Below are 144,179 nucleotides of genomic sequence, written 5' to 3'. Positions count from 1 at the left end.
TCATTGCTTATCTGAAATTCAAATTTGAATTAGACCTCCTGTATGTTATCTGCAACTCTGTCCAAGAGTAAGAACCTTGGTGGCTTTATCATCCCAGCACATATTGTAATGTCTGACATATGTGAGCACTCCATAAAATATTCATAAAATGAAACAGTGACTGAATGAAGGAAAGAAAGTAAAGGTGTCGCTTTGTATGATGCTCAGTCTAAACACTAGTTTTAGTTATTGTGATAGTTGATTTCATGTGTCAACCTGACTGGGCTAGGGGATGGTCAGATAGCTGGCAAAACATTTCTGGGTGTGGCTGTGAGGGTGTTTCTGGAAGAGATTAGCATTGGAGTTGGTGGCCTGAATAAAGTAGATTGCCCTCCCCAACATGGCACACGGGCATCATCCAATCAATCCACCGAGGGCCCCAGCTGAACAAAAAGGTGGAGGAAGAGCAAAGTTGCTCTCACTGCTTGAGCTGAGACGTCCATCCTCTCCTGCCCTCAGACATTGGAGCTCCTGGTTCTTGGGCTTTGGGACTCGGATTGGCACTGACACCATCAACCCCTGGATTATCAGGCCTTTGGATTCTAACTGAATTATACCACAGCTTTTTTGATTCTCCAACTCGCAGGAGGCAGATCATGGAACTCCTCAGTCTCCATAACTGTTGAGCCAATTTCTATAATAAATGCCCTCTTATGTATACCTGTATATAGCCGATCGATTCTGTTTTTCTGGAAAACTCTGATTAATAGTTATTTATTCTGTAACCTGGTGGTCCTCAAGCTTGAGTGTGTGTCTGAATCCCCTGGGAGCTTGTTAAAAGAGATTGCTGAGCCCTGGCTGCCGAGACCCTGGTGTGGTAAGTTTGGGGCAGGGCCTGAGGATGTGTATTTCTAACACATTCCTAGATGAGGCTGCTGCTGGTGGTCTAGGGCCATACTTCCAGAACCGCTGGTTTAGCTCAAAGCTGACATTTCTGACTTGCTTATTCAACGAACAACCTTTATTAAATTCAAATTTGAGGATACAGGAAAGAATACTGGAAACAAATAGTTCTAGTCCATCTGGAAACAAAAAATGGACTGATTCTCATTCTGTGAAGCAGGATTGCCTTTGGCACCATGCTTTATAGAGCTGAATCAATTTTTTTTTAAAGAAAACCCCAAGGCTGAGGAATAAATCTCTAGTCATACAAGAATGTATTTTAGGATGAGATATGGACCTTTAGTGAAATCATAGAACCATCAGAGTGTCTCAGTCAGGTAGAAAGCGGAAGAGTCATGCGACAATGTCTTAAAAGTTGGCCAAACAGAAAGAAGTCTCGTGAGGCCCCATTTATGTTTTCCAAGTCAATTAAATGTATTTAATCAGTTGTTTCAGAGCTAGTCTTCTCTGCAGAATTGGTAGCCCCTGACAACAGACAAAGAGGACAAAGTCACAGCTCTACCAGGTGGCAACATGAACTGTGTCTTCGTACAATTTATGGGTGTTCAGGGACTCCTTGGACCCCTTCATTTCCATAAAAAGACTCCTCTTCCCTCTTCTTGAGCAACTTAACTGTTTACCTTGGAGACAGGTTTTTCCCCCCCCATCTTCTCATTTTCTCTTAGTCCCATGTGGCCATAATAACACCTTGTAATACATTTTAATGTGCTTACACTTCTGTAATTTTATGTTATGAGTTAAGAGACTGAATCTGAGAAGACCCAGGTTGCAGGGCTGGAAACACTCACGGCCCCACCTCTGGGAGTCTAGCTACAACTCCAGCTGCCTCTCTTCCTCCTAATTTCCCAGTTTCCCAGGTTCTCAATCTAGAAGCCACCTCCCCCTGGGCGCTCCCATCCTCCTGCGATTCTACTACTGCATACATGTGACACTCCTTTCTTCTCCTCACTCCCACCCCCACTGCCCTGGGTCATGCTTCCCTACTCTCCCCTGCCCTCCCTGCTTCCACTCTCTGCCAGTCCATCCTGGGGACGTGCCTTCTTTCACTGATTGACTCAAGATCAATTACCAAATACTCCCTCCACGTCAGGCTGTGCTAAACACGATGAGTGGGGAACTAGATGATGTCTCTCCCTGCTTTTCAAAGCAATTTATCTGGTCGTCTCACCCTTCGGAACCAACCATTGTTTGGACATTAGCTGGACGGTTAGGTATACCTGTCAGGGCCAGTGTCCCCAACAAGAAAGCATGGAGTCCAGACAGTTAAGGTAAAACAGCTCTAGCATCCTGTTCTGCAGCTTAGACAGGAGCCCGCTCACATTCTGCTTTGCAGCCCTTGCAGAAATGACTTCTGCAAAATGTCCTAAAATAAGATGATTAGGGATCCCTGGGTGGCTCAGCGGTTTAGTGCCTTCCTTTGGCCCAGGGTGTGGTCCTGGGGTCCCAGGATCGAGTTCCACATTGGGCTTCCTGCGTGAAGCCTGCTTCTCCCTCTGCCTGTGTCTCTGCCTCTTTGTGTGCCTCTCATGAATAAATTAAATCTTTAAAAATAAAATAAGATGATTAACCACAAAGCATTTGTCACCATCATGGGCAAGGGACAGTTAAGTCATAAGCCCCCCGATGTCAGGAAGAAAGACCATCAGCCTGTAGACATTAACCTAATAGGTAGACAGACGTGTGACCAGAACCCTAAGTAGCATGGCTCAGCGTACCCTGATTGCTTAAGACAGTTCTGCAAAAGAGCTTATAAAAATCTCTAAACTTAGAAACTCTGGAGGCAACCCTCTCGGGAACCTCTCCCTCTCTGGGAGCTTTGAACTATTGCTCAATAAACTTTGCTTTGCTGCCCATCACTCTTTGGTCTACCTCTTCATCCTTAGTGCGACCAAGGACCATTAGGGACAAAAATCCTGTTCCGCCATGGCTGGGATGTGCCCTGAACTCCTTGAGCGTGTGGATCTTGCCTGAGCTTCCTCCTCTTGGGAAGTTCTCTGCATCTCCCTTTGCTGAAGTTCTTTCCACTTTACACTCGCTCCCTTCTCTCTCTGCTGCGCACCACTGTCCCCTCTAGCGTAACACACGCACCATAGTCATTCATACTGATCCTTCTGTGGCACGAGCTGGGTGTGCTGCTTGGCTTCACATGCCACTTACCATCTGGTAGTTAGGTCCCCAAGAAATTGTTGCTCTGTGATTCGTTTGTGGTTGTAGGAATGTCAAAACTTTACCTCCACCCGTCTTAGGTTTTCAGCTGGGCCTCCTTAACAAAAAGGTTCACAAGAGGAAAACAGTTTACTGACATGTGCACACACATCATACAACAGAAACCACAAGGAAACGTAACTCAGAACAGTGGCCTGGAATTCCAGCTCATACAGCGTCTTCCACAAAGAGCAGGAATACATTTATGGAGCTAAGACAGGACAAGGGTGTGGGCCTGGGTCGTAACCTGTGGAATAGTAACCAGGAAGACAAGGGTGACTTTAATAAAGGTTGTTTGTACAGATTCTCAGCCCCAGCTCCCCATTTCTGGTGATAAGATCGCCTTCTCCTCCTGGTCAAGAGAGGGCACCTTTCACACAGGAGTTTCATCTCCAGCCTTCAGGAAGGAAAGGAGGGTCAGGGTGCTCTTCTCGTAGCTGCCATTTCTCAATTGTCTTTAACTCAACATGTCAAGGTGGCACATTTTGGGGTGATGTACTCTGAATGCCTTCATAGTTAAAGGCTTAAAAAGGGTGCAATGGTACTGCCATCTGCTCCAAGGTAGCATAAAGGTCATTAGCATACAGTATGTGTCCAGAGAGAAAAAGCATGATGCGTGTATCTTTATTAAAGAACATGAAATGCTGGTAAGTGCCACTCCCCCCCCCCCCGCAACAACATCCACTGAACAATTAAATATGTCCTCTACTCCCTCCTGGTGGAGGACCCAAGAGGACAAATGGCACTTAAGTAGCATTATAGTCCATCAGGTCACAAATTTGACCCAAGCCAAAAGATTCTGAGGCTGACAATCTGTTGTCTTTTTATTTTGACTCTCCTTGTAGTTGTGCCAATGTTGCATTTTATCTATTTTTGTGTATCATAAAACTTTCATTAAAATAATGTGAAAGAGGAAGAGGAAAAAAAAAGAAACCCATCTCGATTCTAGCATCTGAATACATCTGTTTTGATTTTCTGTATTCTCTTCCAGGCTCCAGGCTCTGTTCTTCAGACATTAGTTTGTTTATATATATATAACAGAACATATAGATGTAATCATAAGGCATGAGCAATTTGAATTTGTTGTTGCCAATGAATATTACATTTCAACTTTCTCCTATGGTATTATATAATTACAACTTTCAAAAGCAACAAAAATTCTACTGGATAATATACTATAATTTATATGCTATTCTACTAATATTGAATAATTTATATGTCCCTTTATTCCCACCCATCCTGTCTCATAGATCGCACTGCAAAAAAAAAAAAAAAATGTCTTTAAGCAAAAATATTTCAAAATCAGCGAAATATTTCTTGGGATCAATTTCCACCAGTGAATAGGATTATTGTATGAGAGGGAATGAATATTTTTATGGTTGTTGCTACAGCTAAATTGCTGTCCTAAAGGATGTTCTCAGTTTATGTAGTAAATTTGTATGATACATTGTCAGGATGCCCCATGCCCCACATCAACACAGGAAATGGTCCATTAAGCCAGAGTTCTTGGATGGGAGTTTCTGAGCACCACACCCCATAAGTGAACTGAAGAGTGTTATGTTTGTATCCACTTATGATCTGCCAAAGTACAGGGACAATTTATGGCAATGTGTCATCTGTTCCTAGACAACTTCCAAGACACTGTATGGTTATTTTTTTCCTTGAAGATGGACATTTCTGGGTGTATGTGTATCTATCTCTACCGTAACTGCCCCAGGTTCACAACAGTGGGAAGGGAGGCATGTGAAAGAAAGGAGGGGATGCATATTGAGAGTCCACACAAACTCAAAGCCATGGGATTTTCCAAGATTGGCAAGAATCCAGGGAAACTCAATATGCGACAAAGCACTAATCTTTGAGCCGCAATTGTTCTATCCCTTAAATATTTTCTTTTAAAATCAGACTTGGCTCAAAAACCATATGGGTATTTAACTGACAAGGAACAATCTAAAATTTTTAAATTTGTCCACTGGGGAAAAGAGCAACTCTGTGCTTCTACCTCATTTTTCCTGCCTGTCTTTATATTTCTCACCCCAGTCCCCACCCACCCCTCCAGCTAGATCTCTCAGAAGAACAGCTTGGGCACTATGTCATCTTCTTTGTGACAAACAGTCAGCTCTTTATCCCTCTTGCTATTTCACAGGTATGTGTGAAGGTGAAGTCAGAAACATACATGAAGGCTCTTAAAAACTAGAAATAAAGCGCTAGGCTCAAGGATAAATACTTATTACTATTAATCATCATGAACCTTTCCAAGACAGCAAGAAAATGAGAGATAATATTGCCAAAAATAAGAAATTGGAAAAAACTGCTGATATAGAGGTCAATTTAAAAATAAAGTGGAACATGATTTTGGGAGATTGGTCATAAATATATCAAGTTGGCCTTAAAAGTGTTACATTTTGGGTCAGTCCAAATAAATAAGCATTTCTTGGCTTCCTGAGAAATTCAAAATCTTGGTAAAATATGGCAAGAAATCTAATTTTTGAAATATTCTTCTCTCCCATCAGATTGATACGTATGAAATTTTAGCTGATGTATGTTAACACACTGTTGAGATAGTCATCAAAGCAATAATTGGGAGCACATTAGTGGGTAATATTCATCCAACAAACCCTTGAAAGCTTGCAAGGCTCAGCTTGCTGTAGTTGGCATTTTGGAGGATTAAATAAGAAAAAAACTGATCATTTCCATTTATAAGTATAACTTTTTCTCATAAGGAAGGATTTGATGTTTACGGGATGTGGTATGTCAATCTCCTGTTGCTATACTCAGCGCTGAGGGGGACCTGGAACTAGATCAACTAATGAATCAATGGTTATTATTGTTTTAAATCTCTCTTGCCAATTCTGAGATATTAAAACAGGGATGCAGGGGACATCACAAGCTGTCATTTGCTTATTTAATGTGATTTCTGGGGCACCAGGAAAGCTTCTTTGAGTAATAAACTCACTGTGTGCTATTCCCTAAAACACTGAGGTGCAGGATTTCGTTGCTTTCAGACCCCGATCTCTCTGAAAATGACCTAGGCAACTAGTTGAGTTGTGACAATCACAACTTTTGGTATGTTGGCTTCTGATTTTGTCTTGAGAGGGAGTTTGTTAGGGTAAGAGCTTAAGACCCAAAATATGGAAGAGAGACTTCAGATAAGTTGGGGGACTCCAGAGAAAGCTCTGGTTCGCACTGCAATTTGGTCTAGGATCAGCATTGTACAAAACACAAACAGCATATATATATTTTTAAGTACAACAGGTAGGTCTACAGTCTTTGTAAAAATGTGGAACAATGTGATATTCCACAGGATGACTACATAAATAGGGAAGAAAGTGAATGGGTCTCCAAGAGAAACTTCCAGACCACTCCTGAGAGTACATTGCCCTAAGATGGAACTTTAACCACCGAGAATAAATCAGGCCTGGAAGAGATCCATGGGCAGCAGAAGAGGGTGCCCCCCCCACACCCACCCACCGAGAGGAGTACTTAGGTGCTATCCTAGATGCCAACAGGCAGTATTAAATAGATGAGACTGCTTTGTGGGAAGCCAACTGCCATGTTACCTGAATGTGGGGGTTTTATCAGCGTCGGCCACTTGTAGTGCATGAAAGAGACAAGAAGGTACAGATTGCCCAGGGACTTTCATTCTCCAAATGTGCTTTTGTACAAAATAATTTGGGACTGAACATGCAGATTCTTAATCACCCTGTCCCCCTCAGATGTGGTGCCTCAGGTGGATGTTCCAGGCCACGTAAACCATGGCTCTGCCCACAGCTGGTCAGGAGCAGTGCTCAGCTCTACTGCTGGGAGGATTTGCTTCAAGACCCTTAATTTGTAAAGCCCTCTGTTACAGCAGCCTAAGGAATTCTTCTTAGGACTTAAGTTTTGTGAAACAGCCAAAACTCCCTTAAATTCTTTCTTAAGAGGCCCCCTATTCTGTGGGGAAGTGCCAACTCCACCCTCAAGTCTGCTTCCTGCTTGGCAATTTAGAAAGAAAGCAGAACAGTGAGCTTTCTTAGCCCATTATTCACCTCTGAAAGGTAATCAAAGGGAATGCCTTTCCTCCTATTATCCTATTGTTCAATTTTATGGAGGACTGCCTCTGAATATAGATGTTGTCAAAGAAGCCAAGAACCTAATGTAAACAGAAATTTCCAAATAGTACTTGTTCAAATTATCTTATTCCCAGGACTAGCTCTGCCAAGTTCCTGAAGGATAGTGAGCTATCACAACTGGGGCCTCCATATAATTTAATTCACTTCAATGGCTCCACATCTATCTGCGGGACTCCCGAGTAGGCCATGAGGGCACCAGCTTTAAATACCATATAAATGGAATCATACGATGTGTATCATTTTTATGCCTGGCTTCTCAAGCTCACATTTGTGAAAATTTATCATGTTGTTGTATGAAGCTGTAATTGATCATTTAAATTTAAATTTTTGTAAAGGCTTTAAATTTCGTAAAGGCTTCCATTATAGGAATATACTACCATTTATTTACCCATTCTGCTGTTTTTTAGCCATTTGCGGTTTGGAACATATGTTAGCTTCCTATTGCTACTGTAACAAATCACCACAAATTTAGTGGCTTAAAATAATAAGATTATTATCTTATAGTCCTGGAGCTCAGAAGTCGAGACTGGGTCCATAGGGCTGCGTCACTTTTGCAGCCTTTCGGGAAGAATCCAAGCTGCCTTTTACAGCTTCTAGAGACCACATGTATTCTTTGGCTCATGGTCCCTTTCTCCATCTTCAAAGCCAATAATGTAGCATCTTTTATGCTCTTTGCCATCTGTCTCCATCCTACCTCTTCTCTCTAACCTTGACTCCCCTGTGTCCTTCTGAGAGTAAGGATCTTTGTGATTACATGGGGCCCACCTAAATAATCCAGAATAATCTCCCATCTCAACATCTTTATCACACCTGCAAAGTCCCTTTTGCCATGTAAGGTAACATATTTAGTTTCCAGAGATTAGACTGTGGGTATTTGGGATGCCCCTTCTTAGCCTACAGCAGAGCGCTGTGAATAAACCTGACAAATGCATCTGTCTACCTGTCTTTGGTGTGCTCATTTGCTTTCCTCTTGGCTGTATATCTAAGAATGGGATTTTATAGGGTATAAAAACATTCAGTTTTATTTTTTTTTAATTTTTTTTATTATTATTTATTTATGATAGTCACAGAGAGAGAGAGAGAGGCAGAGACACAGGCAGAGGGAGAAGCAGGCTCCATGCACCGGGAGCCCGACGTGGGATTCGATTCCGGGTCTCCAGGATCGCGCCCTGGGCCAAAGGCAGGCGCCAAACCGCTGTGCCACCCAGGGATCCCAACATTCAGTTTTAGATTCTGCAAAAAACAGTTTTCCAAAGTGGTACTAAATTACATTCCTACCAGCAGCATAGGAGAGTTCTAGTTGATCCACACCCTCTCTGACACTTAGTATTGATATTTAACCATTGTGAGTATATAAAAGTATCTCATTGTGGTTTTAGTTTGCATGTCTTTAGTGACCAGTGAGGCTGAACATCTTTTTATATATTTATTGGTCATTTGGATAGTTTCTCTTATGAAGTGCCTGGGTGGTTTTTTTTTTTTTTTTTTTTTTTTAAATCTTTTGCCTATTTTTCTATTGGGTTGTCTTTTTCTTATTGATTTGTAGGAATTCTTTACATGTTCCATATCAAAGCCCTTTGTTGCTTATATGTGTGATAAATGGCTTCTCACTCTCTGTGGTTTGCTTTTTACTCTTTCAATGATATCTTTTAAATGGACAGAAATTCCTGATTTTAATGTAGTCCAATATCTACAGGGAAATCTTAAGAAACATTTTAAAAAGTTTTGAATAAAATGAAAATAAAAACACAACATATCAAAATATATGGAGTGATCCTCACACTATGCTTAGAGGAAAATTTATAGTACTAGTTTCTGGCACCGTTGATTTAATCAATTATAGGTTGATTATCTATTCTACCGATTTCTACTTCTTTAAATCTATTTCCTTCTTTCTACTGTTAGATTTGACTTTCTCATTGCTTTTTAAAATTCTTTAGATAGATGCGTAGATCACTGATTTTCTAGCCTCTAAAAATTTTTCTGCTATACGCATATTAAAACGCAAATATCTCTATACTTGGCTTTAGCTGCATCCCCCAAGTTTTGAGATGTAGGAAATTTAATTATGTTTTGATCAAATATTTTAAAGTTTCCATTGTGATTTTTTTTTGATTCGTGTGTACTGTAAGTGCTGCATTTCCGAATATAGGGGGGTTTTCTCTTCAACTCAGGTTATTCATATTCAGCTTGCTTTTACTGTGGTTTGAGAAAACCTCCTAACATTGGTACTGCAAATTCTTGGTACCTCGGTAGCTCCCCAATGCCTTAAAAATGTTTTCATATTTAGGGCAGCTTTTCTAGTTGTTTTCAGAAATAAGTTTGCTACAAAACAACCTATTCTGCTATTGCCAGAAGCATGACTACCACCGGTGATAATTTAATTAATTGTGATGCCACCACACCCAGAGATCACCAGGAAGGAAGGAAGGAAGGACGTAGATAAATAAATAGCCATCATTACATCCATGGTCAAGAGTTCAGCTTCTTAATCTCAGAATTCCATCTTATTTTCTCCAAAGCCCATGTCTGTTTCTAACATGCCATTTATCACTGCTCTCAAAGTTGTTCTTGACAGACTCCACGTTTTCTATCTGATCTTATTTCTCTTCTTTTTTAAAAGAAGATTTTATGTATTTATTCATGAGAGACACAGAGCGAGGCAGAAACATAGGCAGAAGGAGAAGCAGGCTCCCTGCAGGGAGCCCAAAATGGGACTTGATCCCACGACCCCGGGATCACACCCTGAGCTGAAGGCAGATGCTCAACCACTGAGCCACCCAGGTGTCCCTATTTCTCCTGTATCTTAACATGGGCCCCACCACCACACTTTAAAATACTCTTCTCCCTCCTGTTTGCAAATACCAAATGCTGCACGTCCAGTCGTGTTCCTTTGTTACATTGTTCTCTTGGCCTCTCCTCACTTTTCTTTGAAATGTCTCCCCTTTGATTATTTTTGTCTAACATATGAGAAAATAGATATGTAACTGTTAAAGTAAAAAAGAGGGTCATCTCTGTGTCACTGAAATTACCTGGAATACCAGCCTGGCACATGCCACATTTATGAGAACTCTTGTATGAGGGACAGGTGGGACTAGGCAGGGAGAGATAGATAGGGGACTATGGGATCGGGCTTACAGAAATCCCAAAAATGCAGAGGTGTAAGGAAGCCAGAGATAAGGGAACCAACCAGACCACCCTGCCCTAGGTGTCTTTTTTATGTCAGTCATCCATGACCAACAAAGAATAACCAGACCCAAAAAAGAAGCCATTAAAGATGTTATCACCAGGCTTTACTCAAACCAAGACATCACAGAAATGATAAGGTCACAAGCTCCCTGGTCAGTTCTAAATAAAAGACTGCCCTTGGGGGCCCATCTTGGCAAACCTATCGGGACCCCCTCACTCCTGAGAGCTTTTTCTGTATCCTTGCTTAATCACTTCTATTGTTTTACTCACTCTCCTTTGTCTGTAATATTCATTCTTTGACTCCATGAGACAAGAACTAGCTCCCCACTTCACTGTGAACTGGTATGCAAAGCAAGAGCTTCACCTCACTTGAAGGGGGTGGGAACAGGTTGGAGGATTCATAGTGACCTGTTATCAAAAGGAATTATATGTCTAACAGCAGCACTGCACGATGGGTACAGTAACTTTACATTTTGAGATTCTCATTCCCATTTCAAAATCTCAAAAATAGAACACAGTTCTAGAAATGTTTTTTTTAAGATTTTTTTAAATAATTTTTATTTATTTATGATAGTCACAGAGAGAGAGAGAGAGAGGCAGAGACACAGGCAGAGGGAGAAGCAGGCTCCATGCACCGGGAGCCCGACGTGGGATTCGATCCCGGGTCTCCAGGATCGCGCCCTGGGCCAAAGGCAGGCGCTAAACCGCTGCGCCACCCAGGGATCCCCTTTTTTTAAGATTTTTAAAAAATTTATGATAGACAGAGAAAGAGAGAGAGAGAGGCAGAGACACAGGCAGAGGGAGAAGTAGGCTCCATGCTGGGAGCCCGACGTGGGACTCGATCCCGGGATTCCAGGATCGTGCCCTGGGCCAAAGGCAGGCGCCAAACCTCTGAGCCACCCAGGGATCCCCTAGAAATGTTTTCTATTTGGTTATAATTTTTTAAATGAATACAATCTCTATATCTCTCCTCCAAAGCTAGCAATTGCAAGCCTCCCTCCAACTTTTAGCTGGAGACATAAATAATTGTAATATTCCTATCAATGGGCTCTGCAGTATATAGTGGAACATGATGTATAGTGGAATATCACTCAGCCACAAAAAAGAATGAGTTCTGGCTATTTGCAACAACATGGATGGATCTAGAGGGTATTATGCTAAGTGAAATAAGTCAGAGAAAGACATACACCATATGATTTCACTCTTATGTGGAATCTGAAAATCAAAACAAATAAATGAGCAAACAAAAATCAGAAACAGACCCATAAATACAGAGAACAAAGTGAGGGTTGCCAGAGGGGAAGTGGGTGGGGGAATGGACAGAAAAGGTGAAGGTGAGTGGGAAATACAGGTTTCCAGCTATGGAATGAATGTCACAGGGGTTAACGGTACAGCAGAGGGAATGTAGCCAATGATATCGTAATAGTGTTGTACAGTGACAGGTGGCAGCTATGCTTGTGTGGAGGGCACAATAACGTATAAAGTTGTGAATCCCTGTCATACGCTTGAAACTAATGTAACATTGTGCGTCAACTATACATTTATTTATTTATTTATTTATTTATTTATTTATATTTTTAAAAAAGATTTTATTTATTTACTCATGGGAAACACAGAGAGGAGAGAGAGAGGCAGAGACACAGGCAGAGGGAGAAGCAGGCTCCATGCAGGGAGCCCGATGCGGGACTCGATCCCGATTCTCCAGGATCAGGCCCTGGGCCGAAGGCGGCGCTAAACCGCTGAGCCACCCAGGGTTCCCCAACTATACTCCAATTTTAAAAATATGTTTTTGGGCATCCTGGGTGGCTCAGCGGTTTAGTGCCGCCTTCGGCCCAGGGCCTGATCCTGGAGAATCGGGATCGAGTCCCGCATCGGGCTCCCTGCATGGAGCCTGCTTCTCCCTCTGCCTGTGTCTCTGCCTCTCTCTCTCCTCTCTGTGTTTCCCATGAGTAAATAAATAAAATCTTTTTTAAAAATAAAAATAAATAAAAAATATGTTTTTAAAACCCATCACACAAGGTAGAATCAGTGCTGAATGTCACGGGGCACCGAGTAAGGGACTGTCACCCCAGAATTACGCACGCTGTGACATACAGGGCAACTTGGCCGTTTCTTCAGAAGTAACTTATCACCATGAAGAAAACACAGATCCTACCGGATAAGATCCCCGACAAGGCACAGCAATGATGTCATACCCAGGGGAGGAAGACCAACTCCCAAGGTTTGAGACCAACTCCCCAGGGAGATGAAGCCAACGGAGCAGGAGGGCACTTGCTGGCAAAAGTTGTAAACAGATTGAGGTAAACACGAGTGAGTCCTTTTGTTCAAGGAGATTCTAGCCCCGGGAGAGCTGAGAAGCATCACATATATATGTCATATATCATAGAACTATCATTTATCAAGGCGCACACGATAAGCACCTGCAGTGGGGTCTTATCTATCGCAAGCGGTAAGAAAACATACCATTTGAGAACAAAGGGCCATTCCCGGCCTCCTTTCCTTCCTTATGTGAATTTGAAGGCACATGGTCAGACTGGAGAGATGGTAAATTATTCACGTTCTGTTAGGGTCTTTGCGGGGTCCCAAGAGAGAACACTCTTCTTCCCTGATTGATGAGCCCGTTGGGAAATAAAGCAGGAAAGATGGCAGGGCCAGGCTACAATATCACCTTTATTAATCTGGTACTGAAGATGTAGCTTCTATCTGTGAGCAAATAGGCTTTCCAATGGTGAACTCCTGTCACAGCAGCCCAGACCATGGCAGCCTCTCATGCTGACCTTGCCCCTCCCCAGCCTGCCCCCCAACTCACACCCTGACAGCAAGGTGGCTCCCAAAGAGGAAAACAGAGACGGTCTGAGCCAATCACATTGGGAAAGAAATGCATTCTTCCCAAACTTCCTATTAACAAGGTCACTCCACCCTCTCTGAGCAGAGGGGTGCTACATAAAAAGAACCTCCTCCGGGATCCCTGGGTGGCGCAGCGGTTCGGCGCGTGCCTTTGGCCCAGGGCGCGATCCTGGAGACCCGGGATCGAATCCCACATCGGGCTCCCGGTGCATGGAGCCTGCTTCTCCCTCTGCCTGAGTCTCTGCCTCTCTCTCTCTGTGACTATCATAAATAAATAATAAAAAATTAAAAAAAAAAGAGCCTCCTTCTCCTGAAAGAATGTGGGGAATAAGTGTACTCCCCAAATATAACCCCGATGCTTTAACTCCCTTATGGGTTGCACCTGGGGTCCTTCACCAGTCCACACTCATATGCTCTTTGCAAAAGTCCTCTTTAAAAGGTAATGATAAGGTGGGAGTGTGCATGTGTGCCCATTTGTGGGTTTGTATGTGTGCATGTGTGTGTGTGTGAACATGTGTGTGGGTTTGCCCATGGTGCGTGTGGACATGTGCATATGTATACATTGTAAGTTTGTGTGTGACCATGTGTATGAGTGTACAACCATGAGTGAGTGTGTGTGCAGATGCAGGTGTGCATTACATGCATGTGCATAAGTGCGTGCATGCATAGGTATATATATGTGTGTGTGTGTGCCTGAACGTGCATTCACATCGGGGTGCCTAGAGCACAAATGTGCATGTATGTCTGTATCTAGCTCTGGAGCCAGATGTTCAGGTACCTATTTGGACAGAATTGTTTCAACAAACACCTACGATGGCCAATGACTGCGGCGACCATGAAGAGGGGTATTACATGTCTCTGGATGCAAAAAAAAATTACAAGCTGGTAAGGAAAGAGTGACGCCTCAGCAACTGTATGCAGCAGGAGGTCAAAGATGCTAGCTAAATGCCATAACAACAGAAAGAAGAGGAGAGTCATTCTGATCTGTAGGATGGTGAGGCTATTCGAGTGCAGCTTGAGAGAAGATGGGAGGTGCCAGGAGGGCATTCTAGGCAAAGGCATAGGGAGAGCTCAGGCCAAGGGTGGAAATACAGGGCCTGTTTAATAAGGAGACATTCATCGTGGGGGTGCTGAGATAATATGAATGTTACTGGATCAAATCAGATCAAGAATAACATCTGGCCTTTCTCTGCCTTATTTCTCAGAATATGTGGTGATGATGTGGGAGGCCAGCTCATGGAGAACTTTGATGGTCATACTAAACAACATGAACCTCCCTTCCTAAGGCAAAAGGAAACTGGTGTGTTGGAGTGGAGATGGGGAATGGTGAGGGTGGTGCTGGAAATCTCAGGCTAGGAGCTTAGTGCACTGGCCTAGCTGGGAGGGAGTGAGGGCCTGAACTAGGCGACAGAAAGGAGGGGTCAACGAGGGGACAGATACACTCAACAGTATTCTCTTAGGGGGAAGAGGACGTTTTCAGACCTGGCACCTGGCTGCATAATGGTGTCAGCAACGGAAGGAGAAGGAGGACGATGGGGTAGGAGAAATGAAGGTAATTTGGAACCACTGTGTCTACCCTGATGATCTATCAGAGCTAGACTCTGTAATCCCAACGCCTACACAGATTCTTGGGAATTGTGTCCTCCTGGTGAGGCACCAACGAATGAATGTTTTCTGTTGCCACCATGCTTCCTCTACCCGAGGAAATCATTCACTTCTGGAGGAAGCCCATCCTCTCCCACCCAGAACCCTGGATCTCTAATGTATTTGGCTCTGGAGCTCTATCTCAAGAAAAGTCCCAATTTGCATCCTCAGTGGGATCTGAAGTCCTAGAACCCAGGAGACACTGCTCTTTTTTTGTTTGTTTGTTTCATGCGTGAAAAAAATCTATTTATTTATTATTTATTTATTTGTTTATTTATTTTATTGGTGTTCAATTTGCAGACATATAGAATAACACCCAGTGCGCATCCCATCAAGTGCCCTCCTCAGTGCCCATCACCCAGTCACCCCCCACCCACCTCCCTTTCCATCATCTTTCTCTCATTTCCCAGAGTTAGGAGTCTCTCATGTTCTGGGAGACACTGCTCTTGCTCTGGTCTGCTCTGTTCAATGTCTAACGAGCCCCATCTGGACACTACGGTGCCCGTGTCCAGTGGTGCATGATCTGACCCGGTGAGGAGGGGACGTTAACCCACGTTGGCTGTGAACCGGCACATTTGTGCGTCTAAGGAAAAGTCAAGTTCCAGTAGAGGACAGGCTTCCGGATGACTCCAGTCGACGGACAAGGATCTGCTGGGGCAGCTAGGATGCAGAAGTGGAAAGAATCTAGGACCCTCGATATGTCACATGAGCCAGGATGGATGGGGAAAGTCTTCAGCTACAGAATCCAGCAGAACCAGGGGCTAAAGATAGGATGGAGTTGGAAAGGCAAACACAACCGGAACTGAGGTGGATTCTAAGAATGAGGAATGGTTAGCCAGAAATAGGTCAGGACCCAGGCAGCTGAAAGCCAGCAGTGGCCGGATTCACAGTGTGGGAGCCTGAGAACCCGAAGGGATTGAAAAGCCAAGGATGTAATGATATAAACCCGCATGGGTGAGCCTGAGAAAGCACAGCGGGCCCTGGGGCTCACAGGCCTGGAGCAGAAATGGTGGCTTTTCACTAAATCTTAAGATCCTGGAAGGCAGAGAATGCAGATGTAACATTTTGGTAAGCAGGCGATCAATAGGTATTGGCTGATTGATTGCTAAAATAAGCTTTTCAAGAGGATCGCCCCCAAACTGCTACCTTATATCTTTGGAATGGCTTTGATTTTCTAGTTTCTTTCTCTCTCTCTCTCTCTCTCTCTCTCTCTCTGTTTTTTTCTCCCCTGGCAGCTGTTACTGCTTCAGCAAACTAAAGCTGTTGCTATTTCAGCATCATTGCTAAGAAGGGCATCGGAGCATCTTCATATCAGGCTGAGCTCACTCGTCCAGATTAATTCCTTAGATGTTCAGCAGAATTTCTGGTAAAGTCACCTTTCGGTCGGAACAAAAGACAGATAACTCACTTTATCTGTGAGCCTCTTATCTTGTGGAAAACCCAAAATTCTCATCCATCCCAATTTTCACGGCAATTCAAGAAATTGCCAGAAGAAGAAACGTGGACTCTGGAAGGATATGTGAAGGCGGCTCTCTGCTCCTCGCCGCCCTGTGAATGCCCCACCATTCTGGCGGTTTCCAATTCGGTTCCACGGGGATCACAGAGACCGGGTGAGGACTGTGTTCCCGGAGCTCCCCACTGGTTTTAAAGAAGTGGCCAATCTTCACTTTTATTTATAGAAGCCTCAAGAATTATCTCCAAATGCCAAGAGTCCAAGAAGATATCCAGAATCTTCAATCCGGAGTTTTAGAGGACATGTGGAGTCACTTCAACCCTTCCTGTGTCAGATGAGTAAACTGAGGCTCAGAAAAGCGACTCTTAGGTTCTACGTAAGTGGAATGTTGGCACTTTGGATTGAGCTTCCTGGGTTCTACGGCATCACGCCTCTTCATTGACTGAAATACTTGCACTGGATCCAAATATTAAGACATAAATGCAAAAAAAAAAAAAAGGATTAAAAATATAACCAAAAAAGCAATGAAAACAGAAAAAGGCCAAAATGAGGGGGAAATACTCTTTGACAAAAGAATGACACATATGGTATTTGCTCCCTAGACCAGGGGATATTTCTGCTACACACGCACACATGCATCCAAAAGACAAAGCACTCTCAAGCTGTCTAAACATACATTTCTCAAAGGTTTATTGTATTCCTTTTTTCTATGCAAACATGAAAAGCAATGAGCAAGTAACGCCAATCCTCAGCACCCAGCATTATGGAAATGCAGGTATATAAGCTTTGCCCTTCGTATCTCTCAGGAGGTGTTTATCCCCCCAGAACAAAGGAAAATTAGAGGCATTGTGCTGACAAGGGAAATGCAAGTGTTTTCTTCCCTCTGGTTTTTTGTTGCTGGGGTATAAGATCACATGTGCCATAAAACTCTCTCCCATCTGGCTGGTTTTCGAAACTTCTCTGGGACCCAGTTTCTACAGTTGAACAGTTAATTCTCTTGAACACTTGGGAACTGTTGCAATGAAGGAGATTCCAGGGAGAGTCATTCGTGAACTTCTGCTTGTTTTGAGTTTTGCTGAGGTGGGCCTTTGCGTTACCAGGAGAGAAAATCTACTAAAATCTCTTGGGTGAGCACGTCAGCAGGCTAATTTCACTTTGAAACTAGCCGCTCGGTGCATTTTAGAAGGTACAGTAAGTGATGTCACCTCAGATATTAGTATTGTCATAAGTCTGGATGTTATGCTCTTCCCTCCAGTTCGGGGCTCTACTACAATGTGGCAACGATTCCATTAGGCCACACACGTAACATTTGAACTCTGGCAAAATTCAGGGAAAAAGAAAAACTAAAATTCTTTGAAATTTTTGAAAAAGTATCAAAAACTGGAAAGTATCTATGAATTAGTCTAAAAAGAAAATCACAGGAAGTTATGGATAATAATGCCATTAAAGGATATAAAAGACTGCCTAAGTAGAGATATGTGCCATATTTATGAATGAAACAGCACAGCACAGAATAGATGTTCATTTTACCTAAATTAATCTCTAAATCAATGGAATCTTAATCAAAGTCTCAAGATGATTTCTTTATTGCTTTATTAAAATATAATTGGCACAGGGCAGCCCGGGTGGCTCAGCAGTTTGGCGCCACCTTCAGGCAGGGCCTGATCCTGGAGACCTGGGATCGGGTCCCACGTCCGGCTCCCTACATGGAACCTGCTTCTCCCTCTGCCTGTGTCTCTGCCTCTCTCTCTCTCTCTCTGCCTCTCATGAATAAATAAATAAATAAATAAATAAATAAATAAATAAATAAATAATCTTTAAAAAAATATAATTGGCACAGAACCTTAAGTAAGCTTAAAGTGGACAGTGTGATGATTTGATACATGTGTGTGTTTATATTGTGAAATGTTTACAACAATGAAATTGGTCAACACCTCTTTGGCCTCACATAATTACCATTTTGTTGTTCTTATTATGGTAAGAACATTAAAACTCTACTCTCTTAGCAACTTCTGGGTCTGCAATACAGCACTGTTAGCCATAGTCACCAAGCTGTACCTTAGATACCCAGGGCCTGATGGATTCAAGATGATTTTTTAATTGGGAAAAATAATTTTAAAATTTATAAAGAAGACTAGAAGTCCACAAAGAGCCAAGAGAATTCTGAGAAGAGCAAAAACAGTACCAGCTCTATCAGATGGGAACCCATATTACAACCACAGGAGAAGCAAATAGATTGCAAAGTTTGAGAACAGAACCACATATATATGGGGAATTGGTATTTGATAGGGCTGGCATTACAGATCAGAGGGAGGAAGACTGATTATGTCATAATAGACCTTAGAAAATGTGGTTCAGGGATCCCTGAGTGGCTCAGCGGTTTGGTGCCTGCCTTTGACTCAGGGCGTGATCCCAGAGTCTGGGGATCGAGTCCCACATCAGGCTCCCTACATGGAGCCTGCTTCTCCCTCTGCCTGTGTCTCTGCCTCTCTCTCTCTCTCTGTATGTCTTTCATGAATAAATAAAATCTTTAAAAGAAAATGTGGGGGCAGCCCCGGTGGCCCAGCGGTTTAGCACCGCCTTCAGCCTCGGGTGTGATCCTGGAGACCTGGGATCGAGTCCCATGTCAGGCTCCCTGAATAGAGCCTGCTTCCCACTCTGCCTGTGTCTCTGCCTCTCTCTCTCTCTCTCTCTCTGTGTGTGTGTGTGTGTGTGATTAATAAATAAATAAAATCTTTAAAAAAAATAAAAAGAAAAGAAAATGTGGTTCACTCTGGGAAAAAATAGATTAAAATTAAAAAATTTTAAATTTAAATTTGTCTTTACTGATTATATAATATGCAATTATGTTAGGGTATAACAAACACAAGTGTGTATTATAAATGAAGTATTTAAACATTTAGATAATTTATTCAAATACATAAAAAGCACGGTATAAAGAAAGAAACACCAAATAGTTTTAAGACGATAAAGCTACTAATAGGAAATATAGGAGAATATCTTTATAGAGTACAGGGTAGTTTGGGGGAAAAAGAAAATAACAGATGGAGTCTAGAGGATTTCTGGGGTGGTGAAACTACCCTGTATGATACTATAAGGTGGTTACGTGTCGTAATACATTTGTCCAAACCTGTGGAATATACAACACCAAGAGTGAACCCTAAGGCAGACTGTGGGCTCTGGGTGACAGTGATGTGACAATGAAGATTTATTGAGTGTAACAAGTGTCCCACTCTGGTGGGGGAGGTTGATAGGGAGGGAGGCTATGCATGCTGCGGGCAGGGGCTATGTGGCAAGTCTCTGGACATTCTGCTTAATTTTTCTATGAACAGAAACTGCTTGTTAAAACATTTGGACACACACATTTTGCAGCTCCTCCTATCAGGAGGTGGGTGGAGTCTTTTTTTTCTCCACTCTAGAATCTGTGCTTGGCCATGTGACTTGCTTTGGCCCATGGGGCATTAGCAATATGAAGAAGCAGAGGCTCAAACAGCACCTGTACACTGGGGCTTGCCTTCCCTGCTGCTGGAAACCCTGGGACCACCATGTGAAGAAGGCTGGGCTAGTGGCCTGGAGCCTGAGAGGCTGTGTGGAGTGGAGATCCAGACCCGACCCCCTCAGCAGAGGCTCCTGTGATGTAAGGCCACCATCACCATCCAGCCCCAGGAGGCAGGTCCAGTCCAGAAGATCCACCCCACCAACCCATAGCAGTTAATCATTGTTGGCCTAAGCCACTATGCCTTGGAGCGTTTGGTCATATACCAAAAACTAGCTGATTTGAGTAGGGGCATGAAAAGCACAAACTTCAAAGGAAAAAAATAGACGGATTTAAGGACATCAAAAATAAAACTTTCCATTTAAACCAAGACACCTCAGACAAAGGGGACACCCAGGAGATGTACCAGAAGAAGATATTTTGCAAAACTAGGACAAAAGCTTAAAATCCAGAATATCTGAGAAACTCTTGCAAGTCAGCAAGGAAAAAAAAAAAAAGAAAAATGGGTAAAAATGTGAAAAAGAAATTCACAGAAGTGAAACTAGAATGGCCAATGAATATACGAGGAGCCTCTCCAACTCATTAGTAATCGGAGAAATGCAGATTGTGCTTAAAATGAGATACAGCCCTACAGCTATAATAGCAGGTGCCACCAAGGATGTAGGGAAGTGGAACTCCTTGCTGCACTACAGATGGGCAAGAGTCACCTGCCGCCACCATTTTTTGGAGGTCAGTTAGGCAGTATTTAGTGAGAGGATGCATATGTCTACTCTTTGTGTGAGCCAGAAACATTTCTCTCGGGTGACACCCCAGAGAAACTGAATGTGCCCCAAGAGACTTATGTCCAGGGTCACCTGGGTGGCTCAGTGCTTGAGCCCTTCAGCTCAGGGCGTGATCCTAGATTGAGTCCTGCATTGGGATCTCCGCAGAGAGTCTGCTCCTCCCTCTGCCTATGTCTCTGCCTCTCTCTAGGTCTTTCATGAATAAATGAATAAAATATTTTTTTAAAAAATAGACTTATGTCTGTTTGTTTGCATGAACACCACCCATGTCAACAGTTGTAAACATCTGTCCTTCAGAGGGAGAGTGGATAACTAAACAGGCACAGCATCCATGGAAAATCTAGACAACAGTCAGAAGCAGTAAGATTTACTCATATCAACATGGCTACATCTCAGAAAAATCACATTGAGTGACTAACTAAATACACTGAGATGTACAGTACAACACCAGCTATGGAAACTAAGTCTGCTCATATGTATGAAGGTAGGGAAGGTGAGTTAGGACACACCTTTAAACCCAGAATGCATATTTATCAGGAGAATAATATGGACAATTGAGAAAATATGGGCAATTGAGGCAAATGAAATCAGAAAATAACTTTTGGGGGCGCCTGGATGGCACAGTCATTTGAGCCTCCAACTCTTGGTTTTGGTTCAGGTCATGATCTCAAGGTCGTGAAATTGAGCCCCAAAATGGGTTCCATGCTCAGCGTGGAGTCTGCTTCAGATTCTCTCCCCTCCCCTCCCACTCATACTCTCTCTCAAATAAATTTTTTAAAAAAAAAGAAAATTTGATTTTATAAATGTATCTGTTGCTTATGACTACATGAGTTTCATGGTAAAATTGTGATTTGGAAAGCCAACTTAAAACACACACACACACACACACACACACACGGAAGGGCCTTTTATATAAACAGAATACAAAATGCAGACTTATACCCCCAACATTGACAACATTTTGCTGGTACCACAAAGCATCATTGTTAACCTGTAACTCTGAATAGATGCCCAGTGGAAAAGAAGACAAAAGGCATCTTTCCTCTTCTTAAAGGAAGAATCCATGTGGGGGAACACCCCAGGCTTGTCCCTGAAATCATTTATTAAAAGGCTGGTGATCCCCTGCCCTCACACCCATGAATTGTGCTTTATGGATTTGTTGCTTTGTAACAACCACCTCCTCAAATATGAAATCAGCACCTATGCAGGGCCTCCTACTTTATACCACTCTTGAGCATAATTTGTTTCATCTAGTTTACACCCAAAGGTGAAACCAAAATATTCTTATCTGAAGACAGTCACTCACTCATGCAAGAGTCTAGGTGTTGTTCCTTGAGTTAAGGGTTTATCCTGGCCCTGGTCCTATTACTTCAGTTAGAGCTGGTTGAGCTTCTCATAGGCATTTGATTTGTGGAATATAAATCCTCCCCTGCCTTATTCCCCATGGAGTAACCCACACCAAGATTATAGGTGGGTGTGTGGTAGGCTGGGTGGGGATAGAGTCAGGGTTAGGACAGGGGAGTGTACAGAGCACACAGGCAGGGTGAATCCAAGCATGATGGTTAATTTTATGTGTCAACTTGGCTGGGCCATGGTGCCCAGATATTTGGCCAAACATTATTCTGGATGTTTTGTAAAAGTATTTTTAGGTGAGATTAACATTGAAATTGGAGGGCAGCCTGGGTGGCTCAGCGGTTTAGCGCCGCCTTCAGCCCAGGGCCTGATCCTAGAGACCCAGGATTGAGTCCCACATCAGGTTCCCTGCATGGAGCCTGCTTCTCCCTCTGCCTGTGTCTCTGCCTCTGTGTGTGTGTGTGTGTGTGTGTGTGTGTGTCTCATGAATAAATAAATAAAATCTTAAAAAAAAACATTGAAATTGGAGGATTTCAGCAGCAGATTGTTCTCCTTATTGTGGGTGGGCTTCATCCAATCAGTTGAAGGTCTGAATAGCACAAAGACTGGCCTCCAAGAGCAAAAAGGAATTCTCCAGCCCGAGAGCCTTCAGACTGGCACCACAGCATCGGCTCTTCAATCTGACAGCCCACTGTGCAGATTTTGGACTTGCCAGCCAACTCCTTAAAATAAATCTCCTCTCTTTATATACACATCCCATTGGTTCTGTTTGTCTGGAGGACACTGATGAATACACCAAAGAACTCGTGTAAGGGGCTGATCAGAAGTAGATCAGCCAAAGAGTTTATCATCTTTTGGCTGCAGGGGTGGTGGGTTGGATAAGCGATAAGTAACAACTTCCGAATAGCATAGTGGAAAGAGATACTCAGATTTCACGTAGGCAGCGCTCAATTCCCAACAAACAGAACTGTTTGTATGAAGGGGAAACATCCCTGAAACAACAACAAGGACCAACCACCACCAACCCGAAAGCTCAGTTTTAACCACAACAATTCACCAGATGGCCCAGCTTGACTTCCCAGGATGTGAGACAATTCCATGGAGGAAAACCATGCTGACTTAAAAACTGGAAATAACTCGATTACGTAGGATTTTTGTTTTTTACAGCTTTGTTTGTTTGTTTGTTTGTTTTGCTTTTTGTCCAAATCACTCAGTAAGGCTCAGTTGCCATAATGTAAGAATCCTGTGTGGGGAAGGTCAGACACCAGGTTAAACGTTAATGAAATCCCAGGGAGATCTCAGGACAGCAAGTGGGAAGAGAAAGTGGGTCGCTCAGGCTGTCAGAATAATAGGACCACAGGGGATGTTTCTCCCTGTCTTAAACTTCTAATATTGCTGTCATGGAATTGACCAATGCATAACCTTTTCTAAATTTAAACATCCTCAGGGACCAACAAACAAACATGCTAATCTTTCCTTTCCATCGTGCTCTGGAGAAGCTGGACTCAGGCCCCAGGAGACTGGAATCAAAGCGCTTTTTTCCTGGTCACTATGCACGATTTAACTGAGGGCAAAAGGGAACATGAAAAATCATCAGAGTCATAAGAGATGGGTAAAAGGAAACAGGATTCTGGGGTTGGAAGGAATCTTGGAAATGTGCTTTGTCCCTCCCTTCAGCTCTTGGGCCACACCTAAGCTCTTAAAGCCCTTAGGAATCACCTCTCAAGACAATACCTAATCTGTTTTAGAAACTCATTCTGGAGTCTAAGAATACTTATGTCAGGAAATTCAGCGCTGTGAATAAGTTGGGACACCACTCACACCCATTTCCTCTGGCTCCAAGCTCGGGGAGGGATGGACAGCAGCTGGGTGCCTTCTAGCACACTCGGTGAGCACACGCGGAACTTGTCACCGAAATAGCCCCCGGCCCACCCTCACCCCCAGCTTTCTCTTCTCCAAGTTGAGTCTTTACTCTCTTCTCATTGTTTGCATTCTCTAAACCAAACCCACCTGTGCCTGAGCTTTGACAACGAGTCCAGTGGAGGACTGGTTACCGCTGGCGCTAGGGTGACCAAGGGTCCCAGTGTGCCACGAGCTTCCCACGACAGGGGACTTTCAGTGCTGAAACCAGGAGAGTCCCAGGCAAACGGGGACAATTGGCCAAGCTGGGTCTCCAAGGAGGAGGAACGTCTGCAACCCACCCTCTAGATTTCACGGAAACTGGGATCCCTGGGTGGCGCAGCGGTTTGGCGCCTGCCTTTGGCCCAGGGCGCGATCCTGGAGACTCGGGATCGAATCCCACGTCGGGCTCCCGGTGCATGGAGCCTGCTTCTCCCTCCGCCTGTGTCTCTGCCTCTCTCTCTCTCTCTGTGACTATCATAAAAAAAAAAAAAAATTAGATTTCACGGAAACTGCTGAAATGATAGATTCGCACCTGTGCCTCGGCTCTAACCCTCAGGGTTCCTACGGAGCCCGACTAGCCTCCCTCAAATGCATTGCCCAAAATGTGTCCCTGTTATTGGAAGGGATGTGGGCAATGATCCATCCTCTGGCGCTGAAAGGAAGCATCTCAGTTAGTGACATGTCACTGCGTGGAGACAGGAAGCCCAATCTTGAGGGCCCCATTTGTTGTTCTATTCTTGTCGCGGACCTCCGACTGGAGGGAAGGCTGCAGGGCACCGACCCCGCGGGGTGTGGCCCCTGTGTGGCCACCATGGCCACCACCGCTTGCAGCCACCTGGGTGAGCCAGCACACCTGGAGATGCAGACGCAGCCCCGAGGCTACAAGAGAATCAGGAGCAAAACCAGGAACAATGATGAAGGCCGTGAAGGGCAGGGGAGAAAGCCAAGAAAAGGGGGGGGGGGCATGGTGGTAGGAGTGGCCTGCAGAGGGGTGGGACAGGAAAAACTCACTTTAAATTTTTTTCCCTTCACCCTCCTAGGGTCACTGGGGCAGGTTAACGAGAAGGACTCGACATGAGTGTACTAGCAGGTGCATCGCACATGAGCCGGGGGCGGGGGGGTGGGGGGTGGTAATTCAGGGGTGGTAAGAACCTGGACTCAACAAAAGAAAAATGGTTGTTTAGAGAAAGGATGAGACCAAGAAAAGGATCTTTGAGTTTCTAGGGCGGCAGATTGTGTGGTTCCCATCTGAGGGAACGAAGGGAAGACAGGCCTAGGCAGTAATGGTGTCGTGTGGGTTCCTCTGCTGGGGTCTATCAGGGTCGAGAGCTGACTTCACTTCTGTCCTTCCTGGCGGAGAGGGAAGCGGGACACCTTGACAAATTTATATCCTGCTTTGAGGTGAACAGAGGAGGGCAGAGAGCTGTTCTAGTATCCGCTTCTTCTCAACTGCTTTCAGCTCAAAATAAGCCTTATGCCAAAGCGGCAGGTTTGGGGGGGGGGCATAGTCTGCTCCCCACCGAGGGCTGGAGAAAAGCAAAAGTGGGAATAAGGTTGGAGCATCCTCACACAGAGGGAGAAGGAGCAAAACAAGGAAGAGCATGGGAAGCACGAAGAGAAGCTTGTGTGGGTGGGAGAAGTAGAGACACCCGCCTGCTGGGGGTTTGCGCCCCGTGGGGCATTGGGCACAATCACCGAGACAGCCCTGCCCACCCTCTTTGGATTCCCCTCACACCTTTCAGAGGAATAGTTCCCAGACTCCTGGATTTCATGGACTAGAAAAAAAAAAATCAAGGACTAACTGAAAGCTACAAAGAACATAAAACTAAAAGTACCTTCTACTGGGCTCATTATTTCCAAGAGCAAAGGACATCGTGCAACCTCAGAGGAAGAAAGCTGTCACTGGCAGCCACATGCCAACAGGCACACATAGGACACGGTTCTTATTTCTCCCATTTGGCCAAGGAGTGCCCAAAACTTTGCCACAGACCGATGCCAGGTGTCAGCCTGGCATGGGGGAGGCACTGTTTCACTGAATCTAAGACTTTAGCCATGAGTTTCTTTAGAAAAATAGTAAAAGCCAACACTTACCGAGCACTCATCATGGGCCAGACCTTGTGCTCAGGTGTTGCCTCCTGAAACACACCCATCACCTGGTGCCATCTGCTGTCCTCATATTCCACACAAGGAAACTGAGGCCTGGAAGTAGTTAAAAAAACAAAAACAAAAACAAAACAAAGCTTGTCTGTGGTCATGTGATAGAGGAAGATTTTTACTCCAAGGTCACCTGACTTCAGGACCAACATTTTATTTTATATATTTTTTAAGATTTTCTTTATTTCTTCATGAGACACAGAGAGAGAGGCAGAAACACAAGCAGAGGGAGAAGCAGGCTACCTGCAGAGAGCCCAATGCAGGACTCCATCCCAGGACCCCAGGAATAGGCCCTGAGCTGAAGGTAGACGCTCAACCCCTAAGCCACTCAGGTGCCCCCCAGGGCCAGTATTTTTAATTTAATTTAATTTAATTTAATTTAATTTAATTTAATTTAATTTAATTTAATTTTATATTTTATCTTAGGGCCAGCATTTTAAACCACGATGCTGCATTTTGCTCCCTTAACAGAGGAAGACTCTCTGGATGATGACCTGGAAGGGTTTGCACAAGCTCTGCATTGATTTTGGTCATGTTTCCAACTGAAGACCTACAAGGGTCTCCCTAGGACTCTGAGAAGTACTTAGGAGGTTTAAGCGCGGCGATGGCTGTGTCTCCTTCTTGGCCTCGCCCAGCAGGCTTCACCCCTGGGTCCCATCTCCCTGGCCCTGCTCCCGGTCAGCCCCTTGCTTTACACCCAGGGTGGAGCCCGTCCTCTCCAGTTGCTATTCATATCTGTATTTGTTCAGAGGCTTCCTTCCTGCCTCCCCTTTCTCTTGAAGGTCTTCCCTTTTCAGTGCGAGGCCTTGACATCTAATTCCCACTGAACCACCACATCACAACTTGAGAAAGGTGCTGTTAGGGGGAGCCCCTTTCTTATTTTTTTATATGGGAGACCCAGTGCCCGTGGGCGAAGGCTCGGACAAGAGCTGATGCCCATGAGAGCATCCACAGGGAAGGAGGCAACTGGCCGACAGGAAACTGGATGGTCCTCCCATTCAAACCCAGGCCTTAGTGTGCAAATACTACATCTGTTCACCATTTGTTGACTTGGTTTTATTAGTGATCGAATAATGCGGGAAGCTCTCATCAAGGCTCTCCTCTACCCTTGAAACAGCTAATGAAACAGGCTTCATTAGTTTATGATGCTGTTGTGTATATCAGCATATCAGCATCCAGGCCGGAAGGGAGTCTAAAATCACCCCTGACACCGTTCCAGACAGATGAGAGGGTCTCTGAGTTCTAGAAATTTCTAGAGAAGACTCTTCCACAATCAACTCTTTCAGCCCATCGTGATGTTTAATAATCCTCATGGCTAGGACTTTTTTCTTCCTTTAATCCAAATCCTTTTTGCTATAGATGAAACTTATTTCTTATGGGTGCCCTTAGTAAAGCTAAAAATACTACCATCCATTTTACTTTTTAATGTAGACTTCTTATCTGAAGGAGAAAATTATTTGATCTCTCTGCATTTTCCAACCTTTAGAAACTAACCTTTCTATCCTCTTTGGTATGGTCATAGAACTGGGAAGGGATGGCAAACATATCCCATTTAGAAATTCTCAGACCCAGCACTTCAAAGTGCCCTGTGGGTCAGTGCCATGCCAGGGTGCCCCCGCCTCCTGCCCAGCCGTGCCAAGTCAGAATCTTCGTGAGTGGGACTCCAGAATTTATTTTTAACAACCCAGGTGACTCTGATGCTGACCTGGTTCAGAGAGTCATCTGGAAACCTTGACTCAGTCCAGTTCCTTCTTACATTTCCCCATGGTGTTCCCCTGAAACCCATCCAATGAGGGTGCAGCCACTACATCCGCTACATCCCAGGAAAACTCTCCCCATGACCAGAGCCCTCCCCCCACCACCAGTCATTAAAGTCTTTTCCTTTTACTAAGCTGAAATCTGCCTCTTTGAAGTTTCCATGAATTATACTAGGTGTGGTCCCTGGTGTCAGAGTATTTGTAATTCTCTCCATTAACTTTCCCAATCCCAGTAACTGTACAAATCACATTTCTAGGCCAACATTTTAAAAGCGGGGGTCGCCTGGGTGGCCCAGGCGGTTAAGTATCTGCCTTCAGCTCAGGTCATGATCCTGGGGTCCTGGGACTGAGCCTCTCATAGGACTCCCTACCCAGCGGGGAGCCTGCTTCTCCCTCTCCCTTTGCCACCCACCCCCACCCCGTCATGTTCCCTTTCTTACACGTGCTCCCTCCTAAATAAATAAAATCTTTAAAAAATAATAATAAACTATTCCTTTCTTCAGTAATTGGTCACATGCATGGGGAAACCACATATCCAGTTGGCCAAAAGCCTTGGTTTAGTCATCAGCATATCAATGAAAAAGGAATTGTCAAAAGATCTAGCTCACAGTTCTCAGACTTTAGTGTGAATCAGCACCACCCAAAGGGCTTGTCAAAGCAAGTTCCTGGGTCCCACCCCCAAATCTGCCTCAGTAGGTTTGGGGTGGGGCTTGAGAATTTGGTTCTCAAGCTAGTACCCGGGGAGAGCCACTGCTGCTGGTCCGCAGACCACCCCTTGAGAACCAGAGGGCTCAGGGCAGCATTTATTTCCCTGTGGAATGAGAATCTACTACATCAGATTCAGCTGGGGAAGCTTTCAAAAGTACCAATGTCTAAAGAACACAGCATGTTAGCATTGCAACGAACTTTCCACATAAACCTTCTTGCCAAAATTTGAGGACTCCTCCACTGTGGTTTTGACACTTCAAAGAGCTTTGGAGAGACCCACGGTCCTCAAAAGGTCCCCGCTCAGCAGGGTCAGCAACACCTGAGAACCTGCTGGAGATGCAGGTAACATTTGAGCTACCGGCACAGGCTAAGCTCAGAGAAAGGCTCCCCCACCCCCCTCCTGCTGCCCCTCTATTTCCCCTGCTTCTGCTTCTTCCCAGTTTTGTTCTGTTTTATTTCTTTTCCACCAGACAACATGTTATTCTCTTGGAGTTTCCTAAATTTTATAGAGTTGACATGCCAGGTGGGGAAGATGGCCTGGAAAAGAATTCTGAGTTCGAAGGAAGCTTTTCTACTCTGTTCTGGGCTATTAAAAAAAAAAAAAATTATTGTGGTAAAGTAGAATACAAAACTTACCATCTTAATCATTTTTAAGTGTAGAGTTCAGCAGCACTAAGCACGTTCACGTGGTTGTGCACCCATCACCACCATCTGTGACCAGAACCGCTTCAACACCCCCCAGACTGCAACTGGGACCCCCATTAAACACAAATTTCCCATTATTCCTCCTGCCTTGGACCCTGGCATCACGCCTCCCATCTCTGAGTGTAACTATTCCAGCTGCACCACACGAGTGGAGCCCAGCAGGACCCGTCCTACTGGGACTGGCTCATTTCACCCAGCATAAGCTGCCCAAAGGTCACCCAGATTGCAGCATGCATCCGTTTCCTTCCTTTTCTTCCCTCTTCTTTCTTTTTTATGGTGGTTAGAAAACACATTCCCCACCTGAACCATTTTTGAGCGCACAGCTCAGTAGCCTTACGTAGATTCGCATCATTGGGAAACGGATCTCCGCAACTTCTTCACCATGCAAACCTGCAAGTCTATGCCCATCAAGCTTCTCCTCCTCTCCCCCCTCCAGCCCCCAGCCCCCACCATTCTACTTTCCTTTTTTTTTTTTTTTAAGATTACTTATTCATGAGAGACACAGAGAGAGAGATAGAGACGCAGGCAGAGAGAGAAGCAGGCTCCTTGCAGGGAGCCCGAAGCGGGACTCGATCCTTCGACCCCAGGGTCACAACCTGAGCTAAAGGCAGGCGCTCAACCGCTGAGCCCCCAGGCGTCCCTCTACCTTCTGTTTCTATGGACTTGCTGCCCCGGGAGCCTCTCAGGAGCTGGGGCACCCAGCACTGATCTTTCTGCTGCCGGCTCCTTTCAATCAGCGTGATATCCCCAAGGTCCATCCAGGCTGGAGCCCGTCAGAATTTTCTTGTTCTCTGAGGTGGGACCCCGTTCCACCGTGTGTAGGGGCCGCGTGTGTATCCACTGGCCACGGCCTCTGGCTTGCTTCCACCTTTCGGCTGTTGTGAACCGCACTGCTGTGAACACGAACGTGCAGGAAGGGCGGGAGGCCTCCTGGCAGTGCTCCCCACTGATCCAGGTGGCCCCTCTGTCCTTGGGCTCGGGGGCCAACACGGGGAAGGCTGGCGGCTGCTCAGCATCTGGGCATTTACAGTGAGGTCCCAGCTCAGGTGTGAGTCCGGGGCCCACTTACGGATGCCAAGTCCTGTGATCCGTCTGGCTCTTCCTCCTGAGCACCCCGCACCCCCTCCCCCCAATGTTTTCTTCCACACAAGCATGAGCCATGCCGATCTCACTACTGCTGGGCTCACCCAGGTCACTGCGGCTGTGAGAGGAGCTCAGTGTGTGCGGAATAGGTGGACGCACCTGGTGCCAGGGCCCCGGTAGAGGTCTTAGGGTCACAGAACCTCTCACCTTCATCCAGGGTCCAGAACCAAGGTTTTGTTTTGTTTTGTTTTGTTTTTTAAGATTTTATTTACTCACGAGAGACACAGTGAGAAAGAGAGGCAGAGACACAGGCAGAGGGAGAAGCAGGCTCCTTGCAGGGAGCCCGATGCGGGACTCGATCCTAGGCCTCCAGGATCACACCCTAGGCTGAAGGCAGGCGCTAAACCGCTGAGCCTCCCGGGCAGCCCCAGAACCAAGGTTTTATCTCATCCCTTGCTACTGGCTCTGACAGGTAATCTAGCCCTCCCTGCAGTCCGCCCCCCACCCAGGCCCAGCCCTTCCTATTCCTGCCACACCTCCTCCCTGGTCCTCAGGGCCACTGGGGTTCCACGTGGACAGGCCCCTAGTGTGTGCTCTGGACTTCCGCGTCCACATTCCCACCTCCAGCCTCTGACACTAGCAGAGTTCCATCTTGCTTTGTCTTTAGTCCCTGGGAGCAATGTCTCAGAATTAACATGGGCTGAGTCCCTGGCCTGCTCCCTTGTGCTGGGCGTCAGGTCTAGCTAATGCCACGCAGAAAGTTGGGAAGAGGACAACTGGGTGACCTGAAGCTCTCTGGCCCTAGTGTGGGCAAGCCACAGCAGTCTCAGCATGACTTCTGGGCAGCAGACGGCTGTGAAGTGTAAAGTCTCCTGGACTTAGAAGGCTCGCCATGGGGGTCCTGTGATAGAATCAGGAGATATGGAAGGAATCTTGTACCACCCTAGGTTGACACCAGGCACTTAACGCCGCCGTCCTGGGAGCCCACAAATGGGGGGGGGGGTGATGTTTGCCTTCCAAAGGACACTTCTTCACTTACCTTGAATTTGTGGGGTTCAAGTTTTGTTCAAATGTACCATTTTATAAATGCTAAGCTACCCCTTCACTCCACACTCACCCAACCCATCTGTAGCACAAGCTTGATTTTGAGCTGTTATAGGTTGAGGATGGCCGTGGTCTCCTTGCTTATTGAAGGCTCTGTGCCAATCCAACCAGTCCAGCTCCTGGAGAGTTATATCAGCGGGAATCTAGAATAAAATGTGAAGCGCTGGGGTCTGTAATAAAATCAGTGGCATGTGAAGAATTTAGAATCAAAGCATTTGCCAGAACTCTCCTCCCAATACCCTAGAAGATATGTGGTTTGGGTGTGTTGGACCAGTATGTAATTTCTAAAAGTGTTTATCACGTTCATCTCTCGGATATTTATTGAAAGCTATGGATTCATAGCACTGTACTGAAAGCTCAGGATATGAATGGTGCCTATAGCTAATATCTTTCGTGGGTCATGCCAACTTTAATTTGGTGAAAGCAGTGACATTTGTGACTTCAAATACCACTCAGTCGTCATCGGCACAGTGAAGTATTCCGAAGAATTAATTTGATAAGTGATATTATTGTTTTTAGCTTCTATATTGCTGCATATAAGACATTAAGCAATGTCCTATCTGCAGAACTTATTTTCACGCACACACAGCTTAGAAGAAAGAAGAGATGAGCACTATTTTAAAATCTGTATTTTCAAAGAATAGCAGCTCCCAAGCCACAAGAGAGCAAATAGAACCACTTTCAGAATGAAAGGGTACGGTAAGTAGGTGGGAAGGGACCACACAGGTTTGCAACGATGAATAAAATGCAGTCTTTACTCTCAGGCTTGCATCTAGTAGAGCGGGTGAGACCAATATGCCAAAAGAGTAGTGGCCTTTTTTTTTTTTTTTTCCAAATTCAAATTTAGGATGCATGCCTTGAAAAGAATGGGTGCACTTTAAGGGGACAACTAGATCATCTGTTTGAAATGGTAGCAGCCTGAGGACCCGTGGTTGCCATACTTAGAACGGAAGACAGTAAGGAAAGCCCTTGGGGAGTGATGTGTAGTGTTATGTGGCTTCAGGACGCCACACTCTCCTCAGTGCCCTGGAGATACCCCGAGCTCAGCACTCACTTCCCACCATCCACTGTTTGCCAGGTGCCTGGCCAGGGGCAGGTTGGGGTGGGGGCAGGTGCCCTGGTCCAGCTGCATACTTCCCTCTGACACACAAGAACCAGCAGGCTACGTGGGGCAGGGCCTCTGGCACCGAGGCGGCCCCAGCAGCACAGGAGCCACCCTCACTTCAGCTTCTGGAATAAAAATTTAAAAGAATTTCTTACATAATATTTCATAATATTGAAGAAGGAGGAGGAAAAAGAGGAGAAGGAATGGAAGAAGAAGGAAGAAGAAAAAAATGAGAAAAAAAAATCTGTTAGGCCTGAGGGGAACTGGATATATTTATATATTGCCAGTGGAACTAAAAATAAGTCTCTTCTTGCAGAAAAGGAATGTGGGAATCCATAATGAGGTATCAAATCCTTTATACCTTTTGACCTCATAGTTTCACTTTGGGAGGCTGTACTTCCAAATGGAAACAATTTTTTTAAAAAGATTTTATTTATTTGCTCATGAGAGACACGCACAGAGAAAGGCAGAGACACAGGCAGAGGGAGAAGCAGACTCCCTGCAGGGAGCCCGACACAGGCCTCGATCCCAGGACCCCGGGATCACGCCCCGAGCCAAAGGCAGACGCTCAACCACTGAGCCACCCAGGTGCTCCCAAATGGAAACAATTTTATGTAAAATACAGAGCAGCACTATTCATAAAATAAACAATGAAAACCACTAATACTCAATAATAAGGAAACCTTTAATCAATAATATGTTTTTAGCTACCAGATATTGGGAGAATGTGCCGGTAAATGGAAATGTGTAAATGAAATAGTGAAGAAAAGAACACGAATTTCTATGTACATATTGAGTACAAGTTTTGTAAACTGATGTATATTATCAGTATACATCCAGAGACAATTTTTTGTGAAACAAATAGCTGTTTTGTGTTTATTAGTTTTTTCTGTAAGTTGCTTGCCCCGGCATTTTTTTAGAAGGAGAAGTGTGGGTACACAAGAGTGTTGTCTGAACCATCGCTGAGTTTCTTATAGGTTTATGTTCTTGAGAGGCACAACGCAAGTGATTCTTTTCTATCAAAGTAACAGTCTTGGGTTTATTACGAAATTTTGGCAAATTACAGGCAAGTCAGCATTGTCTCTGTAATAAAGTTACCACCACAGGCGTATGTTTTAGGGGGCTTTCTTCAGCAGAGGCAGGACAGCCCACATCCACATCACTCCCCAGGTATATGCTGGCTCATGGTCCTAGAAGTGTGGCTCACATGCGTGAATGTCAGCTGCCCTGTGACAGGTCAGAACCGATGAACTGTTGTGATTCTTATGACCATGCTGTTCCCTGATCTCTTCAATTTTAAAAAATAATCACAGCTTCCCCCCTTTTATAAAAAAGATTTTATTTATTTGCTTGTTTATTTATTGCGAGCACACATGCATGAGTTGGGGAGGGGCAGAGGGAGAGGGAGGGAGAAAATCTTAAGCAGACTTGAAGCTGAATGCAGAGCCTGATGCGGGGATTGATTGTAGGACCCATGACATCATGACCTGAGCTGAAATCAAGAGTTGGCTGCTCAACTGGAGGAGCCACCCAGGTGCCCCTACCTGCCTTTCCTCCTTTTTGTCTAAATGCCCTCATTGAGGTTCCTCCCATACCCCCTCCTGCCTACATCGTACTTTCTCAGCCAAGATGCCCAGGGAGCCAGCCGTTCTCTGCAGGACTTCCTAGCGAGAAGACTCAGTAAATGCTCTCCTTGAGTTCTCTGCAACACTGAGGGCTGGAGCACCTGTCTCCTTGGAACCTTCCGGGGCTTGGGACCATGACCGACTCGCCGGCCTGCAGGAGGAGCTGGTGTGGAGAAACTGCAATAAGGGCTCCGCGGAGGGGCCTCCCCAGCAAGCCAGGCAGCCCTTCTGTGTTCCCTCAGCCCCACAGCCACCCTCATCACCAGCAGAGAACAGAGGGGGGAGTGGATCCAGACAGGGCTGCTTCCCTGCCAGTCTGCCCCGGGGACCCCAGCCCACAGCTGCTGGGCCACAGGCAGGGGCAGCAGTTCTGGAGACTTCTGACACGGGGACGATAGGATGGCAAGAAGCCTGTGGAAGCAGTCAGGCTCAGCCACCCCACCTCCTGCTCCCTCTTTCCTCCAAGATATGGAATTGAGAGCTGGGCCTCGGTGTGGCCAGGCCCTTCTTTAGAAAGTGATGGAATGCCTCCCTGGAACACTCAGCTTCTATCAGTTGAGTGCGCCATCGATGGAAAGGCTTCCACCTGGCCTCCTAGCAAACCTCCCTGTGAGAATCGAAACTGGCTCCAGGGAGGGCTGCAACCAGAGCAGTGGTGGGCATTAGGGGCGGCCTCCTCGGCACCAAGCACCCTTGTGGAGCAGGACATTCTCTGCTCACGGTCTGCAGACTGCAAGGGAGAAAGCAGCTGACCCCCAGCAGGGCCTTCCCAGAAACACCTCTGGGCCTGTGGCTCTGTCTCATGGCTCCTGGCTACCCTGTTACATTTTGAAGATTCTATTTATTCATTTGAGGGAGAGAGAGACAGAACACAAACTGGAGGAGAGGCAGAGGGAGAGGGAGAAGCCAACCTCCTGTTGAGCTGGGAACCTGATGCGGGGCTCGATCTCGGGACCTGGAGATCAGGACCTGAGCCGAAGGCAGACGCTCAACCATCTGAGCCACTCAGACGACCCAGGGGCCGCCCTGGTTTAGTGGGGTAATCTCAGTGGGGAGGGCAGCGGGCCCAGGAGGGGCCTGGCTGTCGTCCCTGAGGCCCGATGGCTGATGTGCTTGTCACAGACGCTGGAGGGGTGTCCACTGCCGTGCCTGTATCCAGCTCTACTCAAAGGCTCATCTCAGCAAGTAATAAAGCAGACTTGTGTCCGTTCTGTCTTGACCCTCGAGCCTGGGGAATGGTGCTGGGCCAGAATTCCCCACGAAGGCCCCGTCTCTGCAGGCCTTTGGGTAGGGTTTGGTGCTGGTGGTGGTGGTGACAAGGAACACCCGGGACAGAGCACTGAGAACAGAAGGAGGGAGAAGGGGAGAAGTGCTTGTGTGTGTGTGCATGTGCGTATGTGAGCACCTGTGTGTGTGCATGTGTGTGCATGTGTGCGTATATGTGCGTGCATGTGTGCACCTATGTGTATGCATGCATGTGTGCACGTGTGTGTGCATGCATGCGTATATGTGTGTGTGCACGAGTGTACCTGTGTGTGTGCGTGCATGTGTGCACCCGTGTGTGCATGTGTGCGTATATGTATGTGCGTGCATGTGTGCATCTGTGTGTGCATGTGTGTGTATGTGTGTGCATTTGCCTGTGCATGAGTGTATGTGCATATATGTGTGCGTATATGTATGTGCGTGCATGTGTGCACCCGTGTGTGCATGTGTGCATATATGCGTGTGTATGCATGTGTACACCTGTGTGTGCATGCATGTGTGCACCTGTGCGTGTTTGTGCATGTGTGCATATATGTGTGTGTCTGTGCCTGTGCATGAGTGTATGTGTGTATACATGTGCGTATGTGTGTGCATGTGTGCGTACATGTGTGTGCATGCATGTGCACCTGTGTGTGCGTATATGTGTGTGTGTGCCTTGCATGAGTGTGTGTGCATATATGCGTGTGTGTGTGTGTGTGTGTGTGTGTGTTTGTGCGTGTGAAGGGGTTGGTGTGAGCCAGGCCTGCAGCTGGACCGACCTGGGAGCCAGGCAGCTAGTGGGCCCCGTGATCCTGAGGCAACAGCAATGCCGAAGCCTCGATGGACATTCATTGTCTGCCCTGGGACTCTGAGAAAGAGCTAGAAAGTCTCTTGTCCCACACATTTAGCGTCCCGGACAGGCAGCCCGCAGAGCAGGCCAGCTGGCACCTGGCTTTCCACCTGTCACCCCCCTGGCTGCTGAGGGCCCAGGAGCGGGCATTGGGCCCCGGTTGGGGGGGGGACACCCCAGAGGCTGCCTCCGTGACACCAACCTGCCAAAACGGCTGGAGGATTTCCAGATCTCAGCAAAGAGCCTGCTCTGACCTGAGCGTGTCCCCTTTGCAGCCCCTTTCCTACCCCTCCCCAAGTGACGGTATGAGGAGGTGGGTCCTCCGGGGAGCGCTCAGGTCACCAGGGGGAGCTCTGGGAAGGGGTTAGTGCCGCAGCAGCTCCCTTACCCCTCACGCCCCCTGCCCCCTCCGTGGGGACGGAGCCAGAAGCCCGCAGCCTGCAACCTGCACGAGGGCTTACCAGAACCAGACCGTGTGGGCGCCCCAATTCCGGACACCCGGCCTCCAGAAACGAGACGGATAAGTTTCTGTTGTTTCCAAGCCACCCAGTCTGTGCTATTTTGTCATAACAGCCTGAACAGATGAGGACAAAGCCCAAGTCCAGGCAATTAGCCCATCCACGCACCAGGCACCCTGCTACTCCTCCTCCTACTCCCCTTTCTTTCCTGGGATTTCTCTCCCCCCAGCAAGGCCCCCCCATCACTCGGATTCCACCTCTGGGAGCAGGAGGTGGGGGTGCTCTCAGCTGCTCTGCTCACTTTTCCTCTCTGGCCTCTTAGCTCCTTCTCCTTCCCTCTCCTCTGTTGCCGGGAACCCCTGATTCTAACAAATCAGAGCGTGCTGCTTGCAGCCTAATGCTATCCAGCCCTGGGAACTTGGCAAAACACAAAACAGACACAAGCGCACCCCCTCTTCCCAAATCCCACCATAGCCACCCACAGCTGTGCTCGGGGGCGACCGCAGGGCCGACCAGCTGCTGCCCATCTGCTGTCATCCCCCCCTTTTTTTCTGAATGACATCTTCCAATATCAAAGACACTGCCCAGCTGTCAAAATAAGGGTTCGGATTTTCGATATATAGGACGATGACGGCTGAAAAGAGATGATGCAAACACATCAACAAACAAAGTGGAGGGAGGGGAGGCTGCGGGGCTGCCTTCTCCAAAGCCATCCTTTTTCCAGAGGCAGGGACCGAAATGACCTTCGCGAGTCCTTAGAACAGAACTGACAAGCACATCCTCCCAGCCATAAAGGCTTGCATCAAAGGGAACTAGGAAAAGGGATAAAGAGTTTGATCTGCAGAGGAGAAAGATGGAGACGATGCAAAGTGCTCAGGACAAAGGGCCGGCCAAGCCCGGGAGTTAATTATTCGTTCTGCCCCAGCGGAACACTGTGTAACGAGCACAGCAGCCAGCAAAGGGAATTTCTAACAAAGATAACGAGGGAGCCCAGACAGGAGAGGCAACCGGGCAGCCTGGAGGCATAAAGTAGGGTGAGCGTCTCAGGCATCCACGGGGTTTGTCCTCCCTTCCTTGAGAAACAGCCCTCATGGACACACCTTGCTAAAATTACAGACCCTCTCACATCCCACTGAAGCCCAGAATAGGGTGAAAAGTTAAGAAATTAAGGTCTTTCTTCTTGCCCTGCTACCCTCGACAAATCACTCCAATGTTCTCTGCCTCCGTTTCCCCAGTTAGAAGGTGGGGATTTCTTTCTTCCTTTCTTTCTTCTTTTCTTTCTTTCTTTCTTTCTTTCTTTCTTTCTTTCTTTCTTTTTTTAGATTTTTATTTATTTTTTCATGAGAGAGACAGGCAGAGACACAGGCAGAGGGAGAAGAAGGCTCCTTGCAGGGAGCCCGATGTGGGACTCGATCCCGGGACTCCAGGATCAGGCCCTGGGCCGAAGGCAGGCGCTAAACCCCTGAGCCACCCAGGGATCCCCAAGGTGGGGATTTCTAAAACCAGACCCGGGGGATTATTTGGAGGCTCCGATGGGATCGCAGTGGGGGAAGCAGAGTATGGACTTCCCGGGGCCCTCAGTGAGGTGAATGGGGCTGCGTATGGAAATGCCCACCCACTGGCAGCTTGCCGAGGTGACTCAGTTTATTTTTAAATGTGGTTGAATTTCATACAGCGTAATGATGGTCTGCGGCGTGTGTTCGCAGTGATGGCCCCACCCACAACGTCTTCTGTGTCAAAGCGATCCAGCCTACAACCCGGCAACAAGGTCAGAGTGGGTCCAGGAGGAAAAGCTCTCAAATAAATGCTGGGCTCTCCTGCTCCGCCACCCTCTGCCCGCCCCTGGCATGGGGAAGGCAGACCGGGTTAGTGGTAGTCGACAAAGGCTTTGGCACTGTGTCTCTGGGAGCCAACTGGAGCTGCTGAGGCTTGGCCATCCCGGGGGACACAGTGATCGGAACTCACGGAGATGTAGAATCGTTCATCTATAAGCCCGAAGACCCCAGAGTGGGGGACTGATGGGCAGCCCCCAGAGGCTCTGTGGAAGCTACAGCATCATAAAAATCCCCAGCCTAATAAAAAGGGGCATATCTCACTCAAACCAATGTTGCAAGGATTCTTGGTCCCCGAGAGAGGAGAAGAGGGCGGGGAAGCCAGGTAGCTCTTCCCGTGATGTAGGCAGCAGCTGAACGGTGGCACAGGCCTGCCAGGAGGCAGAAGCTCTGGCAATTGCACTGAGCAACCAGAAGTCACCGCAGTGCCAAGAAGGGAGGTCACCTGGGGACCCTTGAGTTCTCCCCCGCAACTCACAGGTGGTTGATCCAGTAGTGGAGGCCCAACACTGTGAGGCTAGGGTGGCGTCTGCAGACTCAGACAGACTGGGGACAAGTCACAGTAATGCTGCTGTCTCTGTCATCGCTGGAATGTGTGGGTCCAGGAGGCCAGTGGGGAAGGTGGCTCTTTGGGTCCATGCAATTATTCCTCTCTATTCCAGCGTCGTATGGAATCTCTAGGGCCTGTTTTATATAGGCCACTTAGTAAATGGACTGCAGAATGGAGAGAAATATCTAGAAGGGGTAGCAATATAACCAGGGGTGAACGTGACTCAGTGATGAGCACGAAGTTTCTGGAATGGCCCCTGCCCTATTGTTTCTGGGGCAATAACCAGCTGTGGCTTTGGATGAGGTGAAAGAGCAATTGAATTTACGTACCGGGAGACGTGTTACGGGGTCTCTCAGGTGCGTGCCTTTTCCAGCAGAAGCAAGTGGGGACACTTTTACCCAATGTTGTACCAAATAAGACACACTCTCCACAGCTGATCAGAACAGGAGGGGCCTGATCCAAGGACAGCCTTAGCCAACTAACGCAATGGCCAATCCTCTTCTCTCTTGGAAATCAGAACTAAGAGGCAGCTGGTGATGGAAGGGGGAACAGAGGTGGGATGTGCAGAGGTCTGGAGGGAGCAGGTCTGTGAGTAGGTAGGCGAAGCAGGTGGAGGACTGAAGAACACCCAACAGAGGGTGTCCAGGGAGAAGCGGAGATGCCCGGGGCCGGACTCCTGCTGGCCAGCGTGCAGAGCCCCCAAGCCCTGACAGTGTCCCACGTCATGGGCATCCTAAAAATAAACTTTTTTAAAAAAGTAACTGAAGACTCTAACTATGAGAAGGGCCTCACCAGCGTAGATACATGGGCCCTACTGGTCTAGGAAATTATAATATTCTATGTAGGTGATGGGAATCTGGTGATCTAGCAACTGCCTAGAAATTAGGCTTTGGGATTGTCATCAAAACACAAAGGAGTCCTGGTTTCTCAGCGTATCCAGCCTGAGTATATTTTAATACCCTGATGACTAAGATAGCTGCGTACTTTGATGGTCTTTATTCCTGTTATCATTAGTAAGATTAAGGGCTGCTTTGATTGTGATTACTGTTTGGAGAGTCTTCATATTCTCCGGTAAAAAGGGGGCAGGAGAGGAGGAGGAGAAGCCACATGGACTGTTTCCTTTCCAGCGGGAAACAATGACTGGGTTTCTTTAGCATCAAGTGAAAAGACAGAAAAAAACAGGTGTTCCTGGGAACCTGGAAAATGAAGTGGGTTGGGCCAGCGAGCTAATGCCGGGTCCTAATTCCCCAGGGGCATCTGTGCAAACGCCTTCAGGCCTCCAGAGCGCCCTACAACACGGCAGGGGCCTTTCCCCTACAGCCTGTGGCCTCACTGGGGTTACTCACTTCTAGGCCCTGGTCCATCGGGACACCTGCCCTTTCTGCTCCCAGGCGTAAGTCTGCTTCCCAGTGGGAGATGGTTGATGATCTGGAGACTGGAGAAGAGCACAAGGTGGCCACTGGAGGAACTCCCTGTGGGGTGCGGGGGGCGTGTATATTCTAGCCACACCCCAACCAGGCTGGCTTTTGGGAGTTGTGTTGGGTGTGCTCAAGAGAGGAGCCCCCAGAAAGCTTCCCAGACAGGGCCGACCTGCTGCTGGAGGACACGCTTCCAAAGGGCTCCTGAGCAGACCAGGTGACCTACTTAGCGCTGCGTGGGGGCAGCAGGATGTGCCTTTACGAGCTCCGGGTGGCAGAGAGCTGCACAATGCTCACCCCCACCCTCCACATGGACACCCAGCTGAGGAGGCCACCCTCACACTTCCATCCGGGGGCCTTCTCCTCTGCCCTGGTGGCCAGGCAGCAGGCAGGGAGATTACTGACAAGGCAGCGAGGTATGGAGATGGTGGTTTGGTCACCTGGCCCTTAAAAACCAGGCACTTGGGCAGCCCGGGTGGCTCAGCAATTTAGTGCCCCCTTTGGCCCAGGGCCTGATCCTGGGGTCCCAGGATCGAGCCCCACGTCGGGCTCCCTGTGTGGAGCCTGCTTCTCCCTCTGCCTGTGTCTCTGCCTCTCTGTTTCTCTCTCTCTCTCTCTCTCTCTCTCTCTCTCTCTCTCTGTGTGTGTGTGTGTCTATCATGAATAAATAAAATCTTAAAAAAAAAAAAAACCAAAAGAGGCACTCCTCATGGAGGCCACGCAAGGGCCAGTGTGCTATTTGGTTTGAGGACCAACTTTCGCTCGCCTCAGCTCCACCTCCGTGAGACGTGGAGGCCGGAGGGGGGATGTATCACCCTGAGGCCTTCGGATGGGTTTCAAAAAGTCCACAACCCCTGCAAACAGCCAGTGACACCTTGTGGACATGTGCATTTTTCTGGGAAAAATCCATAGATTTTGTCCAGCATCATGGAGAGATCTGGGAGCCCAGAAGGGTTTAAACCACTGACATAGGGGTCTCCGTGGTGGGAAAGGGAAGATGACTGGAGCCTGAGGGTTTTCTGGAACAGGAGGAAGACAAGCGACTCCAGAGTCGCCCACTGAGAAGCCTAGAACCCCGAGCCTCCAGGCTCCGGCATCAGGATCACGACCCTGTCACTGAGTAGTCTTGTGGCCCTGGGTATTTCTCATCCTTTTTGAGGAAGGGCCATTGTGTCCAGTAAATACCCAAGCCCCAGAGCCCTCCCCCTGGAGCATGAGGCCTCCGTGGCTCTGTGCATCCCTCCCGTGAGCCCACCTGCCACCCTCTCCCGTCCTTCCTGCACAAACCAGACCGGCCGGGTCCCCAGGGCCCTCAGGCTCTCAGGTGACCCCAGGGAGGCCCAGATGCTCCCCTTGCTCTTCTAGGAGTTGCCCCCCCGCCCCCCCCGCCCAAGCCTCCTTATCTTCCCCCTCAGCTGCTCTCTGGGTTCTGATTTCAGGTAACAAATGTCACTTCCATGGGTCTCATTTCCCACTGCCCTGGCCCCCAGCCTCTGTGCCACACCCCGCGCCCTCCCTTGGTGGCCCAGGTCCAACTGCCCCGCTGCCTTCCCAGCAAGACTAATCGGGTCACGGTCACTCCCCTCCCCTTGCTGACTGAGCCACTCCACTCAGTCTCTCACTCTGCTCCTGCGTGAGAGACCAGAGACGTCCTCAAGGTCACTGGTGTCAGGCCACAGTGGTCACCTGAGTGATCTATCCGCACCCCCTCCTGAGACGCGTTCTTCACTTGTCTTCCCAGACACCACACTCTTCTGCATTTTCACTCCCAGGTCCTACTTTCATTTCCGGGTTGCGGCCTCCCTATCTCTGGCCACTGGAGTGGTCCAGGGCTGAGTCTTCGGATTTCTTCTCTCCTCTGTCTACACGGGCCAGCCTGCTCATACATGGCAGCGGCAGGGGGATGGCTCCTCAAAGTCCCCCTGTGGCCCGGACCTCTCCCCTCAGGCCGGGCTCCTGTATGCAACTGGTCAGTCCACATCTCTGCATGGGCTTCTAGTAGGCCTGCCCTCACAGAGTTCCCGTACTTCACTAAGCCCGCTGACTTTCTGAGAGAACTATTGCCAGAGAATTCATGTGGTCACCCTAAAAAACTGGCAGACATGCAACAACCCTTTGGGTTCCATAAGCAAGCAGAAGGAAAGCTCCAAGACGTGGATGTTGTCAAGGTGAAGGGCTTCCTCCCCACAGGATGCTTCAGGAGTCCTCAGGGGAGATACCAAAACAGGAGAAATTCCTTTGAAGTAAAGATAAGGTCATGGAGAAAAACAAACAGGGAGCACCCTTCAGAGGTCAGACAAGAACCGAATCAGGTTCCCCCGCCCCACCACTGCCAGGGCAGAGAACCCCCACAACACGTCTCTCATAGGAAGGAGTCTATCACTTCTCTGGACCTTCCCCTTTTTCAGCAGGAATGGTGTTACTTCTGCTTTGCCACTGGGTGTTGAGTGTGGGGAGTGGGGCAGACAACTCATCCCCCCATAGTTCATGGGTGACCAGAACATTGGAGGGATATAGGGTCTCCAGGGAGAAGAATGTACCTGACCTGGAGATCCTGGGTGCGACTTTGGGTTGTCTCCCCAGAGAAGGGGATGACTATTTCTATGTATGGGGATAAGAATGAGATGGTTTGGTGACCAAAGGGACGAACTGTGGCAGAGAGAGTGCAATTTCCTTTCCTTCTGGACACACAGGAAAAGGATGTTTCCCAGACTCCTTTTGTAGAGGGTGGGGCTGTATTACAAGCTTAGGTTGATGTAATACAGGCAAAGACTGGTCCATAAAAGGTTACCCTTGTGTAATTCTCCCTTTTATCCCCTCCCAGAGTGACCTTGGAGGCCACATCTTGTGGACGTCAGTGTCACAGGATGGAAGCAACCTAGATCCCTAGCCGACCGCATGACGCAGAGTCCCTGAACGACCTACTGACCCTCCAAACATCCTTTTTCCCCCTCCACCTGAGATGACTTTCGACTTAAGTAAGCGAGCAAGACTTTTATTGTATTAGGTCACTGAGCTGTTAGGGTTGTGTGTTAGTTGGCTTACCCTGACTTACATAGAAGGTACTCAGTAATTATGGTGACTGAATGTTCTAATTTCAGAGCCCAAGCTTTTAACCACTGCACTCTCTTAACTGGCCTTCTGAATTCTCTCTCTTTTTAAGATTTTTATTTTATTTTATTTTATTTTTTGAGAGAGAGAGAAAGAGCACAGGCAGGCTGGAGGAAGCAGAGGGAAGAGCAAACTCCCCTTGGAGCAGGGAGCCTGACACAGGGCTGGATCCCAGGACCCTGAGATCATGACCTGAGCCTGAGGTAGATGCTTAACCGACTGAGACACCCAGGGGCCCTTCTCTCCCTCTTTTTTTTATAAAATTATTTTCTGGTTTTAAAAATAGTACCTGCTCAGAATTCAACAACAACAACAAATACACTGACTAAAAATGGGCAGAGGACTTGAACAGACATTTCTCCAAAGGAGAAGTACAAATTGCCGACAAGCACATGAATAGATGTTCTCGACATCATTTGTCAGCAGGAAATTCAAATCAACACCACCACAAGGTATCACCTTGCACCCATTAGGATGGCCATTCTCCAGAAACCAGAAAATAGCAAGTGCTGGCAAGGGGGTGGAGAAATTGGAATGCTTATGCCCTGCTGGTGGGAATACGAAATGACACAGATGCTGTGGAAAATGGTACAGCAGTTCCTCAAAAAATTAAAAACAGGACTATCATATGATCCAGCAATTCCACTTCTGGATATAGACCCCAAATAACTGAGAGCGGCGCCTCAGAGAGACGTTCTGCTTTATTTACAACAACCAACAGTGGGAGCCACCCAAGTGTCCATTGAGGAATGAATGGATAACCAAATTCTGGCACACACATACAGTGGAATATTATTCAGCCTCAAAAAGGAAGTAAATGCGGGCAGCCCGGGTGGCCCAGTGGTTTAGTGCCGCCTTCAGCCCAGGGCCTGATCCTGGAGACCTGGGATCGAGTCCCATGTCAGGCTCCCTGCATGGAGCCTGCTTCTCCCTCTGCCTGTGTCTCTGCCTCTCTCCCTCTCTCTCTGTGTCTCTCATTAATAAATAAATAAATTAAAAAAATTTTTAAAAAAGGAAGTAAATTCTGACAAGCCATGTGGATGCCCCTGGAAGACATTATGCCCAGTGAAATAAGCCAGTCACTAAGACAAATACTGAATGCTCTAATTCACCTTCCACTCACCGGAGGCTCCTAGGGTAGCCAAATTCCCAGAGACAGAAAGTAGAAAGGGTTGAGGGGAAAGGGAAATGGGGAGCTGTGGCTTAGAGTTTCGTTTCAGTTTTGCAAGCTGCGACAGTTCAGAGACTAGTTGCTCACCTCGGGTTGAACACTCCCCAACTCTGCAAATCCTTGGAAATTGGCTAAGATGGCAAATTTCATGTGAAGTGCATTTTACCACAATTAAATTATTTAAAAAAAATAAAGTTATTATGTGCTTATTTTTAAAACATGGCCAAATATCAAGGAAGCTTTTATTTTTATTATTATTTATTTATTTATTTAATTTTAGGAAGTTTTTGAAAACATGATCCTTACTCACTCCAATAGAGATTACCACTGTTGAGAGTCTTCATGTAGCCCAAATGGAGTTCTTCTATACAACACTGATTCAACTGCATAAAGCGAAAGCCCAGTCTTGGTGGAGAAAGCAATTCTGTTACTCCTAGGGTGAGAATTAGCCCACTTGTTGCTTCCCGGCAGACTGCAACCTCCCCAGTATTCCTAAGTCTTCACGTTTGAATTTGGTGAATATTGTCTTTATAACAAGAAGCACAGAAGCCTCGAGACAGAAGCCAGCATGTGAACAAATGATGAGTTCTAGAGTGAGGGCCATATAAATTGATACCTGGGGGCATTTCTGTCTTTCATTTACACACTTATTCATTGACTAAATATTTGTTGATCACCTACATATGCTAGACCTTGTGCTATAGGTTCAGGAGATGGCAGGTAATAGGAGAGGACACTTACCATCTAGTTGGGGAGAAAACCTGTAAACAAACAGAAACTGAGAAGTGCTCTGGGGAAACAAAGGGGAACAAGGTCGTGCTATGGAAAGGGAGGAGGTGACATCTAAGCTGAGACGTGGAAGATGGGCATGAGCTCCACAGCAATGCTGGAGACCCAAAAGGACATTAGGTCACTCGTGAACAGACAAAAGGGATCTAGGAGTGAGGAGGTCAGAGCAGCCGTTACCACTGGGAGGGTGTTGGCTCAAAGCACGAGAGCCTTCTGGTGAGCTGGCGTCTCTATCTGGGGGAATATATATGTACAGAGTTGTGTAAAAATTCACTAGGCTTCAGACTTTAAAGTTTCACTTTATGAAGTGAAAATCTTCACTATATGAAGATTATAGTGTAATAAAAATAAAATATCCCTTCCCAAAAAAGAAAAGAAAGGGCAGAGGGGGGTGTGGTGGGCTTTCCAGGTGGAGGAAACAAAGTCCTACAAGGGGTGAGGGTGATGGGGGGAAGATGGGATGGCATGGGGTGCTGTCCTGGGTGTGAGAACAGCAGCAAAGCCCAAGTGCGATGCAAGGCCCCGGTGGTGGGATGAAGCTGGCCACACGTCACACTGACAGTGCTTATCCCTGGGGCGGGAATTAGGATTGAGGCTCTGAGACCAGGGATTTTAACTGTTTTACTCTTTTAAAAAAATGTTTTGAACATGTCTTCTTGTTTTACATGTATCATTTTAAAAATAGATAAATGAGACCATTTGCTTTTGCTTTGTTTTTTTCTGGCTTTCCATCTGTTGTTCTAAGGAAGTTGATGGCTTTGAAGGGCCTTTTCTTGTCTCCAGGGGGAAAGATCCAGGGGTGTGAAGCCCCTCGGGATTTCTTCTCATCAGGGCTGCGGTCCTAAAATGTCCACTTGGAGAATCATCATTACTTGATTCCAGGAAGAACAAGAGGGAAGCATGGGGGTGTGGGGTGTGGGAGGGTGTGGGGGGGATGTTTCCTTCCTTCCTTCCTTCCTTCCTTCCTTCCTTCCTTCCTTCCTTCATTCATTCATTCATTCAACACTCACCCAGCGCGTAGGTGTACAGGACAGGGCTTGTCTTGCAGACATTCATTCCCGGGTCCAGTCTCTCCCTTCTCAATTCACGATGGACCCAAATGCTGAGAATCCAAACTTGAGGCAGGTGCGGTTAGGATCCTGGGGGATGGAGGAGGGAAGAAGACATCCGAAAGGCAAGATTTCCCTGCATGGGGGCATGGGGGGGGGTTGCTGTCCAACTGAGCCCTGGGAGGCGGCTAAGGGGAGCCGGGCAGCACTTCCTAACCACCAGCTGAGCCCTGGGACGCAGCCTCGGGGAAAGGGTCCTTTCTCACCTTCTTCCAGGAGCCCGGCCTCCAGGTGCTCACGGGCTCCAAAGGTGCTGGCAGCGGTGGGGGGTTCTGAGGTGGGGCCCCCCTGTCACCAGCATTTTCTGGAGTTAGCATCCTCCGTCCCTGTATCCCAACACCCCCGGGAGGCGGCCTCCTCTGGGAGTCTCTCTCACTCCTAAAAGGGAACTGGAGAGGCTGGGGAGGGGTGTCCCCAGTAGACCACACCAGGGGAGTTGCATTCCCACCGCTCCACAGCCAGCCAGGACCTCTTTGGATACGGGAGACACGACCCCAGCCCCTGGGCCGCCCGCACCCTCCTGCAGCCCCTGCGTCCTCAGGCCCCGCGCGACCCTCCGTCTCCCGTGGGCCTCCACGTGAGGTCTCATCCCAGAGCAGCACCAAGCCCTTGGCCCCAACGGATTCTGTTCAAATGGGTATTTCCAAACACATATATTGGAGGAGAAGGAGTTGGAGGCAGAATGTGGTCACAGTACAGGCTGAGATGACTCTGCGGCCAGACTTGGGGACAGCAGGCATCCTCTGTCCTCTCAACTCCTTCCCTTTATCCAAAAAAGGCCTGATTTCTAGAGAAGCCAAACTCTTCCTCCATTGCATTCTGGAATCGGGGTGAGAATCGCCCAGTTGCAGAAGCCAACTTGAGTGGCCCCGTGACCCTGCAGTTACATTCCTTGTCCAGCACAAGAAGCCTCGGGCACCCAGCTGCCTCTCCACACCAGTGGGGTTCTTCGTAAGTGTGGGTACATGATTTCAGCACTTTAGAGCATCATTCTCGGGGCGCCTTGGTGCTCAGTGGTTGAGCGTGTACCTTAGGCTCAGGTCGTGATCCCGGGGTCCTGGGATCGAGTCCCACATTGGGCCTGCTTCTCCCTCTGCCTGTGTCTCTGCCTCTCTCTGTGTGTCTCTCATGAATAAATAAAATCTTAAAAAAAGAAGCAGCAGCATCATTCTCAGAAGGGGCTGTGGCTTCCCCTGGCCACATGGAATACGTAGATTACTTGGGGGGTACACTTAGTTTGAGGAACACAACAAGAAAGCAAAATAGCAATGCTCTCCATTGGTACAACTGAAGAAATAGGCATGGTTAACACGAGTCCCACAATTATAATTTCTACTTATTTTCCTAATAATCAAAACCTAGATTCCCAGCACCAGGACACCTGGATTTTCCTGGTTCTGGCATTTTTTCCTAATTCTATGGAGACTTGGGCCCATCCATTCCCATTTGCTTTCATTTCGTCCATCCAGTTTGAACCAAAAGATTGCTAAAGGAAATTGAACTTTCTACAATTCCACCGTTTGCTCCCTCTGCATCCCTCATTCCTCAGCTCAATTCATCTAGCAGGTTTCCTCCGCCTTGGAGCTCAGAGCCTCAGGACTTCCCCCTTTCCCTACCCTCAGCAGCACCTGCCACCTGGCCCCTTTCTAATGATCTGTCCTGAATGCAGATGACTGCTTGACAAAGTCCCTCCCCTCCATCATCCATTTTACTCTGTAGACAAGAGGGGCAGCAGGCTCTTTGGCCAGGAGAAACATCCTCCTTTATTGGAACTTCCTGCCAGCCAGGAACAGGAGATGCCCTGTATGTTCCAGCACTATTCAGTAGAACTTTCTGTCGTGTTGGAAGTGTTCTCATCCAATATGGTAGTCACTAGCCAGTGTGGCTATTGAGGACTAGAAGTTTGGCTAGCCCAACTGAATTTTAAATTTTATTTAAACATTTAAAGTTTAACAGCTATTTTGAGGTATAAAAGGCATCAATGAACTGCACATAAAATGTTAAGATTGATGTTTTGACACAGACACCCATGAAACCATTACTACAATCAAGGGAGTGAATATACACCTATCATGTCCAGAAGTTTCCTCATGTCCATTTGTATCCTTCCATCCTTGCCCCCTCTCCCTGCAACCTCCCCGCCGCACACACACTCAGGCAACCACTGATCCACCTCCTGTCATTAGACAGTAGTTTACATATATGATGTGGGACATAATGTAGATGGAATCATGCTCTGTACTCTTCTTAGGGGTGGGGAGGGTCTGGCTTCTTTCAGCAAAACTATTTCGAGATCCATCCATATTGTCTCAGTTTGTTTCATTTTAATGCTGAGTAATATTTCATTGTTTGGAGATAAAATTTCACCTGTTGATGGATACTTGGGTGGTCTCCACTTTTTGGCTATGAATAAATAAAGCTGCTATGAGCATTCTTGCATAGATCTTTGTATAGACATATGCTTGCATTTCTCTTGGGTAAATTCCTAAAAGTAGAATGGCTGGATCATGGTAGGTGTTTTGTTTACCTTGTTAAAAGACAGGCAAACTTTCCCAAAGTGGTTGTACCATTGTACATGCCTGCCTGTTCCTCTACAAACCAGCCAACAACTGGTATGGTCAGTCTTTCAATTCTAGCCATTTCTAATGGGTCTGTAGGGGTGTCTCACTGCTGCTTTAATTTTCATTTCCCAGCTGCCTGATGATATGGATCATCTTTTCATAGGTTTGACATTGGTATATCTTCTTTCATAAAGTGTTCATATCTTTTGCACTTTTTGTATTATGTTGTTTTCTTATTATTGAGTTTTGAGGGTTCATTACACATTCTAGAGGCAAGTCCCTTATCGAATACATAATATGCAAATATTTTCTCCCAAATGATGACTTGTCTTTTTATTTTCTGAATGCTTTTCAAAGAGCAGTTTTAATTCCAATGAAGCCCAATTTATTAATTTAGTCTCTTATGGATCGTGTTTTCAGTATAGCATCTGAGAAATCCTTGCCTGGCCCGAAGCCAGAAAGGTTTCTTCCCCCTATGTTTCCATCTATAAATTTTATAGTTTTTCTTTTTACATTTAGATGTTTGGTCCATATTGAGTTAAACGGACCATTAAATGTACTATTTTGTATATGGTGCAAGGTGGGGACTGTTTGCTTTTTTGAATATGTATATCCAATTGTTTCAACCCCATTTATTGAAAAGCCTATCCTTTGTCCACTAAATAACCTTCTACCTTTTATTGAACATCAGTTATTGGTATCTGGACTCTCATATTGCACTGATCAACTAAAATTTATTTACAAAAAAAATTTATTTATTTATTTATTTATTCATGACAGACACACACACACAGAGGCAGAGACACAGGCAGAGGGAGAAGTAGGCTCCATGCAGGGAGCCCAACGCGGGACTTGATCCCGGGTCTCCAGGATCACACCCCGGGCCGAAGGCGGCGCTAAACCGCTGAGCCACCCGGGCTGCCCAATCAACTAAAATTTAAACTTAAATAACTACCTGTGGCTAGTGGCAACCAAATTGGACATCTTAAGTTTAGACTGTGAGCATCTCAGAAAAGGTACTGTTTCTAATCTCACCAGAGAGGGGCGCCTGGGTGGCTTAGTGGTTGAGCATCTGCCTTGGGCTCAGGGAGTGATCCCAGCCAGGGTCTTGGGATCGAGTTCGGCATCGGGCTCCCACAGGGAGCCTGTTTCTCCCTCTGTGTCTCTCATGAATAAATAAATAAAAATCTTAAAAAAAAAAAAAGCTAGTCATTACTATCACATCATGTGAAATGAAAGCAGAAGCAGGAGACATTCTATACTTTCTGAAACCCTGTTTCTCTTCTTCAGAGAGACTTTCCTCTGTTTTCCTGCAGGTCTCAAACACTTGAACTTTAGGACATTTGGTAGCTGTGCAGGTTCTGGCACTGTTACACACATTTTGCAGAGGAGAATTAAGGTATTTAAATATTTGCCCAGAGTCACACAGCTACTGCAACCCCTATTTGAAGCCGGAGCTTAATAACTGGCTTACTTATCCTTCTACTGCACACGTCTCTGTAAACACACTGAGGAGGAACTCAGTCTCTCGTGTCCCAAATACGGTTAAAGGAGTTATTATGGGATGTCACTGTAGGCCTACGGTTAATCCTCAATTAATTTATTATATTATTATATTAATTATAATTAATTTCTAAACTTTATACTTTTGACTTACTGATTTTCAAGATCAATGTACATCTGAGCAGCCTGAAAGCTTCTGAGATGTCCTCGCTCAAGTCTTCCCTGGGCCCTGGAGTCTGCATGTCCCAGGCTACCCAGATGGCCCTGGGATGGCACTGGGAGAGGCATCACCACCCACTGAGCTCCTCCTCCTTCTCTCGACTTTCCCAACTGTGTTCAATCACAAATTACGGCCGTGTTTGCCAGACAAACACATCTCCCCTTTCCATCAGGTGGGAAGGCTGATTTAGAGGGAACTGGGATTCAGAGCCAGCTGGGCAGACACAATGATTTCTTTCCCCTGGGGCCATACACTTTCTCTTTGCTGTGCTTCTCAGTAAAGCCATATTGGAAACATGTATGTCTTAATATCGAGCTTCAGAGCAGATACTCTGGGAATCTGAAGCCATAGGACAGCACATCAGTTTGTCATGAGGTGAGTGGGGTTGGAGGAGGGTTCTGGAGACTCACAGGAAGAGCCCCTCTACGGAGCACAGCTTCCCTCCCACTGCCAAGCACAGATTTCCCATCCTGTGAGACTCGGGCAGGATTTATGGCCCAAACCATTGTCTTTTGTTCCTCCGAGGCCCTGTGAAGGTCTGTGTGTGTGTTCCAGAAAGGAGTCACAACAGCTGCAGGCCTTGCCTGATCCTGGCGTTTTAAAACTGGCTTACTCCTTCTTTTACTATGCATGTCTCTAGAAATAAATTGGGGGAGGAACTCAGCCTTTGTGTCCCAAATAAGGTTGAAGAAATTATAAGGGGATGTCACTGTTGGCCCACAATTTCTGACTTCCAGGCAAGTAATTAAAGTAACTGGTTATCCCTACAAGGAAGTGACTTGGAAGACCCCAGGGTCTACTCCACCGCCAAATGATCTGTGCCAGCTCTGGGTCAAGGGCTTGGCAACCACTGAGGAATCCAGTCCTGGCACGTTGCTGAATGCACAAGGAAGTGCCACTGGAGACCGCTTGGTGTGCATCTGACAAGAATAGTGACCAAGTGAAACCCCCTGACTGGCTTCTCTCAGGATTCCCACATTTCCGTTTCATTGCAATAGAAAGAATGAAGCATCAACGGAATGAAGAGACAAGGAGAAAAATCTTTTCAAAACTCATATCTGACAAAGGATTAATACCCAAAACACACAAAGTATGCCTCAAACTCAACATAAGAAAACAAACAACCCAGGGGATCCCTGGACGGCTTGGTGGTTTAGCACCTGCCTTTGGCCCAGGGTGTGATCCTGGAGTCCCGGGATCGAGTCTCAGGATTGAGTCCTGCGTTGGGCTCCCTGCGTGGAGCCTGCTTCTCTCAATCTCTCTCTCTCTCTCTCTGTTTATCATGAATAAAATCTTAAAAAAAAAACAACCCATTTTTTAAAAATCAGCAAAAGTTCTGAACAGACACCTCCCCCCAAAAGATGACAAACAAGCATATGAAAAGATGCTCCAATGGTACGTCATTAGGTAATGGCAAATTCATGCAATAATACACTACTATGTGCTTACTAGGACGGCTAAAATCTAAAACACTGATATCACCAAATGCTGGTGAGGACGTGGAGAAACAGGAACTTCCATTCATTGCTGGTGAGGATGCAAAGTGGAAGCCATGCAAGATGGAGGACAGTTTGGAGGTTTCTTATAAGGCTAACCCTATCTTACCACATGGTTCGGCAACTGCACTCCTCGGTATTTGCCCATAAGTTGAGAATATATGTCCACACAACACCTGCACATGGATGTTAAGAGCAGTTTTTTATTCATAATTGCCAAATCCTGGGAGCACTCAAGATATCCTTCAGTGGGTAGATGGATAAACTTTGGTCCATCCACACAATGAAATATTCAGCAAAAAAGGGCAAGAGCTATCATTTCATGTAAAGACACAGAGGAACCATAGATTCAAATTACCCCGCAAATGAAGCCAATCAGACAAGGCTACGTCCTGTATGCTTCCAACTATGTGACATTCTATTCTAGAGAAAGCAAAACCATGGAGACAATAGAATGATCCGTGGTTGCTGGGGGTGGGAGGGACGGGTGAGGAAGCAGAGAGCACAGGGGGTTTGGAGGGCGGTGGAACTGTTCTGTAGGAGACGGTGGTGGTGGGTACATGTCACACGTTTGTCATAACACGACCCTGAACCCTAATATGATGAACTTTAGAAATCGAAGTATCAGTATTGGCTCATCCATTATAAAAAGGAAAGATATAAAATACACGTATGGGAGGATGATGATCCCATGAAACAGAAGCAGCTAACACAAACGGAAGAACAGAGGGGGCAGTCTAATCCACAGAAAAGAGGCATTTCTAATTCTGAAAGGCCCTGAAACAGGTAGGTGGGTTTTGAACAAGAAAACATTCCTGATGGAAACGAAACAACGTGTCGAGCTCCCGATGTGCTGGGGCCGTGTTCATGTCTGAGCTCTCGGGCTCGCGGCACCCGCGGGCGCACCTGTCACCTGCCCCTGCAGGGAGGGAGCGAGCTCGGCGGCTCCCGCTCAGGCGGCGGCTCAGGATCCAAACCAGTGCACGCGGGGCACTAGGGCGCTGCCCGTAACGAAAACCGGCAACTGGCCTGAGTGTCAACGGGTGTCCAGGGACCTGCTCAAATACAGTTGTTCTGTCACTCACTGGTTAGTAGGCGGATCCCTCGGAAACGCCGGGAAAGCGCTTGCCTGGCGGCGTCAGGTCGCCCCGGAAACCCAGCAGGCGCCCCGGGCACCGGCCTCGCCTTCTCCGGTCCCCACGAGTCCCGGGGGCGGCGCTGCGGCGTCGGGCCCGGCCTGCACCTAGGCACCCTCGGGCCGGCTGGTGTGGCTCGGCGGTGGCGGGAGGCCGGGGGGCGGGGGGACGCCCAGGACCCGGCGGGCAGCCTCGGAGGCGCCCCCTGCCGGCCGCGGACGCGCGCTCGGGCTCGGGCGGGGGCTCGGGCGGGGGGACCCCCGGGGGAGGGGGAAGGGGGAGGGGGGCTCGGGCGGAGGGACCCCACCGCGTCCTGGCAGGGAGGCCCCGCCGCCGCCCCCGCTCCCCGGCTTAGGATGGGGCCCGCGACCGCGCTGCAGCTCCGGGCCGGCCCGGCGCCCCCCCCCCCCGCCCCCCGCCCCGGGGACCCCCACTGCCAAGCTCTCCGGTGGCGACTCCTGATCCTGCCGCAAGGACCAGTGGTGGCCAGAGAAAAACAAAAACAAAAACAACACACGTTTGCTTTCCGGGCACCGCGCGCTCTCCCCCTTCAGAACCCGGGCGGCGTCATTCCCGCCCTTGCCGGCTCTGCTTGCTCCCCCCCGACTTGGGCACCCCATTCCGCGGGCCTGAGTTTGGAGAAGGGAGTCAGGAACCTGGGGTTTTGCTCGAGCCCCTCAGGGGATCCGAGGCCGCAGGCCGAGACAGCGGGCAGAAGGCGGCAGGATTTCCCCTCCGAGCCGCTCCCCCGCGCGCCCCGTCCGTCGAGCCCCCCCACCCCCCGCCCTCCCAGCTCCCGCCCGGGGCGCCCCGTCCCGTCGAGCCCCCCCCCCCGCTCCCGCCCGGGGCGCCCCGTCCCGTCGAGCCCCCCCACCCCCCGCCCTCCCAGCTCCCGCCCGGGGCGCCCCGTCCCGTCGAGCCCCCCCCCCCCCGCTCCCGCCCGGGGCGCCCCGTCCCGTCGAGCCCCCCCCCCCCCGCCCCGCCCTCCCAGCTCCCGCCCGGGGCGCCGTGGCAGCGCTTCTGCAGCCCCTCGTCAGGGACCAAGGACGCTGTCCCCCCGCCCCCGCTCCGGCCTCCTTGCTTCTTGGCCCAGGGAGAATGCTGTGGCCTTTGAGGCTGCCAGAGTCCAGCTCTCCACTCCCTGTGGTCCCCCGCTGGTCACCAGGTCGCAGCTAGGTGTGCCCCTTACTACCGTGGGCAGGCCGGCTCCCGCACCCTATGCTATTTCTATTGTGCCAAGAAAACAGCACCAAAAGGACGCAGTGCAAATTCCCGCAAATTCCTACGCTCACACATTAGAACTTTAAAGACATTGGAAAGTCTTATTTTCACTTAGATGGGGCTGATAGAGGTCAGGGGTCAGCAAGCTTCTTCCATAAAGAGACTGTCACTACTTCAGGCTCTGTCGTAGGACGAAAGCAGCCGTAACAACACATGAATGAGTGGCTGTGTTCCAATAAACTTTATTTGTAGACATTGAAATTTGAATTTCATATAATTTTCATGTGTCGTGAAGAGTTACTCTTTTTCGACCATTTGAAGATGTAAAAGCCTTTCTCATCCGTGGACCTTAGGTGGTCGCCAGTGTGCAGGCTATGCCTAACCCTGCTTCCTTCCACACAAGACTCGGGAATATGGGCTTTATTTTTTGACTGAAAGGCCCCATAAACAGAAACTTTTATCAATACAAGGAGGGACGAACTGAGCAAGTCAGGACGGAGGGTTAAGCAGGGACATAAAAGCGCTCTTCAGTTGGATCCCACAGCCAGCACGCTGGTTACACTGCCACCTAGTGGGGTCTCCTCAGGGCTCTACCCCAAGGACCTGGAAAATTCTCCCTCCCGTCAACTTACTGCCCACAGTTGGGGTTTGTGTTCCTTACCACACCCAACAAGGACTTCAAATCCGTTAAACCAAAAGTGAGTGTGAAGGCAAAGAATTCTAAAGCTTCAATAAACCCCTTAAAATGAAAAAGCAAGATTCAAGTCACAGAATTTCAAGATCATTGTTCAATCTCTACCATCTTTTCCAAGTCAGCTTTCGAGTAAGAAAACAAAAGGTCTAGGAGGGCCAGGTGTTCAAGACGACAGAGTTTAAGGCAGCGCCTACCTGCAAGTCCCACTGGCCTGATCCCATCACAGGAAGCTCTGTACCATCACGCTGACACGTCTACCAAAATCCCACGACATAGGTACATAGCTACAGAGGAGCCCAGTGGGTACGAGCCACAGGTTCCAATCCTAGCTGAGTCCCTTAATAATTGCTCTGTGCCCTTGGATACTCAGCCTTTGTGCCATTTCCCCTACTGTAAAAATGGACGCAGAAATGAGCTAGTGGCATCTTGGGCAATAAGGTATTGGCTACCGTTATGAATTTCTTGAGTACCTACTATGTGTCAGACACGGAGTGCTTTACGTATTTTGTCAATTTGATCCTCCTCTTTTATAGAGTAAATGTTTCCTCCATTCCGTCAATGAGCCGGAGAAAGGTCATGTGTACTGTGGGTGGGTGCCAGGAACAAAATCACGACGAATGCCATCTCTTCTACAAGTTCACTTGATGACGGCACCTGGGACACAACTGAGTGACCATGTTACAAACATGACCTGGCCCTGATGTGCTAGCAAGAATGAGCACTGAGTAACGACTAGGTAACTTGGTGTCATCCTTAGCATTTAGGAAGGCTTTCGGGGCAGGTGTCACTGTCACTTCCTGCTTGGAGGTAATCTTGCTGCCGTCATTCTTGGCCTTTGGGTTGTTTGGGAATGATGGTAACTGGTAGAGGGAGTGCTTGGGACAGTCTACATGTCGGAGCTTTAAACATATCAACAGTTACGTGTCTTTGCTGCTCGCCCTGCTACTTCATTTCTGCTGTTTCTCAAGTTCTGCAGCCTCCCCACTAACAGAATATTCACATAGTGCTCTATTGAGATACCTGAAGATAATTAAAAACTCAGTGTTCCAACGGAGGATATTTGTGCATGTTTAAAACCCTGGACGTAGCTGAGAGTTGCTTCCCCTGAATTTATCTGAAACAGGCAAACGCTTAATAGCTACTTCTGAAAGTCCCGGGCTTCCCATCTCTGCCAACTTTCCCTCATCCCACATCTTCAAGTCCCTCAACAAGACACAGAAAGGAGACGCTCGGACCAGCTAGGACCCAGCCCCTACCCGCTCCCATAAGTCCAGAGGCCCCAAGGGTGTTAAGATCATGGGTCTCTTATGTTTTACAGGGCTTACCAGGTCACTGCCCGGGTTCAGCAGAGAAGCACCTGTCGGGGGCAGGAGGTAAGCTGGGGCCTGGTCTTCCTCATTGGTGTGTCTCTGGCACTCACCCCTGCTGGACCCTGAGTTCCGAATCTGTAAGATGGGAAGGAGGAAGGTCCCATGCCCTCCACACTGTGCTGACCGATGGACACAGGGGAGAGTGCAGAGGAAACTGTCAAGGATCATCGATGCGTTTCAGATGTTTATAATAAACTTTGAATGTGATGACCGAGAGAGAAGATTGCTCAAATTACTTTTATGGCCAGCTGCCTGCATTCTTTAAGGTTTTGGGCACAGGCTTACAGTCTCAAATGTTTTCTGCCTTACGTTCAATTTTCTCTAAATTAGGTCAGTGGGAAAGAACATCTGCTTGCTGGCATTGTCCGCGTCCCTCACCAGGTGGCGCTGCTTCCCAATTAGCAATTTCTTTTGGTGAGAGGCTGGCTGAGACCTCCATTTACCACGGACCCAGTTGGAGCTGCAAGAGGAAAAAGGAAAAAAAAATGAAGAACCACCCAGCCCCCCCACCACACCCCCCCACCACACCCCAATTTCAAGTAGCAAAATAGGGTCTCGGGAGAAGAGCTCTGGGGATGGAGAACTGCAGTCACTGGCCAACAGCGAGCCTGTGGGCCGAAGGGTCTATGATTCCCCCCACTTTCCAGAGCAGGTAAGAGGGAGCCTACATCCCCCTGTGCTCCCGAGATGGACAGACTTTGCAAACACAGAGTCCAGGCAATGTGTACCCCCACTCCAATCCAGAGGGCTCGCATTTTTCAAGAGGAATTTAAGAATTAGGTCAATTTCTTGAGATTCGGCAAAGAAAGTTACTTCCGCATGTTATAGGCACAATCGCTGAGATTTGTAAGCAGTGATAAAATGCTGTTAGATTGCCCTTCGGAATCCAAACCGTGGAAGCCAATGTGCTGGGAAAGGGCAGCGCTGCCCTCTGTGCATGGTCAATGTAAAGGGCCCCCCCGCCCCAGTGGACACCTGCCTCTCAGCCCTTGGACCCTAGAGCCCTTCATTCTCATAGCTCCACCCCCACCTCCAACCCCCCAAAAGGAAGGTCCAGACATACAGTGACCATGTTTTCCTCACTCCCCCACACCTCATTTCCCTGAAAATAAATGGGCCCTTCCGCGGGGTGGCCAGGGTGGGAGAAGTCAGCATTTCTCTTTATTCTTTTGAGATGAAGTGATGGAAGGGTTATGGGGTTGAACTACTGTCCCAGCTTGCCTCCATTTGGTTTCACTGCCTTAACCTTAGAGTGCTTTTGTAATCAGTATGTAGAATTGAAAAAAGGTGTCTTCCAAGCTCAAGTGGATGATGCTCTTAAGTACTAGATGCTAACCTGTCAAAAAAAAAAAAAAAAAAGATTATTTTACATTGTGCTTTAATCTTTATGGAATCTTCTCAGAAAAATTTGATGTTTTAGCACTTACATAAAGTTAAATGTGGATTTGCCTTGTAAATGTACTTCTTCTACTCCAGGGTCGAATAATCAGGACTGCGCGACTCAGCCCAGAGCTGCCAAAATTTGGTAAGCTCTCTAACGAGAGTTGATTTTTGAGGACAAGGAATATATATATATATATATATATATTTTATCACTGGACAGAGCTGAAATAACTAACTTTAACAATAAGGCAGAAGTGTGTTTGCCAGGTTCCTCACCACCCACAGGACCGGACCACTGCCCTCCTAGACTCAGGTCTCTGTGTCTTAACCAGTAACCTCAATCTTCCTTTTCATCAAAATCGAATTCAGTGGACATCTGAGTGCCTTCCTGGTGCTGCTTCATAACGCTGGACCTTTCGCATATATCCATCCATTTAACCCTCACAACCACAATTTAAAATAGTCTCATTTTCTGTCCCGGGACAATGAAGTTCAGAGGCCCAAGGCCTCTTCCAGCCCCGCTCTTCCTGCTGCCTCACCCACACCCTAACCAGTGTCCAAAGGGCCAGACCGTCCTTCCTCAACCATCCAAGTTTCTTTAAATACCATCGTTGACATGCTCCTCCTCTCTTTAAAACTTGGTAGTTTCCAATTTTTCAATCAATATCACAATCTCCAGCCTGAATCTTTTTGCCTATTGAACCACAAACCTCACAACTCTTTCAAAATGTTCCCTCCCCTGCCAAACTGCCCTGGTTTCTTCCTCCCACCTCCCCAGCCACAAAACACTGATGCGGTCCTGGGCCACCTGCCCCTCTTCACAAGCCCTTCCTCCACAGAGCCAGGGTACCCTTGCTTGTCCTGTGCCACGCCTTCCATGGACTGTCACATCAGTTTGGGAGGGTGTCAGGATAGGGACAGAGGGACTGGATCAGATGTGGTCAGCCTGTTAATCACTTGGAAAATGATTTGGCAAATCCTGGAAAACCGAGTATATCAGTATGTCCTACAGCCTGGCACTTGCACTCCTGGATTTAAGGCCTCGAGAATTCTTGCACACGTGAATCAGGAGACTGGTAGCAAACAGCTCCCGTGAGAGCAAAGAAAATGAAAACCACCCAAATGTCTGTGGACAGAATGGATGCATTGTGTCTGTGTGCGTGTCCCCCTATGCAATGGAACACTGTCAAGTTAGGGAAAATGAATAAACTGCAGGAATGTAGCATCAAGACCGCAAAACCAGATGAGTAGAGACAATCACAGAAGACTACACCTTTTCTATAAAGCTCAAGAAAAGGAACACACTGTTCGTGGGAGGGAGAAGGATCTGAGACGGGAGAGAAGCAAAGCACAGGAATGACCAAGCATTGGGCAATGGGCTCCTTGGAGCAGCAGAGGGAGGAGGGAGGAGGGAGGGGGGCTGGGGAGGGGACAGGACCAGCGCCTTCGGCAGCCTGCGTGTTAAGGAGGGCAGTTCGGGACGTGTGCCCCTGGCAGGTGCCATCAGCTAAGGGGAAAGCTGTGCTCTGGACACCATCAGGGATCCTGGGACGGTTCCAAGCCCGCTGCCCAAATGGACCCAGAGGGAACCTTCCCTAGGTGGCTCTGGACAATTGTCTGCTGCCTTGGGGTGCTGAGCCCCCAAGTGTCCACTACTAAGAACGCTGGGTGACAACTGGAGGGACCCCAGCTATCCACACCAGCCGATGACTGGACTACACGCTAAGACCATCTTCCCCGTGAATCACCGAGTGCAGGAAATGGACTCAGGACTGGGTCAGAGAAGACAGAGCCAGTGGAGTCAAGGCTACTCCCTACTGCATGTACTGAGAGCTGCCTGGAAACATGGTCCTTAGTAAGATGCCTGACAAAGTAAAGCAGGTCCTCCCCACTTCCGGCCAGGGCAGCCTCCCCCCGCTACGCCACTCTGGGCCCAGACACGCAGGAGACCCATGGTGGGCCTGCTGGGGATGAAATACTGAAGAGCCAACACCCAGATGGTAAGAAAACCTTTGGGATTCACCGCCCCGCGCTCCAGGGGAAAAAGGGCTGCTTTCCTTAAAGAGAGAAAACGAATCACCATGTTCGTGATGTCCTCCTACTTTCACTTTTAACAAAATTTGCAATAAACCACAATTCTTAAGCTGTTTTTCATTTTTTTATTGCTGTTAATTCAAGGAAAAAGGGTTGCATAAAATCCAATCTGTTCTAGAAATATAAGTGGCCTTTCCAGTACATAACATTTCAAATATCAAAGTATATGGTAAACATACAAATAAGGAGAAGGTAACATACCTCCTATGTACAGTACAGTATCTTAAATCATAAAATAAGCTCCATAAAGTACAACTGGCAAGTGATTCACAATGCGGTCCATACGTGGCTTATCAAAACTCTCACTGGAACAGCTCAACTGCAGCTTAACAATTAATTTAATAATGTGGTCCAAAAATACCCAGATCAAATAAAATATATTTAATCAAAATAATTTCCTTTACTCGAACTTTTTTCTTTTTAAATTAAAGCTTTCATCTACCCCTTCACCCCCACCCCCTTTCCCCTTTAACTCCCACCCTGAAAGTTAGTTTCAAAATGTACATTGCTGCTATAAATATAAACGCTACCTATGAAGCATTAAATGAAGCTTCTTTTTTCTTCAAGTTTTTCCTTTCATCTAGCAATCTGTTAGGCTTCTGAACCAAGACCAAGTATTTAAGTTCCTCTGCTGTATACCAACGTTACTTCACACAACAAAAATCTGTCATTTCTGCTCTGTACTGAGGAATGGGAAAACAAAACCAGCCCCGACCCCAAACCTAGGACTATACAGTGGTAGTTGCTCATTGCTGTTGAATGCAGCAGTTCCAAAAATACACCCAGTCTTCCAGATAATCTCAGTGCACTTTAGGAAATCAAAAATTACCTGGAAGCAATTTAGTACATAGATTGGCTTTAAAAAAATTTTTTTTCTTTAAACAGCAGCATTAAACTTAGTGACATGACACTGACATGATTAATACCATCTTAACACACTCAGAATTCAGTCTTTCACATTATAATCAAGCAAAGTGGTAAACTGTTATCAAAGTGACTTTGCTACGAGAGAGAGACGGTGAGGGAACAAACCTGACTTTGCAGAACGCAGAGCTTCTGCTCAGATTGCAAAAAACATTTTAAACACAACGTAACACTGCTACAGTTGGTGTGAGAAAAGAAGAGATCTTTACTCAGGTAGTGTCTCTTTAGCACGACACAATGGTAGACTACAAGTGAAATCGGCTGTCGACTTTCGTTACAGACACAGACACACAGAACAACACTCACACTAGTTTGTTCACTTTATGTCTCTCTGAAGCAACAGGCTAAAAAAGTATGATGAAGTAAAAAGTTTTGTGGTTTTTTTTTTGTTTTTTAAGAAAAAGCTCTTTGTCCACTTCAGACATCCTATTTTTTCAGTTTCATATGGTTTTACTTCTTCCTCTCCCTTCCACTTTATTTTTGATTTGGACCACAAGCACTGCATATATGTGTTTACGTGACGCTGTTTTAGTACATATATACACACAATTTGGGGACTTGATTTCTCCTTTCAGATTAAGGTGAAACATTTCACCTTCGATTTACAGGCAGGGCAGGTCACAGAAGCGTGGACCGCTGCATGGCCAGCTGCCCCTGCCACAGGCCGCTGGAAGGAAGGTGACAGGGAGATGTGTGTCCTTGAGGGTGAAAGTGAGAAGAGCGTGGAAGAAGCGAAGTTTCTCTTTTTCAAAACCATATGACTGTCACCAGTGTTGTAAAAAAAGGTCAAATACACAGTTTTAAAGATTCAGTAAACATTGCACACAGCAAGTATTCAGTGTAAAAAAAAAAAGCACAGCAAACATTTTCCTTTTGATAGTTTGTCTGGATGTTTAAATTACACGTATCATACAGATAAGCCTGTTGTTGAACCAGGAGACCAGAGGCTCAAAAGCAATGCATTCTTTTTTGTTTTGGACATCGGTACAAGAGAAATGAAAACTCCCAACTGCATAGAAATCTAGGAAATGTAGAGACAAAGAAACACAAATAAAATACCTTTCCTCTCCTCCCCTCCACACCCCACCATGACTCCCCCACGCGTCAGGGTATTAAGCAGTCAAGCTTTACTTGTTTCACTCTGCAGAATCCAACGTATCATTAGGAGGGGGGAGGGGAGGTGCGTATCTCAGTCTGTAAGTGCCTAAAACGGGAAAGACAGAAGTGCTAAGTCACTGCTTACAACGCAACGCATCACAAACCACTACAAGATAGCAAACGGGCATGCCGGCAGAAGGCAGCTTCCTCCGCGCCACTACGGTTCCAGAATGGTAAATACGAGTTACCTTCAAGGAGTAATGTGACGTGTGTGCTTTAAGTGCAACCTAAAGCTATCAAACTCAATCTTCCTTTCAAAATGCCAAGTATACACCCGCAACTCAAGACTTTGTTTTCCCCCTGGATGAGATTTGGCAAAATGACAAAAGCCAAATCCAAGGGCAAGATAACAGTCTGACATCTCCGCTGAACTTGCCATCTTACTCATACTCATTTAAGAACATTTTCTTGTTTCTGGTGGTAATGACATTAAGCAGAGTTCAAATAATTCCCTTGCTCCCAAGCCAGTGCTTAAATATTTTGTTCCTGAAAATGCAGTAGCATTTTTTAAGCATCTGCTGGGAGGGAAAAGGGCACCATGAGGGAATGTGCATGAGGCCAGCTGGCTACGCATGGATGGACTAAAGAGTAACTAAAAATCCTACGTGTCAGATGCCTGCATCACTTCCTACTTCTTCTGTATTTAAAAATTTTGCATATTCTATGAAACGGGATTGTAGCTTTAAAAAAAAAAAAGTGCTGCAAGCAAGAGATTTGACATTATATAACGCAAACTCCCGTCATATTCCTTCCAAAGTGCCTCAGTGGTTTATTGTGCCTTCCTTGGAAACTGAATTCCTCTCAACTTCCTCGTGCTGTGTGACCTGGGTCTATGCTAGGTTTTCCCATCTGCATTTTCGGATTTGTCACTGAAAGCACAACATCGGTCAATGAACACACGCCAGCTCTTTCTGCCACAACAGGATGACCGTGCTCGGTAAGGTGGGGGGGACGGGCACATTCAAAAACAAGTCCTCTGGGAGCTCTCATGATTACCTTGTTGACTGGCCTCCATGGACGACTGCTTGCACTCCTGTGCGTAGTGTCCGCTCACACCACAGTTGTAACATGACACGTTCCCGTTCTTCTTGGGCCCCGAGCCGCTTGCGTTGGCAACTACGTTTGGTGCTGGGTACACAGGATAGAACCGCCCAAATCCCGCCATCTGCTGCATGCCGTAGTTGGCTTGGCTCCCCATGACTGGGTCATGCACCAGTCCATTTGCATAAGGAGTCTGAGGCAGAAAAAAAGGAAGTTGGTTTCCGTTGCTCTGATGTGCTTGGTTGAGGTAGCTGCCATTGCAGATGGATGGCAGAGTAAAGAACGACGGGACTCGGTACATTGGTCCGGGCATCGGATTGGGGTAATAGTAACTATTTAGCTGAAGGTTTCCGTTGGTCCCACAGCTGCACCTTCGCCCGCAGGAGCCGCAAGGCCCCGAGCCCAGCTGCTGCTGTGGCGGCAGGACCGTCCCGTTAGCGTTCGTGCTGCCCACTGCGCTGATGTACGACGTGCTGTCGCTCTGCGCGGTGCTGTGGGTCAGGGCGGGGCTGGGGCTGGGGGCGGGGCCCGGGGTGTGGGTGGGCACGGCGGGCTGCCCGGTGGCCGGGGCCTGGCTCGGGGCCGACGTGGCCGCGGGGCTGAGCACGCTGGAGCTCTGGCCGGGCAGCACGCCGGTGGGGAGGGGGGAGCCCGGCAGGGTGTAGGAAGCTGGTGGCTGGGCGGCTGACAGGCCGGCTGCTGGGAGAACTACCTTCACATTGGCAGGCTGAGGGACGGTCCCAGTGCTTCCCTCGATTTGAGGCACCATTTGATTTAGTCCTACCACTTGGGATGCGGATTTTGTGATGGGGTCCGTGGTAGCAACAGGAGAGCCCGGGAAGGTCCCTGGGCTGTGGACGGGAAGAAAGGCAGTGCTTGGTGACCCGAGGCTCAGACTTGCGGGGGGCTGCTGCGGGATGTTCACTGGGCAGCTCTCGGAAGACCCCTGCGGTGGCGCCAGCTTGAGCCTCTGAATCGTGAGGTGTAAAGCGGGGGCGCTGCTGTGGGGGAGGAACGCTGACGGGAGGGGTAATGGGGAAGCCAGTAATTCAAGGTGTTTCTCTGACTCTCCAGTAGAAGCTGTCGGTCCCAGGATTCCAACGGGCGTAGAATTTGTGGATTCCCTTATTGCAGAAATAGCAACGGGACTGGGAACGAGCATCCCTATCGTCTTGCCATCAGCCGATTTGGGTGGAGGAACGACCACGTCAGACTTCTGGGCACCATTGTGCATGACACAGTGTAAAGTTGGCATAAAAGAAATATGCTGATACTTGGGTGCGTTTAGGGGATCTTCTAAAAGGCCTCCGTTGTCGCTTCCTAATGAAGCAATCTGAACAGGTGGCTTGACAGTGACGGTCTGGTTGACAGAACCATAGCCTGTAAACCGGGTTGTTGACGGATTCCCAGAATCCTCAGAATTGCTGTCTGTGTCTAAGGGAAACAAATACAAACAGATGTTAGAGCATGCATAACTCCCAACTCTTGCTAGAAATCAATTCTAAGCGTATCTATTTTTTTTTTTTAATTAAAGTAGATTCCACGCCCAGTGTGGAGCCAAACACAGGGCTTGAACTCATGACCCTGAGGATCAAGTTCTGAGCTGAGATCAAGAGTCGACACTTAACTGACTGAGCCACCCAGATGGCCCAAATTTTAAGTATATCTAAAATGAACTCTGCAGTTTGAAACAAGGAAGTATGTCCCTCGGTTTCCTGATCGCCAAGCTGACTTTCGTTTAATTTCCAGCTTTCTATGGACTTTGTTTAAAAAATGTACAGATTTTGGAAAAGGCAACACCGTGGTGATGGTAAAAAGACCAGTGGTTGCCAAGGATGGGGAGTTGGGAGCAGAGACGAAAAGGTACAGTACAGGGGACTTCAGGGCAGTGACATGATCTGTATGACACTGTAATGGAAAATACAAAGTATTATACATTTGTCCGAAGCCACTGAAGGTATAACCACCAAGAATGATCCATTAGGTCAACTATGGGCGCTGGGTGATAATAACGTATCAATGGAGGTTCATAATTGGTAAAAACTATACTGCTCTAGTGAGTGCTGATAGCGGGGTGGGCTACACACGTGGCAGCAGAAGTACATGGGAAATCTCTGTACCTTCCTCTTCATTTTATTGTAAAGCTAAAACTTCTCTAAGAAAATTAAGTCTTTAATAATAAAAAAAATCCATGGAGAGATGAGCAACAAAAGTTTAACTGGAGTCTGAATGAAGTACAATATAAACACTGAGATTTATTTAAGATCACCTTATTATTGAGAAAAGGATTGAATCTTATCAATTTTAGGCAATTCACTTGATATGTATTCTGCACTGCCCAACCCAAGGTCTTCATGTGTGTCTCACACACATGATACAACGTAAAGGAGCCCAGTCACAAGATTATCCCTCAACCCAAATATCTAGAGGTAGGGAACGGAAGAGAATGGAATAAATATTCTTACTTTTATTTCAGGGGGAAAAGAAAATGTAAAGTTACTAAACAAACGGTGTTAGAACACAGGCAGCAACACAAACGTAAGAGCACTGCACTTCTCCCATGACAGAACAGCAAAGAGGCAAATACAAAATTACACTTCATATGGTGTTACTGCTGCAGTTACTCTTATGCTTGTATACAGAAATAGCTTCAATCTAGATTTCCCCTGGCTTCCTGACTTCTGGTATAAAAAGGGCAAAAGAAGTCTAGTTCATAATATGTAGATATCATAAACCCAAATACTGCAATAATATGTAGGAAAACCATGCAATTAAATGTAGTGCCTATTTTAATATCTTTTTTGCTCATAAATACAAGCGGAACTATATCACTGCTTAAAATGTTTACATATATTAAGGTAACAGCTAGCTATAGTCAATGAAGATGTTAAAAATTTTGGAAACAATACTAAAAATAAATAGTAGTAGCCTACCTCAAGAAAGGTTAAACAGAACCTGCTTAGTGACACGGAATGTCAACAGTGTTACTAACTCTATTATAATCTAGAAAGAAGAGGTTCAATTTATGAGTAAGTGGTTCTAGCATAAACTTCCCTTAATAACTGAGGTGGTTCCTTGCTAAATGTTTCAAAACAAAAAGTATCCCAAAACTAATAACTTATTCAAGGCATTTTATCTGTATCTGTAACCATCATAGGAATACACAGTTAAACATGTAAGTCCAAAGACAACGTACATAATCATTTTTCAGGTGGTTAACTAAATTTCCGTATGAATTGGGCTTTCTTTAAATCTTAAGTCACAGCAAATGGCCTCATGAATTTAAATGATCCCAAATGGTTTTCTGAGCATTGTTAAGGACTAATCTAGCTAATTAGAGATGGTCTCTCCCTTTTTTGCTTTGGCTTTCAAAAGTTTGAAGTCTCACAAAACAAAAACCCCATTATGAACAACAGAACAACAACAAAGTCACATGCTTTTTTAAAGCAACCTTTTCATACCCTCAAATTTCTAAAAATGATTGAAGCTTTTTACCACAGTGGATATTTTCCTCCTGCTGGTTTTAGATATTGCAAATGATTCTTCATTTAAGGAAGGCTCAATTTAGTCACTTGATAACTGAGCCTATCTGAAAAAGGGCAAATTCCTCCATCCAGGCCACCAACTCACCCTATCTGACACGAAGGGGAGGCTGCAAAATAGCCCAAGTGTACAGATGTACTCCTAACAATTCTGACAAAGAGGCCAAGTATGCACTATTAGCCTAATAGCCCCAGGATTATTAATTAGTACATCCTACAGAATCAAGCATAGCATGTGAAATCAAACACACTGAAAGCTATTCAGTGTGGACAAGGCATCACTATTCTATTCTATTCTGGACAAGGCATCAACATTCTCTCATTTAACCTTCATTAAGAACTCTGGGCAATTATTTCCATTTTTTTTTCTTTTTCATGAGGAAAATGCAGATCAGAATAGTACTACTGCCTCAGATTAGAACTGGTGGTAGAGTCACTATACACTACATTTTATAGGACTTCAAAACAAGTGCACAGTAAAGACTGACTTTAATTGTACAAGATGCAGGAGCATTACTGCCAAAGCTCCCTAAGACATGGCCTGATACTCTAACACAGAAGCTAGGGTCTGGGAAAGAGCTATATATGGCCCAGGAAGAGGCCACACCTGGCTGAAATGCTGTGGTCTAAGGCTCTCTATAGATCTTTGTGGCCCAAGAAAAATCATTATTAATACTTCCCACTAGCATGGGTACACCTTATAACCAAAATGTTCCTAATCAGATGTTTAAAATCAAGATGTTACCAATCAGATGTCATTATCATGTGTAAAGAATGGTATCCTCATTCAACATACACTTTTTGAGATCTCATTTCCAGAATGGTAGGGTAAGGATCTCTGACACTCTACTCCTGCATAAAAGGAACAAGAATCCTGAAAAAACTGTCAAAATTGCCTCTTCAGAAGTCTGGAAATTAACTAAAGGCTTACAGGAATCGCAGTGTTTATTCCAGAAAAGCCTTTGAATCTCTTAAGAATAGTGAGTGCTGTGGCATTTTACTTTGCCCTAATTCCAGTGTACTTTTCTCCAGCTCAGAAGTAGCTTTACAAATGAAAATTTTTACACCTATAGTAGCCATATAAATGAGCAACCTAGCAGCCACTAGAAGAAGCATGGGTTTGGGGCTATCTAAAAGCCCTATCCCCAAAGAAATGTCACTGTTGGTCTAGTAGTTAGAGCTCATTCTATGTTAATAGCTGCTTACCACAGGGCATTTGTCACAATCAATCAGCAACAAATGCTTAACAACCTGGCCGCCTGAGGCAGCATTACCAGTTGGGGCTAATAAGCTGACCAGAAAACGTAGAAGAAAAAAAACCTAAAGAATGAGATGTCCAAAGGGAGCTTTGAAAAGCTTTCACACATTCCTGAAAATCTAGAGGCCATGCTTATGTCTAGGGCTGTATCTAAGCCCGGGAGAGACCTGAGAAAGCCTGCACTCTCAATTTTGGCTGACTCTGAGCTTCTCTTTAAGGAGGAACTGAAGACACAATACATGCAGAAAACAAAGGGCAAAATGGCAGATGTGAATCCTACATTATCCGTAATTACAGTAAAATCAAATGGATTCAACACTCTGCTCAAATGGCAGAGATGGGCAGAATGGCTAAAAAGCCATAATCCAACCACATGCTGTCTATAAGAGATACATTTTAGATTCAAAGACACGTATAGGCTTAAAGTAAAAGAACAAAAAAAGAAGTATCCTGCAAATAATACCCAAGAGAAAGCTAGAGTGGTTACATTATTCTCAGATAAAATAGACTTTAAGGCAAAAACTGTTATTAGAGACAAAGAAAAAGGATATTTTAATAATGATAAAAGGATTGATACATGAGGAAGATATATAAATTATAAATATGTACCTCTAGCAACACACACACTTTCAATCTTTCTATACTAAACTCCATTTTACCATGACTGTTTTCTTTCCACTTAATTTCATATGCAGGGAAATAAGCTTTAAAAAAATCAACATTGCTAGGAAATGCCAAGTCAGTGGTCCATAAGACACCCTTTATACCAGTTAAATTTAAAATCAATAATGACATTTATAGGAACAAAAATTACTTATGTTTGACTGCTTTTAAGAGACAACACACATTTTCCTCTGCCACCCCCATATCCCTTCCAGAGAGCAAACCTCTGTCTTTTTCTTCTTCACTTTCAAAGCTTTCTCTTCCATCATGTCGTGGGCTAGAGGGAGAACTGTAACTCTCTGAAGAGGTTTCCCCACATGTGTCATGTCCAGATCCAATGTCCAAATTCACATCTAAAAATAACAATTCTATCTTTTAAAAATCACGTTAAGTAGTTAAATTAATTTCTTAATTGAACCATTAGAAGTAGTTATAGCTGTAAAATTTGTTTTCTTTTTCAGTTTTTCTAGAAGCACCTAAAAGGCTCGTCCCTGACCTAGGAAAAATTCAGTATTAAAACACAGTTTTAACTGAACTGAATAATAAATACACTCTTAAAATAAAGGCAGAGGAACAAGTCAATCTTAGTTTAAAAAATCAGTTAAGGTTCTTTGTAGGGCCTGCTCAGTAACAGCACACTGAGCCATTTTCTAAGCCTAGATATCTTAAATTCTCAGAGCTTTTTGGAAAATTCATTCTTTAATAGAACTCAAGAATGGAACCATCAAAAATGCTTATTCAATTAAATCACTATGCCTGAATATTTAAAGAAAGTTAAATACTTCCCGTCTAGTAAACTGAGTAGCCCCTTGAGTTCTGCCCAGAAGCCAAGCCCACAACAAGGTGGGGTAGGGGGTGTCATACAGAACCTGCCATGACCAATTAGCCTTATGTGTTTTGAGCACAGAGAAAAGATTATCGGTATACCTAGTACTGGACATTCCTGCACTGGTCCACACTTAAATAACTGTTTTATTCATTTCTGTAAACCCAGGAGCTAACATAGCTTCTGTCTTGCAGCAAGCATTGAACACATGTTTAGTATGTAAGTCCTCATATAAGGAATTCTAGAGGGATTCTAGTACTATATAGATGCGTGAACCATTTCTACAGCAATCTGGTAGAAGCAACAAAAGGTAATCACTTGGACAAAATAATGTTAGAAAAAAAGATGTGCTTTGTGTAATGAATATGCTAGCTGACTAATCTGTGTCTTTTGAAGGTATTAAATTTATAATAGTGTTAGTACTGTTACGCATGACCTTGCCTAGCCCAAGGACTCAAATGGTGAGTAGATACTAAAGAAAAAAGTCGTTAAGAATGTAGATGTTGCTAATTGCCTTTGGGTAATAAAATGCCAAACTGCCAAAGGAAAACTTCATAAAATCTCATGGGACCGTAAAAAAAAAAAAAAAAAAAAAAAAAAAAAAAAAAAAAACATGGCAGAGGAGTTACTTGGGCAAGTAATAATTTTACAGAAAAGTAATCTGGAGTATATTTATACGCGGTAATGGGTTTTGCATTACCAGTCACAACACGACTAGGGAAAGGGATGCAAGTCACCAGTAATGGTGATCTGAAGACCATTTAATGTGTCACAGTGGCCAAACAGTCTGGCATTAAACTGGACTAATGAAAACTAAACCTATAAGAACTGTGGCAGCAATTTCTCCAAAGGACAATTTATAGAATGATTTACTCTAGATAATGAAGCTAGTAAGTATTCTAATCTCCAAATTATCAAATAAATAATTTGCAGTTTTCAAATATCTAAATCCATAAATCTAAATCTATACTAAATATAATTCCCTTTTTAATGATCCAGAAGGTGCAGTTTCTTTGGAATTTTTCTCATCAGAAATTATGTGATTGGGCAGCCAGGGTGGCTCAGCAGTTTAGCGCTGCCTTCAGCCCAGGCAGGACGTGATCCTGGAGACCCAGGATTGAGTCCCACGTCGGGTTCCCTGCATGGAGCCTGCTTCTCCTTCTGCCTATGTCTCTGCCTGTGTGTGTGTGTGTGTGTGTATCTCATGAATAAATAAAATATTTTAAAAAAAAGAACAGGTGATGGTCTGGAATCAGGAAGTTTGGACAGGGAGGATGAAACAATTATGTCAAAGGATGGTCCACTCACTGTCCTTTCAAACAGAAGCATACACTTTGTTAGGTCTCAAAGGGTAAAAGGTTTTGCACATTATGAAGAGGACAAAACGCAGAAACTTACAATATTAGCCACTATTCTAACGATGAAATCCTGGTTATGAGAATGTATGAACAAACAGAAGAAAGGTGGACTAAAGAACCATGTAGGTACATCACATGATAGGACCACAGTGGGTTATTAAAGGAAGCTGGAGATTTTTAAGCCTCTGAAATCTCTTAAAAGAATTACTGAGAGGTCAACTACCTCATGGCCCCCCTAAGTTTTTGCTGCCACCATCTGCAGCACAAGAATGGGGTGGAGGAAACACAGGTGATACACTGGGACAAAGTTCTTAATGACGCAGATAAAGGAAAGCACGAGTCCTTTTAGTAGAGAGATTTAAAGCTGGAGGTGTTAAAAGCAAATATGCCACGAAGAATACAGATGATAAACAGGACTGCCTGCTTTCTGGGGAGGATACAACATGAAGGGGGAGGCAGTACTTCTCTTGTTCCCTTTTGTATCTTTAGAATATGGAATTCTAGAAATGTATTGTTATGCAAAATAGAAGTTAAACCTTAAGATTAAAAAAAAGTGATACTTCTCTTATTTACTGAAAGATACAACATACACCATTAGAAGGACCTGGTATTTTCAACTTCAAGACAGCGTCTACACTTTATGGCACGTAGGACTTGTTCCATAAAGAAAAAAAATCTTTCATACATCTTGAGTTTACTGAACGCTTAGAAGTAATTCCTTCTTCATACCCTACTATCTCAAAGGGACATAAATAAACAGAGGTGTTTTTTTTTTTTTAATCGGAGTTGGCAAACTTCTGAGCTACATTTGACATCAATGCGATGTTTTATTGGTAGTCACAATTCATGACTGAGAATAAAGTTTATTTTAATAAAAAATCCTGAGATTGTATTTTCAGAATATTGGAAAATGAAGAGCCAAAGGAGTTGGGAGTTTGGGATGTTACTTAAAAGTTCTTCATAACCCACACAGTATATGTTTTCTTCTGTCTTTGACTAGGGAGAAAGAACTAAATTATTAAACACCTGTGTGCTCAGCAATGGGGAGATGCTGTTCAGATGTAACCATACTTAATTTTTACACTCTAGGGAGGGAGGCTATTATTCCTGGTTTTGTCAATGAGAAAAATCAGGTTTCAGAGAGGCCACACATTTCCACAACTAGGTAAGTACAAGATTCAACCCCATAGGTGTGTGAGAGCAAAGTCCATAGAACAACTCTGTAAATGCAAAGCTAAAGAGGAAAGAACTGCATGCCTCTTCGGGGGGGCAGCAGCTCCCAAATTACATGACAGATGAGAGACGGAGCAACCTTTTGAGGGTGGGACATATTTGACAGAAATTTTGACTGGGAAATGACCCAATTTAGTAAGGGATCGAGGAGATCAACATGCGGGCACAGTGTAGAAAATGCTCTGGAGGAAGAACAGACCAGGTCGATGTGCTGGAAGGAATTTCCAACCCTCTACTGACAGAGACCTTTCGTCATTCTTATTTTAGCTTTCCTCCTCCTTTTTAGCTGCCACCACCACAGGAAACCTCAAAGATAGTTAAGTGTTACAATTAACTCATCAATGACGTGTTTTTTTTTTCCATGTCATTTTTTTCCCCCAAAGACAGTTAATTCAGTGAGTTGGCCAGATGATTTTAAAGTCAAAATGCAACCATATTTCCTGTATCAATGTTCAATCTCTCTGAATAAATACCTGGTTTAAAAGCACACTCCATAAAAACTATATATATATTCTGGTTATTTATGTTGTATCACTCTGAATGTGCTAATACTTGGATAAAATTTAAATTTAAAAAATCCTTTATTTGTGAGATCAGTGCAGTTGACAAATGCATTAGGTACACTCATGAACAAAAAACCTTCTCCTAGAAATCTATGGGCTTTTCTTCTCTTTTATCTTTATTATTAATAGTAAACATGACAGAAAAGTTATCAATGAACCAGCAGAAAGGACATTTCTCAAATGAATACAAAACCAAGAAGAGCTCTTAAAAGTGGATAAATGAAAACTAATCAAATCTAATATAATAAAAATCTGGTGTCTGAATTCCCTTAAAGCTCCATAACCACCCCACCCCCTCCAAAGAATCAGCACTAAAACATGAAACAAGATTCTAAAAAATGACTTTACACAAGAACAAGGACAGGCTTCCATGAGGGCAGAAAAGATCTGCCAGGTCCCAGACCTTTGCTCTGGAGCAGGGATCAGCTTGAGAAGCAAACAAATGAGCAGTCGGCTGCTACCAGAGGAAGGAGAAGGTGGGTAGGTAGAACGGTGGCAAAGGAAAAGCTTGACCTCCCAGCTGAAGCCCACTTCCTAAATTAACTCCATCAATACTTTGGAATGGTTTAATTCAGAAATTGCTATCTGCATCAGTGCAGGATCAAAGTATATCAGGATTTGACACAATAGTTCAATATCTACTGTGATAGGTATCATGCTAAATATATTTATTTGATGGGGATTTCAAAGAAAAACTTTCTTACCTTTCACAGAACCACCATGTGCATGCTGAGAAGTGGAGAGTCTAATACCATTTATTCTACTATTCAATCTGTTGTCAGTTTTCTTCATTTTCTCCCTAAACCAAAAGTATATACGTTACCCAACACGTTTTATAAGGTTCTCTGGAGAACACAGTAAGTAGTGTAACTAAAATTCTCAATTTTTTATAATAAAAAAAAATTTAGCAAGGTATAATATAAATGCAAGATTCATCCCCTTAGTGTACAGTCCTGAGAGTTCTGTGCCCCTCCAAACTGAATATATTTGGCAATAGCTTCATTTCAATCATCTGCATTTGTTGATTTTGAATTTTAAAGAATTAAGCCTAGAAGTAAAAATAGGAAAACTAAAAGAAAAATACTCTATATAATATAAATTAGACATGCCCATAGTCAAATCCTGCATTGTTGCCTTTCTTACCAATTTCTATTACTGGAAACATTAAATTGAACCTACTTTTCCATTTGTGGCTTTCCTTTCTTCTTATTTATTGATGATAAGCCTCGTTTTTCAGTTGAATGCTAATGGAAAGAATAAAGAGAAGTCAAACAGATGAAAACTAAACCATACTTGTGTAGTTACCCTTCTATTCTGAGATCAAACATTAAAGTGACACCTCACCGGTTGTATATTCTAATAAATTCTGATTTCTAACCTATTTCCTGAAGCTATCTACCTGGATCACTAAAATTTGCACATTCTCTGCAACATAATACTGATCTAAGAAAAAAATCTATTTTGTATTTTGCTTTTAAAATGGACCTGTATTCCTTCTTCTGACCACAAAATTAAACACAAGTGTTTTTGCTACAACTGGTATTTGCTACACCTTCAACAGTATTCTAACATTCAGGTTTTTTAAACTGCAAAAACAGTTTTGTCAACTTTAAGAAGGGAAGGTGTAGGCACTGAAGTAATGGACTCTGAAAACAGGCCATTAAGTATGACCAAAGTGACATACAATTTCTCCAAGTATGCTTCAATGCTTTGGTTTTTAAGAAGGCATTGCAGTAAAGGTTAACATTTGGATCTGAGGTTTGGCCAGAAATAAAAATCAGGTTAATTTTCCAGAAAAAAGTTCTCTCCACAGCTGCAGTGGTAAGCATTCCCCTATATCTGTGGTGCTAAGGTATTTGAGATCACATTTGAGAGCATTCTGCACTTTGATTACGCCAACTCCTAAGAAAGTAAATATTTCCTAATTACATTCAGGAGTGTGGGGAAACTGCCCTAACGACTCATGAAGGAAGGTCGGTTTCAAAATTCACATCACCGACAGCAAGATAGTGATGGAAATATGAATAATTATTTCAAATGCAAAAGAATTAGCAAAACAATTTAACTTATCCCTGGTTGGAATAAACACCATAGGATTCATATCAAAATGTACCAAATTTTTGAGCAAAATGTACCAAATTTTTGAGCAAATAGGATTCATATCAAAATGTACCAAATTTTTGAGCAAATAAAAGGTATTTTTTTTAGGTCCCAAAAGAGCTCAGACCGTATTTCAGTTAAGTTTAAAGTCCAACACTTACAGTATCTGACATACTAATGCACAGAGAACTTGACTCTTACAGAGCAGCAATGCACAAAGACAAAAACCAAAGCCTCAAATACCTGGTCAGCTAAGGCCACACAGTGCTCCGGGTGCTGAATGGTGGGACAGCTTTGCTTCCTCCAATCCACTATTCCATTCTGTTCAGAATATTGCATGGTGAGCCCATCCAATGGAGAACAACTTGTACCAATAGTGCTACAGAGAAAGTTTATATGAGTATGAAAATCTATCCTCAATAAACAAACCCACTATATCATATAACAAAGAAGCTATAGCAACCCTTTCTTCAGTGTTTTTTTTGTTTTGTTTTGTTTTTGTTTTTACAAAATGCCTAGTGAGATCTCTAAGGGGAAAAAAAAGTGTACTATGAGAATAAACTATTGCACAGCTATCTTATCTATTAATAATACCTATCTCTCAGGAAATTAGTAACAAATGCACATTGTCTTCAGACTCTCTGCCACAGTCATCCCGTATCACTTACACCCAGTGTGTGCCCCAGTCTTGCAAGGATCACTGACTAGTACTGTGTATATCTCAGGCATGTAAAAGGATAGAATGATGTGACCAAAAACCGAAAGAAACAGACAACAGAAATAGACCCAAAAAGAATCCAGAGAAGGAAGGTACTGGGCAAAGCCTTTAAAATAACAGTGCTTAAACACATCACTGATGGGAAATTCTGGAAGAGTCCTGGAAAATATAAAAAAGAACTAAATTTAAGCTCTGGAACTGTAAAAGAAACAAATTAGGAACTCAATGGATGGAAACAGATGAACAAAATCAGCGAGGAGGAACTGTGGTCAGAAGAAACTAGACCAGAGCACCGAGAAGAAGAAACCATGAGAGAACACAGAGAAGTTTATGAGACACACGGGGCAAAGTGTAACACCCATAGTAGTCCAGGTCTCAGAGGAGAAAACAAGAGAATCAAGCAGAAGCAACATCTGAAGAGAGAATGACTTGGACTTCTCTAAACCCAAAAAGTATCAGGCTTCAGACTTGAGAAGAATTCATTCTAAGGCAGCTACAAACACATCCTAGGCAAAGTGCTGAAAACCAGACAATGAGGAAATCTTAAAAAGCAATCAGAGTTTGAAAAGCACACCAACTTCCAAAGATCAACAGTAAGACTGAACAATGAATGCCAGCTGTCTTTTTTTTATATATATAAATTTTATTTATTTATTCATGAGAGACACAGAGAGAGAGAGGCAGAGACACAGGCAGAGGGAGAAACAGGCTCCACGCAGGGAGGGAGCCTGACGTGGGACTTGATCCCAGGTCTCCAGGATCATACCCTAGGCTGAAGACAGCGCTAAATCGCTGAGCCATCGGGGCTGCCCGCCAGCTGTCTTTTTTAGTCCCCGTATAAAAAAAGTAGCTGTCTGGGATGGCATGGCTGATATGGGAGGTGACTCCAGGAAGCAGGCACGACGAGCGCACAGAATACATAGGAAAGGAGGAAACACCTATGTAAGGGTCCCTTACTGAGGGAGACCTCAGTACTGGATGGGACCTCCTACAATCATCTATCCAAAGGACAGGGAGCCAGAGCTCCCCCATTGGTTGGTTGAGCGCAGATTACTGGAGCAAACTGACTTGCATTTCTGGGGAGGGCCAATTAGGTCCACAGAATCATCAGCCAGGGCTCTGAGGCAGAAGGCAGCACATCCTGCAGCTTAGGTAGGACAGGAGGAATGTGAGGGGAGGCAGAGGTGGGCCGAGAGGACATGAGGCAAGGGAGCAAATGCATTAAACAGGAAGACAGGAAAACCTGAGTTTCAGAGCTCACAGGAAGTAACTGCCAACGTAGGATCCTACATCCAGCAAAACTGAAGGCAAAATAAGCATTTTTTTCCAGGTAAAAATAAAAGTGATGGCGTTATGGGCAGGTATGACTTCGGAAATACTCAGTGTTCTTCAGCTAGAAGGAAAACAATCACAGAAGGATGCTAAGGCATGCGGGGAAGGGCACTGGAATGGTAAAATCTGACAAATGAAGAGAGATTTCATGAGGTTGAAATACAGAGAGAACAACGACAGGTAAATAGGACATTTATAGTTGATACAGGGAGGACGACGTAAGGGGGGTGACAGTGATTAAAGGTCCTCATGGGGGAAGTGGTACAAGCACAACTGGTACGAGACCTTTAGTAAGTTAAAGATGTAAAATACAATCTCTAGGGTAATCACGAGAAGAAGGGAACACGATCTATAACAATCAAGGTTAAGAGAAGAGGAAAGCAGAATAAAACCACCCCTAAAGCAAGAAAGGAGAGAAAAGGAAGGTAATACAGAAAAGGCCAAATAACAAGCCAATACTAAAATGGCAGACTTGTAGCCAAAAGTATCAGTACTTAAAGCAAATGTGACACAGTCAATTAATTAAAAAATGCACAAACACATTTACATTTTAGAAATTAGATACGTACTTCACAAGGGGACTTTTCCCGGTATGTTTCTTGTGGATTATGGTGTGCTGTAACACATCTACAGTAGAGGAAAAAACAGTTCATTATACCAAATGCTTCTGCAAAAATCCAAAAGGATGATGCAACTAATTTATGTGACCATGACAGCATCAACAGACTGTGCAGAACACTTGAAAGCATTTTTCACAGAAAATTCCTTAAAGAGGCAATTTTTCAAAGACACACAGGACCACTGAATTTCCTTAAATATCCTCTCAAATATGGTCCACCCAAGAGCAAATCGGTTTGGTCCAAAAATTATGGAATTTCGCTATGATGTGCCACTGCAAAACAAGAAGCTGCCATTTCAGGCTCTTTTTTTAGCCATTAAAAAAATGAAGTGTCTCAAACATTCAAAAGATGTGCATCTATTAATGTAAGAAACGCCGATATACCGTTTCAGATCTCTCTATTCAGCTTGAGCCTTGAACAACATGGGTTTGAATAATGAGGGTCCTCTCACAGATTTTTTTTCTGATGAGTAAGTACACTACTGTAAACCTATTATTTTCTTTTCTTTAGCCTACTTTATTATAAGAATACAGTATATAACACACCTAAAATACAAACTATGTGTTAATAGTGTACGTTTTTGGTAAGGCTTCTAGTCAAAGAGCAGGCTAGTTATAGTTTAGTTGTGGCAGAGTCGAAGTTCAACACGGATTTTCACCTGCATGGGGAGGGGGTCAGTGCCTCTAACCTGCATGTTGTTCAAGGGTTAACTATACTTGCCTCTTTTAATTAAGAAACAAAAATATATCACAGAAACAACTGAAGGCCTTCCTCCATTCCACTAACTCCCTCCCTCTACAGAGAACTAAACTAGTTGTAATATTTCTAGTGTGTGTTTTTATGAAGACTTACAACAAACACCCGGGTATTTGCTATTACACACAAGGCTGCTGTGAGGATTTCAGTCTCCATCCCCTGGGCACACGGACAACAATTTTCATAGCAGCAGAACTGCCGGGCAGTAGCATAAAATTAATTACTTCCAACCTCACTACATAGTGTCAAATTTCTGTCCAAATGAGTTGTACCAATTTATATTCCCATCTGCAGTGGATCACAGTTCCCATTACTTCATATCCTTGGTAATGTCAGACTTGAAAACGCTTGGCCAATCTGATGAATATGAAATGACATCTTACTGTTTTTAGAGTGTGCATTTTTTGGACTACTTGTGAGGCTAAACACTATTTAATAGCCATTCAAACTTCTTCTCTGAACTATCTTTATCTTTTGTCCATATTTCCAATCAGACTGATGTCCTCATTGAACTTTCGCAAGAATATTTCTACTGTCTGGATGTAGTCTTTCTTCAACTGTGAATATCCTGTAAATGTCTTCTGTCTGGTTTTTGGGCCTCGTGTTCAGTTAATGTAGATTAGAAAGATCTCCACAGTCATGCATGCTCTGTTTCGTCAAAAAAGCCTTCTTGTCCCAGATTATTAACATTTCAAAATTCGCTTTTACAATTTACTATTACATGAAGTTTATATGCTACATATATTTTGTTATTCACTTGAAATTTCTGTGCATGATTTAAGTAGAGATCTAATTATAAAGTCTTTTTTTCAACTGGAAAGCCAGCCAACATCATTTACTGACTAATCTATTTTTCCTCATTTACTTATAATGCCAGCCCTCACACTCTGAGTTCCCAGATGTCTGTTCCTCAGCTCCTTCACCTGTCCTAAGAGTCTGTTGGCCTCTCCCTGTGACCCAATCAGGCAGAATGGCCTGTTCCCATGAATACACATTTACCTTCTTCTTGACTTGAAGCTTCTGAACTGTCTTCTTTTAAGTGTTCTAATATTTTAGAAGTCTTCAGAGAGGATTGTAAGTTATCTGCAGGAAGCATTCATTATTATTAACTTTTTAGGAAAAATATAACAAACAGAGCACACAGAATGATTAGGATTCCTTTTCTCCCAAAAAGAGGAGAGTGGAAAACTACGTGGGAAAGAGAACTTTTCTACTAGTTAGGCCCTTTAAGAAACCAAAGTGACAGCACAAAACACAGGACTGGGAGTGGGGACACTGAGTCATGGAGCCTGCTCTCTCCATAAGAACTACAGGCTAGAGCAAGGTGTCTCGCCTCTGCCAGCCCCCCACGTGCTCATGTGCAAAATGAGAAGCAGCACTGGATTAGTGCTTCCCAAACATCGGTGTGTGGGGAGGTTTTCAAATTTCTAGTATGTTGTGAACTATAACTTTTATAAAATATGATCATGTGTGGCAATGTCAAACTGCTACACACTCTCAGTGTCTACTATCAGTTTCTATTCTATTACAGAGCAGTGACAAGCAATTTGTGGACCAGCACTGACCCACCAAATACATCCTGAAAGCCCTGAATGACTTCTCTGTTACTATCCAGACTGGTGGGATTCCAAAGTTTAATGCTGAAATCATTTAGAAGTTTAACATTTGTTTTCTCAATTGTCAGAATATAGACTAACACTCTCTATCTTAGGGAGAAAAAGGGTAGAGCTGTCGATTTTTTTAGAAAGTGCAAATGAACTTCGACAACAATGTGTTCTTTGGTGAAACAGTGTGGACATCCTGGCCAGATTTTCCCCAATCTCAAAACATGCACTTTTAATACATTTAATTTCACAACAATCTGATTATCTTCAAATCTATTAGCTTCTTTAGAACTACTCATAGTTTAAATACTGTAAAAGCTCTCATGATGAGTTTTCTACTATTTATATATGCACTACTCACTTGGGCTAGTTTTCCTGGGCAGCCTGTTAAAATCTGAATTTGAAGTTTAACTTTGGTGTTTCGATGCTTTTTTAGAATTAAACATATGCTATTTAATGATACTCCTTCAAAAGTGCCTATACTCCGTTCCAGCAAAAGCACTGATTGTTGAATCTATACAGTTGTAGGATTAGAATTCTCCTTAAAAAAGAAAAAAAAAAAAAAAAACAACCAAACAAACAACAAAAAAAGCTACTACTACCACTAAGACATAAATTTAACCATGGAGTTGCTCATCTTGTCTCATCAACGTCATCAAAAGTCTTAATTCTAATTGCTACTTGTTTAAAATATTTAAGGAGCGTGCATGTACATGCACACACACACACACACACACCCTATTAGAGAAACGTGACCAAGTTAATTCATGTTATAATATCCAATCATCTTACTTTTTTAAATCTCTTTTTCTTCCACTTAAAAATGAGGAAATACCCATTTTCTTTCCCCTTTAGGTAGAAGAAAAATATGACTTTGCTGAAAACCGAAGATTAAAAAAAATAAATAGCCACTTGCCAGAGTGGCTGTGCTGGAAGTCAGCACATTCTCCTAAAAAGCACCCATTTGTGTTTCTGGCCAAATATTTGTTTAAAAGGGCAGTTGAAAAAGTTGTGCCTAAAACGAAACACAAGGCCAACTATAATAAAGGATGAGACATAGGGGCGAATCCACCCTACAGGAATAGAAGAAAATAATCGGGGAAATCTTCGGGAAGCAGTATTTCAGTTGGGTCTTAAAATAGGTGTGATTTCAACAGCTGTGCCAAAAGGAAGGACATTTAAAAGTTCAGGTGCACAACGAGCCAAGGCACTGGGACAGGAAACGGCAGGTGAACTGAGCAGATGCCAAGCTAGAGAGTAGTCAGTGCCTGAGACTCGCAGGAAGGTACAAGGAGGCTCCTGGCAGAGCTTGAATTTCAAACTGAACTTTTATTAAAGTTTTGAAGAGGGGATTACCCAACTGATCCCTGAAGTAATCCTGGCCTAGGTTACAGTAAAGGGAGAAACCAGAATCAGAGGCGAGCGAGGCTTTGTGCAGGGTGTGCATGAAAGAAAGGCTTAACCACCACCGTGGGGATGGGTAAGGAGAGACAGTGTGGCCTGGCCTGTAAGCGGCTGAGTGCAAGAGGAAGTGTGGAAAGGGGAAGGCCAGGGTTTTCAGCCCGGGAGGGTGAGGAGGTCACTACTGGAGCAGGGGCCCAAGAAGGGGAAGGTCGATTCCAAGAGGTTCCACACCATGCACTCAGCAGCGTGGTCCCCCTATGACCCTGCCACCAGGGCTGACAAGGACCCGGAGGAACCAGGGTGTCCATGAGTTGGAGACAGCTGGCCTCTGCCTTGCAATCAGAGTGTTTGGTGACATCAACTTTTACATGGTATTCTCCTTAGAACTGTAATGTGACCGTCACTGAGAACTATAGATGTCTCTTAACTGTATGCCACCGGGGGCTTTTCCACTCACACTAAACGATCACCCCATCCACACAGGGCAGCACAGTGAAATGAGAACTCTAAGCACGAAAAGAGCTGGTTTCTAAGAGGAGAGGCACTTACTGAGGCTGTGCAGGGGGTCTGGTGGCATGGCCTGAAAGAAGCTGTGCACTCGCTGACTCTGTAGGAAAGCTTGGGATGAAGTTGAAAATAGCTGCCTGCACAGAAAGAAAAGAGAGGCATTAATTTCACACGGTACAAATCCACTGGAGTCTCAGCTCAGGCTGTAAGGCAAACATATGTGGCAGTTTCATTCAGGTATAAAAATTACATGGTTTTCCTAAGGAAAATAATATTATCTTCTAATGTATTTCTCATAGGAGAAAGTGAATAAAGTTAAGCCTCTTCACAAAAATCTAATCAACAGGCTTTTTTTTTTTTTCTTTCTAATCTATAATCTAGTGGTATGGTTGCAATGCTGGCAAAAGATACGCATGTCATTATTTCAGCCTGTTGTCCCCATGGTCCAATAGCCATCTTTCTGCTCAAAGTATTGCAATTCCTTTACCCTTCTTCACAGGTGTACTTGTCCTCACTTGCCTGTCCCATGAAGGCACCTTCCCACACTCTAAATGTAAGAGCCCAGGACGTAGGGGTGCTCAGGGTCCTGGAAACTGCGGAATGCAGTGGTGGTCTGGTTAGTCACAAGTATTACTACATCTGAAGGCATGACTAAGGGTTCATTCTGTGTCGTACCATCTTTCTGAGCCCTTATCTTTGAAAATCAGCTCTCCCCACATTTGATTAATGTAATTAAAATATTCCAGCTGGAAGTCTTCTCTACAAAGGGACCTGCAATAAGGGGCACAGTGACAGTACAGTCTAATGGAAAGTTTCCTCAAGGATCTACAAACCAGCTCAACCACTTAAAAGCTGACTCATTGTAAACTTAGCCTCTCAGCTTTATTCTCCTCATAGGGAATAATACTACCAATTCATCAAGGTTATGGCACTCACAGCACACAAAACTGTAACCCTGCTTAATAGACAAATCCCCTTCCATTACTTCTGAACACTTTAAATGCTCATTTAAAATTCTTAAACTTCTTTGGGATGCCCAGGTGGCTCAGTCAGTTAAGTGTCTGCCTTCAGCTCAGGTCATGATCTCAGAGTTCTGGGATCGAGCTCTGGGTTGGGCTCCCTTTCCCTCTGCCCCCCCACCTGCTTCTGCTCTTGCTCTCTCAAATAAATCAAATCTTTTTAAAAAATAAAATAAAATTCCTAAATTTCTCCCCAAGTTTTTTAGCAGTCATTCATACTAATTATAAAATCTAATACCATATGAAGGGATGCCCCTATGGACCAAAATTACCTTGTGCATTAGGCAAAATTGCTCCTTGGTACACAAATGTGGAAAGAAATAGTTAATAGGAAGACAAGGGGAAATAAAGAGATGGAAGGACAACTGAGCAAGCAGCTGCTCTAAATTTCCAGGTCTGAACACATCACCTATGGCTGGGGATTAAAATCCAAAGGCAGTGGTGGAACCTATTATCCAGTTACATTTACAAACCTGGTCCAAGGACAGACAGACCCACCTTGAATTCAAGGCCAGGGTCACAAGAGACAGCCTAGATGCTACCTACCACTCCACATAGCAAGTGCATCTCTGCTGTGGGAACAAGGAGCTAGATGTGTAAGCCACACCCAAGACTGAGGCCCGAGGCCTGAAGTCAGCACACGCTCAGAAACCAAGGCTCAGTAATGCAGAAGCACAAGATGATGGCAATTCCACCTATCTATTTAAAAGTCAAACTGGCCATAAACTAACACATTAAATAAGAAAAACAAGATCATGTTTTGACATGACAGAAACCACCCAAGTGTACATTCCATCGCCCTATTTCCATCTTCCTTATTTGCAGTCATCTGGAACTGTATTCAGGCAGTGTGTCCTGTACCAACCCCATCTCCACTGCTCCTGTAAACTCAATTTCCTATTTCTCACTTACAATTCCCCCCTTCCTCTACAACTGCTCCATTTTTTACGTGACATGAATGATAACCATACTAATCTAAAATCCAGAAACTGAGAGTGAGGTGTTCTAACATCCTGAGAGTGGTGCTGAGACCACAAACTAGCCACACAAATCCAAGATTTTTAAGGGAAATACTAGGGGAAGAAAAACTGTTTTAAAAATGTAATTTTTGAAGAAGAAAATCTTTCCAAGCAGGATACAAAACTCTGAAACCGTCAGAGGAAAGGTCAATATATCTGACTACATAAAAATCTCCACTGTCCACGTGGTCAAGAAATAATGACCAACAGGGCTCCTTTCTCCAACAAATAACTCTTATAAATCAGTAAGACCCATACAAAGTGGGAAGGACGGAAAAAGCCATTTATAGGAAAGTGCAAATACAGACTGACTCCAGACTCAAATAAGAGACAGTCTCCCTCTCTGAGACTGACAAAGCAGAGATGAGAGTATCTTCCGTCTGCTGAGGGGTGGAGAACCGAATTAAAGACTTCTGCTGCTACCTCCTTAGAATCCTTAGAAGTAATCTGGAGTCATCACGTATTTAAAAACGCATAACTTAAGACCAAACAATTTCTACAAATTTCTCTTACAGATAAATGTCTCCAAATATGTTAAGAGACATACATGGACATTCACTGTAATACTGTTTGTAGTTTTAAATATTTAGAATAAAAATGGCCATAAAATCCACTAGTTATGATACAAGTAAAAATAGATTATGAAGCAAATAAGGAGGCAGCAATCTTTTTACATGTACCAATATGTTACCATGTCCAATATATTTAATGAAAAGAGTAAGTGGCAGAACAAGAGTGTACAGGATAACTCAATTTGCACAGTAAATACATAAATTCAAAGGTATGTATGTGCACAGAAAATTTCTGGAGAGTTCTGTAAGATTTTTAATGAAGGCTATTTCTAGTGACTAAATTTGGAGAAAGGGCAATTCGGGATTTTTGGCATCATACCCTCCATTACATTCCTCACGAGCAGCTCGAATAACCCCTTTATAGTAAAAAAGATCTCAAAACACACGCACGCACACACACACACCTCTATGATCATACTGAGGAGAAGACTAACAGCTGTAATAAGGAGGAGTCAGCCACATACTTCTTATCATCTTAGCCAGGAAACAAATTTCTAAAAGTGGCTCCTTATGGAAATATTTTTTTCCTTCTCGAAGTCTCAAACTTAGAGAAAAGTTGCAAATACAGTAAAAAATACTTTTTCTGAACCATAGTCAGTTGATCTCTGACACCCCAACAACTGGAAGACATTTAGTATTTCCTACAAAGACATTCTCCTACAATCAGTAACAGGATACTAACACTGACATATTAAGACGTAGTCCTCAGGGGCACCTGGGTGGCTCAGCGGTTGAGTGTCTGCTTTTGGTTCAGGGTGTACACAAATGTGGAAAGAAATAGTCGATAGGAAGACAAGGGGGAAATAAAAAGATGGAAGGACAACTGAGCAAGGAGCTGCTCTAAATTTCCAGGTCTGAACACATCACCTATGGTTGGGGATTAAAATCTAAAGGCAGGGTCCTGGGATGAGTCGCACATCAGGCTCCCTGTAGGGAGCCTGCTTCTCCCTCTGCCTGTGTCTCTGCCTCTCTGTCTCTCTCATTCTCAGGAGTAAATAAAATCTTAAAGAAAAAAAAAAAAAGAAAAAGAAAACCTTAATCCTCAGACCTCATTTAAGTTTTTCCAACTGACCCCAAAGTGTCCTTTTTACTACAAAGACCCAGTTCAGATCCTATGTTGCATCCGGCCACCATGAGAAATCCTCAGCCCTCCCTTGGCTCTCATGTTTTAAGACGACGATCCCTATGTATTGTGGAATGGTCACAACTTGGGTTTGTCTGATGTTTCTTCATGATTAGATTCATAGCAGGAATATGATAGGACTGAGACTTTGTTTCTTTGCTATAGCCTATTGTGTAGTAATTCTGACTGATCCCCTCATCTCTCATCAAGTTCACGTTACTGGATTAAAGTGGTATCTGCTAGGCTTCACCACTCTATAGCTACTCTTCCTTCTTTTATGAATAATAAGCATTGTTTTGTGGAAAAGGACTTTGATACTGTAAAATATCCTCATTCAGTGTATTCATTCATTATTTATTTCCACATGGACTCATGGTTTCCTATTTTATTCAATGTTACTGTTTTATTTATTTTGATGTTGGATATGCTCCAGATTTGACGACCACTAGGAGCCCCTTCAAAGTCAGTTTCTGTAGCTTTTTGACCAAGCCACCTCATTCTTTGAGCACTTCCTTACTTTCTGGCACAAGAGGCTCATCTTGTCCTTTTCCTGCTCCAGGCCTACAATCGACTTTTCCTCCAAGGAGCCCTAGTTCTGTTTAGTGGAGAATGGTGTTACAATTCAAGCTCTGAACACCAGGCATTCCCACGGCTCCTGGCTACGGCTGCTTCCAAACTCCCTCAATGAACAGAGTGAGGGAACAAGTGTGTACACACACAACCATATTTATTTCTGTAATTTTCTATATATACCAAAAACCATGGGTTCACATCACTATCTTCAATTCCAATCAGACATCTACTCCATGGTTCATTTTGGTCTTCTTCCTTCCTATACTGTAACTCTCTTCTCCAATAGAGAGAAACTTGGTCCTCACTATTCTTAATATATTTACTAATTAGGTCAACCCCCTACTTATTCTATACAATAGAATAGCAATCTATTCCCACTCTTGCCCCCTTCCACCTCCTAGGCAGGTAGCCTCCCAGTACCAGCTGAGTTCAAATGCCCTGCCTGCCCTCTCTCATGTGTACATCCTCTCAAACACTGTGCCAGGCCTCCCAGCACCATCTCCATGACTGGATGACTCCTCCCTCCACTTAGGTCCCTTTTGTAGTCCATGTCCTCAAAAACCATAGCTGCTGCCTGCCTTGCCCTATTCCACTGAGCAGCCTTAGGACATGTTCACGAAGGGCACGGGAAAAGAGGACGGGAACTGATAGTGACTCTTTAAAAATGACAGTGCTACAAAGAACCCTAGCACTGATATAACTAAGACTTGAACCATGGTGTAGCACATCTCCTAGAACACATATGCATCATTTTAAAATACCTAAGCTGAATAATAAATATCTGAGAACACAGAGGAGTATTTAGAAAGAGTACCAGGAGGAGAAAAACCACATCTGTCAGCTACTAGTAAAGTTCTAATAAATAAAAAGTGATCCTGCAACAAGAATGAGATTGTTGAGAGGAGAAATCCAGGAATACGATATATACCTAGGAATGTAGGAAGACAATAATAATACAGGAAAGAATCAATTCATTGGAAAGAAAAACAGATTTAGGTCCTGGCCTCAGTTGGTAAAACAAAATAAATTCAAAATGATTAAAGAACAATAGAAATAACAGAAACGATCTGCACACAAAAAGTAAACTGATCGTGTTTCAGAAGAGGGATAGCTTCAACCAGCTTTAAGTAAGTGAAGAATATATACGGCCCAAACTCAGAAGTTAGGAAGTGAACAGCCAGTCTTATTCCTTCCCCGAGCCCCCTTTCTTCCTTAGACATAAGTCTCCTTACTGCTGTGTTTTTCAGAGATATTCTTTGCAGGCAAACATGTACATATCCTTTAAAATGGTGACATTCTATTAACTGTTCTCACCTTGCGCTCCCCCAGCACTACTTCATGTACCTTTTTGCTCTCTATCGTTCTTTTCAGTAAGGCTACATAGTATTCCAGTGAACGAATGTCCGATGACATTAAAATACTTGTCCCATTGAGTTAAACCAAGTTACAACAGTAAACATCCTTAAACACTCATCTTTGCATACAGTGGGAATGTACCTGGATGGTAAATTACCAAAAGTGGAACTATTCAAAGGTTATCTGCACTTAAGTTCTGATGTTGCCAAATAGCTTTCCATAGAAACTTTACCAATTTATTGTACCTGCCAAACTTTTTGATCTTTGCATATCCAACAAGTTAAATAGACAGTCAAGGGAGATTAAAACAAACAAAAAACCTGTACTCTGAAAACTAAGAGACATTGAGACAACACAAATGGGAAGACATCTCATTCTCATGGATTAGAAGAATGTTGTTAAAATGTCCATACTACCCAAAGCAACCTATAGATTCAATGCAATCCTATATCCAACAGTTTTTTTCCAAAGAGCTAAAACAAGTAATACTAAAATGTATATGGAACCACAAAAACCCCAAACACCCAAAGGAAACTTGAGAAAGAGGAACAAAGCTAGAGGTATCACAATCCCAGATTTCAAACTATATTACAAAGCTACAGCTATCAAACACATATGGTACTGGCACAAACACAGATGCATAGATCAATGGAAAAAAACAGAGGGCCCAGAAATGAACTCACACTTATGTGGTCAATTAATCTATGCCAGGGGCAGGGGCATGCAACAGAAAAAAGATAATCTCTTCAATAAATGATGCTGGGAAAACTTCACAGCTCTATGCAAAAGAATGAAACTGCACCACTTTCTTACCATGCACAAAAATAAACTCAAAATGGATTAAAGACCTAAATTGTGAGACAGGAAACCATAAAACTCCTAAAAGAAAACATAGGCGATAAATTTTTGGGACACTGGCCATGGGCAATATTTTTCTGGATTAAGTCTCCTCAGGCAAGGGAAACAAAAGCAAAAATAAACTATTGGGACTGTATCATAATAAAAAAGCTTTTACACAGCAAAGGAAATCATCAACAAAACAAAAAGGCAACCTACTGAATGAGTGAAAATATTTGCAAATGATATATTCAATAAGGGGTTAATAACCAGAAGAACTTGTACAACTCAACACCAAAGAAACCAAATTATCTCATTAAAAAAATGCAGAGGACCTGAACATATTCCAAAGAAGACGTATGGATGGCCAACAGGCACATGAAAAGATACTCAACATCACTAGTCATAAGGGAAATGCAAATCAAAACACAACGCTATCACCCTATGCCAGTCACAATAGCTAGTATCAAAAAGACAAGCAATAACAAGTGTTAGTGAGGCTGTGGAGAAGAGGGAATCCTCACGTATCATTGCAGAGAATGCAAATTGGTGCAGCCACTATGGAAAAGAGTATGGAGGTGCCTCAAAATATTAAAAATACAAATATCATACAATCTAGGAATACCACCTCTGAATATTTACCCAAAGAAAATGAAACACCAACTTGAAGAAATATATGCACCCCTGTGTTTACTGCAGCATTATTCACAGTAGCCAAGATATGGAAGCAACCTAAGTGTCCATCAATAGACGAATGGATAAAGATGGTAAAATGGAATATTACTCAGTCATAAAAAAAAAAAAAAAAGAAAACTTGCTATTTGGGACAACACAGATGGACCTAGAGAGTATTATATTAAGTGAAATAGGCCAGAAAGAGAATGACAAATATCATTTCACTTACATGTGGAATCTAAAAAACAAATGAACAAACCAGCAGAAACAGGCTCAAATACTGAAAACTTGTAGCTGAGAGGGATGGGATGGGTGAAATAGGTGAAGGGGATTAAGAGGTACAAATGCTTCCAGTTATAAATGAGTCATAGGATGAAACGCACATCACAGGGACTATAGTTAATAATATTGTAGTAACTTGAGGCACTTGGTTGGCTCAGTTGGTTAAGTATCTGCCTTCAGCTCAGGTCATGATCCCGGGGGTCCTGGGATGGAGTCCCACGTTGGGCTCCCTGCTCAGTGGGGAGCCTGCTTCTTCCTCTCCCTCTCCCATTTTCCCTGCTTGTGCTCTCTCTCACTTGTCAAATAAATAAAACCTTTAAAAATTTTTCATAATAACTTTGTATGGTGACAGATGGTAACTACACATGTTGTGGTGAGTGTACTGTATTATACATAATTGTCAGATCACTAGGTTACATACCTAGTAACAAACAAACAAAAAACCTGTACTCTGAGAATTAGGAGATATTGAGACAACACAAATAAATGGGAAGACATCTTTCTCATGGATTAGAAGAATATTGTTAAAATGTCCAATGTAGAAAACAACCTACAGATTCAATGCAATCCTATATCCAATATTGTATGTCAACTATACTTCAAATAAAACTAAATTTAGGGGCACCTGGGTGGCTCAGCTGGGTAAGCATGAGACTCCTGATTTTGATTTGGGTCATGATCTTAGGGTTGTGAGACTGAGCCCTGCATCCTCCACAAAGGGCATAGGGCCTGTTTAAGATTCTCTTTCTCACTCTCCCTCTGCCCTTCCCACCAAAAAAAGAACCTTTAAAACTATAAATTAAAAAAATTCTTTAATTAAAAATTTTAAAAATGTAGTGGCCACCTAAAAAAATACAACTCAAGTTTTTAATTTATATTTCTGATTAGGAGCAGCTTTTCATATGTTCAAATGACACCTAAAATTCCAGTTTCTCTTTCCTGTTTGTTCATGTATGTTCCCATTTTTCTCACTGCTTTGGACTCTTCGTTTTCATTATCTTATCGATTTTTAGGAGGGTTTTTTTTTTTAAGATTTTATTTATTTATTCATGAGAGACAGAGACAGAGAGAGAGAGAGGCGCAGAGACACAGGCAGAGGGAGAAGCAGGCTCCATGCAGGAAGCCCAACACGGGACTCGATCCTGGGTTTCCAGGATCACGCCCTAAATTGAAAGCGATGCTAAACCGCTGAGCCACCTGAGTTGCCCAGGAGGTTTTTTTTTTAATGAGAAAGAAATTATTGCAAGTATTTTTCCTGAACCTGTGGTTAGTCTTTACTTTGTTTATATTTTCCTTATATCATGCAGAAATTTGATTTCTGAGTATCTGAATTTCCATTTTTAATGGTGTCTAGGTATTGCATGATACTTCGAAAAATGTTTCATACACATAAATTTCATATTTTCTTTCTTGCATTTAAATCTCTGAGCAATCTAGAGTTAATTTTGATGTAAGGAATGACATATGGTTCCAGCCTAACTTTTTCCCCATATGGCTACAGAGATGTCCCTAACATTTAACAAACAATCTGGGAATGACTTTGTATGCGTGAAGAGAAACACAGAAACAAAGACTGACAGATTTAACATAATATTTTAAACTTCATCTAAAAGATCATCACTTGGAAATCCTGTATCACTAAAGGTGAGTTGTTAAAAATCTAAAAACACCAAACCCCACAAAGAAACTGGTAAAGGACAGATGATCTTACAGAATACAAATGGCTAAATTTACAGAAAGATACTGAATTTCCCTAATAAAGGAAATGAAGATTAAGCCAATGCAATAATCATTCTATCAAATTAGCAAATAGTTTATTTTTATTTATTTATTTTAAAGATTTTCTTTATTCATGAGAGACACATAGAGACAGAGACAGAGGGAACAGCAGGCTCCTCACAGGAAGCCTGATGTGGGACTTGATCCCCAGACCTGGGATCACCCAGAGCCAAAGGCAGACGCTCAACTGCTGAGCCACCCAGGTGCCCCATTGGCTCACTGACTTTTGAATAGCACAGGGGACTCAGGAATTTACCCAATTCTCCCTCACCACCATCACGTGACCTCCCCGGTCCCATCCCTGAGATGCCCCGCGACCACTCCCCCATTGCTCCCCGTTCTCTCTGAACCCGCCCGCTGGGCCATCTGAGAGGCCCCCCCACACCCAGGCTCTTCAATGAACAGATGTGCACCTCCTTCCTTGGAATGAAGTCCTGCCAGCCGGTGGAGGTGGGGGCTGTGAGGCTGGGGACCCCCAGAAGCTGCCGTTCAGCACCCCCACCCTCTGGCTGAGTCCGCTCCTGGCTACCACAGCGCCAGCACGCCTGGGCTCCACGCAGGTGAGCAGCCAAGGCTCAGGCCCTGTGTGGCTGCCTCTTCCCCAGGGACTTCCTCTGCCTCTGCTCTTCCTGGGCCCTTGTCATCCAGCACACACACTCTCCTTCCCAGACTTCTGCTTCCCTCCAGCGAGGAGCAAACACACACCCCTTGCTCCCAGCCCCACCCCGCCCCTCGCTGGGTGCCCCGCTGGAGGGGGATGGCCAGGGCTCTGAAGGACCCCCACCTCTACCCACTCCCTCCGCAGGGCTCCCTCCTAGACGGGGCCTGACAGGCAGGGAGTCCTCCGCAACCCCGGACTCAAGCTACCTGGGTCCCAACACTGCTTTTACTTGGTTGACTTACTAGTAACTCCAAGTTTTCAGTCAAACAGCATTTGTTTGCTTGGCCATTAATGCCTTAATTTCTCTCTCCTGACGGGAAGCCCCTCACAGAGGGGTGAGTGCAGCAATCTAAGTTACCGAAACCATGCCCCACACCTCTGACGACCCCAAGGAACATTTTCACCTCAGGATTCCCTAACCCAGACATTTCACGTTCTAACCTGCTTAATTACTTGCCTACTTCCAGGACACCCATTTTTCAACCGGAGCTCACCCTCCTATCTGACTCACCTATGTTCACTCTGGGCATTCATCTGTTCTTAAACCCTGCACACTCTTCCCTAAATTCCTCTGCCCCACTGTCCTTTCATCACACCCAAGAAAGTCTTTATCCAACCCATCTGCTTTCCCAACACCTGAGCCTGAAATGAGGGAAGGATTTTGTTAAAAATCCACACAGCAGGACAGACCAACACCACTATAATTTACTGATCTCTGATGGCAAATGGACTCCACGCCCTGGCCGACCTAAGAGGTTTCCTTGATCAGGCTGTTCTCCACATCCCCACGCGACCACTCTAAGTTCCTTCTGCTCCCAAACATTTGATCCCCCATCCTCAGCATAGCCATTCTACAGCAAACTCTTACTTTAGGGAAAAAACGTAAGCCGTTAGGCAAGAGATCCCTCACCTTCCCATCATGAAACAAGCATATTTACCCATGTCCACACCCATCCTGCCCACACAGAGAGCTGGTGCTGCCATGACTCCATCTGCCTGTGTCTTCACCTCTTCTTCCCTCCACAGGCGCACAGGATGCTCTGGGAGCTGACCCCCCTCCGCCCTGCCCAGCTCGCCACCACTGTAACTTTACCGCTGTCCAGAAGAGCAGGTGTTCAGGGAGTGTTAATCTTCTTTTACTCTCCAACCCATTAGCCTAATCTTCTTACTTACCTGACAACTTAAAACAGAAAACATCTCTAAAGTTGAGCTCTTGGACAAGGAACTCTTTCAGTAAATATCTTATGGAGAAAACAGGAGGTTCACTGCCTGCATATTTTAAAAGCATTTTTTTTTTAAATCAGAGAGCCAAAGCGTCTGGTGATAAAAGTAATTTGTTTGATGTTTCCTAGTGTGAGCCCAGACCCAAATAACATATGGATAAGAAGCCCATCTTAAAAAGTACTCCACAGGGAAAAAACCTCCATTCTAAGTCCTCCGCCGCCCATGATCTTGTCTGTGTCATCGTTGTGACAGTGTCAGTAAATCATTACCTTAGGATGGGCTCTAGGTCAGGATGTCGCCGTTCCTCCCTTTTCAATGAACCCTGATTCAGGGCTCTTAAGATGGTCTTGTCAAAAGTCTCTGAAGACACTTCCTTTGGGAGCTAGAAAAGAAAAACAGCAAGGCCAATGTTAAGTTTCTTACTTGCTGCTAAGAATGTTACAAACCAGAGGCATAAAAGGAAGATAAATGTCTCTTGCTCGGTCACGGTCCCAAAGCAGTTCCTTCTCTAAATCTTCATGACGCCAGACCCCATACTGAAGCAACAGAGCTTTTTCTACTAGGAAACAGTCTTCTGCCTTCTGGGCACACCTCAGGGCTCTGCGATGATGCAGAAGAACCCCAGCAGCATTCAGCATGCTTCTGGGACGTGCCTGCAGATCCCTCACATTCCAAGTGCCACAGGCCACACGAAAATGACGTCCACACTGAAGTGCTTTAGTTAAATGGAACAACATTTTGCATAGCATAGCTACAATTATTTGAATCCTCAAATAGTATTCTGAGAGGTGTTATCCCTGCCTTTACAGTTATCACCTTTGTGCCTCATTTCACATCTGAATCTCAGGCAATGTCAGACTACCAGTGCTATGTACCAAATAAAGAACTGGGTGTGAAAGATGGGGCAAAAACCCTCAATCTTGCTTACATAAAAAGCACTAATTGAAGGGTGAGCAACCTTTCTCTCAACCTATAAAGGAAGTGCCCTTAAAGTGATGTACCAGAAACCACAAAAAAATTGTCACTTGGCCAAGAAGAGTTTTATTTAAAAAACAAAACTTTAAGCCATTTTATTAACTAGCTTACTTTTTAAAATTCCTAATAAATCAGTCATTTGTAAAATTAACTTTCCAAGTCTTTCAAGAATTCAAAGTTTTAAATTTGACTTCTGATAATTAGGCTTTGCAATGAACTGAATTATTAGCACTTTCACTAAAATTAAGAGTACAACTGTTAACGTGATCTCTAAGGAGCTGCTGGAACATAACCATCTACACAAATCATCAGTTTATGTACTGATCTTTAACTGGAGAATCCAAAGCAAGTATTCTTTCAACAAATATGCATTTTGGGTCAACGATTCAGAAATGGAATATTTAACAAAGACAGCAAAAAGTAGTATTAATTCAGGCAGCTAGACTGTGGAATCAAGATGTTTTGTCAGAATGAAGTTCTTTTTGGTTCTTTCATAACCTGGTGAGGCTGAAGGCTCTGCTGGCATTCTGCATACCCGCTGTGGAAAGCAAGTCCTCTGACCACTACACTGGGAAGAAACAACTTCTGAATCTACACATTTCCCAAAGAAATGACTGTTTCAATATTTACATTTTCATGTTATTTTAATACAGATTAAGGACACTAAGGCCTATTCATATTACCCACAGTATATATACACCCATTTTACACATGGTACTTCCTGAATAACTGCACAAAGCCAAAGAAAACCAGCTTCAGTAGAGAAGTCCGCTTCCACTATGGAATCACGGATGGCTCTTCTAAGCATCGAAGGCGAGAGTACATACATTTTAACCTTCGAGTCAGTGACCGTTCACATGACGGGGCAGAGTGCAGATGCAGATGTATAGTCATCGGTACTTGCAAAATGCTTTATTTTCAAGTGATTTTTATCTTCAATTTCCAAGGACTATTTCCAGTCCTAGGGGAAGGCATATTTGCTAAAAATATAGCTTTAAATCATGTCTCTTCTATTCTAGTCACTTCTGAATATCCTCACCTCTCAGTCTTCAGTCTAGGACCCAGCCCCCCACCTCCGGGCTCCACTCAGCCCTGCACCAACCAGCGCAGAGTGCTGGAAGGCATTTCTCCTTGCTCCCATAGCTTCTCTTTAAAAACTCTGAGGCCTGATGGAGAGCCATCATTACAATTTCGTTTTTTGTAACTCTTCTCATTCATCACTCATTCAATCAACAAATACTCAGACCCCAACCCTGTCCTTGGTACTATTTTAGGCACCGTGGATACAGCAGTGAAATAAGAAACAAGAACCCTGCCTCCATGGAGCTTCCAGTCTGGCAATGAGGAACAGACAGGTGTCAGATGCACATTCTAAGCAGCAGAGGAAGGGGGCCTGGATGCAGGGTCAGAGGCTGCCACATACACGGGGGGAATAAGGATTTGAAAGCACTGACCTCAAACTCACTCTTCCACATTATAGCAAACAGTAAGTGCAGTTAAACAGCATCTACAAAAGTTAAAGGTTGTTAGTATGTACAGGTTGTCAAAAGGACACTTTTGCTCTTAACTTTTGTAGATGATTTTAAAAGAAAGGAAAAAAGGAGAAAAAGTATTTCGGTAAACCTGAAAGGATGTTTTATAATAGGCGATTAGTTTCTGGAAGTATACAATGTTGACAATTATTTCATATAACTTGAGAAGGCATCTGTCCCACTTTAGAAAAATTCTATATTCAAAAGTTGACTTATGAGGCGGATCATTAACTACCATAATTCTGAAGAGCGAATTAGCTGTAGGGGGCTCTTTTTTTTTTTTTTTTTTAAGCACTTAAGCTTTCAGAAAAAATTGTACGATTGAAAAAAAAGCTGTCAAGACACAGAGCCAGCTGAAGCTAAGGGAACCCCAACAGGAGAGACTCTGCTGGTGCCAGGCCCGAGGCTGGTGCTCAGTCACATGCGCTCCTGCTGAAGCCTCTTGCCCCAAACGGGACAGGTTGGTGGCAGCACCCCCACACCGACGCGTGGACAGCACTGGAGCCCACCGTGCTGACCCCACACCACAGGATCCTTCAGCCCCAGCTCCACCTCCCTGCAACCTAGCTTCCAGCATTAGAACTCTGTCATGGAAAGGGCAACACAAGAAAAAGAAACGAAGTGCACTGCTCTCCAACCCAAATGACACCTGCCCAGGATGACTTGTCCTTAAGCTTTGGTTAAGTTTATCCTACTGAAACAGAGAAGTCAGACATAAATAGAAGATATTTTACAAGCGCAGGTGCGGCGGTGGTACAGGACGGGCCAGCCCTTCCTAATTTCTTCAACAGGCAGACAGTGAGCCAGGAGCTAGTTTCTCCTTTGGGGAGCTGATGACCTCTTCTCTGGAGGGCAGCCCTCACACCCCCGCTCCTTCCAGCACTCTCTCCTTCCTCACCGGGCTGCCTACAGCTGACAGGTCACACACATGTGACTTTAGGCAACTGTCGACTAATGACCACCCCCCCATACATGCAGTTAGGTCACTATCCTGAAGCAGCAGCAGGAGTTCACAGCCTTCCACCCAGAGGGCCTGGTTTTTAATAAGCTGCAGGAAAACATGCAAATTGTCCCTGGGTATTAGTTAACCCTGTTAGCAGAACTAACGCTGCAACAGCACATCAAACTACATCCTCCTCAGAGCCAACACCCACCATGCTACTCAAAGCTCTGCAAGCTGGTGACAAAGAATGTGTTGTAGCTTTCAGAACGGAGACCCATGTGATCTGAAAGAATAAACTTATGGCGACAAAAAGACAACTTAGAAACCAGAGCGGTCCTGAACATTGCAGATGTTACAGGTTCAGTAACTACATAGACCTTCACTCAAAAGTTAGTGATGGAGCTGGGAGTGTTTCCTGTTTCTGGACTTCCTGTCTCCTTAAGCGCAATAAATTTAAAATATATTTCCTTATTGAGAAATACTAATGTACTGGTTAACCATTCAAACCCATTTCCTCCTTTTAACATTTAGCTGTATGCATACGCGCTTCAAATAAAATTAGTGTAAAAGAAACAGGCAAGAGTTTGAACACAATGATCTAAGATACCTTTTACCTCCGCAAGTCTGCATAAGATGTTTCCATCATCCCGTGCTCTCAATACTCAGGAGCATCTATCACCAGGGAGAGGGTGGGGGAAGCTGGAACTCAAAGAAGGAACCAAGGGACATGGATTTCAGGGAGTCCACAGAGGGAACCGAAGAGCTGTGAGATCTAAGAACCACAACAAATGCTAACAGGCCTCTTACTTTGCAGACGCACTCTCTCACAGGAAGTACCCTTCCAAGCAGCCACCACTAAATATACCTCGGCAAGGAACTAGGAATCAGGTTCCATTTTTTTTTTTTTTTTAATGTGGAAAACCCTTCATTCATTTCCTTATATTGGTAACATAAGAAAACTTAGGTTTAGAATAACATGACATTTTCTACAGGTAACGTTCATGGAGAGTTCTAAGGCAACCTTTATATATGTGGTTAAATCTTCCTGGTGTCTATTTGATATTGAGGTTTTAGATTCTATATATTACGTAAAAAATCATTTTAACAACAAAATCTATACTTTTACCTTCAGTAGAAATTCCTGTAGTTCTTGGTGGGTTTTTGTTACTGTTGTGACTGAAAGATCAGACCAATTTACCTGATTTAAAAAAAACACACATATTATATGGTTATTTCTTAGGCGGGAACCGGCTGAAAAAAAGCCATGTGTAAAACAAAGGGCCTTAACTTAAATTTTATTAAGATTAACAATTGAAAATATAAAGTTAATCTGGCATCGTAGTAATTTCCTCAAATTGTTAAAATTAACGGCACATTGACAGACTCTACTGAAAAAACTTTTTAAGAATTCCTTTCAAATCGCATGTTTTTTTTTTTAAAGTTGTCTTTTAAAACGTGACTATAGTTTAGTAATTTTTCAAAAGGGAAAAGTTGCAGAACTCTAAAATGACACTTTGACAGTATAGATCTATATACCAAGAAAGATAAAAATTCTATCTCCTGGAACTTATTAAATATAAATGCTTCAGAGAAATAACTAGAGTTTACTGCCCCCTTTTGATAGTCCTCTATTGTATTTTTATGGGATTTATAGCTTATGAAGAGATTTCATCTTTATCTCAATTCTTTAAAATCCTATTAAGGTAGATGGGGCAGGTATGACTCCTTCCATTTTCAGATGGAGAAACTAAAATGCTCAGCGTTTAACTTACATAGATCTGACCCTAAGTAAGCAGAAGAGCCAGACTGGAATCTCTTATGCCCCTTTGCTTCTTGGATACTTTTAATTCAGTGGACTTGATCTCAGTCCACTCATGATGGCTACTTTACAATTATTCGAGCCAGGTAAAATATGAACTCTGCAAATACCTAAGTCTTATCGACTAATCATACCATTATTAATCAGATATTTAAACACAGATATGAAATTTTATCTACCAACCCTCAGAGCAAATACCCTTATTAACTGGCATATCTTTTATATGATTTTTAGTTATGTGAATGTTTGATGAGCAGCTACTTGTGTCAGACACTGTTCTCAGTCAAAGGGACATAGGAGTGGACAAGACAGCGGAAGTCTCTCTTCTGGCTGAGGTCAGGGTCTAGGGCATGAGACAGATTACGACAAATGAATGGTTAAGAGATCCCTTCAGGGATCAGGGCTCCAGAGCGAGTGAATAGGGCCTGGTGCAGGATCAGGACAGCACCATGGAAGGGTGCGGAGGAAGACCTCACAGGTGGGAACATTCGAATCAGCTGGGGAGCTGAAGGGATGTGAGCTGTGCCAATGGTCTGGGGAAGATTGTTCCAGAGCTGGGGATGACAAAGGCTCTGAGGAAGGAACAAGCTAAGAACTCCAGCAACAGAAGGAGAACCAGTGTAAATGGAAAGAAGAGAGCACAGTGGCCTGTGCCATGTGTTATAAAAACGGTAAGTGAAGGATGTGGAGATAAGGACCTGAAATGTGCAAACTGAGGCTATTTCTCCCATAGAGCAGAAGCCAGAGTTCTGAAAATCACTCAGTAAACATACTAATAAGCAAGTCAAATGTGGTGGGATGACAGAGGATGAAGATTCTCACTCTCCACAGGCTAATAACTTCCTGGAGAGGAAAAACACGTAACCCAAACAGAAGACTTTGTGAAATCTGTGCCCGTGGGATGCCTGCAGTGAACAGCCACACATTCTGCTGGCTGGTGAGAAAGCACTTCAGGAGAAGTCTGGCAAGCAATACCTTTGGGGAGGAACTAAAGTCAGGGAGCACAGAAATGTGGGATTGGCCCATTTGGCTTCAAGGTGCTCGGTCCAATCTCAGGAGGAAGGGTTGGACAGTGAATGCCCAACAGGGAGGAAGAAGGAAGTGTGGACAAGGAATCCACGTGACAGTCAAAAAGCGAGAAGGAGGCATGGGGAGTGACAAAGCTGGACTCTACGGTTAATGAGACCTCTGTCTGATGGGCAGAACGACAGGAAAGGACATGGCAACAAAGGCCAGGGAAGAGAAGCTTAGTGGAGCAAAGAGGAGGAGGAGAAAAAAAATCAGGGAAGACCATTCCAGAAAAAGACAATGCCCATGATCTTGATTTTAAAATTACTAGTGAAAACGTTTACTTTTACTTTTAAAGATACATCTTACACCTTCTAACGAAGGCTCTTACTTTTTTTTTTTTTAATAAAATCATTAGTTAACTTTAATGTGATACGATTAAAACCTTGGCAAACCATGCAGGACAGACTGAAAACAGGACATCTTCATTAAGACAAATATATGTATACGTACAGCTTTTTTTTTAAGTTAGCAAACCTGTTTTTCCAAGGTCAATTTTCATTTTTCCCAATAGGTCATTTAGCACAGTACACAAGACATCTGTAGGGGGTAAAGGGGCTTACTTTGAAGGTGTATTCCCAGTATTTGTCAGCCCTTTTTCTCTGGACTCCTTTCAACATTATCTTCTCAATGTGCACAGCTGAAAGAAAGAAAACATGCGGACTTGTTCTATGAGACCAGACGCAGGTTTCAGGTCCCCAATCTGACAAATGCTAACCCATTAAGCTAGTCACCTTCATCCTTACTACTGATCTTAAATAATGAAATAAAACCCAAAAAACGCAGAAGCACAGGAACGTGCATTCATGCATGAATTTTGTTCTGTATCCAGTCACCGGGCCGAGTGCCTCAGTAGTTCCCAGTGTCTTAAGCACCAATCACCTACCTATAGCTTATTTTTCTAGAGGATAAGCTTCAAAACTGCCTGTTATTCCAATTACCATAAATAGAGCACTTTATTCAATTTTTTATGCATAGTAGGTGTAAACTGGAAAGTATAGTTTTTAATTGGAAAAAACCTTCAAACGTAATACGTAAAACTGATAAAAATTTCTTTCCAATTGGGAATTTAAAAACTGTTGTTCTCAACACGACCCTTAATATCATATAATGATGTTACAAACTTAATATTATTAATGAACTGTAGAGGTTCACTATAGCAACATTTTTCACAATTTATTGCCCAGATAAAATAGTGGTCATAAGTTACATGAATAACTCTGAGTTGAACGAGGTAAGATGATAAGCTTTGTTAATGAAGTAAAGCAAATGTGCAAACCTCTAAACTATTCACTTAACATATCCTTCAATAGAAGTATCTTTCAGGAAGTAAGTATCTTTACAAATTGAAAAGAGCCAGTCTACTAACCATTACATAGGGACTTGAGGGGGGGAAAAAAAAAGAAAGAAAGAAAAACTGTTGCCCTGGAGTATAAATAGAAGAGACAGCGTGTACGCGATAATGAGACTGGTAGTAATGAACATGAGAAAGGTCACAGGGAAGTTAGGAGGGGGACTCAACAGATGAGGGTCACTGTTAAAATCAGGGGATGGGAGATGGAGAAGAAAAGGAAAGGATTTACTTGGAGAGGAAGAAGTTAAAATATGAAGTAGAATTACAAAATAACAGAAATATACAGAAGAATTAAGATTATAATAGATCACAGGTGGTGAGCAATGAGAAAACAGGAAATATAAGGTACAGAAATTTTCTGGAAAGCGGGCATTCCTGATGGACTAAGGAGATACCACTACCAGTGTTCTGAGCCAACGTTCCAAATACATGGCGTTTGGTAGCTGGCTTCTGGGATAACTTCCCTTCAGTGGGTGAGAAATGCTGAGGACGGAAACAAAAGAAAATCTCAAAAGCCATAGCTGAAAAGCCTCACAACTGCTGCAGTATAAGAAAGGCCAAAGTGGGGCAGGGAGGGTCTGCTGTTTTCAAAAGCTTTTCTATTAAATTACATAAAGGGTGATGCTATTTAATAAAAAAAATCTGAACTAATCTATGTTCAGAAAATACAAAGCAGCTCTACTTCTGCAAATCAATGGGCTAAGGGTAGGGGACCACTAGGGCATTCTGGGGTAAGAGAATATGGCTAGGTCTTCAGCCTTCACTGTGGGTTCCACCTGCCAAGATCTCTCAGAATCAAGATGAGCAAGACAAAAGAAAATAGTGAGGAATGGCCAGTAATGGCAGACACTCCAGTCCTCCTAAATTAAAACTAAGCAGCAGAAATTATGTACATTTAAAAATAAAGAACATGAGAAAAATCATCTATAGTACCACCTTATGGTTGTTAGCATTTTGATGTAGTCTTTTGTTTTCGTATAATATTTTTATTAAAAAAATAAAGAAAAAAAAGGACCTTCACTGTAAAAGCAAACTCTGCCTCAGGTTATTCGCATGTGCAGTGAGCATGGTTGAAGGGGTCTATGAGTCAAGTAGTTTAATAGTCTGAGATAGTCTGGAATAGGTAATTATGTAGACTTTTTTTTTAAGCATTAAACATTCATACCTATTTCCTCTATGAGGAAAAATGTATTACACAAAAAGGATTATTCTTGGGACTGAAAGGAGACAAAATGATGTTGATTGAAACCTGCCATAACCGAGTCTGACGCTTACTGTGCATGCTTCACTCGTCCTAGGCTACCCAGGTGGCATCTAGGTTTTCCATTTCAATTTTCTCCTCAATCATTTCCCCCTCAGGTTAATGGGCTCTCCAAATATGAAGAGAAGTGAGCATCTGAACTCCTTTCTTCTCAGATGACAATGTCCTTTCAATTCCCCCATCCCAACTCTCTTGAAAACTGCATTACTGCAGGAAGCATGGGCTTGCAAAGAAATTTCTTCACTTTCTCACAGAGAACTTCCATAAAACTTTTTTCAGTAAATGCTGAGCACATTCTCCAGATAAGGCACTATACTATATCCATTTAGGTTTTAGCCCTCTGAAAGTACACAACTAGTACTTGAACTAGATTCAAGCCAGTCGACCACAAGGCAGAACCAAGTAAACACAAGCCAGGGCGGGCCAAATGCTGCAAAGCAGGAGCCCAGATGCAGACTCAAAAAAGTGGGGGGGCGGGGGAGGCGGGGCTGGCGTTTGAGCAGAACCTAGGTCCTGCAGGATTTCTCTACTCCAAAAGAGAGCGAGAAGAGTTAGAGTCAACCAATGTAAACAGCACTCTGCAACCTTCCCCATAAGTTTATGAACCACATAGCATACCTTCTCGCTGGGTTCTATGAGGTGCCACAGGAAGTCCATCATGAGGTATTGGGGCTTGTTCTAGTAAACTGGCCTCGTTACTTTGCGTGTAATCACCATGGGCAGAATCATTCTAGATGAGAAAGAGGGGCACATGTTAATCTACTCCACAGACTAAGAATAGTAAAAGCTCCACACAAATACACCAAGTCAAGTCTCAAACTGTTAAGAGCAACCATTTTAACGTAATTTTTAGAGATCAAATAGGTGATTACACACTAAGGGCACAAAGGCACAAACTGGCACTCACCAGTAAGGAAAAGGAATCAATATTTCATAGTAATAGTCTATCAATTATTTATTGGCCCAGATCTTAGGATATATTTGCCCATTATTACTCAGAATCCCCAGTGATGTCAATGCTAACCAAAGTGAACCAGAATCAAAGGAACACATATAAAAGAGGATATCCTTTAGGCTAACCCCCCATACATAAGGGAATTTTATTTTTTACATTAATCTCTATGCAATTTTTATTCACTACTTCATTTTAGTGATGGTCTAACAAGATGCTCTGGTAGGAAAAAGTTTGACAAAAGGTTATCATCAATATCTGCCAAATCTTTCTGAACAAGAACAAGTATGGACAGTGAGTTTATCATTAGTAATGTTAAACCACCTAACAGCAACTCGGTGCTCTAAATCGGAGTTTGCTCAGCGAATCACTGTCATCAGCAAACTGGAGGAAGGTTTACTCCTGGGAGCACTACTCCCTGGAGTCAGGAAGGGCCTGCTTCTCTCAGACACAGCTCTCCAGATCTGAAGCAGTGTCCTGCATATATTGTTCCTACAACACACTGCTTAAGCCAAAAAAAGAAAAATCGCCTTAAAACTGTTCTTTATCACAACTCACACCTTACCCCTTCGTGTTCAGAATCTCAAAATACTACTCAGAACAGAACACCTCAGTTTCAAGAGATAATTACAATTTGACAAATCTGCAAGAATACAGATTTTTTAAAATCGTGTAAATTTAGAAATGAGGCAAACAGGAGACTCTACACTTCCCAAGAATCTTAACTTAAAATATTTTGTTCTGCTGTCTAATCATGCAAGCTGGCCTGACAATAGGTATGGGCTGCCAGTTGACAGCTCTATTTCTGGGAATAAAACATCGCATCAGATACTCCTGGGAACTAAGCTTCAGCTTTATAGTTTGTCTTCCTGTAGAAACCCAAGGAAATAAGTATCTGTCTACACAGAACCACTTAAGGAGAAGGACAGCTCAGATCTCTTCGTCAAATCCAACTTCCAAAGCATTTAGCATGATGGCATTTGCCAATTTTCAATATTAATGATTTTTAAAAGGTAGACCACAAGGATTCTTCTAGCAATGACAAATTTACCCCTATCCTAATCCAGACCATATAATCACTCACTACAAAGTAATAAAACAGCATTGGCCTAACATTGCTGTAAGTACTTCAAAAATCAATAGAAACAAAGCACTGTCATCCTCCCAAATACCTGTGTTAACTGGAAGGAGTTTAGCTGGATATGCCAGTTATTTTTTATACAATTATTTTTCTACGCTGCTCAAACATGGTTCATAAATTAAAAATAACACCTTCGAATCCAAATGTAAAATATGCCAAAAACAATAGTTTCCACTAGGGAAATCAAAACCACAATGATAGTCCACCTCACACCAAGATGGCTAGTATCCAAAAACACAGAACACAGCAACTATTGGTGAGGATGTGGAGAAACTGGAACCTTGGGCACTAGTTGGTAGGAACATAGAACAGTGCTGCCACTGCGGAAGGTCCTCAAATACCACATGACCCCCAACTCCATTCCTTGGTGTCATAGACTCCAAAGAGCAGACAGCAAGGACTTGAGCAAATCATTTTTTCACAGGGGTGATACTCCCAATAGCCAAAAGGTGGAGGCTCCAATGTCCACTGCTGGGTGAACAGACAAACAAGTGTGGCATATACACACAACTGAATATTATTCAGCCTAGAAAGGGAATAAAACTCCAATGCATATTACAACATGGAGAAGTCCTGAGGACATTGTGCTAAGGGAAGTAAGTCACACACAACAGAACAGTGTATAACCCCACTTACATGAGGTACCTAGAATGGTCACTGTCATAAAGGCAGACAGTAGAACAGTGGTTACCAGGGCCCTGAGGTCAGAGGGACTGGGACAGAGGGAGAGGGGGCATAGAAGGATTTGATTAATGGATATAGAGGTTCAACCTGAGATATACGAAAAATTCTGGAAATGGGTGGTGGGGATGGTTGCATGATGTGAAAGTACTTAATGCCACTGAACTATACACTCAAAACTGTGTTAAAATGACAAATTTTATGTTATATAAATATAATTTTACGTTATATATGTGTGTGTGTATATATATATGTATGTGTGTGTATATGTATATGTGTGTGTGTGTGTATATATATATATATATATATCTTTTTTTTTTTTTTAACCCACAATAAAAAGTAAAAAATTTTACTCAGTGGTTGAGCCTTCAGCTCAGGGCATGATCCCAGACTGGGGATCAAGTCCTACATCGGGCTCACTGTGAGGAGCCTGCTTCTCCTTCTGTCTCTGCCTCTCTGTCTCTCATGAATAAATAAAATCTTAAAAAAAATTGTTTTTAATAATTTTATTATGCTGTCTCCACAAATGTTATATTGAAGCAACCAAGAGAAAGCAGTCTGCTTCACAGTCAAAATAACATTTTTAAAGTCTGAAATTACATACTTTAACAGCCAGGAAAAGGCCTCTAGTTTAATAACCTCCGGAGAAAAATGGAGTTTGAGTTTCCTCCCAAGGACCTACGTTCATCAACTCATGAAATATCTACTAAGTTTTCTACCCCCATCTCAGCATGCATCAATGCCATAAAATCACTTAGACTAAATTTAGAAACTATGTGTGAAATTTACAATTTTATTGGTTTAATAAAAATTTAATCTAATGCTTCACATGAGCTACAGAGGTCAGAATCAAGCTCACTGGTCCCAACAGTGAATGGCTCTCCGTTTTGCTGTCTCCCCTTCCCTCATGCTACATACCCTCCCTCCCCTAAGAGAAGGCAGAAGGGTGCTGTAAATCTGAGAACTACTGGTTTAATGGAATCTTATAGAAAGAAATCACACCCGCTTTCTTTATGAAGTTCAGATTCCCAGGAAAACACGCTATAGAGGACATACCAGACAGAATTGGCATTTTACAAAGACTAGTTAGATGACAGTGTCAGGACCAGGTGAAAAGAAGAAGAATTTTTCTCTGCTTGGATTAAGAAGGTGGAATTTTAAAATACTAAGCCTGCAAAAACATGCACAGGAACACACAAACCATAAGAATGTGTGCACTCTTCTCCTTTCTGTAATTCATCTGAGTAAAGCTTTTCCTGTGTTAAGGCATGCCTCTTCTAAGAGCTCCTGGTTAGCTCAAATCCACGTCCCGTAAGGCAGGCAGGCTGGACAGTGCATTTGTTCCAGAATTACTCAGATTTAACTTTTATACATGTATATCTATCATAATTAGAGACTTGAGATTTCTCAATCATGGGTAAAGTGTAAAACAGTCGAGTGGCTGGACAGTCCAACAGAGACTCTTCTAACATGCCATGGAGAACAAAGGTCACATTGGCCACCATTCACTTTAACTGAGATCAAGCTGTAGATGGAGTTTATTTTAGCTCATCTAACAATGTTCTATACGTTTCCTCTAGACCTTTGATGCAGATTAAATTTAAAAATACCAAGACGTATTTTCTATGAAAAAAAAAAGCAGAAATTAGGAGTTTTGTAGGCTTTTTAAAAAAATTCACTTTTTCAGAAGTTTTTTTACACTCATCACATGAGACTTAGAATCCTAACATTAGTATATAACCACAACATCCTATTAAGGTTTTGTGGTGGATCAAATATAGCTAAAAATACTTTGGTAGCCCTCCCACTGAATGGTGGCTCTAGCTCCCCAGCCAGTGGGTCTCGGCCAGCTTTCAAGACTTGCTTGACTAACGGGATGAGAAGGAAGGAACACTGGGAGGTGCTGAGGGCAGGTCTCTAGAAGCCCAGCAACCGGGCCTCCCAAGCAACCATGTAAGACGTACACTTGCCCTGAGGATGCCACACTACAGAGACCACACTCATGGAGGGGACACGCCAGTTCCCAGACATCCACCTGCCCCTGCTCTTAGCTACCTGTCTAAATCCCTGGCCCATGGAACTAGGAGAGATGATAATAAAATGGTGCTGGTTTAAGCCACTAAGCTTGGGGATAACTTGTTACACAGTTAGGGATGTTAAATTCTCTTCTTTCAATAACCAGGGTCGCAACTAAAGCGTGTTACTATTCAAGCAAGATTCATAGAATGCCTTGCTTTGAACATGAGAAAAGGATTCATGATTAGAAACATTTACTGAGATGTCGAATTTCATGCATTTTGGTGGAAGACGGGAGAAGGAGTCGGAGAGAAGTGAAGCGTTCCTAAGGCCTCTTGGAAGGGATGCAGTAGAAGGGGAAGGCATCTGCCTCATTTCTCCTGGATGAAACAGCATGCCCCAACCCGAGCTAATGCCTTGCCTCACCTGCTAGCATCTGAGAAAGGGCAAATGCTGTGCGAGAAGAAACGTGGGGCAGGTAAGCAGTGCAGGAAAGCCGAGCTGCCTACACCTGCAGCGCCAAGAGTTCAGAGGAGGGAGACCAAGAGTGAGCGGCTCAGAGACAGCATCCGGCAAGTCTCTGCTGGGATCGGGGCCCTAACTTCTCACTTGGTTTGGCTAGAAAGTGTAAGGTGATTCAGCAAGATGTGTGTGGCAGTACTAGCCACGTTAAAGCAGGGGTAAAGGCACCCTAGCTAGAGTATGGGGGCACAGTTCACTGAACCTGTGTGCACTCTGCCGCCACAGCCCCCAGACCAAACCTGGCCACTGTGGCTGCAGCTATACAACTCTGAATGTGACATCTGTGCACTCACAGTGGTGACCTGGGTAAAGCAGGGGTGGACCGGAACTGGGTAGGTGGAACCAGATGAGGGAGGGAAAGATCACTATAACTTTCTATGTATCTTGAGGAACTCTACGAATTTATTACAAAGTTAAAAAAAAAAACATTCAAAATGTTGATGTCATTGTCTTTTCCAGGGAATTGAACTTGTAGGATGTGCAATCAGGGACCATCTGGCATAAGAATGCTGATGTGGAAGTCTACTGGGGAGGAGGGCAGTAGTTTTCATCCCAGAAAAATGTCACTGGCCTTGAGGTTCTCCTTGTAAAACTCCCTTCATATTTCTGCTTTCAACGTGCATAGTGCACATCTCTAGTTGGCATCGGTAGCGGACGGGTGAGAACCATAAACTGTATTGGGCCACAAACTACAATGGTATGGAAGGCAGAGGAGGTAGTGGTCACAGCTTAAGCAGAAGCTAGGATCCCCCTTCTTTACACGGGCATCTGTGTTTACCAACCAAACTTCTGCTTTCCTACTACAGATGGGAAAAGATCTCCTCTTGTACCCTAGCTAGGACGCTAAACCAGGAATTGCTATGTCCTTGGGCTAGCAGCCCTCAAATCTTTAAATCCTCACTTTACCAGATGATCTAGGTGAGGTGAGAAGAACACACCCCTGAGCCTGAGCATCAGAGGATCTAGAGAGGATGTGCTCTCCTCCCCAGGCCACGTATACCTTCTAACTGCCTCTCCTTCAATGCCCCACCGGACAGGAGATGAGAGGGAGGGGACTTATGGGGCCCATGGTAGGGAGCAAGCGAGACCTGGGCACAGAACCCTGCAGCCCATGGCACTGCAGGGACCTCCAGCTCCTGCAGCAGAGCCACCGCCTTCAGCTCCAGTGGGGAAATGTTCCTGGAACCATGCAGACATGGAAGCTTACAGAGTTTAAAGAGGATCTTTGACAGTGAGTTGATTTATAGGTTGGACAGTGTTGAGAAACACTGCATTAGGACTCGTGTTTAATGCCACCTGGTAGAACAGGCACCTCCTCCAAACTAACAAAACCACCCAATACTGCTTTTGCATTAGGCAACCTCTCCGTAAGTGTGACGACCTCTTTCTCAAGAAGTACTCGAAAAACACACATGACCCTGTTGTTGCTTCTAGGACCACAAGTGCATTTAATCATTTGACACCCTCCTCCAAAGAAAACAATTATACTGGGGGAAAAGTCAGGTTTCTTAGCTATCCCAATTTAGAGATTCCTAACAAGAAACATAAAAATTCCCCAATTCTTAGATTGTAGATGGCTCACTTCAGTGACCAAAGGAAGTTTTTAACCTTCTGACCTAAGCAAGATACTATCTCAACTACAGATCTGACTCCCACTGCTCCTCAAACAAACCATAAATTGGAGAGCAACACCAGCAAACTACAACTATTCAAATGAGAAAATAGCTTGTAAATTATTATTTTTTTCCACCCCATCATCCATAGGTGTGCCTCAATTTACGTAACTACACACACAAAAAAAAGCTTAATGTGGACTATAAAAGGTCTGATTTTGAAAGAATATTTAATAAATACAACTATTCAGCATTCACTTATTGAAGATTCAGTTCAAATCTATACTGCTTCATGCTCTTACCTAAAGAAGCAATTCCTTTCATTATTTCCAAAACTATTGGGCCTAGACGACAGAGCTGCAAACATTGCTAAAAGTAGCTGAGAAATAAAATTCATACAAGACCAAAAAAAAAAAGAAACCCACTTCTTGATGTACTTTGTCTTCAGGTAGCTTATCATATTGGTGGTGTTTAGAGCTGTATCTAAAAAGCCTAATAAACGTAAGAAATTTTGAGTGAGCTTTAGGATATATGCAATGCCGACCAAAAAAAAAAAAAAAAAAAGACACGATGCCTAAGCCTTTGAGGAACTTAAAATGTGCAGAGAAGGTCAATTTCCTAAGACTATTTCAAAGAAAAATTAAAAAAAATCACAGAAGTACCAAAATTACAGCAGAGAATATACATGCTGTTGGAATTCAGAAGCAGCAAAGAATCTTATGAGAAGACAGTCACAGGTACAATTCTAGAAAACATCATGCAGGAGGTAATGGCATAGGCCAGCTTTGAGTGGAAGATGGGATCTGTGAAGAAAGTGAGACAGGGATTTGAGTCCAAAGACCTCTGGAGGGGCACCTGGGTGGCTCAGTTGGTCAAGTGTCTGTCTTCTGCCCCGGTTGTGATCTCAGGGGTCCCGGGATCCAGCCCCGCATCAGCTCTCTGCTGAGCAGGCTAGAGAGCCTGCTTCTCCCTCCCCTCTGCCGCTCCCCCTGCTTGTGCTCTTTATGTCAAATAAACAAATAAAATTTAAAAAAAATAATAAAAGACCTATTGGAGGCCAGGCTCCATCAGTCACTGTAAGATATGTGATGTGATTAACCACTGCTTTAGGAAGTGGGAAGGCTGGTAGTAGGAAGGCTGAAAGCAGCAGAATCCGTTACGAATAAAGTCCCAGAAGAAAATGGTGACAGCAAGGATGAGGGGAAGAGAGGATTAAGGTTATCAAGCAAATCAGAGTGATTAGAAGTATAATGGTGCCTCAGAGAGAATTGGATTTGGCCGGAAGATTTTTTTTTTAATCCATGATTCATGCTTTTCATTCACATGAAAAGTGACAGCGGATGTTGCAGAAAGACATACCACCAGCACGCGCGCACACACACAAATTTTCAATTTCACTGCAACCTGTTGACCACCTACTCCCTTTCCCCAGGTTATCTGTAAGCCAACCCCTACCAGCTCTTCCAACTTTTGCATTTCTGCTCATCCACTGCAACCAAACCCTGCTATTGCCTCTTTGAACAATCGACAGATCAACAGATATATACATCTTACTCTTGTTTCCCAAGCATTTTCATACAGGTGATCCAGCTCACCCTCACAGCAGGGTTTTTTTTTTTTAATATTTTATTTATTTATTCATGAGAGACACAGAGGGGTGGGGGGCAGAGACACGGGCAGAGAGAGAAGCAGGCTCCATGCAGGGAGCCCGACATGGGACTCAATCCCAGGACTCCAGAATCACGCCCTGGGCGAACAGCAGGCACTATACCACCGAGCCACCCAAGGATCCCCCCTCACAGCAGTTATATGCAGGAAATGATCGTGCTATCCACCCCCCCCCCTTTTTTTTTTACTGAGCAGCCTGGAACTTGTAAAGACTAAAAACAACTTGCCAAAGTGACCTCTTTAAAACCTAAATCTGACCTCAAATAAATTATTCCTTGAATAAGCATAAAACAGTTCTAAGGAGCCAAGCCAAGACATTTAGAAAGGAATTCAAGGCCAAATGTCCCCTGGAGCATAGGAAGGACAGAAGGGAAATGGCCTACCAAGTGCCCAGCAGCCCTGCCACCTGTAACATCAACACAGGAGTAGGCATTTCCCTTCTAGAGTGACTGTGTACATAGACTGCATGAAGGAGGCTTTGTGACAAAGCATTCTCTGTGAGTAAAAGGAGTGCTCTTACTCAGTCCTCCATAATGGAAAAAAAAAAAAAAATGTCGATAAAAGCAAATCTCAGTCTGCTTCCAGGGTAGTGCATGTCTTTTTTGCTTCTCTCTTTAAAAAATTTAGCTGAATGCTTCTCAAGGAAAGACAAAAATAATCTTAAAAATTGGCCAATTTAGTAAGCTTCTATTTTTTTTTGCTTCTATTTTTTTAAAAAAAGATTTTATTTATTTATTCATGAGAGACACAGAGAAAGAGAGGCAGAGGCAAAGGGAGAAGCAGGTTCCTCGCAGAGAGCCCTATGCGGAACTCGATCCCAGACCCTGGGATTATGCCCTGAGCCACCCAGACATCCCTAATAGCTTCTATCAAAAAAACATAAAATGTTCCTTTATTGTGCATGAATCACAGGAAGTGCTCTGAAGTAACAAAAACCCATAACTTAACCACAAAACAGTTTTAAATTATAGAAAAGTTTCCTAACTAAATGTGAAAACTGGATAAAGATTTAAGTAGATTATGGCTGCATGGGAGTTAATGATATTCCAAATTCATAAAATGTATAGTCTCCATTCCTATTCCCGTGCCCATTATGGAGACAATATGTATTTTAATAATTCGTGACCCAGAGAAATGCTTCCTTTGGTTTTATATGTAGCATACCAGATCTTCACAATGTAAATATTAAAAATAAATGCCCCAGGGGTCCTGGCTGGCTCAGCTGGTTAAGGGCGTGACTCTTCCTTTCAGCTCAGGTCATGATCTCAGGGTCGTGGGATCAAGCCTGGAGTCTGGCTCCACACTCAGTGCAGAGTATGCTTGAGATTCTCTCCCTCTCCCTCCTCCCACCCCTTGTGCTCTCTAAAATAAATAATTCTTTTTAATTAAAAATAACTGCCCCAAATAAATGTCTCAAACACGATCTTTCCAATTACCCATCCTTCCTAAACACCAAACGAGCTAGAGATATGGTAAAAGAGAACAGTATGGAAAATACTACATCATCAGCTTTTAAGTAGGCAAGGAGAAAAAAAAAAAAGCCCATTCCTGAAAACAACTGATGACACAATGTGGATGGCTATTTCTTAGTGGAAAAGAAAAATGCATTGACCATCTTTCTCAACAGAAAATTCATGCTCAAGACAGTATGTGAATTATTTTATATCTTATCTGTTAATTCAATCACCACGACCTCAAAAGACAGTCATCCCCATTTTGCAGATAAGATTGAGGCTCAGGGATTTAAATAGCCTGGTTAATGTCAAAGAGCAAGTGGGAGAGCAGGAATGTAAGCCAACTCTAGTGCTAAACAGGCTGTCACTCTTCAACACACTTCCTGTCCCCCCCCCCCCAATAAATCACAAAAGGTAGTAAAAACAAAAGACGTATATACATATCACATAGTTAACACGATGGAAGCTTCTTCCTCTCCATCTCCACCACCCTCGCCTCCTATTATGATCTGAGTAAGACCTTCCCTGAGTTCTTACCTGAGAAAAATCACTACACAAAAAAATATAAGTAACTGGAGGAGGATACCAGTAGCTCCCATTTGCTACTAAAACAATCCCCAAATCCTGATATTCTAAAAGCCTCTTCCAAATGGCATTTTTTAACTGAACTGCTTTTATACTTTGCTACAGCCAAACCAACAGAAAATTTCTCGTAAGATAGGTTTGGCTCTGCTCCCCACTGATTCTTCTACCACCACCTTAACTTTTACTTATAATTGCTAACATTTATCAAAGATCATGTGCCAGACATTATCCTACAAGTACTCGTTCATTTAATCCTAACAATCTCACATAAATATTGTTCTTATCCCCATGGTATGAGGAAGGAAAGCTGCCTCAGCACTCACTACTCCAGTGTTACTGTTCAGTTTAAAACCTCCCTGTAGTGGCCAACAATTAAATTAAGGTATTTATTACCTGGGAGATTAGAGCTATTTTTTTAAAAAAATCACTTTTAGAAATCATCTTTTTAGTGCCTAATAGAATAAGAGAAATCCTGACCACTGACCTCTCCCCTCTCAAGCCTGTGCTCTCACTAGAATTAAGGTTGTCACATATTCAAATTATCTTAGAGTACGAGCATTTACGTTAAAACTCATTTCTGAAGAGTTCTCTTTTCCAGGCCCCCAACAGGATCAGTACGTTATCTGTACTATTAAAATGCGCTGAGATACTTGCTCCGTCCAGGACAATATAAACTTATGCTATGAGAAAGTAACAATTTTGCAAAGTCTTCTTTTTGAGTTATTTCCACTGATTTTTGTAAAGACAATGGCCACTTAATTCTTGAGTTCAAGCACGTTTTTTGGGAGTTCAAATAACCCTAAATACTACGTACTACACTAAGTACTACTTAACGTTTTCAGTTTCTATGTTTTATTCAGCTATTCGCCAAGCAACTAAGTTTTGAGGATACTGAAGACACAACCTCCAGAGACAGGCGCCACCATACCAACAGTATTAACCACTGTTGAAATGAGACTGTTGAAAAACATACAACGAGAATCTACGCATTTTAGGTTTTTCTGCCTTTGCATTGCTAATTGGGGGTTAAATCTCCAAAATTAGAATACCCATTTTCTTGGACAGCTAGTGTCTTCAAGCACGCAAAGACAGGAAGCTCGGCTTTCTCTTTTCAAAGAAACAACAAAACTAGCATCTGTACTCAGTTTTGTTGTTGCTGTTGCTAACGTGCCACTTGGTTTGGGTTCCTAATGCAAAGGGACTCGTTTTTTAAAACCCCCTGTCTTCAGCTACCCCACACATGCGGCCCGCAGCTCCGTTAAGCGGGCGACCTCCAGGGCGGCTCGGGCGCCCCGCGCGGGCTGGATGTGGTGGCGGCTGCAGACCAGCAACCTCGTGCACAAGCCTCCACGAGGCGATGCTTGTTGTCATCGATGTGACATTTGCTCGGAGCCACACAGTGTCATCCGACTCGCATAAGAAAACTCGAAAATATTACTTCTCAATGTGAAACTCGACTTGAACCTTCATTTTTCTAAAATGACCTCATCAGTACACACCAGCGGCGGGTGTGCAGACGCGCCGCGGGCGCCGGGAAAGCCTTCGGAGCGCGGGGCGGGGCGGCGGGGCGGGGCGGCGGGGCCTACGCTCACGCTGCAGGCAGAGGCGGCGTTCAGCTCGACGCGTCTCGGACCGGCCAGGGCAGCGACAGGCACAGGGGCTCCTGGGCGGCAGCCACACGCGGGGCCCGAGAGGTCACTTCCGGGGCAGGCGGAGGCCGCGCACGAGCCCCGCGGCCGGCCCGGGCCTCCCCCCACGTGGTGCGCGCCCGGCCCGCGGGGGCTGCAGGGAGCCCCGGAGGAGGGGCCCGCCTCGGCCCGCCCACCCGGGGGCGGGGCCTGCGCGCCAGTCACGTGGGCGGCCGCGGCCGCCATCTTGCGGGGAGGAGGAGGGGGAAGGGGAGGGGGGGGAGGAGGAGGGGGAAGGGGAGGGGGGGGAAGAGGAGGGGGAGGGGGAGGGGAGGGGAGGGGGAGGGGAGGGGAGGGGGAGGGGAGGGGGCGGGGGGAGCCCCGAGGGACCGGTCCCCGAACGCTCTGCCTGTGCGCGGCGACGCGTGACCGGGGCGGGGAGGGGGGGCCCTGCGACGTGCCAGACTCGGCGCCTCCCTGCAGACCCGGGGGTGGGCCCTGCCCCGCCGGGAGCGCACCGGCGGCGGAAGGCCGAGGACCAGCTGGTCCGGGCTGCGGCGAATCGAGATGCGAATCCACCCACCCCCATCAGCCGCCTTGGGAGTGACAGCTCGGGAGCAGCAAGATCCGCGGAAATGTCCTCAGGGCCGGAACGAGCGACCGCTGAGGGCCTCGGAGTCCGCGCCAACAGCAGAAGCTGCGGAGCCACGGCAGTTTCCGGAGACCTGAACGATGGGTGCCGGTAACCCTGAGCTACACGGGAAAAGTTCATCACGCCGCCAGGGTCTAAAAATAGCCGTCAGCGTCACCTGTAGTAGCGCGTCCCCTAGGATTTACCCGCCGGCACAGGGCACTGCCCGAGAAGTGACGGGGCGCTGAGGGCAACGGCAGGACGCCCAGCCTCGCTCGGCCCACTCCTCCCAGCCCCCCGGTTGCCAGGAAAAGCCACACACGGCAGTCAAGATAAAAACCTCATTACTCTAGTTTGCACGCATCTCTCCTTTTCTCTAGTCGCCTTCCGACCCTCTCTTTACAAGTACGATTTAAAGGAAAATAAAAAACAAAAACTCCTCACAGTTAAACTCAGAAATCGGTTAGCCTTGTTGGAATGATATGAATGGAATGATACAACCGTTCCACTGTGGGACATTTTCATATATCTACGCTCTAAGGTCATCTTTACAGTATACAAGAATTAAAAAAAAAAAAAAAAAGACACATGAATTGCGCCTGATTTCAGGCTTTCTTCTCCAAAAATAACAGCAGTGGCTTACAGGACTTTTTGGAATTAGTTCAGTGACTAGGCTAACAGTGGAAAAGGGCTTTTACCAACAGTATGCACAGCTGCATATTCGTAGTAAATACACACTAGAAAATCTGAAGCTCACCAGGAAAATACTGGGTTACTAGCATTACTACACTGCAGTCTGATAAAATATTTCCTAAAATGTGAGTTAGTCACTTCACAGAAGCCTCCTTTTCAAAAGGAAGGGGCTCAGCCTCGATTATCGCTAAATCCCTTCCAGCCCCCACATTCCTGGATTCAATGGGTGGGTATTGAGTCCACACAGCCCTCAGAGAAATACAATGCCCAGTTTTAGTTCCAGAGTATTGAATGACAGCAGATACATAAGTTGAATTAACTTTCAAGAAAGTAAGGGGGGGGGGGGAATCCCCCTTTCCAATAGATCATCCTGGAGATCACCTGAATTGAAAAGCCTGGCAACCAAACTACTACCTTTCAAGTGACCGTAAACAACGAAAACAAACTTACTGTAGCTAGTTTTTACTCTAACCGAAACCTACTCTCCTCTCCTCCATTAAATTCTTACAATGAAGGACTTTATTTGGGCCTAGATTATTATTAAACCGCTTTCGGGGCTCTATAAAATTTCACCTTCTTTAATGTTGGAGACAAGTGACTCAACTGGATTCTTGTCTCCTACATTTTGGTGTTTAACAACTTTTACAAAACAACACTTATGCCTACTACTAAAAGCCCAGCAAATACCCCCGGACTCAAATCTGCAGGCAAGACTCTAGTCCAACAGAAAATAAGTTATGCCAGTGGTAAAAGACGTAGCAGCCCGCTCTTGACCCAGACAACCTGCGCTACTGCTCCTCTAGCTTGAGTCAGTCCGCAGGTCTGCACGTCAGGTTTTCTCTGGGAACAACACGCTTGCAGCAAGAGCCAGAAGCCCTAACGAGCCTCTTAATAAAACTCAGGCCTTCACTGTGCAAAAAAGGCCCACCCAGCCCCTTTGTGCCGAAGACCAGGGCAGCAGCCGGGAGCGCACCTTCAGGACACCTCCGCGCGGGCTTAAGGCAGAGCTTGAAAACTGTAACCAGAGCGCCAGATGGCGAGAAAGAGGAGGCGCTGCCCGGGGCCAGGCTGAGGCCAACACAGTCACCTCTAGCGCTTCGCCTCTCCCACCACCTAGGGTGAGGGATGCTCCAAGCCAAAAATGTCCCGAGACCCTTCCTCCGAGACGGGGACCAGGCTGGGAGCTCCATGTTTTCCGTGGCAACTCCGGCACGGAAGAGACTTCTAGAGCATTCTGTTATGGCGGGTGCCTGAGTGTGCACGGGTGGGGGGGGGGGGGCGCGGGTGCGGCGTAAGGGTTGGAAGAGTGGAACCGAACCGCCCAACAGAACGAAAATGAGTGTTACGGGGCTGGGAGCCGTGGGGTGGGGATTCCGAGCCACCTGCGCCGGGCTGCGGCTCGGCCAAGAGGCGTCCGAAAGCCAGGCCAGGGAGGCCGCCGGGGCGGTGACCGCAGCGCGGGTGCTGGGAGGCTCGCGCGCCTTACCTGGGCCCCGGGGCTGGCAAAGTTGCTCGGCTCCACCTCCACCTCCGCGTCCTCGGGGCCTCCGCGGAGCGCAGTGCGGAGCCTCTCCAGGTGCTCCCTCAGGGTGACCCGCTGGTGGAAGGAGAACGCCGGGTGCAGCGAAGCCATGGTGAAGAGCAGCAGCAGTTCCTCCTGGGCCCTGAAGCCCAGCCCGCCGCCCGGCCGGGGCTCGGCGCCGCTGCCTTCCGGGCCGGACCCGTCCTTCTCCGCGTCCTCCTCGCCTTCGCCGTCCTCCCCGCGCTCGCCGGGCTCGTCCTCCGCGCCTCCCCGCGAACCCTCACCCCGAACCGCGCGCAGGCTCTTGAGCACCGAGTCCACCTGGGGCAGGAGGCGGTGCAGGCGGCCGGCGGCCTCACGGTTCTCCGAGCCCAGCAGCGCCAGGTAGACGATGAGGCGCGAGCGCACGGCCGGCTCTCGGAAGTCGGCCAGCGGCCCCGGGTCCGAGAGGCCGTTGGCCTTGGCCTCCGAGTCGCGCAGGTAGTGGTAGTCCTTGCGCGCCAGGTCCTCCAGGCACGAGCCGAGGAACCGCAGCTCCAGCGGGTTGCACAGGTCCAGCAGCCCGCACATGAACTCCAGGCGCTGCGCCGAGCCCAGCACCAGCCCGAACCACTCGTACACTCGTTCCTGCTCGCGCAGCGCCGCCGCGGGCCCGCCGCCGCCGCCGCCCGGCATGCCCGCCCCCGCCGCTGCTCCGCCAGCAACAGGCGGCCCGAGCCCCCGGGGCGGCGGCGGGGGCGGCGGCGGCGGCGGCGGCGGGGGGCCCCGCGGCGGGCCCGCGGGCGGCGGCGGCGGCGGGGGGCGGCAGTCTCGGCGGCGGCGCGGCGGCGCCTTTGCGCCCGGCCGTGCGTCTGCCTCGGGCTCCTCCGCCTCGGGCGGCGGCTCCACGGGGTGCGTCGGCTTCAGCGGCAGCTTCATCCTCAGCATCCTCGGCTAAGGCGGCGCGGACATGCGAGCGGGGGCGGGCAGGCGGGCGGGGCCGGGCGGGGGGGCGGGGGCCGAGGCGGCGGCGCGGCCGTCAGGAGCGGGGCCCCTCCATGCCGCCGGGGAGGGCCGGGGCCGGGGCCGGGGCCGGGGGCGGGTCTCGGCCGGCGAGGGGGGCGGCGGCCGGCCGGCGGGGTCGCCGGCGTCGTCTTCCCGGGCCGGAGGCGGGGCGTGCCCGCGGCGGCTCCTCCCCCTGGGCTCCGCGCCGGCCCTGGGAGCCCGAGCGCGGGTGGGAGCGAGCGGGCGAGCGAGTTCTCCTTCCTCCTCCCTCTCTCCCGTCGTCCGCACTGGGCTGGGGCGGCGGCGCCCGAGCGGTTCCCTCGCGAGCCGGTGCGGACCCAGCGGCTGGGAGAGGAGGAGGAGCGGCCGGGCCGGGCGGAGACGCTTGCGGGCTCCGCGCAGGCGGCCCGGCCAATCAGCGGCCGGAGGCGACGGTTGCGCGTTTCCCCCGCCCCCGGGGCCGCCTCCCGGGGAGGCCACGCCCAGCCGCTCCGCCGCCGCCTCCCTCTCCCGGCGGCTCCCGCGCGGTCCTAACCTCGGGGCTTGCGGCTTAGGGTAGGAGGCGGGCGGGGCGGCGGGGCGGCGGGGCGGCGGGGCGGCGGCGAGGTGCGCCCGGGCGGCCGGAGCGTGCGGGGCCCGCGTGAGAGGCCCGGCCGAGTCGTCGCTCCTTCTCCCGGGCCCGAGGCCGACTCCCGACCGCCGCCTGCCCTGCCGGCCCTCCGCCCCGGCCGCGGGGAGCGTGTCCCGGGAGGCGGGAGGCGGGAGGCGGGAGGCTCCCCCGAGACGGGCTCCTCCAGCCCTGCCCGCCCGCCCGGCCGACTTCGGGGAGTCGCGGCGGCGCCGCTCCCACCGCAACTTCGCAGGGACGGGGTGCGCTGGCGGGCTGGCTCGCGAATGGAGGCGCCGGCTCGGGAGGCAGGGCCGGGGTCGGGGCGCCGGGGCAGAGGCCGGGGCGGAGGCCGGGGCCGGGCGAGCGCCCCCGCGGGGTGCTGGGCGCTCGGCGCGGCGGTGGGACGCGCGGCCCCGGGGCTCGGAGGGGGCGCTGCTGCGGGGGGGGCGCTGCGGGGGGCGCTGCTTGGGGGGGGGCACTGCGGGGGGCGCCCCTGGCCTCCCCGCCCCCTCTGAGCTCTAACGCTCTTGGGAAGTGTTTTCCACGGCAGTTTAGCAGGAGTCCCTCTGCGCCCCTCCCCCAGCCTTCATCTTTTGGGGATCGTTTATCTGCTAAATAACATCTCTCTGCCTGACTCTAACATTTTGAGTCCTCGTGCCGGTGTGAGCTCCCTGTGACTCGGGGAACTTCTCAAGCTACGGCCTTGACACGCTTTCAACATTTTTTTTTTAAGTATTATTACAATTTTTTAGGTTTCAGGACCTTCAAAAGGTCTCGCGCTATGTTTTTTAAACATAGCCCCAATTTTTAATACCCATCTGGATCATCTGACGGTTGATTTTTAAAAGGTGGGTTTGCTTTTAAATCCTTAACGGTTTTAAGCCCCACTACAGCTCTGAAATGTTAGGACATCTGTGGGAGAGCACACCCTGAGACCTCTCTCTCTCTCAACTTTATGCCCTAAGAAGCTAATTTATAATTGAATACAAGGCTAAACTGAAGCCTAAATCCGTTTTCAGCAAGGAAATAGGGAGAGGGAATTATTTTCAACACATTTGAGATTGGCAAGGTATATGAAAGCCATTCTTCCGTGTAATTTACTATTTCCTCGCATTCTCTGAGTGTAATGTAAAAATCACCGGGGTCAAGAGGAAACGTTGTAAGGACTTTTATTAACAATCCTTGCTCCCTTTTTGCTGTCCTCTCCAACTCCCGTGGAACATGCTACCTTATCTACCTCCCACATTTCCAAAGCTTAGGCTGAAATACTTTTAGGCAACCAATAATTATATTAGTCTAGTTAGCTACCCACCGCTTCTGATGGAGTCACCTGTGTAGATCCAGATATCTCCTGTAGTAATATAATACTTTATGTTGGAGGGTGATTTTTTTTTTAAATTTATTTATGATAGTCACACAGAGAGAGAGAGAGAGGCAGAAACATAGGCAGAGGGAGAAACAGGCTCCATGCACCGGGAGCCCGACGTGGGATTCGATCCTGGGTCTCCAGGATCGTGCCCTGGGCCAAAGGCAGGCGCCAAACCGCTGTGCCACCCAGGGATCCCCTGGAGGGTGATTTTTACATTTGACCCAGGTAAAGGTCTTTACATTTTCCTTGGCAACAAGAAGCCGTTTGGTAGGAGCCCTCCTACCTCCCCCCTCCAGGAGTGATACCTGGCCCATAAATTCTATATTAGGCCAGATTTGTAAAATATAATGAAGAGTTTGTCCTATCCTTGGCCAATATTAGAAAATTCAGTGACCAAAGCTTTTGCACATATATGACATACGTACAACAACTTAATGATTCTGGTTATCAGCCATCAGTGGGACAATTTGCTGTTTATCCCCCCAGTGTGTTGTTTCAGAGCCCTCTCTCCGTACTGCAGCTCACTAGACCAAGCTTCGACTTTTTTCCCCCACCCTTTACAAGTGAGAAAAAGAACACATCCATTGGGGAAGAGGGACGTACTGCTCCAGTGCTTTTCTGGGAGTGGCCCAGGTGGAAACCCCAGGATGAGGTGTAGGTGTGTTTAGTTGGGAAAAACTATCCAGATGATTCTAATAAGACGCCCTGGGAAGGTATTCCTCCCACCAGACCTACCTGTTGAGAACACCTGCTCTAGATTGTCTGGTATTTTACATATTCCCTGGATAATTACTCAGATGGGCCAGATATTATTGGTACTGTGGTAATTAATGGTGGGTGTGCATTTATATCTAAGTTGTTCACAGAGGGATACATACCATAAAAGACATCTTTTAAGAACCCAAAGTGCTATTGTCTCTTGTCTCTAGATAATATTTAAGGCCTATTCAATAGAGTATTTAATACATATTCAGTGTGTCTTATTTGCCTCTTTAGCAATGAAAGATGATGCTATTGACATTTCTGTCCAAATATTTATATGCAACCAGAAGACTGGTTTCAAGTTAAGATTCTACCTTGGATTAAGACACTAGCCAGTGATTGAGGATTGAGGAGACTTTGCAACCCTCCCTTTTGCAATCGGGTTACTGTAAGGAATTTCAGTAAAAGCACAGTTAATTGGATAGTTCAGAGCAGACTAATAATGGTAGCAACTCCAGAAGAACGATGCCAGATACAACTACTTCTAGCTCAGAGGAAGCAGCTAATCCGATCCATACCAAGAATTTGTTCTTTAAGTCTTTGTGAATGTTTGCTCTCTCTCCCAATACCCCTATCTGTTTCTTCCATTAGAAAATAAATATCTTAACATCCTATTTTATACCCAATTTCATATTTTGGTATCTCAACACGGTAGACGTTAATAAATGTTTGCTGAATAAACAAATTAATGAATAATGCTCCAGGAACCAAAAGTAACTGCCAGCTACTCCTGGGGTCACCGGAATCTTTGTTCATATCTAGAAAGAAAAAAACACCTGTGTCCCAACATTCCCAGACCAGTCCTGAGATTCGTTCTAAATGAATGGCTTAGGTTACATGCTGATTACTGATTATTCACTGGAGCCACAAAAGTGGAGTCAGGTTCCTCAGAACCATATGGGTCCTGCCCCCTCCAAAACATCCAAGGCTGTTGGAAAGAAGCAAGGAAAACATGGATGCTGGGGAAGCAACCAGTGTGTGTCCAATGTCATTGTTCTTACAGTGATACTTTTGATCACTTAAACTGTCATGAATTTAAGATACCTCAGAAATTAATTTTTGTTTAGTTAGATCATGCATTTAAGAGCTATTAAATATTGTCCTTAAAAATTACAGTTAAGGAGTTGCAAACAACACAGGTAAATTATTCATATATAACTTAAGGGGAAAAATTAAGTATATATTTAAAATTAAAAAGATAAGTTTTGATAAGTCTTACAGAAGCATACTATAAGACATATCTGACATGGAAATCATCAGTATTGATGCTATGACAGTATTGGTGAGCTGGAAGTCCATGCCCAACACTGGTATATGGCACCTTTTCTGGAAGGCTAGTGTTTGGTTGAATTCAGAGTCTCCCTGGAGTTGTGGTTTCATTTGTCAGAAAGATTCTTGAGGACTTAGACTGACCAGGTGGCCCAAGTTCTCCCACTTGTACTCTGAAATTTGGAGAAGCCCTATAATCTACCAATCTTTGAAGCCTGTCCAAAAATAAACTTGATTCTAAAGTGGGTTGATTTGGAAAATCCTCAGGCTACTGGCTCATGTTAGAAAATCAGGACCTAGGGGTTCCTGGGTAGCGTGGTCTGTTGAGCGTCTGCCTTCATTTAGGATCAGGCCCTGATCTGAGGGTTGTGAGATTGAGCCCTGAGTTGGGCTCCACGCAGAGTCTGCTTGGGATCCTCTCTCTCTCTCTCTCTCAAATAGATCTTAAAAAAAAAAAAAAAAAGATTCAGGAACTGGATGACATTAGGTACTTTCCTGGTTCTATGGAACATGTGCAAGTAGACTCTGCCCAACTGTTCAGAAAGGTAAAGGCATCTCCCCAAAAAGACAATACTGCCTCTTAGGGACCCGTTGTGAGGTAGAGTTGAAAGTGTCAGAAGTTTGGCTTGCCAGATAGAAAAATAATCACTCTTCTAGTAGTATTCTCTGGGATGGAATTTGCTGAATTCATATACTTCTTTACATATGGTTACATCAAATTATTGGTGAGCTATTGTCAATCTAGCTTAAATCCTCTCTGCCTTACCTTTATGTTTTCATTTTTTAAAAAGCCTATTTTTTTCCAAGTATCCAGCTTTCTCCTAAAGATCCTATGTTGTTTGAGGGATACCTTTGCCAACTTCATGGATGAATCTTGATCAGTAACCCAAGCAGGATAGCCCAGTTTTCTTGCCAATTGGTTCAGAAATCCTGAACTATTGAGACACGTCAAAAGGACGTTCAAGCCAATAAACTCTGTAAAATCGGCAACGAAAGGGCTCCTACTCGGCAAATCTAGCAGAATTTGAGTATCAAAAAGAATAACATGCTACCAGTGACTAAAAAAGGAATCCAAGTCTGTAGGGATTCTCAAAGAAAAAGGGGTGGAGGAGAGTGCAGGGAAAGCTTCTCTCTCTCTCCTTTTTTTTTTCTTCTTCCAGATTTTATGTACATACTTGAGATAGAGAGCTCAAAACAGGAGGCAGCGGGAGCAGGAGAAGCAGACTCCCCACTGAGCAGGGAACCTGACACAGGGCTCCATCCCAGGACCCCGAGATCATGACCTGAGCCGAAGGCAGATGCTTAACTGACTGAGTCACCCAGGCACCCTGGAAGTTCTTCTTTACAGACGAATGACAGCTAAAACATTTAGAAGGAAAGCATAATTTTGCAACCACCACATGTAATAATCGACTTAGGCATTTTCACCACTGGGTACAAAGTTGCTGGGAAGCAGAACATTCACATATTCTCAATGCCTCACTTAATTAAAAGGAGGACAGGTACTTTTTCATGGATAAATCTGACAGGCACCCCCCTAACTATGTATGTGATCACAATGAGCATTGCCAGTAATGGGACAATCTAATACCATATTCTTCCTCATGTCATGGATGTCAGTGGAAGAACATACTATTTGTAGTATTCTTGCCAAAATGTTTACACTGAATATAATCTTGATGAAATAAGACAAATCTGGATTGTGGAACATTATACAAGACAAGTGGCCTGGATCTTTAAAAAATACCAATGTCACAAAAGCAAACACAGGCAAGGGACTAAATTGTCCTAAAGCACAGAAAACTAAAGAGGCAAGCCAAGAGATGTGGTGACCAAAGTAATCATCTATGATTGGATCCTGGGCCTTAAAAACCAACCAAATAGAGGATTCTTGGGTGGCTCAGCGGTTTAGCACCTGCCTTTGGCCCAGGGCGTGATCCTGGAGTCCCAGGATCCTGTCCCGTGTTGGGCTCCTGGCATGGAGCCGGCTTCTACCTCTGCCTGTGTCTCTGCCTCTCTCCCTCTCTCTCTCTCTCTCTATTATGAATAAATAAATAAAATCTTAAAAAAAACAAAAACAAAAACCTCTAGGGGTGCCTGGGTGGTGCAGTTGGTTAAGTGTGGGACTCTTGGTTTCGGTTCAGGTGGTGATATTGGGGTCGTGGGCTCAAGCCCTGCGTGGAGCCTGGTATAGGGCTCCGCACTCAGCATGGTGTCTGCTTAAGATTCTCTCTCTCTCTCTCCCTCTCCCTCCACCCTTCCTGTTCGTGCTCTCTCTAAAATAAATAAATCTTTTTTTTAAAATTCTAAAAGACATTTTGGGGATAATTAGGTACATTTGAATAGGGACTGCTTTTTTTTCAGATTTTATTGACTTAGAGTGCATAAGTAGGGGGAGGGGCAGAGGGAGAGAGGGAGAGAGAATCTCAAGCAGACTGCACACTGAGCATGGAACCAGATCCAGTGCTCCACATGAGGCATAACCCCACAACCCCCGAGATCACCACCTAAGCCGAAATCAAGACTTGGACACTTGACTGACTTAACCACCCAGGGGCCCCTGGAATAGGGACTTCTTATTAGACATGGTTACTTTATCAATGCTAACTTTCTTGGGTGACATAGTGACCCTGTGGTTATATAGAAAAATGTCCTCATTTTCAGTTGGTATTTGGTGAAGCACTGAAGGTTTACATGTCATGATACCTATTAACTTTTTATTTAAAAATTGTAGAGAAAGTAAATGTAGCTAAACATTGATAGGCAAATCCAGGTGAAAGGTATGTGGGTGAACTATTTCCCCTTTCTGTAGGTGTGATTTTCTTTTCAAAATAAAGTGGTAAAAAATGGAGATTACAAATAAAGATCTACAGGATGCGTAAAAGATACTAAATTTATGAATATAGTTTAACACATTTAGAATTGTTTGACTGGTTTTATAGATGGGGAAAATGTTAATCAAGTCCTCTTTAAAACTGTATCTAAAATGGAATAATAAGATTTGTGAAAGGAGGAGGGAAACCTAGTGAAGAACTGGTTTTCCAAATTTGTTACCTCCATATACTGACCTTCCAAAAAATTGAAGAGTGAAGCTGGTTAGAATCAACCTGTAATGGCTTGCAGAATCAGAAGGTGTCCCAAGAGTCAATGTGTCAGTGTGCTCTGAAGCAAACATGGGATCCAGCCAAATGCAAGCAAGGTCATCCTCAGGTAGAAACATTTCTAAAGAAGGGCGCAAAATAATCTGCTGGAACCAAACTACAGAAGTCATGGTGCAGTACCAGGAGGATGGTGTTCCATGTGGAGCACGTTATAATTAAGTTACATTCATTTATCTACCTTCTATCAAAAGCGATTTAAGAAGATTGCTTGTAATCTAACTAGGGAAAGGGAGAGTCATTGCATTTGTTCAGGTTAATGCCGGACTTCCCAGTGTAAACCATCATTGCATCTGGTGGACGTGACTTTGCCATCACCAGAACGACAGACTCTGGCAGGAGAAGACTTAGACTTAGTTCTTTGGGCTTTTCCCTCACTCTCATGAAAAGTCTCTAAGACCATGGAGTTTTCACCTTTGGATTCTGATTCAGAACCCAACAACCTTTGATTAACAATTCAGTCTCCCCTCCTAACTCTGGGAAATGAACAAGGGGTGGTAGAAAGGGAGGTGGGTGGGGGGTGGGGGTGACTGGGTGACGGGCACTGAGGGGGGCACTTGATGGGATGAGCACTGGGTGTTATTCTATATGTTGGCAAATTGAGCACTAATAAAGAATAAATTTAAAAAAAACAATTCAGTCTCCCATTGAGTTATGCTGGGAAACAGGTTATCCTAGAGAATGGAGACATATAATCCACTCCCAAGAAAGGGACATTCCACACTGAAGTAAATATATTGACATTCTGCTTACTGGTCCCTTGTCGGTTTAGTTAGAAGTGTCACTTCTGAATCTTGTCAATTCTAAGTAAACAAGATCACTTTCTTAGATTCTGGCTTATATGTTACCTCGAGCAGCCCGCTGTTCTTGTTTGATATAATTTTAACTTATACACATTTAGATCTAAATAACACCATTTAAAGAATACTATTTTTCTCTTGGAAAAAGAACTATTTGAAAGAATTTCTTAAAACTATAAAATGTTAAAAATGTTACTTAGCAACTTTAGAGGATGGGTTACAAATCTTTAGATGAAGAGGAAAATACATACTAAAGACTTATTCAAATCCCATAAACTGATACTGTGTAGGATTTAATTTTTTTAAATTATGTTTAAATGATATATATATGGTGAATTTTTTAGTTCGTTAAAAAATTATTCAATTAAAAACCACCCAATTTGTTTATGATGTAGAAAAATATTTGTTTTGTTTTTTACTTTTTCAACTAATTTTGATGGAACTATGTGGATACAAGTTAAGCAAATATAACCTAAGTTAAATAATAGTCTTGTCACATTTATCCCAGAGCACATCTACACATCAGAACACTGGTTTTGTAGACTGACTATACTTGAAATATTAAAAAACATATTTATTTTGCTCTTAAACATCAAGCCAAAATTTATTTTTCTCGCTTTCAATATTTGTACTTAAAATGTTCCATCAACATTTCAACTTCCAGATTTTAAAGGTTTTTCTTCATAATTCTTCAATTCTCACTATTCAAAAAAGCATGAGAGGGATGCCTGGGTGGCTCAGTTGGTTAAGCATCAGATTTTTTATTTCTGCTCAGGTCATGATCTCAGGGTCCTTAGATTGAACCCTCCTGCCCCTCGGGCTCCAGGCTGGGTGTGGAACCTGCTTAAGATTTTTCTCTGCCCGCTCCCCTTCCGTTCACACACACACACACACTCAAAAAAAAGGGGGGGGGAGACATTTATTTATTTCACAGAAATGTAAGCTAAGCCTAAACATTAAGACTTTATCTACATAGATCTACTGTTTTTCAGATTGAACTGTGCTTGTGTAAGATTGGCAAACTCATGGTATATGTCTTTGTTGCTGTTGAAATTTGTATGACCTACAGAACCATTTCAATTCTATCAGAAGGTTTTGGCTGCTGATGCCAGAAGGGTTGGAAACGATAGAAGAACTTTGGCTAAATTGTCATTTCCTGACTTGTAACCTCTGAGGAGCCTTGGGCTTCCACTGGTGACTCAAGCAGTCAGCCACATGGAGATGACTGCCTGGTGCTAAATTAAGACTCATACGCACTACGGGTTCTCAAAATCCCTCCTCCTTTCTCCTCCCATACCTCGCCCTCTGACTGCCAGGTCTCACAAGCATCAAATGTCCAATGGCCAGGAGGGAAGACTTGCTGTGGATTCATCCTAGCTTCTGCTCCCACTGGGGGCAGCTCTGGCAATGACTGCAGCACAACTCACCTCTCCATACCCCCTGCCCGCAAACTGAAGTGGGGACCTTAGGAGCTGATGTCACATAGCGAGCCAATGACTCAAATGCAGAGCTGCTCCATTAGCTCGGAGCTGCTGTGATTGTCTCCAGCTCCACCAAGTCCTTATTGGCCAGTGTGTTCTCTATTCTAATGGTGTGAAGAAGTCAGAGCAAAGAAATAAGAGAAAAGAGTCATTTCTCCACAGCAAAGCCTAAGTCTTTCTAAACAGAGCAACAGCAACAGTAATAAAGACCATTTATTGAGTATTGAGCTGTGTGCTGTTGAACGAACCATTTTATACATAGTTTCTGTTCATCTTTATAACATTCTTCAGATAAATGCCATTTTATAGATGAAGAAACTGGGACCAAGACGCTAAGCCATTTTCCGAGGTTTCAGGCTAGAAAGTGACGGAGGCCTAATTCAAATCCTGGTTGGCCACCCAAAGCTACATTTCCAACCACTGTACCATCTAGAGAATGTGAAATACTTTCAATTCAAGGAGCGAAAGAATTTAAAATGATATTTACCGCTTGTGTCCTCACTATAAAAGCCACACATGTTCACTATTCAAAATCTGATTAATAAAAGAATTTGAATTTGATTAATATTAAGAATTTTAAATTAGTTGTAATTCCACTGCCTACAGATAGCTACTACACATTTCATTTCTGATATTTTCCTGTGATTGTACATATGTGAGTATGCATGCATATGTGTGTATATTTGTGCAGAGTAGATAGATAGATATAAACTTGTTTTGGAGGTGCTAAATTTTTATCTTAAGACTTATTGTATTAATTTTGGGATTGTTCATTGATAGTATATAGAAATATAATTCATTTTTGTACATTGATCTTGTATTCCACACCTTGCTAACTTGTTCATTTTAATTCTGCGTGTGTATATTATTTTTATTTATTTATTTTTAATAAATTTATTTTTTATTGGTGTTCAATTTGCCAACATATAGAATAACACCCAGTGCTCATCCCATCAAGTGTCCCCCTCACCCAGTCACCCAGTCACCCCCACCTCCTGCCCACCTCCCCTTCCACCACCCCTAGTTCGTTTCCCAGAGTTAGGAGTCTCTCATGTTCTGTCTCCCTTTCTGATATTTCCCACTCATTTTTTTCTCCTTTCCCCTTTATTCCCTTTCACTATTTTTTTATATTCCCCAAATGAATGAGACCATATAATGTTTGTCCTTCTTCGATGTGTGTATTCTTTTTAAAAACGTTTTATTGAAATTCAGTTTGCCAACATCTAGTATAACACCCAGTGCTCATCCCACCAAGTGCCCTCCTTCATGACCGTCACCCAGTTACCCCACCCTCCCCACCTCCTCCCCTTCTGCAACCCTTTGTTTGTTTCCCAGAGTTAACAATCTCTCCTGGTTTGTCTTCCTCTCTAATTTTACCCCATTCACTTTCCCTCTTTTCCCTTATAATCCCTTTCACTATTTCTTATATTCCATATATGAGTGAAACCATATAATGATTGTCTTTCTCTGATTGACTCATTTCACTCAGCATAATACCCTCCAGTTCCACCCATGTTGAAGCAAATGGTGGGTATTCATCCTTTCTGATGGCTGAGTACTATTCCATTGTATACATAGACCACATCTTCTTTATCCAGTCATCTGTCGAAGGACATCATGGCTCCTTCCATAGTTCGGCTATTGTGGACATTGCTGCTATGAACATTGGGGTGTGGGTGTCCCATCATTTCACTACATCAGTATCTTTGGGTAAATACCCAGTGGTGCAATTGCTGGTTGTAGGGTAGCTCTATTTTTAACTGTTTGAGGAACCTCCACACTGTTTTCCAGAGTGGCTGCACCAGCTTGCATTCCCATCAACAGTGTAAGAGGGTTCCCCTTTCTCTATATTTTTGCCAACATTTGTTGTTTCCTGTCTTGTTAATTTTAGCCACTCTCACTGGTGTAAAGTCTCTCATTGTGGTTTTGATTTGTATTTCTCTGATGGCAAGTGATGTGGAGCATTTTTTCACATGCTTGTTGGCCATGTTGTGGGTATATCCTTTAGGATTTTCTGTATATAGGATAACGAGTCTGTGAATAAAGACAAGTTTCAGTTTTTTCTTTCTGACTAGAGTGCCTTCTTAAATGCTCTGTTTGCACTGGCTAGAACTTCTAGTGCAATGCTGAAGAGGTGAGAGTGAAAATCCTTACCTTATTCTCAATCTTAGGAAAAAAATTCAATCTTTCACTATTGAGAATGATATTAACTGTCCATTTTCATAAGTGCCCTTTATTAGATTGTGGAAGTAATTTTCTATTCCCCTATACTGAGGGGTTTTTATTATAAATAGGTATTGGATTTTGTCATATGCTTTTCCTGGGTCTTTTGAGGTGATCATGTGGGTTTTGTACTTTATTATATGGTGTATTATATTAAACGATATTTAGATGTGGAACCAATGCATTCCTGGGATAAATCCCACTAGGTCGTAATGTATAATTTTTGTTATATGTTGCTGATTTCAGCTGTGTCTGGCGGCTGCCTCTCATCACCTGTGCTCACTGTGAAGCTGGGGGACGGGCTGGAGGGGAACAGCCCCAGGCTCAAACGCCACAGGCTTCCACTGATCTTACTGGAGTTCAGTACTTTATCTCAAACAAATTCTTCTCAATTTGTTGTATGACTTTGGTCTATTTACAGAGTACCAAAATGCTTGTTTTTGATAATTTTGTCCAGTTTTATCATTGCTTCTTGGGGAAAGGATCTAGCATGCTTCTCCGCGGGTCATTCTAGTGATCCTGCCCCTGCCTTAACCGCCCCGCCCCCCAGTGGTTTCTATAAGGATGTGACATACATCCCTAACTACCCACTCTACCTTAGTCAATGTTGCTTCCACGTCATGCAAAATGTAGAAACCTTATTATGCATAGGTTCATCTACTGCTGTTAGGTTTATATATAGTTTCATTACCTCGTAATATATAGGTCCGTTTACCATTTCTAAGGAGCATATGTAAACACTCCATCTCCTGTCCTTTACACTATACTATCATACATCCTTAGGTATCTGCAAACAATTTTCAGGGTTTATATGGAATAATCATTAAGCCCCTTTTCATTTAAAAAAAAACACAAATACTTTCAACAAGCAAAGAAAATTATAACAAAAATTCTTTACATATGTATCTGTGAATAGTAATGCCTTTTCTTAAGTTTAAAGGGGGAAAACAAGCCTTTGTATTTTAGGGACTAGTGCCTAGAATAATAAGTCTAATTCTTTCACTGTATAAAAGGTACAGAGGGTTATTTGGGGCAAAGGTATTATGTACAGAGTGAGTGATCTGTGTATATTTGTAACACCTTTGCCCCCATGCAATCACACAGAACTGAACTCACATACCTTTTACACCAGGCAAGAATCTGCATCCACCAGTATTTCGTGACTATGTGATCACTAATCATTAATATCTCTTTGACATTTCAGGGAATGGTACCTTTTCCACTCCTAATTGTTCTAGTTTATAGCAATGTAATTGAGGGAAAGGTTTTGGGGCAATGTCTTTGTTTTAGTTGTGCTTATTTTTTGGAGAACAAACGGTATATTTACTTTTCAGTGCTATCTCTTAGCATATATATTTTTCTCTTGCCCCAAAATTACCTCTTGGAGAGGTACACTGTTAACTTTCTGGTATGTGTATGTTCACATGTCTAGTTATGCCCCATTTATTTATCATGGAAACTTAGTTTTTAGCGATCAGAGAACATGTTTATCTAACTTGCCACGAAGAGGTACATTATGCTTGTGCTTCATTCCTTGTCTGGAATGTTTCTTATCTTCTCATTCTTCTAAGTCTCGACCATCCTCACAGACTGGGCTCACGTCTCATCTTTCAGGAACCCTTCCATGATCATCCCGCCTGGAAATGGTCATTTTCTCCTTCCTTCCTTTATTGTTTTAGCAAATATGTATTGAGTGCTCACGCTTTGTAAGACATTGATTAGGTGAATAGAAGTTATATAAAAATTGTATCAAATAATTTTGCACTTGTAGATGTATATGTGCTATACCTTATTTCCTCAGTTAAACTGTGAGTTGCTTGGGCTACATCCTCCATCTTATTATTTATTACATTCCTTATAAAATTTAGTAGGGTGGCTTCTGTTTAGTAAGGCTTAAAGAAGTTTATATGATGATTACTTTTGTAGACTTTCCTTAAAAATACTTAAGTTTGCAAGACACAAACAGCCCCAATACTTATATCATTTAATCATTCCACCCAAAATATCCCAATACACGTATGGAACAAAATGTTGAAGCTATTCAGAAGTCAGTCACTTTGTCACATCTACATAATGACTCCTACCTGGCTCCCTCCACTCCTGTTATTTTTCCAGGCCCTGTAAGACTGGTGTGTGTGTATGTGTGTGTGCATGTGTGCCTGTGTGTGTGAGAGACCATATAAATATAACACCATATAAAGCATTAAATAATCCTGACCTGTGTCAGATTCCCACAGAGTGTGCCTGAGAGTGTAGGGCCTCGTAGATGGGGCATTGTCCTGGAAATTAGGACATAAAGCTTATAATCCCTCACTAATATCCACCTCCTCCTTTGCAAAATGTAGGATATGGGAGGTATTGGGCTGAGTGATGGCTACAATCTCTTAGAGCTCTAAAATTACATGAGCTTCTGCAGACTGATTCTTTGAATAAAAATCAGGAAGTGAAACATCAGAATTTGGTGTACAAATATAGTCTACATCACTTGCAAATTTTAGCCTGCTGTCTCCTCGTTTTCTAATGTTTATGATGAACCATCTCTGTGAATCCTGGTTTCCCAGTTGAGAAGGCCCTTCTCACCCCGTTTGTATGTCTGTGAGTCTTACCATGCTTCAGTGTCAGATTCCACCACTCTCAGAGGAGAGGAACTAACCTGTCTTCTCCAACCATCTGGCCCCCCTGTGCCTCATCTCCCTCTGAGCTACCACACCCCCTACCACCCAGCCCTCTTTTCTCCCAAAGTATTTCTATGTGTAATTCTTCTCTATCCTATGGGACATGGACCATATGTTACATTTCTTTTTATGACTCTGTGTCGAATAAATAAACTGACGAAAGCTTGATTTTTAAATTCAAACATTCACATTTGTAAACTGCTGAAAACCTTTCAGAGGCATGGGTAGAATGCAGGACATTTTTATATAAGTTAGATATGTAGCAAACTACCTTAATGGAATATTTGCTTCATATAAGCTTAAAGAGCTGATTTTAACCAGTAACATTTATATGAAATAGGCTACTTTAGGGTGTAAACTGCTACAACCATATTGTAAAGCAAAGTGACAAGATGTATAAAGAATCTTAAAATTTTCTGTACTTTCTAATATACTTAGTCCTGGGAATGTATTCTAAGGAAATAATCCTAAACCAGAAAAAGGGGGGAAAAAAGGCTTGATATGCAAACCTGTGCATAATAGGATAGTCTGCAATATTAATATCTCCAAATAAGTGAATGGGCAAATGCATCATATACACATGAGACACTATTATACAACGGTTAAAAATGTAGTTGATAAAATGTGTACCAACACAGGGAAATGGTGGGTTAAGCGTCTGACTCTTGATTTTGGCTCAGGTCATGATCTCAGGGTCATGAGATCAAGCCCCGTGTCCGGCTCCACACTGAGCATGGAACCTCCTTGGGATTCTTTCTCTCTCTCTCTCTCTCTCTCCTTCTGCCCCTTCCCAGCCCAGCTCACGCTCTCTCTGTACAATACAAAACAAATATGCAAAAATATGAGTAGAAAAAAAGAAATGGAGGAGAGAATTCTAAAATGCTAAGAAGAGTTATTTCTTGATGGCAAAACTGCAATTTGAATTTTTTTCTTTCCCTTTCTACCTTTCTCTGTTTTCCAGTGTGAATATTGAGCATCTGTTCATTTTGGAATGGAAAACAATTTCAAACACGGGGCATCGAGGATTTAAGTTTTAAGCAGATATTTTTTAGCACTCAAATGTCTTAGTGATTTCAGGTCTGGAGAAGGTGTGGTTGTCTAAATAGAAGTTGAATCTTTTCTGTCATCCTCTCAGTGTTTTCAAGTCTGAAGAGAGCTCCAACCACTGGGTCACTCTTTTGAGGCCCTTCCTCAAACTTTCTGTTCATGCTGCCCCATGAAGTCCTTGGACTGTTCGGACTTGCACTGAGTTGAGAATAAGCTTTGAAGAAAGAGACTCACACCTCCTTTCCTCCACTTAATGATCAGGATCCCAGCACAGTCAGGCAGTTTTCCATCATTCCTTTTTCCCTCAGAAGAGGCCAAAATCCTGGCTGTGGTTCATTACATCTGGCTCATCAGGGTGTCAGAGATTCTTGGTGGTCTTTTCACATCAAGGATGGCGCCCATGAGGTACGTCCAGCCATGGGACATACACACTGAGGCAGCTAGTGGGCAAATTTATGATACTAATAAAAGTGCATTTTGCTTACTGCTGGACTTTATTTGCCTGGTACTAAGTTTTAAATCTGTTTAAATGTCCTGTTTAGGAATATCTGCCTTAGAATACTTAGTGAATTTTAATCAGAAGGAATCACAAAGGAATGATTCTAACAGAATCAGGTTTTACCACTGAAAAGGGAAAGAGAGTATCCTGAGAAACAGAACTGAAACCAAAGTGATAGAAAATGAAACGAAACTGAAACCTAGCCAGGAAAGCTATTAAAAAAAAAAAAGTCCTGATCTTAACAGAGTCATAGCAGGTAACTAGATATGAGCCAGTATTACCAAAAGTAAGAGAAATAAATGTCTTAAATTGTCCTGGGTTACATTTATACTCATAACAAAACAGGTAACCAGCTGTGTGACTTTGCTGAAGTTACTTAACATCTCTGAGTGTCAGTTTACTCATCTGTGAAAATAGTTGTAACAGCACACACCAGCTGAGATTAAATATAGACTCTCAGGGCTGGAGGGGGCCTCAGGGATCATTGTGCCATGCCTCCTCCCAGTCACCTGACATGCAGGGCCACGTCTCTCAGGGCAGCGGGAGTTGCTGCAGGGCCCACTGAGGGCTCAGGCAAACTGAATCCCAAGTAATGTGAGGGACAGGGTGAGAGGAGAAAGGGTGAGAGGACATTAAACGGATCTGGCTCCAGAAGACAGCTCTGTGGGGACAGCTGAGGGGCTGGGGAGCCTGGGGCAGCATCCAGGCGATCACCACTACCAGAGAGAGAGTCTGTGGTGCTATCAGGTGAGGACTGAGCCAAGCACAGGAGACAGGGATGGGGACCACCAGATAGGGGTGCTGTGTAGACAGGACACCGGATTCAGAAGAGAAGAGAAGAGCCTGGGGCTTGTCTAAATGCTCTGCTAGCACCATCTTGAAATTCTTAATAACCTCTTAACAATTTCACTTTGCCTTGGACTCCACAAATTATGTAGCCAGTCCTAGTACAACATCCAAGCCTCCCTTCGCAGAGGGCTGGGGGAAGATGATCAAGGGGACACTGGGAGATCAGGAATTGCCCTGGCATGTGTGACTCTTCCTACGTCCCAGGGAATGGGTAGGGCAAGGCTGCATTGTGCTTCCTGCCCCCTGAGGACTGGCTTAGCACCGATGGGACTAATCTGAGGGTTTGTGGGGACTGGGGTTCATTCCTACAGAGGCAGCTCCATGGAGGTGTCTGGGAGTGGCAAGGGCCAGGTGGTTATCCTATTCCCCCTGTATTTTGTTGAGGTAAAATTCACATAACATGAAAGTAACCATTTTAAGGTATGGAGTTCAATGGCATTTGGTACACTCACAGTGTTGGGCAATCTTCACTTCTATCTAGTTCCAAAACATTCTCATCACCTCAGAAGGAAACCCCCACCCCATAACCATCAGGCAGTCACTCCCCCATCCCCCACTTCCCTCAACTCCTGGCAACCATGACTTTGCTTTCTGTGCCTATGGATTTACCTATTCTGGACATGTCATTTAAATGGAAGCATATACTATATGGCCTTTTGTCTGCCTTCTTTCACTTAGCATAATGTTTTTGAGGTTCACTCACATTGTAGAATGTAACATGTCACACTAGAGTATTATGGACCAATTATATTCCGTTGTATCGATATACCACATTTTGTTCCTCCACAAAGCCACTGACGGCCATGTGGGTTGTTTCCACCTTCTGGCTGTTGTGAATAGTGCTGTAATGAACATTTGTGTCCAGGTACAAATGTTTGAGTACCTGTTTCTATTCTTTTGGGGTATATACCTAGGATTCTGGATCATATGGTCATTCTGTTTAATTTTTTGAGGAACCACCAAACCGTTGCCAGGGTGGCTGCACCATTTTACATTCCCACCAGCAATGGAGGAGCATTCCAATTTCTCCATGTCCTTGCCAAAACTGTTTATTTTTGTTAACTTTCTTTCTAATTGTAGCCATCCTCACGGATGGGAAGTGATGTTTCGCTGTGGTTTTGATTTGCATTTGCTTAATGACTAATGATGTTGAACATCTTTTCATGTGCATGTTGATCACTTATATATCTTCTTGGAGAAATGTCAATGCCAGTCCTTTGCTCACTTTTGAATTGGTTGTTTTTCATTTTGTCATTGAATTCTAAGAGTTCCTTATATGTTTGATACAAGTCCCTTACTGAATATATGATTTGCAAATATTTTCTCCCATTCCGTAGGTTGCTTTTTCACTTTCTTAATAGTCTATTGATGCACAAAAGCTTTCAATTTTTATGAAACCAATTTGTTTTTCCTTTTGTTGCTTGTGGGTTTTTTTTTTTTTTTTTTTTTTGTCATTTTAAAGAATCCATTGCCAAACCTAAGATCAGGAAGATTTACTCCTATGTTTTCTTCTAAGAGTTTTATAGTTTTAGTTTCTGAATTTAGGTCTTTGATCCATTTGATGTGGTTTTTGTATATCCTGTAAAATAGAGGTCCAACTTCATTCTTTTGCTTAATGGAGATCTAGTTGACCCAGCACCATTTACTGACCCCCCATTTTATCGGCTTGGAACCCTGGTTACTTAGTCATAGACATACACATTTATGTCTGGACTCTTGATTCAATTCCATTGATCCATATGTCTTAGTTTTAATTGGTGTGGATAAGAATGTGTCAGAATGGGCTGCAGTCTGCCTTGCACAGAGTCATGGTAATACGTCAATACATCCTGGCCAAAGGTGAGACACATAGTGCTTGGTAAATTTGAAAAAGAGCAGAGCTTTTAACATTAAGCATAAATACCACCAACACAAATGCCAAGACAATAATCTAGGGACTTGTTCAAGAACCTGGAATAAAAATATAAGACAAGCTGAGCAGCCTTACTTGGCCAACCTGTCCTAGAAGCAATGGTTCTTATCTTGGTGGATGAACTCGTTCTACAAATACAAGTAAACATCTTAAGGAAGGGCAGATCCATTAAGAACAATGCAAACAATTCAGAACATGGTGCTCCGTAAGCTAAAACCAGGAAAAAATTATGATGTGTGGACTCAAAGCTATTTTAAATCATACCTTTGTGTTCCCATCGACCACATAACAACTTTTTTCCTCTCTCTCTCTCAACAAAGTGGTCAAACTTTCTGAGAGTAAATTTAGTTCAAATATATTCAATCAAGTAGTCCAAATAATTTTTTATTTACTATTTCAATTTTAAATAAGTTAGTAATTAATATGTTTCAATGTTATCAATGTTATGCTTATATATTTATGTAATTATAATTGTATTATTTATAGTTCCTTGTTTGTATTTATTTTCCTTGTACTAATCATTAGTAACCCCTCATCAATGAAAATGCTTAAAAGTAACCCTTTAACTCAACAATTTATCAGGTGTTTACATTGCGTACCATGGTAGATAAGGACGTTTGTTTATTCATCAAGCAAACATTGAGCACACACAGTCTGGGCCCTAGAGTGGGACAGGACAGGGCCTGACTTCCTATAATTGCTGGGTCCTCAGGAGGTCCTATAACAGGCAATGAAGCAGAGGTCTCAAATTGTTTCCAGGGTCCACCTTCCCTGGCTCCCCCAGCTGCATCCTGCTCCAGGGCTCGGAGCTCACCAGCTAATCAAACCCACAGGTATGGGGCCCACCAAGACATGTAGGAGTTTCTTATGTGGAATTTTGCTGGGATGCTAAGGGAAATCTCAAAAGAATGAGAGCAAAGAAGAAAACAACAAAGCAGAGAAAGAGACAAGTTTACTGAATGTGGATCATCTATTCCAAGGGAACAGAATTCTTGATTTCAGTCTTACAAAGAAGATCTTTTCCCAAACCCCAGTTTTCTACATACCACCCCCAATACTCCTCCATTCACCTTCCCTTGGCTGCCACAGTCTCATAGACCTTAGGGAGGGAAAGGACCTTTCCTGGGGCTGCATAGGCTATTCTTGTTAGGTTACAGAATCTTCAGATTATCTCCAGGGGTAATTTTTTTTTAAAGATTTAATTTATTTATTCATGAGCGTCACAGAGAGAGAGAGAGAGAGAGAGAGAGAGAGAGAGAGAGAGAGGCACAGACACAGGCAGAGGGAGAAGCAGGCTCCATGCAGGGAGCCTGACATGGGACTTGAGCCCAGGTCTCCAGGACCACACCCTGGGCTGAAGGCGACACTAAACCGCTGAGCCACCCGGGCTGCCCTCTCCAGGGGTAAATTAATTTAGGAATGAACCTCTCTCCAACCCTGGGCCCGCCCGAACCTTTGCGGGGCTGGGAGGCAGAAGTGCAACGGGAGGCCATGCACCGTACGTCTAAATGTTTTAGTTATAAATCACGCTAACAAACTGTGAAATCACATGTCCTCCTTCCTTGACAAATATAATTTCATAATGACATGGATGGTAGGTTCCTGTTTAGAATTCCCTACCCCTATTTCTCTTCTTGTTTTGGTCCATAAAGGATCTTTCATATACGTATGTAGACGCTCCAGGTGACATGTCCCTGTTCTGTATTATTTCTTATTGCCTTTTGTTGTAATTATAACTGTCATCATTTCATGGTGACAATCTACAATTATTTCAATAAAAATTAAAATTAAAAAAAAGAGGAAGGAGGAATGAAGAGAGAGAGAGAGAGAATGTCTGTGTGTGGGGCTTTGTGTGCAATATGACCCATAGACCCAAATTAGTGGTGCCCCTGTACAGGGCCTGTCTGCTTCACAAGAGCACCTGTAGCCACATTCAGCTTGCTCCCTCCTCACAGGACTAGAAACCCACAGAAGAGGTCTTGCCTACTACTTGCTCAGTGTTCCCCCTTTCCAAACCATGTTCTAGGTAACCAGGGCCTTGGAATTCCCTACAGGGGCCTGCACAGCCTTTCTCTTTTGCTGTCACTCTGAGGGGGTCTTGATACACTGGTGGTGTGGACACCTCCAGGGCCAGGGGTGGGCCAAGGGGTGGCTGTTTGTGAAGACCATGAACAAAATTTGATTTGACAAATGAAGACCTAGAATGCTGATAATCCTGGTAGTGACCCATTGGGGAACAAGGCAGGCACATTATTTCTCTCCCCTTTAGCCATAGAATTCTGGAAAAGAGAGCGAGAAGGCAGAGTCAGCTCTGGTCCACTCCCTGAGCTCCTAAAAGCGGGACATGTTCATAAAACATGCAAGAAGCAAGATCCACTATTCTGCTTCAGTCAACCACTAGCCTTCAAGTAAAATGTCAGGCACCAATCGAAGGATTAAAGGTAAAGCAGGGCATGCTTCATTATTTCACTTCTCAAATCATGGGTTGATTTACTTCTCTGGAAAGAAGGGCCATTTATTTTGGCATCCAGCACGCAGTTCAAAGTACAGTAACATTTTCTAGGTCCTTTTGGCTCCACCAGGACATCTGACCAGGAAGCCCACAGCAGTGAAGAGCCACTTCTAGTGTCAAGTCCTGTCAGACATGAAGGCTTCCTGATGAACACAACAACCCCATTCTCTGAGGATAAAGTGAACTAAGACCTGGCTGTTATGGCACAGGAGGAAGTAGGGCACAGGGAACAGCTAATCGCAGTGGAAGAAGGTTCTGGATATCTAATATTAGTAACAGAATCATCCAACAATCACCAAGTGCAGGATGTTTTAGAGTTTGTAGAATTTCTTTTTCTATTCCAGCCCAATTTATATTTCACAGCAGACTTTTGGAATTCCCGTCTTGCGTATTTATGCACTGTCTAGTTCCCCTCCCAAAGGGATTTGAAGCAGCTTATCTCCTGTAATGTTAATGGGTTTGGGTCCTGAAACTCTTCAAAATGCATTTGGTTTTGTATTAGCCAACTAAAATATCTCTTGGGAAATTGTCAGAGAACATAAATAATCGAGGAAGGAGAGGCAAAGTCGAGCTAGAGGGCACTTGTGTCCAAGTGTACTGGGAACATGCTTCTGCTGTGGCCATACTGGGGGAAAGGGCATGACATTTCAAAAAATGATTTCTATGGCATTGTTCTCCCCAGTGGCCATACTGGGGAGAACAGGGCCTGACACTGCTGACTAGAGCCGAGTGTCCTAATCTGGGCACTGTAGCCCCAGGAAAGGGACAGGGATGTCTGGTGGCCTCAGTCACCAAAATATTATTTATCATGTGTGCCATGTTGGAAATCACTAGGTCTAGCCGTATTGTATGCTTCTCCATCTGGGTGTCTCCATGAGCTGCTCCAGGGCTGGGAAGAGAGCTCATTTGTATTTATGTCCTAAGAACAGGGCATCACGCCTGGCATCTGGTAGGCACTAAATAAATGTTGAGCAGAATCTGCAAGCATGCTTTTTATAGATTTCTCCAAGTCATCTATTAGAATGTTGAGCAGTAAAAGATCAAGGACAGAACTATTGATCCTCCAGGTGCCAGGTTGACAATAATTTATTAATCCATATTGGAGGGATATTAAGTCTAAAAAGGAGGAGACTTTGCAGAACATGAGAGTTTTACTTAAACACTAGGAAGTTTGTTCCAGGAGCAAGCCGGGACCCAATGGGTGAAAAATAGAGGAAAGGTGAAGTTCTCTGAAGAACAGTTTCATGGGCTAGGGCTTCAGGAGATGGGCATTCTCACTGCTGCTGGAATGAAGGTAGATGCACAATTTTTCTGGGATGGAATTTGGTAACATGTTTGAAAGTCTTAAATAACATGTAGAACTCTAGAATCTAGAGTCTCATTTCTAGACTTTGTTCACTGAAACTTATAAACATCACAAAGATATGTGTACATGGATGTTCAGCACAATATTAGTTATAATAATGAAACATTTAGAACAACATGAACTTTCTATATAAATCATGATATCTATATATATTCACATATATCTATTTTCATTCAATGGAATAGTATACAGCTGTTAAAATGGTGCTGTACAGTTACACTTATTTATGTTTTTATTTTATTTTATTTTATTTATTTATTCCACAGAGAGAGAGAGTGAGCACAAGCAGGGGGGAGGGGCAGAGGGAGGGGGAGAAGCAGGTTCCCCGCTGAGCAGGGCCCGATGCGGGGCTCAATCCCAGGACCGTGAGACTATGACCTGAGCCGAAGGCAGATGCTTAACCAAATGAACCACTCAGATGCCCCATGTTATACTTATTTGAATGAAAATGTGTTTGTACTATATGGCTAAATAGAAAAAGCAGGATACAAATGGTACAATTTTAATTTAACAGAAATATATTTGTATGTATATAGAGAGATAGAGACAGAAATTTGTGAAGAATATATATCAAAGTGTGGCTGGTGGTTATCTCTCTGGGTTGCAGGAACACAAGTAATTTAACATTTTTGTTTTTTATCTGTTATCTGTTATCTGTTATTTTTTATCTGTTACCTATGGATATGTGATACTGTAGTCCTAATACTAATTCTAATTCTATTACTAATACTAAAGAAAGTTGGGACTGATGAAAACATGTCCCTGCTGTCCATTAAGTCGTGAGCTTTCTGCTTTCCAAAGTGCTCAGCTAGAGATGAAGTGGTTTCATGGCTGGATGTTGTAGGAGGAAAGCTGAACAGAAGAGGCTAAAGCCACTTCCAGTTGTACATATTCTGATTCTGTAAAGGAAGATGGTGACATTGGAAAAGTTCTTCACACTGTCAGGCAAACGTGGTTTTTCAGAAATAATATTTAAAAGTTTTTCGCAAGGCTTTTGGTGATGAGAATATTGTTTAAAATCAGAAGTTATATCCTTTTTTTTTTTTTTTTAAACAGAGCAAACCCATTATTTACAAGTTTTACATACTTGCTTAGCCCAGGAAAGAGCAATCAGGAACTCAATGATTTTTTTTTTTTTTTTAAGAGAAGAAGAGAGAGCAGGGTGAGGGGCAGAGGGAGAGGGAAAGAGAGAATCCCAAGCAGACTCCATACCCAGCACAGCCCAATGTGGGGCTCGATCTCACATCCCTGAGATCATGACCTGAGTTGAAATTGAGAGTGGGACCCATGGGTAGCCACGGTGGCGCAGCGGTTTAGCACCGCCTGCAGCCCAGGGCGTGATCCTAGAGTCCCAGGATTGAGTCCCATGTCAGGCTCCCTGCATGGAGCCTGCTTCTCCCTCTGCCTGTGTCTCTGCCTCTCTCTCTCTCTCTCTCTCTCTCTCTCTCTCTGTCTCTCATGAATAAATAAATAAAATCTTAAAAAAAAAGAGAGAGAGAGAGAGTGGGACCCTTAAATGGCTGAGCCACCCAGGTCCCCTAGAAGTTATTCTTAATATTTGCCTCTTTCTATGACTTCTCAATAAGAAACCAAGTAAGAACTGGAATATTCTCATGTTATTCATTCATTTGGCACCAAATACCTTTGTGTCTGGCCCTGAAAACAGAAATAATATTTGCTTCTCATCCCACCGGGCACAACGTAAGCTCCATGAGGCCAGGGATTTATTTATTTTGTTCCAGAGCCCAGAAGAGTGCCTGGCACACAGAAAGCACTCAGTAAATATTTTGTGAATGAATAAATGAATATTGGCGCAGGAGAATAAGCAACTTGGAAGAAAGCTGCTCTGCAAACACATACTTTGGGTTATATTCATTTTAATTACTTTAAAAACACAAATTTGTAAACAGAATTCCAAAACAAAACTCATTTTTTTTTGCAATCACTTTTTCAAATTACTAACATTCTTTAAAAGTCAGGTATGATCTTTATACAGCCATATATATATAAAAGGGCCTCCTAGGTGGCTCAGCAGTTGAGTGTCTGCCTTCCACTCAGGCCGTGATCCCAGGGTCCCGGGATTGAGTCCTGCATCGGGCTCGCTGCATGGAGCTTGCTTCTCCCTCTGCCTGTGTCTCTGCCTCTCTCTCTGTGTCTCTCATGAATGAATAAATAAAATCTTTAAAAAGTATAAAAATAAAATAACAAATGAAAACCATGGATTATGTTCTAGGTAACTACTGTTCGATAGAACTTTCAGCAACAAGAGACATATTCTATATCTGGAGGCCCCAGTATGATGGTCATTAGCCACATGAGGTGCTGGGCTCATGAGAAGCGGCTGGGTGAGAAGGAGGAGCTGAATTTTAAATCTTATTTAACTCTACTTGATACAAATTTAAATTTGAATGGCCACGTATAGTTGGGGACTATATACTGGACAGTGCAGTTCAAGAGCACACTTCTGGTCTTAGTGCATGCGACAAGGTAAATACCTTGTGTTTACCAAGATACTTTATAAAAGCCTGAAACCACCCCTGCAATCTACATGGAATCTGAGAAATAAATAAACCCAGGAAACCAGCATGGATGACAGTCGAGCATCTTGCATAGATTTAAAAAGTTCTTTATCACACAGCCTTCCTAATCTGCAGTAGTACTGCTACATTCTGGACATTCCTTAAACTTATTTGTATCCAAAATAAGGTCTGTGTACATCACAAAATCCAAAGCAATGACGTGTGCAGGACACGCTGTCCCCATTAGAATAAAAAATGCAGCAGTTTGCTTGAGGAATATCCTAGCTCTTATTCTAGAGCGTCCGTTTTGCCAGTTGACTAATGTGCAATACTGCTTTGGTGATGTTAGACACAAATACAGCGTTTTGTTTGTTTTCACTTAGAGATCCCTGTGATGATGTTATCTCCAAAGCAGAGATCAGCGTCTCGGGGGATTGGGTGAATGTAGAACTGAGGCAACCACTCAGAAGAGCCAGCCCACTGCCTGCCCCAGAAGCCTTCATGAAACATTTATGCAGAGTGTTCTTCTTTAAATTAACTTACTATTTATCTTAATTCTTCATCTTATTGATGTGTAACCATCCTATGGCCATTCTTAGTGATATAGATGCTACCATGGGTCAAAGAACAGGAAGCAATTTAGGGAGAAAAGCAAAAATGGAGGGAGAAGGCAGTTAAACAGTATATTTTTGTGGACTTGTTGTGAGGTTTATGAAGAATTATAACCAGTTGTTGGATGAGGTGCGATCAGAAAACAGCTAAGCTTCAAACATGGGAGACTAGAAGCCTTGGGGGGTCATTTTTGAGTGCTTCCGAGGCTGTATCTCAATTTCTGACCTGTCACTAATTTCTATATTTCCAATTTAACTCTTCCTCTCCAATCCCACTGCCAACATCAGACTCAAAGACCTTGGATTATACATTCTGTCTGTCTAACCCTAGTGCCATGGACTGAATATTTGTCTACCGCCCCTCAATTCTTATGTTG

General features: G+C 44.5%; 1 protein-coding gene and 3 long non-coding RNA genes across 6 annotated transcripts; all 4 read right to left on the bottom strand.

The window, feature by feature from the left end:
* Positions 1-15,318: 15,318 nt before the first annotated feature.
* Positions 15,319-26,115, bottom strand: LOC140598879 (uncharacterized). The gene is made up of 3 exons (XR_012001427.1): positions 26,014-26,115; positions 24,031-24,393; positions 15,319-16,845 (listed from the first exon to the last, which is right to left on the bottom strand). It is a non-coding gene; the product is annotated as an uncharacterized lncRNA (long non-coding RNA).
* Positions 26,116-51,997: 25,882 nt separating this feature from the next.
* LOC140599003 (uncharacterized) lies at positions 51,998-53,753 on the bottom strand. Its single transcript, XR_012001572.1, has 2 exons — positions 53,559-53,753; positions 51,998-52,649 (listed from the first exon to the last, which is right to left on the bottom strand). It is a non-coding gene; the product is annotated as an uncharacterized lncRNA (long non-coding RNA).
* A 1,303-nt stretch (positions 53,754-55,056) lies between these two features.
* LOC140599002 (uncharacterized) lies at positions 55,057-58,230 on the bottom strand. Its single transcript, XR_012001571.1, has 2 exons — positions 57,988-58,230; positions 55,057-57,354 (listed from the first exon to the last, which is right to left on the bottom strand). It is a non-coding gene; the product is annotated as an uncharacterized lncRNA (long non-coding RNA).
* Positions 58,231-61,974: 3,744 nt separating this feature from the next.
* On the bottom strand, positions 61,975-118,197 carry ZCCHC2 (zinc finger CCHC-type containing 2). Of its 3 annotated transcripts, XM_072758043.1 has the most exons (14): positions 117,121-118,195; positions 102,669-102,780; positions 99,999-100,075; positions 97,675-97,746; positions 93,368-93,480; positions 82,021-82,115; positions 79,463-79,546; positions 77,657-77,714; positions 75,281-75,416; positions 74,117-74,181; positions 73,642-73,736; positions 69,182-69,310; positions 63,450-64,928; positions 61,975-62,499 (listed from the first exon to the last, which is right to left on the bottom strand). In XM_072758043.1, exons 1-14 carry the CDS (start codon positions 118,081-118,083, stop codon positions 62,432-62,434), a joined length of 3,546 nt encoding a protein of 1,181 aa, XP_072614144.1. In that variant the 5' UTR covers positions 118,084-118,195; the 3' UTR covers positions 61,975-62,431. The 3 variants fall into 3 exon arrangements, with proteins under 3 accessions (XP_072614144.1, XP_072614145.1, XP_072614146.1); XM_072758044.1 differs by lacking the exon at positions 97,675-97,746 and having other exon boundaries at positions 117,121-118,197; XM_072758045.1 differs by lacking the exons at positions 97,675-97,746; positions 99,999-100,075; positions 102,669-102,780 and having other exon boundaries at positions 117,121-118,197.
* Positions 118,198-144,179: the final 25,982 nt, after the last annotated feature.

Source organism: Vulpes vulpes, chromosome 5 (genome assembly GCF_048418805.1).
Source record: "Vulpes vulpes isolate BD-2025 chromosome 5, VulVul3, whole genome shotgun sequence".
Classification (NCBI taxonomy): Eukaryota; Metazoa; Chordata; class Mammalia; order Carnivora; family Canidae; genus Vulpes; species Vulpes vulpes.
This window is presented reverse-complemented; position numbering and strand designations above follow the sequence as displayed.

Coding starts and splice junctions, on each gene's coding strand:
- ZCCHC2 (XM_072758043.1), bottom strand. CDS start 118,083: ATGCTGAGGATGAAGCTGCCGCTGAAGCCGACGCACCCCGTGGAGCCG. Junction 77,715..79,462: donor AGCTTCAAGTCAAGAAGAAG/GTAAATGTGTAT, acceptor CCTCTACTGTAG/ATGTGTTACAGCACACCATA. Junction 64,929..69,181: donor TGAAGAAGAAAAAGACAGAG/GTTTGCTCTCTG, acceptor TGTTTCCCTTAG/ACACAGACAGCAATTCTGAG.